This window comes from Pecten maximus, chromosome 14, assembly GCF_902652985.1.
Source record: "Pecten maximus chromosome 14, xPecMax1.1, whole genome shotgun sequence".
Taxonomy (NCBI): Eukaryota; Metazoa; Mollusca; class Bivalvia; order Pectinida; family Pectinidae; genus Pecten; species Pecten maximus.
In genome coordinates, this window is record NC_047028.1 from 12,860,795 (window position 1) to 13,004,973 (window position 144,179).

General features: G+C 34.7%; 3 protein-coding genes across 5 annotated transcripts; all 3 read left to right on the top strand.

The window, feature by feature from the left end:
• Positions 1–4,190: 4,190 nt before the first annotated feature.
• LOC117342390 (NXPE family member 3-like) lies at positions 4,191–43,176 on the top strand. Of its 3 annotated transcripts, XM_033904546.1 has the most exons (6): positions 4,191–4,229; positions 18,105–18,279; positions 19,051–19,131; positions 23,585–24,331; positions 24,667–24,713; positions 25,644–27,467. In XM_033904546.1, the coding sequence occupies exons 2-6, from the start codon at positions 18,215–18,217 to the stop codon at positions 26,447–26,449; spliced, it is 1,746 nt and encodes a 581-aa protein (XP_033760437.1). In that variant the 5' UTR covers positions 4,191–4,229; positions 18,105–18,214; the 3' UTR covers positions 26,450–27,467. The 3 variants fall into 3 exon arrangements, with proteins under 3 accessions (XP_033760437.1, XP_033760435.1, XP_033760436.1); XM_033904544.1 differs by lacking the exons at positions 4,191–4,229; positions 18,105–18,279; positions 19,051–19,131; ... (1 more) ...; positions 24,667–24,713; positions 25,644–27,467 and adding exons at positions 20,533–21,025; positions 21,798–21,878; positions 39,324–40,097; positions 40,377–40,423; positions 41,118–43,176; XM_033904545.1 differs by lacking the exons at positions 4,191–4,229; positions 18,105–18,279; positions 19,051–19,131 and adding exons at positions 20,539–21,025; positions 21,798–21,878.
• A 29,741-nt stretch (positions 43,177–72,917) lies between these two features.
• On the top strand, positions 72,918–75,630 carry LOC117342984 (NXPE family member 3-like). Its single transcript, XM_033905314.1, has 3 exons — positions 72,918–73,619; positions 73,992–74,038; positions 74,577–75,630. The coding sequence occupies exons 1-3, from the start codon at positions 72,937–72,939 to the stop codon at positions 75,377–75,379; spliced, it is 1,533 nt and encodes a 510-aa protein (XP_033761205.1). The 5' UTR covers positions 72,918–72,936; the 3' UTR covers positions 75,380–75,630.
• A 42,542-nt stretch (positions 75,631–118,172) lies between these two features.
• Positions 118,173–120,663, top strand: LOC117341754. The gene is made up of 4 exons (XM_033903617.1): positions 118,173–118,219; positions 118,743–119,486; positions 119,832–119,878; positions 120,413–120,663. Exons 1-4 carry the CDS (start codon positions 118,173–118,175, stop codon positions 120,661–120,663), a joined length of 1,089 nt encoding a protein of 362 aa, XP_033759508.1.
• Positions 120,664–144,179: the final 23,516 nt, after the last annotated feature.

The following is a 144,179-nucleotide window of genomic DNA, read 5'->3' on the forward strand; positions in this document are numbered from 1 at the left end:
CAAAGTTATGCCACTATTTAAAAAGGGTGATCGACATTCTCCTTCTAATTATAGGCCAATTTCTCTTTTATCTACCGTTGGTAAAGTATTTGAACGTGTAATTTTTAAACATATATATAACTACTTCATGGAAAACTCTTTGTTTTATAAATATCAATCGAGTTTTATGCGTGGTCATTCTACTGTGTATCAACTTCTTGAAATTTATCACAATATCTGTATCTCACTTGAAGAAAAGAAACATGTATGTATGGTATTCTGTGATATTTCAAAGGCGTTTGATAGGGTGTGGCATAAGGGTCTTCTGGTCAAACTTCAATCATACGGAATTTGTGGAGAGTTACATTCTTGGTTACAAAATTATCTATGTCACAGACGACAAAAAGTCTTTTTAAACAATTCATATTCTCAATTGGGTTTAAATTTAGCAGGGGTTCCCCAAGGTTCAATCCTAGGTCCACTTTTGTTTTTAATATATATAAATGATATTGCCGATGTTCTTGAGTCAGCTGCTCGTCTTTTTGCAGATGATACCTCTATGCTAATGTCTTCGTCATCCTGTCTTGAAATTGAAACTGTTTTAAATAGGGATCTAAATTCTTTAAATTTTTGGTCTAAAACTTGGCTAGTTACATTTAATCCAGACAAAACTGATGTAATATTTATTTCTAATTCTAATGACTTAGACGAAGACCTAGAATTGAACTTTGATGGGAAAAATTTGATTTTTACTGACAACCATAAACATCTCGGAGTATATTTTAATTCGAATGCCAAATGGGGAGATCACATTAACGCAATATACAGTTCTGTTATGAAGAAAATTAACGTTTTAAGAAAATTGAAGTTTTTACTAAGCCGTGAATGTCTTTTAAGAATTTACAAATCATTCATCTTACCAGTTTTAGAATATGCATGTGAGGTATGGGATGGTTGCACCAAAGCCGAATCAGAATTGTTGGAGAAAGCCCAAAGGGAGGCCATTCGTATCATAACAGGCCTTCCGTCTTATGCAAATATTGAATATTTATATTTTGAATCAGGTTTAGATACCCTATCAAATCGTAGAAATCGAAGAAAACTCCAACTTTTATATAAAATGCAAAATAACTTAACACCAATTTATTTGAATGATCTCCTACCATCTACAGTAGCAGAAAATAACCGATATCCTCTTAGAAATAATAATAATTACAGAGTTCCTCCATTTCGGCTTTCTCTTACAAATAGTTCTTTCATACCATCTACTATTCGTAGTTGGAATTCATTAGATTTATCCGGACGATCATTACCTTCTTTACCTTTATTTGTAAATTCTTTGGCTTTAAACGTGCAACCATCCCCACCTATCTATTTCGGTTTGGGTGAAAGAAAATTCAATATTATGCACACCAGACTAAGACACCAGTGTAGTCCACTTAAGTACGATTTGTATCGTGTAAATCTTGTTGATGATCCAGCTTGCTCATGTGGATATCCATGTGAGAATGCCTTTCACTTTTTATTTGAATGTCGCCTTTATGCTCAGGAAAGACGTATTATGCTACAACATATAAATGCCTTTGGAACAGAACCTAGTTTAAAACTTCTATTGTATGGTAATACTCAATTTTTCCGTAGATCTAAATTGTCGTATTTTTAGACTTGTGCATTTATTCATAAAATCCAGCAACAGATTTTAAAATATTTATAAAGTTCTTGTGAACTATTGTGTTTGTATTAAATTTTCATAGTCATTCAAACTTTATGCCTATTTCTATATGTAATATACATGTGTTTATATGTGTAATGGGAGAAGGCCTTAGTAAGTTGCAATAACTTGTGCCTAATCCCTTTTCCTTAATTGAAATAAAATATGTTTAAAGTAAAGTAAACTGGCATTATAATACATGTTTCATAGAAACATCAACAACTGATATCATTGACAAAGGACATGTTACTTTGTTTTTGTTTCATCTACAACTAATACAACTTGCATTATAATACATTTTTTAATATAAACATCAAGAGCTGATGTCACTTACATAGTACGTGTTAACTTTGTTTTATCTACAATTAATACAACTGACATTATAATACAGGTTCCATTGTTGCATAAACGGCTCATCAGTTATTGATGTAACGATAAAACCTGTATTATAATTGCAGCTGTTTTACTAGTAGTTGTAGATAAAACTAAGTAACATGTACTATGTATGAAACCTGTATTACTGTCGGTTATATTAGTTGTAGATAAAACAAAGTAACATGTACTTTGTATGAAACCTGTATTATAATACTTACAGTTGTACAGGCTTGTAAGGTTTATAACATCTGATGAAATGGCCCAGATAGACTGATTTAATATTCATAAATACATTAATTTAAGATATTGAAATAAAAAATGAAATCATAATAGCAAATGAGTTAGGAAAAACTAGTACTAAATATCGAACTATCGTTAGGCCTCTTGTAGAGCTTAGCCGTTCTATGGTTTGTGCAATAAAACCATTTTCATTCAAAGCAAATATGAATTATAATAACTCCGCCATGAGAAACTGCTTATTTTTATGTGTAAATTAATTTATTTCAAGTATATGGAAAAAATATATAGAATCTAAAAAAAAAAAAAAAATGAAAAAGAAAAAAAAAATAGAAAGCCCAGTTGAAGAGAGTTGAACTCCGGCCTCCGGCGTGAAATACTTCTAGATATCACAGCAGGTAAGTATAATTTTACAAAACACCAGGCCGGGGAAAAAGCTGAATGAAAAGTGTTACTGTAGTTTGGTTTTTAGGACCGGTATCGATTATGACAGAATTTTATGGAATGACATGATGTTATTAGATGGTTAGTCGGGCGTTAAAACAATATATTAAGGGTGGGGTAATTCCTCCACATTATCCACCATCTATGTCGGCCGCCCTGTCTGGTTAAGTTTACTAACCTTAGCAAAAGTCAGAGTCGGGTCTGTTTAGTTTAAACATATTTTATTGCCTTCTGTGCAATCGGGATTGGGCACAAGTTATACAACTTATCTAAAGCCCTCTCCCTTAAATATTACAATCATAAATTACACAAATAACAAGATGGCATAAAATATCGCAATCACACAATTACATGTACAGAGCATTAGGAAAGAAAGGAATCGATATATAGGCTTACATATGTATATTTATGGAGAGAGAGAGAGAGAGAGAGAGAGAGAGAGAGAGAGAGAGAGAGAGAGAGAGAGAGAGATTTGGGTCTGTTCATCAACTTAATTATCCTTACTTCCTTTAAATTAAAGTTCAAAATATTTTAGAAGTTTAGAACATCTTTTAGTAGGTCAGTGGAATAAATGGTAACATATTAAGAGCTGGTCCTTTATAGGTATAGCTGTAACTTACTTGTTACGTAATTCGAAGTGCGCTCTTAAAACGCCAAGAGATCGTTATAGCCACTGTTTAGTGATAGTTCTGATAGACCGTCGGCTGAAAAAAGGTAAAACTAATTAAACACGGTAAATAAATGCTCTCATGTTTTGACACGGACTTAAAGATATAATTCCGTCTTTTAGATCAACTTGTTCGCACGCATAATTATACACGAATTAATTCAAATGTTATCTGCCAATTTCTATCAGATTGTAGCTGGAGGTTTATCACCAATTCTATGTTTCCTTCTTTTTATGTGACATTCCAGTTAAATACAATGAGTTTTGCAACAGCTGTTCCTACAATTAGCACAGAGCCTGCTTACTGTTATTTTTGTCGAAAATAGAATCTAAAACGTATTTCAAAATGTAAAAAAAAAAAAAAATAATAATAATAAAAATGAATAAATAAATAAATAAATAAATAAGTAAATGAATAAATAAATAAAATAATTCCAATAACAATATCTCAGTGCGCGACAAAATGTTTCAGTGAAATAACGACGTCTTTAAAAAGCGGCCCTCAATTAAAAACATTGGAAGGACGTATTTTTTACCTATTTTCTCTTCACAAATATATGTCAATTCAACAGATACATGTATATTATAAATCAGGACAGAAGAGACGAGTGCCTGCGGCCATATTTCACATGCAGCACAACATCCATGTAGACTACATTGTTCGTACTAAACTGTCATATAAAATTAACATACGCGCTAATAACACTCTGGTCACGGGTAGAGGGAATTCCCCTAATTTTTTTCCGTGAATTACGTCATCACTTTCTGTTGTGTATATACTTGACCACGAATTTGGACAGCGGGCACTCGGGTCACGTAAGTACAAACTTGTTTGCTCTTCTCGTAAAAAGCTGAAAATATTCTTGCATTAGTGAAACATATGTTTCAAAAGTAAACACCAAGACCATTACATGGAATGTTAATTAAGAAAGTGATCATTTTAAGCATTGCGAAGAGTCTGAAAGAGTGTGTCCGATTTCTCCCCGGGACTGTTTAGTTTAGGTCCAACACGAACCATGCTGCCGGGGATCAATCGGTTCCTTACAACGTCTTCAACTTTTAAATATTTTGATCATGGTAATTTAATAAAGCATACAATATACAATTACAGATCTGCCACAGTCCCATTCAGGTCTAGTTACATATAGTCTATATCTACGTATTGGTTAACAATCCCCCCCCCCCCCCCCCCCCCCAACAAAAAAAACAACAACAACATAACTACCCACACACCCCTCCAGGCCCTTCCTCAATCTTTCGCCTCCCATATACTCCCCACCATCTTCCATTGGCTACTGTATTAAAGAGAGCAAATCATTATCACTGTCGAAAAGCTGATTGCCATATATATATATCAGATTTTTTGACAGTGATGTCTTCACTTCATTATTATAAATTACCCTTGCTGTTGCTAGGATAATAAACCCCTAAAACAATTGTAGTTTTAAAATGTTGCCTGAGAAGTCATAGATTTTGCTTTGGGTAATGTGTTGAAAGAAAGAACAGACCAGAAATTCTTATCTTCATACAAATTTAAAATTTCATTCTCAGAAAATGACATGCTTAAAAAACTGCTCATTTGAAGTGTACAATATTAAATACCAGCATTGCAAAAACCTGAAGAGCACAAGGTCTTTCGTTTTAAAAAATTATTTCAGGTGAACTTCAAGCTCAGACGTTTGAATTGAGAGAAAATTATTGTAATCATCCAGACAATCTGCACATATATACACTACACAAATTTTTATTTTAATAGCATTACAGAATTATTTATCTGAATAACATGGTAATATCAAAATTTCAAATGAAACTTATATATGCTCTAAATATTGAAGTGTAAGAAATAAGCTCAAATATATATAGACAGCTAAGCAGATAATTATGATCAAAATAATAATATACAACTATCTGCAGAAGTTTTAACTTAAGATAATGGACATTTTAATGATAGTGAAATTATAATTAAGATACATTTCTTAGTTTACTTTTGTAGTCGTATATTAAGCAGATTCATCCCAAGCCAATGCTCTCATCAACATTTTTTAACCAGGCTTGCTAATAAATTGCAATCTGATAAAAATCTTTATTCCATAGTTCCTAGTAAATGTAGCCATGTAACAGCTGTCACAGTGTCTGAAATACAAATAAACTCAATTCAGATGTGGTGTATTGTGTATTTTACATATAAGACCTTTTTCCCATGGTCTTGTTTTAAATATACATTTGAAATATTTGTATTTTCCCATATCTGTTGAAAAAAAAAATCAAAAATTATAAATGTAGCAAGGATATCAAAAAGCCTTATAATATACTTTTGAAAAGTTAAACAAACTTGCACATTCCCCTTCAAGTCTGAGTTTCAACCACTCTTAAAAATGTCCTTGATATTCAAAACAAACTCATCAGTCCTTCCACCTGGCCCAAGTTTCTTCTTGCCCTATCACCAGACATTGGCATTAGACAATTTGGTTGAATGCTCAATCATTATATGTCTCTTACAAGGCATCTGTATATCAAAAAGTCTTAAGATTACTCTCCACCAGGGTCACACATGTTTATACCCCTGCTCCAGTGCTTCCCTTCCTTTGCTTTATTAGCTCACCTGGTCCGAAGGACCAAGGTGAGCTTGTGCCATACCGTGGCGTCCGTCGTCCGTCCGTCCGTCCGTCAACAATTGACTTATTTGACTTCTTCTTCATAACCGCTGATCAGAATTTGAACAAATTTGGTCAGAAGCATCCCTATGGGTAGGGGACTCAAAATTGTACAAATGGTGGAGCTGACCCCCTGGGGGCCTCTGGGGTGGGGCCAAAAGGGGTCAATTTGGAGCTATTGATATAAACAACAACTTCTCTGAAACCAAGCAATGGCTATCGCTCATATTTGCTAGGTAGCATCACTATGGGGTGGGGATTCAAAATTGTACAAATGAAGGGGCTGACCCCCCAGGGGCCTGAGGGGCGGGGCCAAATGTGGTAAATCCGGCTATATTGATATAAAAGACTTCTTCTCTGAAACCAAGCAATGGCTATCGCTCATATTTGCCTGGTAGCATCATTATGGGGTGGGGATTCAAAATTGTACAAATGATGGGTCTGACCCCCCAGGGGCCTGAGGGGCGGGGCCGAATGTGGTCAATTTGGCTATATTGATATAAACGACTTCTTCTCTGAAACCAAGCAATGGCTATCGCTCATATTTGCCTGGTAGCATCATTATGGGGTGGGGATTCAAAATTGTACAAATGATGGGTCTGACCCCCCAGGGGCCTGAGGGGCGGGGCCGAATGTGGTCAATTTGGCTATATTGATATAAACGACTTCTTCTCTGAAACCAAGCAATGGCTATCGCTTATATTTGCCTGGTAGCATCATTATGGGTTGGAGATTCAAAATTGTACAAATGATGGGGCTGGCCCCCCAGGGGCCTGAGGGGCGGGGCCGAATGTGGTCAATTTGGCTATATTGATATAAACGACTTCTTCTCTGAAACCGAGCAGTGGCTGTCGCTCATATTTGCCTGGTAGCATCACTATTGGGTGGAGATTCAAAATTGTACAAATGATGGGGCTGACCCCCCAGGGGCCTGAGGGGCGGGGCCAAATGTGGTCAATCGGGCTATATTCATATAATTGACTTCTTCTCTGGAAACAAGCAATGGATATCTCATATTTAACTGGTAGCATCACCTTGGGGTAGGAATTTCCCGGGTAGCATCCCTATGGGCATTTGTATGGTAGCATGGTTATGGGGTGGGGATTCAAAATTGTAAAGATGTTGGGGTTGACCTGGGCCGCCAGGGGGCTGAGGGGTAGGGCCAAAAGGGGTCAATTTGGCTAAATTGATTTAAACAACTTATTCTCTGAAACTAAGCAATGGTTTGACTGGTAGCATCTTATTGGGGTAGGGATTCAAAATTGCATGAAGGAAGGGGCTGACCCCCAAGGGGGCAGAGGTCAGGGTCAAAAGGGGTCAATTGGTCTAAACAAGTTCTACTCTGAAACTAAGCAATGGATATCACTCACATTTGTGTGGTAGCATCCCTCTGAGGTCGCGGATTAATGAACTTTTTGGAATTTTCAGTATTAAAATAAAACCAATGCACATGTACCCATATAAATTGCTTATGATATAAATTGACATAGCAATACCAGCGACAAATATACTTCAGCATCATTCTTGTTTCATATCTCATGAAACCAGGTGAGCGATACAGGCCCTCTGGGCCTCTTGTTTTTTTTACATTCTATTAATCGTCGGGGTCATTTAAGGATGTGCCAGGTTTTGGAGGTAGAGGAAGGCCAGAGTACCTGGTGTAAAACCACCGGCCTACGGTCAGTACCTTGCAACTGCCCCACGTAGGTTTCGAACTCACAACCCAGAGGTGGAGGGCTAGTGATCATGATAAAGTGTCGGGACACCTCAACCACTCAGCCACCGCGGCACCTCGCCTCCCCACTAATATTAATTTTGAAAACTTGTAATTACATGTAATTATTTTTGCTGTCTTGCCTTCATCCTTAGAGGATTAATCATAGTGAAACAGAAAATGAAAAATGTAAAGAACAGGGATTTCCCTGATGTAGGTTTCCTGCCTCTAAGACAAAGAAAAAACATAAATGACTTCCAAACTAAATGTCTAGGCATCTTTTGGGATGCATCATAATTCCAATATCTGCCATACAATGAAGAAATAACAGTTGATTTCAATTGACACTCGTATTTAATTGTGTTTGTTTTAAGACAACATTGTTTACTGTTTCCCAAATGATAAAAAAGGGCATGGTATACCTATCAAAGTAACAAAAGTGCATCTTAAGAGAGGAAAAGGGGCATTGCCTGTATCCTACGTGTTTCTGTATTTTATTTATTTATTTATTTTTTAATATAAAAGGGCATGTATTTAAAGAAAAAAATCTGATGAACAATGATTTATTGATATAATTATAATGAGAGAGTATCTGGCCCTAATCATGTTTTGAAGATACTGATTATTTTATAATTATTACAAAATTCTATGTAATAATGCACTGTAGATTACCTAATAAGGGTGTATCTCCTAATCAGGTATAAACAACATTTAAGTAGCATCCTAAAACTTACACATTTTTAGAAATCTTAATCGTACAACAAATTGATATTTACATCACAGTAATGTATTCAAATTCATGAAATTTTGTCTGAAAACTGAATTATTTTCATTCAATAATTGTCTATTAGTATACAAAAATATATATGTGTATAATGAATCAGATAAAAACTGCTCAACATCTGATATAGGAACGGGGTATTGAAAATCAATATGAAATATGAACTTAGTTTCATCTAAATGTCATTACCCTCAATGTCAGTCTAAGCACTTCATTGTCTGCAATATGCCTTTGACTGCTATTTGCTGCACAAAATGTTGCCTTATACTTTGTCACTTGCAAAGGTGTGAAAATCAGTCAGGCATGGAACTATGATCTGGGGTAGGGGCCCCTCCCATGGTTGAGTGCACACAACACTGCTCCAATCCAGACTAATTAAGTGTCCCAGGGTCCTTTTGCCAGGTGTTAATTACCTTGGGTTTGGGTTTGAGAAGGGCAGAGCTTATCATGACAAGAGAATTTAAACAAAATGGCGACCAAGGAAATTGATACATGATCATGAAGGCATGTAGGTAATAAATAAAGATATGCAGATTGTAAATAAAGGCATGGTGCTCTGCTAAAAGGGCATGGTGCCGTAGAAAAGGGGCATGACGCAACGCCATGCTAATCAGGCTTGCTGGAAACACTATTGTTATATAATACTTAAGACAACATTCATGATGACCAACTTAGATGCTGAACTACTTTACCATGATTTTGTCAATTTTAACATGTCCTGGAACTCTTGGATTCCGAATAGGACCAACAACCCAGGTTCGATGGGTCACTTTAGCTTGTAACCGTTATCTGTCGTATAGAGGGAGAACAAACGCCTTGAACTGTAATTAACAATTTATTAATGATGGCATAAATATTCACGACATGAAATTACATAGAAACAGGCAACACCCTAACCTACCCCCATATTACCTACGACATATTTATACGAAACTAAACCCAACATCCTGACTAATTACCAACCCCTACATAACCTGCTACGTATACATAAGGATCATGGCCATACATACCCCAGGGTGTTTGCGAGAGTATAGCTATGGCTTTACATGTGTTTCTTTTGAAAATGGAACACTAGTACTCTTGTATTCACAAAGACCTACCATGGCCAACTCTTCATAATAGGTTCGTTTACAGCGAGAATAAGTAGAAACTTTTTAAAAAAGTCTATCTCAAAACATTTAGCAGGTACGAACTCATACTTTTCTATGAGTAAACTTAGGACTTTTACAAACGTACAACTAGCCTTGAATTCTAAAAATACATTTTAAATATTAACTTTTAGTGCTGCAAACTCACCTACCCTATGTAACAACAGACCATGTAATAAGTGGGGGTAGGTACATGTGTCAATGATTTTTTGGTATCTATAATCAATACTCAGGTACAATATTGATAGCAGTACCTCTCAGACAAATGGATAAACAACATGTTTTATTTTTATAACGATGCTAGTTCCAGTAATGGCTCTAGATTTTTTAAAAAGGAAATTAATTTTGCCATTTGATAATTTGCTAATAGTGGGCAGTTCAATGTATAATGTAAAATGTGAAATACACAGATAGTATGACCTTGCATTGTGAAAGTGCAAGGTAACTGGGGTCTATTAAGGGTACAGTATATGGAATCTTATATTACATCACAACAGTATTCAGTTTCGTTTTACCTCACCAGCAAAACCTGTTTTGATGTCAATGTCTGCGGTCAAGCATGACAGAGGTACAATAGGATTCCACAGAGAGCGTCGTCTCAGTAGTCCTGGGCATATATATATATATATATAAGTTGTAGTTGTAGTTTCTTATTTCATCCAAATGCAAAACATATACGACCATGTGTGATTTCCGTAGTCGCTTCTGAAGAAGCCCTGGGTTTACAAAATAAATCTGATTTGTGTCAGAAGTGTGGTGATGAACCTTAATACCGGAGACAAAGACGTGGCGCTACTCAGGAAACTAATCCAGCAGACTACCCCAGTATACCATGAGAAGATGCCTTCCGCCCACATAATCACTATGTTGTTTCTTTATTCTTAGCATATTACTCCATTGGATGTTGATAACATCACCAGTATATACGATCTAATATTACATACGATCGTGACCCTGGATTTATCCCACATTTAACAATACCAAACTATAAAGACCAACCACATATTTGTATTCTCTGTGTCTTGATAAAGGGACGGATTGCCTCGAAAATTTGACATTTTACAATATCCACACTGTAAGAATTACTTCTTTGTCCCATATATATATAGGTAGTGTCGATTACAATACAGTAGGACGATTTCATACTACAATAGTTTAGGTTCCCGTCAAGATCTGACGACAATACGATCCTATACCTGGTCACGTTCTTATGAACAGGAAAGGACAAAACGATAAGACGACAAATTAAAGCGACAAGACATTTTACCACAACACAGTCTTTACAAGCACAATCAGATAAGCGAGTGCAAACTGTCGTGTAATCGCTATGCCGGGTTGTTGCTATAAATCGATATATGTCAAACCTGAGACAAAGCGAGGATACGACATCAGACACTTATCACTGGAAAATCTGCATGCGAGTGCCGAGTCATACACTCATAGAACTTTGATGTAATTCACATGCTTTAAAGAAATACATAAATTTTAACATTGTGGGTCTCATTGTTTTAAGCAAACATTTGAAAAGGACTCACGAAAATAATTTGTAGGCTGATAATTGTTAGTGGACTTACAGCGTGATTCTCTATTAAAGGTACTGTTGTAATAACTATAACATTAACGGTAGGGGATGTATTGTAACTGGTACAACTAATGTAATAACTATAACATTAACGGTAGGGGACTGCATTGTAACTGGTACAACTAATGTTATAACGTTAGGGACTGCATTGTAACTGGTACAACTAATGTAATAACTATAACATTAACGGTAGGGACTGCATTGTAACTGGTACAACTAATGTAATAACTATAACATTAACGGTAGGGGACTGCATTGTAACTGGTACAACTAATGTAATAACTATAACATTAACGGTAGGGGATGTATTGTAACTGGTACAACTAATGTAATAACTATAACATTAACGGTAGGGGATGTATTGTAACTGGTACAACTAATGTAATAACTATAACATTAACGGTAGGGGATGTATTGTAACTGGTACAACTAATGTAATAACTATAACATTAACGGTAGGGGATGTATTGTAACTGGTACAACTAATGTAATAACTATAACATTAACGGTAGGGGATGTATTGTAACTGGTACAACTAATGTAATAACTATAACATTAACGGTAGGGGATATATTGTAACTGGTACAACTATTGTAATAATTATTACATTAACGGTAGGGGATGTATTGTAACTGGTACAACTAATGTAATAATTATTACATTAACGGTAGGGGATGTATTGTAACTGGTACAACTAATGTAATAACTATGACATTAACGGTAGGGGATGTATTGTAACTGGTATAACTAATGTAATAACTATAACATTAACGGTAGGGGATGTATTGTAACTGGTATAACTATTGTAATAACTATAACATTAACGGTAGGGGATGTATTGTAACTGGTACAACTAATGTAATAATTATAACATTAACGGTAGGGGATGTATTGTAACTGGTACAACTAATGTAATAACTATAACATTAACGGTAGGGGATGTATTGTAACTGGTACAACTAATGTAATAACTATAACATTAACGGTAGGGGATGTATTGTAACTGGTACAACTAATGTAATAACTATAACATTAACGGTAGGGGATGTATTGTAACTGGTACAACTAATGTAATAACTATAACATTAACGGTAGGGGATGTATTGTAACTGGTATAACTAATGTAATAACTATAACATTAACGGTAGGGGATGTATTGTAACTGGTACAACTAATGTAATAACTATAACATTAACGGTAGGGGATGTATTGTAACTGGTACAACTAATGTAATAACTATAACATTAACGGTAGGGGATGTATTGTAACTGGTACAACTAATGTAATAACTATAACATTAACGGTAGGGGATGTATTGTAACTGGTATAACTATTGTAATAACTATAACATTAACGGTAGGGGATATATTGTAACTGGTACAACTAATGTAATAATTATTACATTAACGGTAGGGGATGTATTGTAACTGGTATAACTATTGTAATAACTATAACATTAACGGTAGGGGATGTATTGTAACTGGTACAACTAATGTAATAATTATTACATTAACGGTAGGGGATGTATTGTAACTGGTACAACTAATGTAATAACTATAACATTAACGGTAGGGGATGTATTGTAACTGGTACAACTAATGTAATAACTATAACATTAACGGTAGGGGATATATTGTAACTGGTACAACTAATGTAATAACTATAACATTAACGGTAGGGGATGTATTGTAACTGGTACAACTAATGTAATAACTATGACATTAACGGTAGGGGATGTATTGTAACTGGTATAACTATTGTAATAACTATAACATTAACGGTAGGGGATGTATTGTAACTGGTACAACTAATGTAATAACTATAACATTAACGGTAGGGGATGTATTGTAACTGGTACAACTAATGTAATAACTATAACATTAACGGTAGGGGATGTATTGTAACTGGTACAACTAATGTAATAATTATTACATTAACGGTAGGGGATGTATTGTAACTGGTATAACTATTGTAATAACTATAACATTAACGGTAGGGGATGTATTGTAACTGGTACAACTAATGTAATAACTATAACATTAACGGTAGGGGATGTATTGTAACTGGTACAACTAATGTAATAACTATAACATTAACGGTAGGGGATGTATTGTAACTGGTACAACTAATGTAATAACTATAACATTAACGGTAGGGGATGTATTGTAACTGGTACAACTAATGTAATAATTATTACATTAACGGTAGGGGATGTATTGTAACTGGTACAACTAATGTAATAACTATAACATTAACGGTAGGGGATGTATTGTAACTGGTATAACTAATGTAATAACTATAACATTAACGGTAGGGGATGTATTGTAACTGGTACAACTAATGTAATAACTATAACATTAACGGTAGGGGATGTATTGTAACTGGTACAACTAATGTAATAATTATTACATTAACGGTAGGGGATGTATTGTAACTGGTACAACTAATGTAATAATTATTACATTAACGGTAGGGGATGTATTGTAACTGGTACAACTAATGTAATAATTATTACATTAACGGTAGGGGATGTATTGTAACTGGTACAACTAATGTAATAATTATAACATTAACGGTAGGGGATGTATTGTAACTGGTACAACTAATGTAATAATTATTACATTAACGGTAGGGGATGTATTGTAACTGGTACAACTAATGTAATAACTATAACATTAACGGTAGGGGATGTATTGTAACTGGTACAACTAATGTAATAATTATTACATTAACGGTAGGGGATGTATTGTAACTGGTACAACTAATGTAATAACTATAACATTAACGGTAGGGGATGTATTGTAACTGGTACAACTAATGTAATAACTATAACATTAACGGTAGGGGATGTATTGTAACTGGTACAACTAATGTAATAACTATAACATTAACGGTAGGGGATGTATTGTAACTGGTACAACTAATGTAATAACTATAACATTAACGGTAGGGGATGTATTGTAACTGGTACAACTAATGTAATAACTATAACATTAACGGTAGGGGATGTATTGTAACTGGTACAACTAATGTAATAACTATAACATTAACGGTAGGGGATGTATTGTAACTGGTACAACTAATGTAATAACTATAACATTAACGGTAGGGGATGTATTGTAACTGGTACAACTAATGTAATAATTATTACATTAACGGTAGGGAATTATTGTAACTGGTACAACTAATGGAATAATTATTACATTAACGGTAGGGGATGCATTGTAACTGGTACAACTAATGTAATAATTATTACATTAACGGTAGGGGATGCATTGTAACTGGTACAACTAATGTAATAATTGGGATTTCATTGTAAGTGGTACCACTGTTGTAATAATTGTTGTATTAGAGGACTTCGTTTCAAATGCTTATCAATATTGCATTCGACCACAATGGACGGTGTTTAGACATGGTGTTTTCTACCAGACCGTGACCGTCTCGGAATAAGGTAACTATAGCATTGGTAATGTAATAAAGTCGTAACGTTAAATGATATTTAATTAATCTGTATGAAATGAGATCCTGGTACTGACCGAAGGTCGGTGGTTTTTCTCCGCCTCCAAAACCTGGCACGTCCTTAAATAACACTGGCTGTTAATAGGACTTAAAACCAAATAAATCAAATCAAACCATCTATGGCAATGCACTATCTTAGGCAATACTTGTGTTTTAGGGATTTTTTTGTTCGAATCTTCGTTCTGGGTTGAAATACTTTTAAAACCTATAGAATTTCCTGTAACATATGCATTATTGAAATGTGATATTTTTGCCCAGTTAAATCATTATTATGTATATATCCTCGGGGAAGACTTGATCTACATAATGTACATTCTTAGCCTAATGTTATTTATCTTATGTAAATGTATATGACATTCTATAGGGTTAAACAAACTGCCGATAGACTAAATTAAACAGCTGTAATCCTATAGCTAACAGTAACCCATCCCATGGGACATGTTAAGAGAGGATCTCAGTTATAAAGATTATAACTTGTGTCCAATCCTTTTGCTACACTAACGCAATAAAATATATCATGTGTGTCGAGGATTATTGACGTTACATGTTAACTCACATCTCCTTAAAAGTGCATAGCTTTACTATGGTCTGATCCTTGATATTGTTTTATCATAAGTTCATGATGGATTGTCTAGCAACACATAGACACGTCTATTACAGTGTGTATTCAGTTATGATTTGAAAGACACAAACAAGTCCCATCGAAAGGTGAGTGGCCCTGTTTATAAATTTCAAATTTGAAGGCATATATATTTTCAAAAACGGGCAATGTCACGCGGTGTCCACATAATTCCTACATTCAATCATACCTTTCTAAATATATCATTTCAGAACGCCTTTATTGTCGTACGGCGATCGCACACATTGATGACTTTCCGTGTATTAATTAGTACTAATATGCATACACAGTCTGTAGCTACTCGGCCAGGAATGAATTGGCCCCATATATGATCTGGTGTAGCAACACAAGTGTAAATCTCTACGGTAATATTGATCAGACTTTAAAATGCTTTAATATTTTAATTTCTGTACTAAAATACAAACATTGATCAGAATGGTACATGGCAGCATGTCCCAATTAAGCCAAACTTCACTAACCATACAAAGATGCACTACGTTTGCGTGTCACTATGGGACGACTAGCTCTGACGACGACGCCTGTTGTCCTCAAATCGCAGCTAAGTGTAAATCTGGTGCAGGACAAATCCTAATTTTCAGGGTCTGCATACAACATAACATTATTTTACTTTCATTCATAATATAACAAAAGAGGCCAAGGGCCTCGTAGCTCTCTGGACGTTGATACAGTAACGTGCCAATTTTAGTCTTTTTTTTTTTTTTTTTTTAATTTTGCTATATATTCTTTGTATTTTTAACTTTTTCAATGAATTTTCCTGACTTTGTGTATTGATCGTTTTAAATGAAATTTTGTACTCTTATAGAGAATCATAATATTTTCACTGTTTTCCGATGTATATGACTAGAGAAATCATATATATTTTTTACAATACCTAATTTTTTGAACGCCATTTTGACGTTATTTTAGTAACGTCATATAGAGAAATGGCGTCACACGGAAATTATCAGTGTAGACAATTCTGTATTGCTCCATAAATACTCAACGGAAAAATAAATAAATATTATGAGAAGAAACTATGGACATTTCTTCATAACATGACGAAATATTGTCAAAATCCGTTCACATACATATTGTAGTAATGTTTCATATCAGTGTGTTTGCTAGGGACGTATACGTATACCTCGCGAGACACTCTGTACACTGTAGCAGACGACATAATGTGTATAAAGTAACACGCATAGCAGCATTTTTTTGCAGCGGCACAGGGATACGTGTGTTGCAGCACATTACTATATACACATTACAGTGGGTTGATATAGGAACTTTGCCTCATAACTCCTCAGAATAACGTTCGGCATGTCCCTGTGACACCGAATATGTCCAAAATGACACCGTAAATTGACGATTACTCGAAAATGAAAACATTTAACAACTCAAATTTCTTGTCAAATCTAGTTCGTGTCGACCCCAATCATGTGTCTTGAAATCCATTCTGACAGTCCCACTGTTTCTGATATCCTCTGTCCACAAAATTTTAATAATTCTACTTCCGGCAAAAACATGAGAATGACTGCGTAAGCTCTCCTGGACTCCGTCCAGAGAGCTAAGAATTACATTGGCATGTTGTTTATTACTTACCCGCTTGTTTTTATTACTTTTTAATTGATGAGGTGCTGTGAAACAGCCACCTTAGGCGATCGTCGCCAAATTACGCTAGAGCAAATCCATTCGGAACTATCGGAGGAATCAAAATGTGGCTTATTTCTACGATAAGTCCCGATGAGTTCAGGATGGGGCCCGCAAATGATTTCCCTCCAAAAAAGCTAATTAGAACAACACACTATGTCACCTTCCGCAAAGTATTCGTTTGTGATTAAGTATGATTCACGCTTTTATATGTTTAAAGACATTTTTTTTTTAAAAGTTATATAAATTATAGTCAAACAGTTTGAATCGTACACAATGACATGTTTTATCCCTGAGTATTTCTAGAAACATATATTACATGTTTCTGGTATTGCGAACTATTTTCTATGCAAATTATTACGCTTGCTTCCTGGCTTGTGAGAGGGGAGGAAACTCGTATACACTATATAGTTGACGCGACATTGGCAAGTCACATTGATCTCTAGATCTTGGGTTCATAAAAATGGCCCTCGCCCGTCGAATACTGTTTTTAGTCTGGCATTTTCAATTTGGAAATCTATAAGTGAAATCTTCGATTGTTTATACATTCGATACTTGAAATGGAAGTAGACTACTTCCGATTCTTCATATCCGTGAAATAGGCCACACAAAAATGGCCGTGCTGGTTGAGTTGGTTGAAATGATTATGAGGCAAAACCTAACGTTAGCATGTTTCCGCAACAGAGAAGATATTTGTACCGTAAAAAATAAATTAATTAAAATGAATTTCTGATGAAAGTAGCATATTAAAAGTCCCTTTTCAGAAAGTTTTACTAGAAACGTATAAATCATTCGGACACATGAAATTCGACGTTTAAAAAAAAAAAAAAAAAACCAACAAAATCTTAATTTCCTAAAAATGTGTATAAGTATAAAGTGAGGAACACTCACATTTAGAAGCGACAAATCTCGTCCTTTTATTTTTAAGTTCAAACTCAACAAGTGTTGTTTGGCTGTCCACCTTAAATAACCTCACAGCAGAGTTACAGAGGTTCCAATTCAATGATGTAACTTTGTTGTTCCGTAGGATTTGCCTGCCTGCCTACATGTCGGACCACCTGATACATAAGCAGAAATAATACCCCAAGAAGACACCATCAACGCGAGGGAACGACTCTTTTACAGTGACGCACCATCATGGATAAACTCCTCTTGACTAAGGTGTTCGTGGTCTTAGCTATGATGGGGATTTTCTTCGTCACGTACGTATTGCGATTTACCTCCCTTTATTTAAAGTTTTCAATGGTAGTATATATGAAGGATAAGCAATGTATGTCGTTCACTATTGCAAATGTTTTATATCTTTCATTGCGATTTAACACGTATTCATATGTATTATCTCTAATTACCTGGAATCAATGGCTCCGCCTGGCAATTAATTCATATTGGTAGATTTATAACTAATCGAACGCATTACACATGACCTGTTGTGGATGTAACAGGAACCACGCGGACCTGATCGATTTGTTACAGTGTTAGTGGGTATAGTACACTCCCAGACGTTTTGGGTCTGAAAAATGAACTACACACGTGACTAGGTCCAGTTACATGTAGACTTTACCAAGTGTTTAGGTCCCTGTGATGTAACGGCCGGAGTGACGCTTTATCACTATAACTGTGTATATATCATTAAAAGAACCTGTGTCATTCCTGGACATAGTCTCGTGTTCTCGCTTAATATCCCTGGTAATATATATATATATATTTCCCCAATTAAACACTCGTGATCTCGATTAGTGTTCCTTGTAATAATGTCGTATAATGTGACAGGATGTAGTTGTATTCAGTTCCGCATTATCACTGACACAAACTAATAAAACGCACTCACCACTCACCACACGCACGCAGCTTGCATATATGTAGGCAACATATTACTGAAACGTGCTAATTTACGCGAGGCGGATTTACGCACATGCAAGTACATGTTATCAATGCATAAATATAGTAATTGACAACTTTATTTCTTCATTCAGGATAATGTACCTGGATGTCATCCCTATACCTATAAAGTATCTCACCAAACAGTTCCCGACAGACAACGAAGCCACCAAAAGGTAAGACCAAATTCACCAGCAATTGAAAGGCAGTTTACTTCATAGTGTAACACGTTTGACATGTTTTTGAGTTTAGAGTTTTATTTTGAGTTATAAATTTGTTTAGCTAATACATAAAAGTATTATGACATTTGTCACTTGTTTTATATAAACCTCCAAAATGTCACAGGGACATTTATTGAAGGGACTTGTTACAGGAACAATGAAATGTTTTACCCACAACACATTTGAGCTCATAATTTGCAGCATATCATTCTCTTGAGAATATACGACCATTTGACAGCATTTTGCATTATTTTGATAGTTTCTGGGATAAAAAATGTGAACTCTGTCCTAAACCTCTGATGGGCAACACTAAGTAAGTCACGCACCCCTTGGACCTTTTTAATTTTATCGACACCGTAAATTGACGATTACTCGAAAATGAAAACATTTAACAACTCAAATTTCTTGTCAAATCTAGTTCGTGTCGACCCCAATCATGTGTCTTGAAATCCATTCTGACAGTCCCACTGTTTCTGATATCCTCTGTCCACAAAATTTTAATAATTCTACTTCCGGCAAAAACATGAGAATGACTGCGTAAGCTCTCCTGGACTCCGTCCAGAGAGCTAAGAATTACATTGGCATGTTGTTTATTACTTACCCGCTTGTTTTTATTACTTTTTAATTTATGAGGTGCTGTGAAACAGCCACCTTAGGCGATCGTCGCCAAATTACGCTAGAGCAAATCCATTCGGAACTATCGGAGGAATCAAAATGTGGCTTATTTCTACGATAAGTCCCGATGAGTTCAGGATGGGGCCCGCAAATGATTTCCCTCCAAAAAAGCTAATTAGAACAACACACTATGTCACCTTCCGCAAAGTATTCGTTTGTGATTAAGTATGATTCACGCTTTTATATGTTTAAAGACATTTTTTTTAAAAAAGTTATATAAATTATAGTCAAACAGTTTGAATCGTACACAATGACATGTTTTATCCCTGAGTATTTCTAGAAACATATATTACATGTTTCTGGTATTGCGAACTATTTTCTATGCAAATTATTACGCTTGCTTCCTGGCTTGTGAGAGGGGAGGAAACTCGTATACACTATATAGTTGACGCGACATTGGCAAGTCACATTGATCTCTAGATCTTGGGTTCATAAAAATGGCCCTCGCCCGTCGAATACAGTTTTTAGTCTGGCATTTTCAATTTGGAAATCTATAAGTGAAATCTTCGATTGTTTATACATTCGATACTTGAAATGGAAGTAGACTACTTCCGATTCTTCATATCCGTGAAATAGGCCACACAAAAATGGCCGTGCTGGTTGAGTTGGTTGAAATGATTATGAGGCAAAACCTAACGTTAGCATGTTTCCGCAACAGAGAAGATATTTGTACCGTAAAAAATAAATTAATTAAAATGAATTTCTGATGAAAGTAGCATATTAAAAGTCCCTTTTCAGAAAGTTTTACTAGAAACGTATAAATCATTCGGACACATGAAATTCGACGTTTAAAAAAAAAAAAAAACCCAACAAAATCTTAATTTCCTAAAAATGTGTATAAGTATAAAGTGAGGAACACTCACATTTAGAAGCGACAAATCTCGTCCTTTTATTTTTAAGTTCAAACTCAACAAGTGTTGTTTGGCTGTCCACCTTGAATAACCTCACAGCAGAGTTACAGAGGTTCCAATTCAATGATGTAACTTTGTTGTTCCGTAGGATTTGCCTGCCTGCCTACATGTCGGACCACCTGATACATAAGCAGAAATAATACCCCAAGAAGACACCATCAACGCGAGGGAACGACTCTTTTACAGTGACGCACCATCATGGATAAACTCCTCTTGACTAAGGTGTTCGTGGTCTTAGCTATGATGGGGATTTTCTTCGTCACGTACGTATTGCGATTTACCTCCCTTTATTTAAAGTTTTCAATGGTAGTACATATGAAGGATAAGCAATGTATGTCGTTCACTATTGCAAATGTTTTATATCTTTCATTGCGATTTAACACGTATTCATATGTATTATCTCTAATTACCTGGAATCAATGGCTCCGCCTGGCAATTAATTCATATTGGTAGATTTATAACTAATCGAACCATTACACATGACCTGTTGTGGATGTAACAGGAACCACGCGGACCTGATCGATTTGTTACAGTGTTAGTGGGTATAGTACACTCCCAGACGTTTTGGGTCTGAAAAATGAACTACACACGTGACTAGGTCCAGTTACATGTAGACTTTACCAAGTGTTTAGGTCCCTGTGATGTAACGGCCGGAGTGACGCTTTATCACTATAACTGTGTATATATCATTAAAAGAACCTGTGTCATTCCTGGACATAGTCTCGTGTTCTCGCTTAATATCCCTGGTAATATATATATATATATATTTCCCCAATTAAACACTCGTGATCTCGATTAGTGTTCCTTGTAATAATGTCGTATAATGTGACAGGATGTAGTTGTATTCAGTTCCGCATTATCACTGACACAAACTAATAAAACGCACTCACCACTCACCACACGCACGCAGCTTGCATATATGTAGGCAACATATTACTGAAACGTGCTAATTTACGCGAGGCGGATTTACGCACATGCAAGTACATGTTATCAATGCATAAATATAGTAATTGACAACTTTATTTCTTCATTCAGGATAATGTACCTGGATGTCATCCCTATACCTATAAAGTATCTCACCAAACAGTTCCCGACAGACAACGAAGCCACCAAAAGGTAAGACCAAATTCACCAGCAATTGAAAGGCAGTTTACTTCATAGTGTAACACGTTTGACATGTTTTTGAGTTTAGAGTTTTATTTTGAGTTATAAATTTGTTTAGCTAATACATAAAAGTATTATGACATTTGTCACTTGTTTTATATAAACCTCCAAAATGTCACAGGGACATTTATTGAAGGGACTTGTTACAGGAACAATGAAATGTTTTACCCACAACACATTTGAGCTCATAATTTGCAGCATATCATTCTCTTGAGAATATACGACCATTTGACAGCATTTTGCATTATTTTGATAGTTTCTGGGATAAAAAATGTGAACTCTGTCCTAAACCTCTGATGGGCAACACTAAGTAAGTCACGCACCCCTTGGACCTTTTTAATTTTTTAGATATACATGTATGTCATAAGTTTTCTCTAAGTTTGCTACATATAACACCTGGTTTAAGTTGGTTCGTGGGCAAAATTCAATTGTTCCTTTAACATGTCCTTTACTGTGATATCAAATCTATTAGATTCAATTATATTATTTGGACATTGGTAACTACAAAGTGATGTATACTACAAAAGTTACTTCCGTTGTGATTCATTACATATTTTGATTGGATATCGCTCAATTTAACGTTTATAAAGACTTTTTTGTAAATGTTAATTAATGATCATGTTGTTAACTGTATGTGCTATATGGTTGCATATTATACCTTGAACTAACCACGTTATCCAGATTTTTCATTTTGGATTGGTCATCTAATGACCAGGCAAAAATTACTACTGCAAAGTGTACATGTATATAGAAATTAAAGCATTTAAAACGACACGCATTTATGTTATAACACATGACAATTACCAACTGATATTTGATGTTCGGTTTCCACAATCAAAGACTTTTAACTAACATATCATTGTGCAAAATTACTGTTTATTTAGCAGACAGACATTAACCTCATTTGTGGTTTTGAGTCTTTAATTTTTTAGCCAATACGAAAAATTAACACACCACTTGTCAAATATATACAAATGATTTCAAAGTCATTAATCAATCTTCCAAATTGACACTGAAACATTTATAAAGGTTGCTTCCTGGTTTTGGTCAAATTGTTTCTGTAAGCGGTCATTTACTATGGTATTAAATCTATTAGATTCACTTTTCGTTTCCAACTTGGTAGCTACAAAGTAGATTCACTTTTCGTTTCTAACTTGGTTGCTAAAAAGTAGATTGAAAGCAACGAATCACTTCAATACAACACACCATTGAACTATATAATTCAAAAGTACAAGAACAGTACAAGTAATGCAGTGTATACTTCCCGAAAACCAGTCTTCAGTTCCAGAGACTGTTAATTGAATACGCCAATTTTGTAAAAGTTAATTTATGCTCACGTTACTAAATATAGGCGCTATTTAGTATGTATTTTGTTATATTTATTTTAACTAACCACGATATAAAAAAAACAAGATATTTTTTGATTGGTGAGCTAATGACCTAGCAAAGAATACTTCTGCATACTGTACATGTTAATACTACTATACCACATGCAAATATTGAGAAACGAAAGCATTTTGGATGACACGCATAAAAGGTATAACAAATGACAATTAACAACTGAAATTTGATGGCCGGGTTCCATTTATCAAATCCGATTATTTAGAATATCATAGTGTATAATGACTTTTTTTTATTTGACATTTTGTCTCGTTCAGCTCACGGACAGTGACCATAACCGAAAGACGAGCTACCAATGTGCCTTCTTTAAAAGACGATAAGATGCATTCTGAATACAAAACTGCTATCAAGACTGCCTTGAAATTCCCAAGGGCGGATATTTCCAGAAACATCCTGGATCGGTATCCTGAGTACCGCCAGATACAGCGAGTTGATGATTTTAAGGAACTTTATGATCCTCGCTTTTCTGTGGTAGAGCTTGACAGACAATCAGGGCCCTTAACAGCTGGTTCACAACTCACGATCAGAATATCTCTTTATAATGGCTATAACCAGTCACTGACTCAAGGAGGCGATCTATTCAATATTTGGCTTCGGAATACGGAAGGAACCTCAATTGTTGCTGGTCACGTAGTCGACCATATGAACGGAACTTACACAGGTCACGTGATGGCGTTTTGGGCCGGAGATGTCGCTGTAAAAGTTACCGTCACAAACACGAAAGAGGGAATCGGCTTATATACTAACTACGTACATGAGCATGGCTCTTACAAGTTTATTAATGCAACATTTTCGGAGAACAAGAAAACTGAAATGACTCAATGTGCACCAACGATGTCTTCTTGGTTGAACCAAACATACAGAGGATTCTGTAACCTGACTGAGGAAAATTACAATATTTCTTTATTCTGTGGGAAGCCGAGGTCCGTTTCGTGTAGGAACTGGGAAAAATATGGCTGGGATGATTCACTGTATTTTAATGGAAATGTAGAGAAAATACTTCGGTAAACAAAGAACAAATTAACACAGATTATAATATATAGAGAATGTAAATTAATATTGCAACAACATTCTTCAAATTGAAAAAAAACTAATAATATAGTTTACACATTCATTGAAAAACATTTCTTGTGTAGAAACATTTGTGTACACTGAAGGAGTTTAATAAATGCTACATAGTAGCTTGATCTGAAATGAAATTTTAACAATTACAATTGCAATTAAACGAATAATTTTGCTGTATTATTATACCAATAATTAAGTAAATAGTAACAATATATTTTTTTCTTAGAAACAAAGGTTAGAAAATAAGATGTAATGTGAGAATGTTTTTTTTCAGCTACAAGGACGTTTTATTGAAAGAAATACAACTGACTATTGTTCCAAGTAGGTGGTAAATCAATCATAATGATATGATTATTTTGCTTCGGTTTTGCTCTGATCTTTTAACCGCGCAACTTTTATTGAGGGAATTTACTCTCATTATTAACCGCGCAACTTCTGCTGAGAGATTTTACTCCCATTATTAATAACACACAACTTCTGTAAAGGGAATTAACTCTGATTATTGACCGTGTGACTTCTGTTGAGGGATTTCACTCTGATTATTGAACACGTGACTTCTGTTGAGGGATTTCACTCTGATTATTGAACACGTGACTTCTGTTGAGCGATTTCACTCTGATTATTGAACATGTGAGTTCTGTTGAGGGATTTCACTCTGATTATTGAACTGTGGCTTCTATTGAGGGATTTCACTCTGATTATTAACTGTGGCTTCTATTGAGGGATTTCAATCTGATTATTGATCGTGCAAAAAGAACTTCTGTTGAGGTATTTCACTCTGATTATTAACCACACAACTTCTGTTGAGAGCTTTTACTTTGATTATTAACCACGCAACTTCTGTTGAAGTTTTTCACTCTGATTATTAACCGCACAACTTTTATTGAGAGCTTTTGCTCTGATTATTTACTGCGTAACTTCAGTTTAGGTATTTCCCTTTGCGATATATGTTTTGCTTATCCTCCATATGACATCTGATTACTATATCCTGGTTTTCACGTTGAAAACAAGACATTATTAATTTTGATATTAAATATAAACATGACGTGTCATTTGAACAGAAGACCATGGCACATAACGTAATTTTCTCTACATTTCTCAATGATTTCTTTTGTTTAATAGTTTTTCTTTCATTAAGCTAAGTTTAATGTACTTTTAATTGAATAGGATTATATCTACACTACATTATTTCGTTTATGCTTATTATATTTGATTTTTGATTTCACTCATACAATAATTTCCGTGTTTTAGGTTCTAATGGCGATCTAGATTACCCAGTGCCTAAAACACCATGCAATGCTTTGCCTCCCGCTTTAACATGGAACAGCACAGTACCATCTGGTTTCCTCTATAGAGGAAAGTATCACAACCTGATATGCCAAGCAACAATGGATCCCAGTGGGGAGAAATATCGGGCATGTCTAAAAGACCGACACGTTATTTCGATTGGAGATTCTACAACGAGACAATGGTTCCTGCGTCTGGCGACCATTTTGGGAATACAAAATTCCGCTGGTATTCCATCAAATGCTAAATGGCAAAAATTCGCTCATGCCTTTAACCATACACTTGGACTTGACATTGAATGGCAACCACATGAGCTTCCGTTCCACGGGACTCCGGGTTCGGACAGAAAGAACATTAAATCTGTAGCCTATAGGCTGGACAGAATTCCTGGTAAAAGCACCGCCGTCGTTATTATCCACTGGTACGCCCATATCGCTAGGTGTTGTGACCACTTAGCCTTACGAGAGCATGTGCGAAATGCAAAAACGTCCATAATGAGGCTTCTGAAAAGGTCACCGGATGTTCAAATCTTCATTAAAGGTCCTCATCTCATAACATATCACAACGCTATAAAGCCGTATGCTTATATTGGTATGTTCGTGGAACAGGTTTTACGGGAAGAGTTTGATAATTTAAGTGACAGAATCATCTACCTTGAACAGTGGGACATGTCGATAGCCGCAGAAAATATCAATATTCATCCTTACGGTATTTTGGACAATATATCATTAAATAACCTAATAAATTTTTCATGTAAATATCCAAATTAGAACGAGGAGTTGCAATAACACAAAGAATTCAAAGTTGCTTGCCACCTGCTACTTCAATGGGTTGTACAAAACAAAACATACACAATACTTGCATCTTTTATTTCAGATACAGTGTTAGGTTGAGTAGAGCGAATTAAACTGCATCCTAAATAGTATGATAAGAGAAAAGTTATCTGAATATTTCTTTGTTCAATTAATTCATTTATTAAGACATGACAAATATGTATGTATATATACATGTACATGTATATGTACACAATTTCTAAATATAAGGATTGACAGGTTTCAATCCCGTATACAGTAAATGTCCTCAAACACCGGATGGCTTTCATACTCCACTCGTCTTTCATTAATATTTTATGCAATCATAAAACATACCTACATCCCTAATTATATGCATTACATTTTAATATATATAATCGTTAAATTAAATCATATTTTACTGTTTTCTTGTCCTACCGTTAGTTAATGAATATTGTTTTTTTTTTAATGCATAATCTTTCGTCTGTTTAGGAAGTGGCCACGACTAAAACAACTTGTCGATAGTTTTGTGTTAGTTGTATTGGAAGATTTTTTTAGTTGTGTTTTGATTGAATTGTTTTGTTATGCGTTTTTTGTCGATTTGAAATGCCTCTCATCTTATTGTTTATCTTTATTTATTTAGAGTGTAGTAGATAGTAAGCCATTCTTATATTACGGGTTATGATTAGAGTAGCATCTACAATTTGGTTGTGTTGTCTAGATACATTATACGAAAGCCAATCTCTGGAATGTACCTTTACCTAATGTTGTCTTATAATACAAGGTAAGAATGGAAGTAAATGGATGAATAAGCTATGTTAATATGACATTTAATTTTGAATATGTATATATTTATATTTCCCCTATTACTCGAAACCTAGGTGCCGCGGTGGCCCAGTGGTTAAGGTGTACCGACACTTTAACACTAGCCCTCCACCACTGGGTTGCGAGTTCGAAACCTACGTGGGGCAGTTGCCAGGTACTGACCGTAGGCCGGTGGTGTTTCTCCAGATACACCAGCTTTCCTCCACCTCCAAAACCTGGCACGTCCTTAAACGACCCTGGCTGTTAATAGGACGTAAAACAAACCAAACCAATACTCGAAACCGACGTTACAGAATCACTCGTGATCTCGATAACATAACCTGTTTTTTAAACGAACATTAATGTTCGGTTATTGCAATCAAGAACTGGACTGAGAAATATGACCATATTTGGTAACCACATTCACCAATACGCCATCTGCTGTTTGTTTCGATGAAATATGGCTGCCCCCATTGCCTTACGCTTCAAATAATTTACCTGCAAAAACATCTTCGTTTTATATAGTAGTTTTACCGAAAATGTTTAAATATATTCAGTAGATATTTTCAAGATGCATACGATTTGAGAAATGCATAACGCTAGCGAAATGTTAAGACTAAATGAACTTTGCGAATAACTCCAGGTCAATATATTTATGTAAACAACTATTGCGCAGGCGCATTCGTCTCCGGATGTTTAAAAAGTTTTGCTCTTCCGTGTTCATTCCAAAACGGCTGACATTATAGCATAGGTCAGCAAATATGTCCGCGATTTACTTAAATGTGTAATATGTATATTCTAGAATGTTACATCATTATCAACTAGGTGTGTATTTCTATAATTTAGAGAAAGAAATATATCAATAACGGCATACGAGACGATACATTGTATCATACTATACATGTAGGTAACTGTACGTGTTAACGGTGTTTGCGAGAAAGAACTGTACATATGTATATGCTTACAATTAGGTGGCATTTGTGGTCAGGGTGACTGGTCATAGCGTTAACGTTGTCATCGATTTCCATATACCAATTTCCTTTGACAAAAATAAATCAAATGCAAATGATAATATCTTGTTATGTGCTCGAGATTGCTTGTTGCAGGCGATACTTGGAACGTATTTACTGTTGTAAGGGAGGTAACTGAAAGATTACGGAAATCAAAAGTTAAACCAATTTGATTGGTCGATTCTTCCATGACTCTGGCAGGGGGTTTACAATCGAAGTGACATATAACTACGGCAATATTCAGATGATATCAACAATAACATTTTTGGATACGTGTGGTTGGTAGTTGTCATGTTTAAAATGAACAATTATATAGCTTGTTTTTATTTCGGCAAAGACGAGAATATTTACTGAAACGGACCACACGTGAAGCGGACTTGAAAATACCGAAACGAAGAAAAATGGGGCTTAATTATAATATAAATTGGCATTATTTTCAGAGGATTGACCAAAATATATGTTCTTCAATGCCTAATTGTTTCCTATATAAAATATTAGAGGTTTATTTGACCGAATTTTAAATTAATTATGCATTTGCGAATCGCGGCCCGATTGTCGTTAGAGTTGAATTACCGAAATGGCCGATAGTGGACCCAAAATCGACATTTACCTGGAAGTATTTTGAAATAATTTGCAAAATACCGAATTCTCGACCAAATTTTCGATTGTGACGAACTACTGAGACGGTGTTAAGTTCATGTTAAGTCAATCTGATTAAAATCAGCTGTTACATGGCTACGTTTACTATGCACTACGTCTACTAGGTAAATTTTTTTAAAGACGGAAATCCGGATTATCTAAAAACAAATGCAAAAATACTTGTGATATTCACTTAATTTGATATTCAGCCGTTAATTGTTATCTGTAGTTTTATAACTTCTGATATATTGTGATTGATACTCTATATAATATTGCTGTGGAACTTGTGTTATTTTTCAAACAAATTCATTTTAATAATTTGTTAATTTAGAATTTTCATCAAGTCATGATCAAGACTTGAAATTCTCACTACACAATACTTCAAACACGGAGTGATCAATGAATTGATAAACTGAAAATTGAAGTCAAGCAAATGAGTTAATATTTACCTTCAATATTTTTTCAATATACAACAAATGTTCAGATGACTGTTTGTGCCATGCTGTTACAAGATTTCAGTTACAATTCTAAAATTGAATTAGTATGTAAATATATGTTATCCTGTCAATATCCACAAAGCGAGTGTAGTCTACTGTACTCAAAGTCATGCCAGTATATAGCGGTACATATACTTACTGCTTACATCTAGTGCTTACTTGTGTGAACTATTAATCAACAACAAAATGGTTCATATATTTCTATATATGACTTCACAAATTATGTGGTGTCTGAAGATCTGAATGAAGTTAATAAACGATGTATTAAATTATTTTTATGAAATATTCAAGTCACAGATCATTCTCTTTTAAAAATATTGATTTCAGGTCCATTTTGGTAATTCAACTATGACGGCAATCAGGCCTCGAATGGCGAATGATTACAAAAATTTTAAATACGTCTCGGTCAAATAAACCCCTAATAGTTTACATATGATTAATTTTGACATTGGAGAACATATAATTGTGTCCATTCTCTAATATAAGCACTGGTAGAAAGTACAGAATAGAGCTTCATTAATATATTCTCAAAATTACTAATTACCCCGGTAAATATAACATTTTACATAAACCTCCCATGACTGATGGTGAACTTAAACTTGCAAATCTCTTGTGTCATTCCAAGTTTGATATGTGTAAATATATACACGTACGGTATATATATAGATATAGATATGGAATGATTCACAAATTTGCATACAGTTATGGAATCTTATAACACCCCGAAAAATGTTCTCTCCACATAAAGGATGTGATTTGTGCAATTACATTGCTGAACTGTGTGGTTCACTATGATTGGATGATCAACATCGGAAAGGGACAATAAATAGGGAATGTGTCATCCCATCGAATGGACTGTAACCTTTATCAGCTTTGAAGTTGAAAATGAAGCTTGAAGTTTTCTTTTCCTATTTGCTGAATTATTTGATGAAGATAGTCTTTATATGGTTGTTATTCTTTATCACATTGTGTACAATACTGTAATTATACCAGAAGTATATCTTCTCATACAAAAATTTATTAACATCAAATGATTCCTGAACAAAAGGAGTCAAGTTTTTTGTTTTGAAGTACCATACATGCTTGAGTACAGTTTCGATAGGATACATTCCTAATCCGGGCCTTGATTAGCAGCTCTGGTTTTGGTTTTCAGTAGTTCTTTATGTGTGTTTCATCATATTAAGTTGAAATATGCTAAACTAACGATGGAACTAGCCTAAATTTAGTGCATATCAGAAGTTGGCATCAATAAGGTCACAGAGTCCTGGCTGTATTATAACTGATGATGCCTTCCCGAAAGAAAGAAGACTTATTTTATTTTCATCCACCCAAGATAGATCAACAAACTTCCAATTTCAATTAGGACCTTACAGAAACATGCATGTGTTAAATCATATCAGAACAGCTACAAACATTTCAAATTGTTTGCAATTAATTCCTAAACCAATATCAGTAAATTTATCAACTTTAAACTTAGAAGATTACTGATTTTGCATTAAACAATAATGTTCGTTTACAGTACTTCCAGTACTTTGATTATATTTCTCGATCACATGTGATCTCGATTAAAAAAATCATTAGTTACATTTTCCCAATCACTCGTGGTCTTGATTACAGAACAATAAGTTATATTTTCTCAGTCTCTCTTGATCTTGATGACGGAACCATTTTTTTTTGTATTTTCTCAATCACTCATGATCTCGATTAAAGAACCATTATGTTTTTAGCCCACCATCATCAGACGGTGGGCTATTCAAATCGCCCTGCGTTCGTCCGTCCGTCCGTCCGTAAACAATTCTTGTTATCGCTACTCCTCAAAAAGTACTGAAGAGATCTTTCTCAAATTTCATATGTAGGTTCCCCTTGGTGCCTAGTTATGCATATTGCATTTTGAGACCAATGGGAAAACAACATGGCCGACAGGCAGCCATCTTGGATTTTGACAATTGAAGTTTGTTATCGCTATTTCTCAGAAAGTAATGAAAGGATCTTTCTGAAATTTCATATGTATGTTTCACTTGGTGCTTGGTTATGCATATTGCATTTTGAGACCAATCGGAAAACAACATGGCCGACAGACAGCCATCTTTGATTTTGACAATTGAAGTTTGTTATCGCTATTTCTGAGAAAGTACTGAAGGGATCTTTCTGAAATTTCATATGTAGTTTCCCCTTGGTGCCTTGTTATGCATATTGTATTTTGAGACCAATCGGAAAACAATATGGCCGACAGGCAGCCATCTTGGATTTTGACAATTGAAGTTCGTTATCGCTATTTCTCAGAAAGAAATGAAGAGATCTTTCTGAAATTGCAGATGTATGTTCCCCTTGGTGCCTAGTTATGCATATTGCATTTTGAGACCAATCAGAAAACAACATGGCCGACAGGCAGCCATCTTGGATTTTGACCATTGAAGTTTGTTATCGCTATTTCTGAGAAAGTACTGATGGGATCTTTCTGAAATTTCATATGTAGGTTCCCCTTGGTGCCTTGTTATGCATATTGCATTTTGAGACCAATCGGAAAACAACATGGCCGACAGGCAGCCATCTTGGATTTTGACAATTGAAGTTCGTTATCGCTATTTCTCAGAAAGAAATAAAGGGATCTTTCTGAAATTTCATATGTATGTTCCCCTTGGTGCCTAGTTATGCATATTGCATTTTGAGACCAATCAGAAAACAACATGGCCGACAGGCAGCCATCTTGGATTTTGACAATTGAAGTTTGTTATCGCTATTTCTGAGAAAGTACTAAAGGGATCTTTCTCAAATTTCATATATTGGTTCCCCTTGTTTGAAAAGTACTTGAGAGATGTTTCTCAATTTGCACAGATTAGTAAGAGGAAGGGAAAATAGAGAAAAGATCAATCTGACATGGAACCTATAAAGATCATTCAATGATGGCCGCCAAGATCCCTCTGGGATCTCTTGTTCCAATCACTTGTGATCTTGATTACAGAAGCATTAGTTATATTTCTCCAGTCTCGTGAACTTTATTAACGAATTCCTCGTTGTATTTTCCCAGTCTCTCGTGATCTTGATTTAAGAATCATTTATTATATTTTCCCAATCACTCGTGATCTTGATTACAGAGCAATTAGTTATATTTCTCCAGTCTCGTGATCTTGATTACAGAACCATTTTTAAAATACTTTTCCAGTCTCTCTTTATATTGGTTACAGAAACATTTTTTTATATTTTCTCAATCACTCGTGGTCTTGGATTTAAAATCCTAATTATATAATCTCAATCACGCGTGATCTTGATTACAGAACAACTTACTAATTATCTTTCACTTGTCCCTCCTTTTTTGGGGGATTAGGGACGGCTGGTTCGCCCGATGTCAATATGGTTTGATAGGATGAGATGTCCTGCTGTGTCTTAGGCAGTATACTTCAATGAGCTAGCACTATATATCAAGTCGCCATTACAAGGAGTGAGACACTCAGATACTGCAGCATCCCAAAACATACACATACACACGACGCATGAATCTCTCATAGTGGAATAGCCATCCTTAAATGACCATAGCAGTTATTCACTCGCAATTTAGATTACAGTACTACTAGTTATTACTTGATCGCATGGTGAAAGCATAAAAGTAATCAGCAAACGATTGCTCTGTTGAAGAGCGGTTTTATCTTTCAAGTTCGAGTTTTGAAGAAACCAGATGCACTATGGTCAGTGATCGTTTGCGATGTATTGCTATTGTAAATTTCTTCCTAAGAAATGTGTTAATAAATCATGAGTTTGATATTAAATTAGAAGTTTAGAACATTGTTTTCCATTTTTACACAAAATACATATCGGAGACTATGAAAATACTTATATAACATTGCTTTTTATAATATTATGAGAAAAATGTTGGTAATTTTAGAGATCTCGTGCATGTTGGCGGTTTAAAACATTATTTTTATTTTCATCAATGTGTTGACAGTTAAACATGGATTTAGTCCCCTTCCAAGTGAAACCGAGGGAATTGAGGTTTCCTTTCCGTCCGTTTTGTACGTATGTAAGTAACGCCAAAATTTGTTAGTGCTTTAGCGACTTCATTCCTTAATGATGTTTGATCAAATGTAAGTCATGAAGGACCACTGTTACTATTATTTAAAGGGAAAGGCGACATGTATTCTTTTTAATACTTGGTATACTTATTGAATATTTCCAGAAGTAATATGTTTGATGACATGTTTGCAGTTTCGTAAAAGGCAGCATCTCATATATCGTATTCAATGGATAAAAATCAAAACAATGTGATAAAGTTTGTTTTTTTATGCATAGGATGTCTTTTATAGCCATATACATTATTTTCTTAAAAATAAAGATGTAAACATACTTTCATACGTTTTTTGTATTCACTTTTAATCATGAACTTGAACATTATTTTATTTCAGCAGTGCCAACTCATGCAAAAGCTAAGTAAAACTTAGTGAAATAAACGTGTCCTAAATATGACAATTTATTGCATTTTTGCCAGTGAAAAATAGAATTTTATCAAACTGTTGAAATGATATTTTTACTGCAATGATCAGCTATGAAAATATAAGGTTTTGCATACGAATTATAAGTTTTGTTGTGAAAATATTAGTTTTTCGTTTTTGAGCAATCAGAGCGATTCTTCTATTGAAACTTGCCGATTTTGCCAATCGGTGCGAAGATTGATACATGTTTTTAGGTCACCTGAGACGAAGGCTCAAGTGACCTATTCTAATCGCATTTTGTCCGTCGTCGTTCGTCGTGCATCGTCTGTTCGTAAACTAACGAACAGTTTACATTTTCAATTTCCTCAAAACCGCTCTACCAAATTCAATGAAATTTAGCAGGGAGCTTCTATGGCTAAAGGTAAACTAAAATTGTGAATTATACGGTCCCCACCACAAAGGGGCCTGAGGGGCGGGGCCAAAAAGGGTCAAATTGACTATAATTTCAAAAATCTTCTCTACTCTCAGATATGTTTGAATAAAGCACTCTTCATAGATGGAAGGATTTTACGGTGTTTTACTATAATTGTGAATTTCATGACCGTGGGATCACACGTTTGGCCCTGGGGAGGGGATAAAAATTACTATAGCTTATATATAGGGAAATCACATTTTTGACAATTATTTGATGGATTTCTCTTGGAATTCATTCTAACTTGGTCAGCATTATCAGCATGGGATGAAGGCTTAATGGTTTCCCTATGTTGGCCCTGACTGACCCCTTAAATTGATGGGTTTGGCCAAAAAGGGTTAATTACATTAACTGAAATATATATTTCAAATCTTAGGTGACCGTTAAGGCCCATGGGCCTCTTGTTTTGCTGTATATCTGAAATATTCAGACTACTTTTTGACAAAGAATTTGACGTTAGCTGTTCATCCACAGATTCTCCAATCAGCAGAACTTTAGAAATGGCGCCGTCAAATTGACGTGGAGTAACGTCACAAATAACGTCACAAAGAGACGACTTGATGATTTTGTTACTGATTCCCGCACTTTTTGACATAAATATTTTTTTGTTGTTTCTGATTTTGCTTTTTAGCATAAAAATGTAATAAAAAGAAAATTGAAATGTTTCCTGTCGAATACAACATATATTTCATTCCTTGTTATATTCAAAGTGGAAACCAGTAAATATCCTCTATTTATGAATATACATATTTTTAGCCCACCATCATCAGATGGTGGGCTATTCAAATCGCCCTGCGTCCGTCCGTCCGTCCGTCCGTCCGTCCGTCCGTCCGTCCGTCCGTCCCTCCGTCCGTCCGTAAACAATTCTTGTTATCGCTAATCCTCAGAAAGTACTGAAGGGATCTTTCTCAAATTTCATATGTGGGTTCCCCTTGGTGCCTAGTTATGCATATTGCATTTTGAGACCAATCGGAAAACAACATGGCCGACAGGCAGCCATCTTGGATTTTGACAATTGAAGTTTGTTATCGCTATTTCTGAGAAAGCGCTGAAGAGATCTTTCTCAAATTTCATATGTAGGCTCCCCTTGGTGCCTAGTTATGCATATTGCATTTTGAGACCAATCGGAAAACAACATGGCCGACAGGCAGCCATCTTGGATTTTGACAATTGAAGTTTGTTATTGCTATTTCTGAGAAAGTGCTGAAGAGATCTTTCTCAAATTTCATATGTAGGCTCCCCTTGGTGCCTAGTTATGCATATTGCATTTTGAGACCAATCGGCAAACAACATGGCTGACAGGCAGCCATCTTGGATTTTGACAATTGAAGTTTGTTATCGCTATTTCTGAGAAAGTACGGAAGGGATCTTTCTCAAATTTCATATGTAGGCTCCCCTTGGTGCCTAGTTATGCATATTGCATTTTGAGACCAATCGGAAAACAACATGGCCGATAGGCAGCCATCTTGGATTTTGATAATTGAAGTTTGTTATCGCTATTTCTGAGAAAGTACTGACGGGATCTTTCTCAAATTTCATATGTAGGCTCCCCTTGGTGCCTAGCTATGCATATTACATTTTGAGACCAATCGGAAAACAACATGGCCGACAGGCAGCCATCTTGGATTTTGATAATTGAAATTTGTTATCGCTATTTCTGAGAAAGTACTGAAGGGATCTTTCTCAAATTTCATATATAGGTTCCCCATGGTGCCTAGTTATGCAAATTGCATTTTGAGACCAATCGGAAAACAACATGGCCGACAGGCAGCCATCTTGGATTTTGACAATTGAAGTTTGTTATCGCTATTTCTGAGAAAGTACTGAAGGGATCTTTCTCAAATTTCATATGTATATTCCCCTTGGTGCCTAGTTATGCATATTGCATTTTGAGACCTATCGGAAAACAACATGGCCGACAGGCAGCCATCTTGGATTTTGACAATTGAAGTTTAATATCGCTATTTCTGAGAAAGTACTGAAGGGATCTTTCTCAAATTTCATATGTAAATTTCCCTTGGTGCCTAGTTATGCATATTGCATAGTTATGCATATTGCATATTGAGACCGATCGGAAAACAAACATGGCCGACAGGCAGCCATCTTGGATTTTGACAATTGAAGTTTGTTATCGCTATTTCTGAGAAAGTGCTGAAGGGATCTTTCTCAAATTTCATATGTAGGTTTCCCTTGGTGCCTAGTTATGCATATTGCATTTTGAGACCTATCGGGAAACAACATGGCCGACAGGCAGCCATCTTGGATTTTGACAATTGAAGTTTGTTATCGCTATTTCTGAGAAAGTACTGAAGGGATCTTTCTCAAATTTCATATATAGGTTCCCCTTGGTGCCTAGTTATGCATATTACATTTTGAGACCTATCAGAAAACAACATGGCCGACAGGCAGCCATCTTAGATTTTGACAATTGAAGTTTGTTATCGCTATTTCTCAGAAAGTACTGAAGGGATCTTTCTCAAATTTTCGTATTTAGGTCCAATTGAAGTTTGTTATCGCTATTTTACAGAAGGTACTGAAGGGATCTTTCTCAAATTTCATATGTAGGTTCCCCTTGGTCCCTGGTGTTGCATTTTGGGACCAATCCGAAAACAACAGACAGCCATTATCGCAAAATCTTGAATTTTATATATAGGTTCCCCTTGTTTGAAAAGTACTAGAGGGCTGTTTCTGAATTTACACAGATTAGTAAGACTTAGAGGAAGGGAAAAGTAGAGAAAAGATCAATCTGACATGGAACCTATAAAGATCATTCAATGGTGGGCGCCAAGATCCCTCTGGGATCTCTTGTTAAAAAATATCGGCTCAACCTGGTTTAAAATATGTAATACCAATAACCATCCGGATTATCTATCCTAAATAAAATATTAGAAAAAAAATAAAAAAAATGAGGGAACATGATCTCCATTACAGTACCACAATATTTCCCCAATCACTCGTGATTTTGATTATAGAGCCATTAATAATAATTTTCCCATCCAATCTTTTGTGAATTTGCTTACATAACCATATGATGTATTTCCTAACCACTTGTAATTCCACAACAAATTGTTATATTTCCTCAACCACCCGTGATCTCGATAACAGCTCGTATTTCCCAGATCACTCGTTATATCGATTAAACATTCGTTTGCATTCTTCAAATCACACCTGATCTAGATTACAGAACACACTAAAAACCACTATTTCTAATTCTCAAGTCAACTGTGGCCGCGACTACAAAACCACTAGTTCTAATTCTCCAGTCAACTGTGGCCTGGACTACAGTACCCCTAGTTCTAATTCTCCAGTCAATTGTGGCCTCGACTACAGAAACACTAGTCATATCTACTAATCACATATGACCTCGACTACAGAAACACTAGTTATATTTCCTATTGACATGTGGCCTCGGCTACAGAACCACTAGTCATATCTACTAATAACATATGACCTCGACTACAGAAACACTAGTTATATTTCCTATTGACATGTGGCCTCGGCTACAGAACCACTAGTTATAATTCCCCGATCAACCGTGACTTCAAACCACTAGATATATTTCCTCAATCACCGATTATCTTGATCACATCATCACTAGTCATATTTACCCAATCATTCACACAGGATTTTGATTACAGAAACACTTTTTTCCTATATCAACCGTGATCTCGATTACAGAATTACTGATTATATTTTCCAAATCACTCGTGATCTCGATCGAAATGTCATTGATTCTATTTCCTCAATCACTCGTGATCTTGATAACAGAACCTCTAGTCACACTAGTGTCCCGTACATCACACTTTATCTTTGTCTTTGTTACATGTATGCAATTAGTAAGTTGTCCAATTTCACTCTAGTATCCCGTGTAACTTTACCTGTTATACAACAGATAAATGGGTCATCAGCCTCACTCTTAATATTCTGTTTAACAGTTGCCGGCAGATAACAATGTTGCCATCAGGTAAGGTAAACCTCACCAGTAATAAAAATCCATTTCTATGAGAAGGTAATTTTGTTTGATATATAAATGGGATTTTGATATGACATCATTGCTTCATATATTTAGACTAATAAATGTAAGCATGCCACCTGCGAACTGTAAATAACTTCAAAACTGTTTTAAAACTTTAAATGTTTGCAAGTAAAAGATTTTTTGAACAATTATTCAAATTTACTGTGATATATTTATTTTAATGTATTACCAAAATGAATGAAGTTATTTTCTATACGTTTAGTTAATTTATTTGAGGTTATCGCTTCATAACAACGACAGCACGCCAGCATTTATAATTTGACTTAATAACAATATCAAATTCACCTCGAGGCGCAGTACTTTGAATTCCGTAGATTATCTCACAATCAAAACAGCCAACATTTCTTAAACTTCACATGGTATTACACTATAAAATGAGGGTATGTGATTGTTTTTCTGTATGCTACTAAAGTCAAGGTCGCTGTCACTAAAGACAGTCAAAACAAATCATCTAATGCCGAAGGGCCAAACTCGAGATTTCACATCGTGATACACTAAAATGCAAAATCTGGTAATATACTGTCTTGAATTAGGCATGATGATACAGGGTGAAATACAGATTTGTAATATTTTGATATAGAGTTCCTAAGGTCAGGGTCACTGTTACCAAATAAGACTGAGAGTGTAATGTCTAAAAAGATTATATTAAGCCCATACAGAACGCGACTTGTTCTTACATTAAGTATGACTGACATGCAGTTATAGGTTTAGAAACTTCGGAAGGTCTGACAATATCGGCAGTAAACATATAGAATCGGGATATTTTGCATGATGGTACACTGAAATACAAATGTGAAATGGGAGATTAAAACAATTCCTGATCTCAAGGCCGCTTTTAATGAATTTGGGTGATCATCGTTCAATGTTTAATGGTCAAATAATAGTTGATTCATAACATAACAGTTACTCCTTTCAATTGAATGCATGCATACCACATTTTACTCACGGTGTCACAACTATTTCTTTGCCAGACAGAATGTGTCTTCAACCTCCCCTACACCATTGATGGGATATATCGTCGAAAGACGAGCTTCCACTGTGCATCCATTGAAGGACGGAAAGATACATTCAAAGGACAAATATAACATCAAGACTGCATTAAAATTTCCCATGGCAGCTATTTCCAGAAACATACTGGATCGTTATCTTGAGTACCGCCAGATACAGCGAGTTAATGATTTTAAGGAACTTCATGATCCTCGCTTTTCTGTGGTAGAGCCTGACAGAAAATCAGGGCCCTTAACAGCTGGTTCACAACTCACGATCAGAATATCTCTTTATAATGGTTATAACCAGTCACTGACTCAAGGAGGTGATCTACTTAATATTTGGCTTCGAAATTCGGGAGGAAGCTCGACTGTAGCTGGTCACGTCGTCGATCATATGAACGGAACTTACACAGGTCACGTGATGGCGTTTTGGGCCGGAAATGTCACTGTCAAAGTGACCGTTACCAACACGAAAGAGGGAATCGGTTTATATACCAACTACGTACATGAGCATGGCTCTTATAAATTTATCAAAGCAACATTTTCGGAAAACAAGAAAAGTGAAACGACTCTATGTGCACCAACGCTGTCTTCTTGGTTGAACAAAAGATACAGTGGAATCTGTAACCTGACTAAGGAAAATTACAATATTTCTTTATTCTGTGGAAAACCGAAGTCTGTGTCATGTACGCACTGGGTGAAATATGGCTATGATGATTCACTGTTTCTAGACCGCAAAACAACGAAAGTACTCGGGTAAGTGTAATCATTAAGATAATTAGTTTGAACAGGTAACAACAGGTTTTCCTTCATAATAATACATTCACTGTAAAGTGCTGAATTTGTATCAATTGTATGATATTTTCGCGTTCTATACTTATAACAGACATAGTTTACGTATGTGAACATTCATGTTTTTTTTGCATACGCTGATAGAAGAAAATAAATATGTTAATTTTGCTAAAACCTAACGAAAAACATAATAAAACAAATTAACGTGTTTAAAGGTGTAATGTGGGAATACGTTTTGTTCAGCTACAAGGACGTGTTGCTGAAGCTGATCCAACTGACCATTGTTCCAAGTAGGTGCTGTTGTTTTATTTTATCATTATTTTTTCTGAGTTACCCTTTTTTTTGATGGAATGTATTGAAAGTAAAATATATAAATGAATTAATAATAATAATGATAAATCCCCACAAAAAATGGAGTTATCGCTCGTTTGCGAATCTGTCTTCATTTTCTTGTTCCATGTCATCGCAGCAAGAGCTGTGGTTAGATAAAAAAAAAACTGGCTTTGGTGATATACAGTCATATTAAAATACCAGACCTGGACACAGTGACATTAAAACCTGCCATTTATCTTTGATGTTGATAAATCAACTGCCAGCGTTTTCTATGGGCGGTTTAAACGGACGGAAAAATATTAAGGCCATAGTCAGCGCCATGCAATATGAGTTGTTTAAGTTTCTTTGTTCCATACCTACAGGGTTGGGGGTAAAAGCCTTTGACATAGACGTTCTATGGTTATTCTCTTTAGTGCACCTGATGACTATATCGCCTTTTTACGTTGAGAACAAGACGTTACTTAAATCTACTATTAGATACATGTACATACGCAAGATTTATCATTTGGATGGAACAGCAGACCTTTGTCCGTCTGTAGGATATGTTAAGTATTTCCGAATACTTTGTTTGCAATGTTTTTGACGTTAATATATACTCGTGTTCTTGATTAAATTAAGTATTTCTCTCAAAAACTGATTTCCTTGTTTTAGGTTCTAATGGCGATCTAGATTACCCAGTGCCTAAAATACCATGCACAGATTTGCCTCCCGCTTTAACATGGAACAGCACAGTACCATCCGGTTTCCTCTATAAAGGAAAGTATCACAACCTTATATGTCGAACAACAGTAAATCCCAGTGCTGAGAAATATCGAGCGTGTCTAAAAAACAGACAGATTGTTTCGATTGGAGATTCTACAACTAGACAATGGTTCCTCCGTCTGGCGGCCATTTTGGGAATACAAAATTCCACTGGTATTCCATCAAATGTGGTATGGCAAAAGTTCGCTCGCGCCTATAACCCTACTCTTGGACTTGACACTGAATGGCAACCACATGAACTTCCATTCCACGGGGCTCCGGGTTCGGACAGAAAGACCATTAAATCTGTAGCCAACAGACTGGATAGAATTCCTGCCAAAAGCACCGCCATCATTATTGTCCACTGGTATGCCCATATCGCTAGGTGTTGTGACCACGTAGCCTTAAGGGAGCACGTGCGAAATGCAAAAGTAGCCATGACTAGGCTCCTGAAGAGGTCCCCGGATGTTCAAATTTTCATTAAAGGCCCTCACCTCGTGAAATATGCCCATGCGTTGAAGCCATATGCCTACATTGGTATGTTCGTAGAGCAGGTTCTATTGGAGGAGCTACATGATTTAATTAACAGAATCATCTTCCTTGACCAGTGGGACATGTCGGTAGCTAAGGAAAACATAAATGTTCATCCTGACACCATGTTGGACGATATATCATTAAACAACCTCATCAATTTTGCATGTAAAATACGTTAAATCAATGTAAGAAATACGTTTTGCTTTAATATTATGCAAGTATGTTTTTATTCCTAACGATTTTTTATACCAGATATGGCGATTTTGGTCAATAAATTGTGAGAACAAAAAGTATGTAATCCACATGTATCAAACCTAAAACTCAAAGATTATCTTAGCTTCAATAAGAATGGAAATGTTGATGTACTCAAAATGTAGTTAACAATGATACGGTTGGTTAGACTGACAGAACGTTGTGCATCTACAGAGATTAAAACTTGCAAATAAAGATTTCAGGGTAATTAATTGCTTATAAGATTTTGCTCTTGTTAGCCGATGATCTACGCTGTCGTACACAAGATATTCATCTACCTTAATGGTTGTTCGATTTCTAATTTACCGATAGTTGTGTTTTGTTGTTGTGACCTGGAAATATAGGTTGTAACCATAGTAATATATCTAGTAAGGCTGACAAATTATAGCGACTGTTCGCGAAGTACTAGTATTTGTTTGTGAATAAGTAATATTATTTTATATGTTTTAAGTCATATGTTGATTTTTTCAAAGCTTTTTTCTATGCCAAATGTCGACCACTGCCTTGGAAACGGTGACCGGAAAATATATATTTATCACAGGGAACATCTCCAAACCATTTCAGATGTTTCTTTATTTCATAAACGAAAGCTTTATAATTTGCGTTGTCAGCTTTAATACATTGACAATTTGTAATGATTTTTGGGTTCTATTTGAAATGTTGATTATGATTCATTATGCTACATCACCGACAGCGTATAGAGTGCGTGTCACTTAAATATTTACAAAATGCACCCGCAGTACATAAATAGATCTAATTTAAAAGATTTATTTAAAATATCAAACGTTTGGAAAGTGAAAAAGCATACAGGAACACATTCCTGTTTTCAATCAATTATGATTACTCTTTGTCGGAGATGTAGGATCTATGAAGTACGAATTTGATCTATATACTAGTACTTAAACAGATAGATACACCTTATTCATATAATATAAATCAACGTTAATGATAGACTAATAACTTGTGGATATTTTCATTGATGCCAATTTCAAACATGATACACGGACCAGCCTTCATGTACATTGCAACATAGTTCATATTTGAAACGATTACTGTTCATAGCGTCGCCATACTGGAATGAACTAATGCCATGTATATGTATCGTTATATGATAACAAAGTACACGATTTATGTAGAGAATACACCTGCTAAAAATATATAAATGGTATATTTTTGTTGTTAAAATGCACATATATATTAAATGTTATTTATTTTGAAAGTTAACCTTGCAGACATTATATTTATCAGCAAATTTTCGAAAGTGTATTATTTGACTTTATTGTGAAGACATTTCCACTGGATCTAGACTTAGACTTATTTAATGTGGTAGCTGGAAGGCCGTCACATTATATAAGAATATTTTAAGTACAGACTAGCTTCGCGGTTTATGAAAAGAGTACACCGCAGTTTACTCTTTTCATAAACCGCTTCGAGGTTTATTCAGAATACACCCCAGTTTTTTGTGTTATTGCTCAATAACGTAAAAAAATATTACAGTTAACCCTTATAATGTAATTAACACCGATAAGAAACATTTTCATTAAGTTTAACATGTTTATTTTGCTCCAGATATTAAAAAAAACACATAGGTAAATACAAAATCCCGTGAACAACGATTACTCCGCTGTATAACTGAAAGTAGTTCCTTTTGTTTTTTTTATGTTATGAGATGATAACATAATTGTTTAGCCAATGAAAATGCTTGTTACAAGCAAAATTAGATTATTTCAAACTATCATAAATCCTTGGAATATATTAGTCTTATAAAGTAAATAAGTGTATATACATGCACCTGTTACTACCAGCGTAAAACTTAATTGAGAGTTACAAATATCTACAAGAAGATGAGATAAGAGCTATGCTTTATTAGATCTGAATGTACACACATTAATAAGCAGTTTACATTTATTAGGTGAATTCAACTGCATATTAGTTATTTGAACTCAAATCTAAACTTCCTTAGATTACTTCCTCAAATAATCACTCTCTGTACAAATTCATACTCACTTGAAACCTATAGAGTAACTCCCCTAACATAACTTCATATCCCTAACGCCTACCCTAACATGATGATATTTACATCAATCGATTCCTCCCACATCATTGACCGGCAATAAAAGATACAGGTAAAAAGAGTCATCCGTCCATCCCAACTATGACAGACTCAGTCAATATCCCTAAGTAAACTTCACCATTACTCCAAAATATCTATATTCCAAAACAACAAATTCTACAAATTATCATTATTCCTAACGCCAATACAACCCTCGACATTCACAGGACAAAGTACAAGCTGCATTAGGACTAGGCATTCACCAAGTAACCTGACGAATTGTATAATTCAACACACATAAAACAGACGACTGTGTTAATCAACAGCTAAATGAGAAGTGAACCTCTTCGGAAAACATCAAGGAACACGGTCGGTTTTCATGTAGAAATACTCTGTCGTCGGTTTATCCGTCGTTATCTCTATTTCTCATGACCGCCATAATTGTATACAAACCAAAAAGAACGTTGGTTATACATCCGTTAATGATAACTGTAAAGTCAATCAATTATTCCCATATCTCAGTTGAAAATTCCGTTGAAGTATTGATAAAAAAAAACAAACAAAAAAAACACGTCCACACACAATTCTAAACGTCACTTCCGTCCGTACTGAAAATGAAGCATGACACAGTATAAACATCGTCGATATGTTGCATTTTTACGACCACAACTGATAACAACTATCATGGACATTAACAAACCCATTAGTAAAGATTAAGTATATAAATTACGTAAACATCATTGCTAAAACTGATATTTCCAAGTGTAAAGATAAAAAAAACCATTGGGTCACACTACCGATTTGTCACAATATCAATATGAGATGCAGCTGTTTGGGCTTATATTGTTCAACAATCATTTATATGACACTGGTTTTACAAACAACTTATTTATGGCAAAAGAGGTGTTAAATGTCTTGCAAATGATTAAAACCCTGCGCAAAATAGATGCAGAGAAGTAGATGGGAAGATCAGATAGTTCACCCGACGGTGCATCTAGCATGTTATTTGCTCTTGCGGTGGTGCTTCTAGCATGTTAATTGCTCTTGCGGTGGTACATCTAGCATGTTATTTGCTCTTGCGGTGGTGCTTCTAGCATGTTAATTGCTCTTGCGGTGGTGCTTCTAGCATGTTAATTGCTCTTGCGGTGGTACATCTAGCATGTTAATTGCTCTTGCGGTGGTGCTTCTAGCATGTTAATTGCTCTTGCGGTGGTGCTTCTAGCATGTTAATTGCTCTTGCGGTGGTACATCTAGCATGTTTGTTATTAAGTATACACCAAGTAGTGCACCTAGCAAGTACATGTAGTTCATCTGATTGTTCGCTTAGCATGTAGCAAGTAGTTCATTCGATGGTTCATTTATCGTGTTAATAACTCTTTGATATGTTATCTGATTCGCTCCATGGTCCATCTAACATGATTGAGCACCTAGCATGTTAATTAGTCCGCCTAGTATGTTATAAAACGAGAAGGTTTTTAATCATATGAATTCATTTTTCAATGGCTTAAGCTCATATCGACCAGATCAAGAAAGAAGACATCCGTATAACAGACATTTCACCAAAGAGAGTCGATTGTTGACTCAGTCTTATACAGGAAGTCGTCATCAGAAAACATATAGTTGAGCTTAGGGTTTGTTTGCTTGACGAAGGAAAGAAAACGAGAATATCGGGAGAATTTCTGAAGAAACTTTTGACATTATCAGAAAGTTTGTGGTGTCTATGTGCATTTGTAGAAAATAAACATGGACAACGTCACAGATAACTGTATCGTTGGTCATTCTTTACCCATAATACGTCCACAGTATCCATTTTTGACCAAATGTTGTGACCGTGGGGATACATTCGTTAATTGGTCAAAACATCACCATCATTCTCCATATCAACTAGCAAGCACGTTTTTCTCTATGGGAATAGAAGATCGTGTTTCGTGTTTCGTGTGTGGAGTCACCATAAAAATAGAAATTGACGTTGATGGTGATGAACTTACAGTAATCGTTGAAGAACGTGAGAGACGACGTACGTCCATTTGCCCCACCTGCGTGTGCCATTACGAAAACTACACTGACAGGGGAGAGAAACGGCTAGTGAAACACGTAGTGGAACAACATATGGAAGACACCTGGATATAACATTTTTAGTACAAACAATAGAGTATTGAGAAGAATATTAGCAACGTCATAATTTATTTTACTTATAAATGGACATTGGTATCACCCGTCAAGTACATCAAGACATGACAAGCTGTGCCGATCGGTTGGTAAACATTCTATGATTGGAAATTTAAGCTTCGACAGACTCCTTGTCAGCTAGCTTGTGGCGGATATTTTCACAAATGTGACTGTAACTTCATTACCTGTTATAAGTGTTGGAAAACACTGAGATATTGGAAACAAAAAAACTTTTCAGTAAAGTGTAGTGATCAACATTCCGTTTTGCCCTACCCTCCAGGCGTGGATAGGAAGTCTACTGAAGTATTATTGAGGCACGTGAGATGAATGCTTCATTCCTAAATTCAGCGGAAGTCGTCGATTAAACAACCTGTTAAAACTGGCCTATGCAAACCATGTCCGGGAAATGATAAGTCAAAGACAGAGTGACATTAAAAGTGCCTTTATTTATGTTGATGATATTTAAGCAATCCGAGAGTTTATTCGAGAACACTGTTACACTAAATATAGAAAGAGGCGTGGAAAGCACTTTTATATCTCAAAGTGTAATGCCGAACGGAGAGCTGATACACTCAAAACCGAACAATGGAAAGATCACATCAGCAAAATTGTTTAGTCCATGAATCGTGTATAAAGCTGTTTTTTATCAAACGTTGAAACAATACATTGTATAAAAAGATTGTACATAAGTGTTTTGAATCATTGAATATGTTGACCGAGGAACAGAATGTTTCTAGATGACGGTAGTATATAGTATGCGTCGTGCCAGTTTGCATAAATGTTTTTTAGTCGATAAACGTATGGTGGTGTGCCGTTTCGCTTGTGGCGGAGTTGCCAACATTGTACTTTATAGAGTACACATACCACTGTCATATCAAAAAATAATTGAAAATCACATTTTCTATGCAAGCGCCTGGAATCTGGCGTTGTATTGCTTATCGGATACCTGCATCTTATTGCATGCCTCATCATCACAGGTACATTAGTTGAGATTCGAGTGTTGGGACAATAGAGCCATTTTTAACAGCGCCATCCCGTCGATGCGCTATTCAAACGCTTCTCACTTTACGAAAAGTGTGAATGTAAACTGAATATGAAAGGTATTAGATATCTCGTTTACATCTTCTAAATCGACCAGAACGACGCATCGGTAACACATAATAAACGTGTTTGGACAAGAGGATAGCACCGTTTATCTACAGATGTACCAGAAAAATAGGTTACATAGAAAGTATAGGGACCTGTTATGTGTTTCTATTATTGCAAAGAATTGTTGAATGATTTTATTGACCTTTATTATAATCAAAATGCATAGTCTGTTGATTCCCATTTCCTATTTCCCATTTCTAATATTCTATTGTCTCCATCTGTAGCATGAGATGATCTATATCATATGTGTAATTAGGATAATCCATTTCAGCTCTACGTGTTATCATAAAGAGTTTTAATTTCCCATGTAAAGCTTATCTCATCAGCTTATGAAAGTGCAAAATTTCTCGTCGTACACTTTCAAAAGCTGATCTTTTAACATCAATGTTTCTCTTAAAAGTGAGTTACTGTCGATACGTAAATGTATGAAAGTTAATGTTGGGAAATACTCGACCTTACGGTATGTTACGAATTACATGGCATGTTTATCAGATACCTTAATCTTAATTGATATATATTTCAGCACCGCTCGATCTTTTTACAATGGACTCAATTTTGACATCGCTCCATCCCACCGATACCCTACCCGAAGGCGGCTCTCATTTTGTGGATCTAAAACAGTTCAGGCATTTACTTGGTTCATTGTTATAGCAAAGAGATTGAAACTTAATTCAGTTCGTCCTAGGTATAGCCTAATGTATTATAATTATGGAATAATAAGGCCTGTTAAGTACAAAATGTAAGTACACTGTGGTTAGATTTTAATGGTGACAATTTGTCGACAGGTTAATGGCTTGAGAGCCATATAAATGCAATATAACAAGACGCTTACAGTACCTCGTGAGATTTCCAGCTAATTATTCTATATATACATGTCACGAGTAGGATTTACACTATCTTATAAAAAAAGAGCCAGAAATGGACTGTAGGAAAAACATAATTTCACCAGCCACCACACATGCGTGACGTTCGTAGATGGGACTCAGAACACAAGGCTTTGACGGACCTAACGAGTATATCGAACAAACGCAGCTAAGAACGAACCAAGGAATACGGACTTTAACCAACTAAATTGAACCTTACAAGTATTTTGTTATACATACTAGGTGGACTAATAAATATGTTAGGTGCTCAATCAATTAACATGCTAAGCAAACCATCGGGTGAACTACTTGGTAGGTGCACAACTTGGTGTATACTTAATAACAACATGCTAGATGCACCACCGCAAGAGCAATTAACATGCTAGATGCACCACCGCAAGAACAATTAACATGCTAGATACACCACCGCAAGAGCAATTACACATGTAACATGCTAGATGCACCACCGCAAGAGCAATACACATGCTAGATGCACCATCGGGTGAACTATCCGATCCTCTTATATTGCATCTACTCAGAAAAAAGAATGATCTGTAAACAGAACAAATAATACTGATATGTTCTATAACGCTGTATCTTAACACATTATTTAATTGGTGTTTCTATAGTTAATGCGATAAAAAAAGCCGTAAAATATTGTTTAAAAGGTTATTAACGGAATACTATTTTGAAATATTAAATCAAATATATTTACTTTTCGAATTATCTTCATGTGTTTTGGGTTCATTTGAAGATATGAATGACCTATATTGTATATTTTATATTCTCTACCGATTTGGAATTTTGCAGCATTCTTTTTACCAATAAAGCACAAGTTTAGCACAACACAGCCTATGTTTTCACTATCACACCTTATTATGAAATTTAAGCAACTCTGAGATCAAACCTTACTCTGCACATCGCTTTAACATTTGTGACAGACATTGCACAACTAGCACTAATATTGTCCTGAAAGTGTGGAACTCATTATTCTGGAGCAGCACTAATTCTGTCCTAGATATCTCTATTTGGTGATATACTGTAATTCTCCGCAATTAGCACTACAGTAAATAAGCGACACGAAAAAAAAAAACAAAACAAAAAAACAAAAAAAAACACACACACACACACAAAAACGAATCAATTTATTTACTAAAACACTAATATTTAGTAAAAGGCACTAATTTTCGGAGGATTGCCAATACTGACCGTATACAACATACTCTTATTGGACAACAGTCATCCGTGACCACTGAGCTTTGCGGATAGTGACGACTTGAACCGTTCGTCCATAAAACCGTCTTATATCATTACATAGATTATCGATGTAAGGTCCCATGGTTATCAAATATATACGGAATAACCTTAACGTTGTTACAATTTATACGTGAAAGTTGAAGCAAAAACGTCTCTATTACAGTGATGTGATATACCGATAATGGGATAAGGTGGTATCATTCACTGATAATGCAGTTATGAAATATAAAAGCCGTAGCGATTTTAATATTGAATTATGTATCATGTGTAACTAACAGTCGTACAGCAATGCTATCTAAATGAAGTACAATTTAATCCAGGTTTGCTGACCCTTGTACATATCATCTGAACACTTCTGCTTTTAAATTGTGAATGTTCATGTGACTAGCAACAATGTGTTTGATACCACAATGGTTTAGGTGTTTTAGTTACTACATCTTAGATATAAATTCAATAACACAATAGCTTAACAGATAACGACAATTGGACATAGACAGCGACAATGGCACACGTGTGAAGATACGGCTTACGATACATATGGATATTTGTTAATTTTCAAGTTATCATTGTGATTCTGAATTTCATTGTATTATAAACAAAATATTGGAACAATAAATGAAGCTCTTCTATATGTCTGATTTATCTGATTATTTTATCCTATAATTAGATTTGTAATAGCAGTAAATAGTTATATAATGATACAATTAGTAGTAGATTAATACTATCTGATTACACAGTGCTATCATGTTCCTTGCAGTCTCTTTGTTCAGTTTATTAATCAATTTTTAGGTGTATTTTATAGTTTACTTTCATCAAGGGGACTGTTAAAGACAATTGACCTTCCAGTTATAGTCATCTTTATTGTAGATAGTGCTGAGAAAACTGGTGTATGATAGTTCACCAGCCTTCTCTAAGGACTAATGAAGGCTCCCGCATCCCAAAACCAAGCAATGCATTGAGTACTCACGTTTCGTAGCTTAACAGAGTGGGGTTAAGGATCAAAGAGAGAGCGCTCCCTGACACCTCGCCGGGATATATACGACAGCGCACCCCCAGCTTATTTGCAGAGTGAGTTACATCAAAGATTCCTTGAAAGATTACTATTATATAGAAATAATGTAAGGGAAGACTAGTCCTCCTTAGATCACAAAGTATCCTACTCTCCTTACTTTCAATAAGCAAACAACACATAATGATATCAAGCTATAAAGTGGCAGTTAAATCCCTAAACAAAAAAATGTGTAACCCTTACTATCCTTGGCTGTTGTTTCGGTTCCCCAAGCTTCCACATCTTCACGCCTAATTGAGTCTTTCCAAGTTCCTTGCTCCACATGTACATGCTAACACAAGTATAGATATATACTGATTAGTCGAATCATACACTCTAAAAAAGGATTAAAATCGCTATTGTGTATGTTATTCGTATTTTTCTTATATTAAAAGATCGTGTATTTCAGGGCATAATGTAGAACATCGAGCTGATCATTAAAGGTGCTACACCTCCGACATATAATATATTTTATCGATGAAAAAAACACGAATCGACTCGTATGTATTTTTCTTCAGCAATTCAAGTTACACACTTTACATTTTTACCGCTTTTGGAAAGTTCCATCTTCTTATTTATCTTTGAAATTTAAACATTTATAATAATCAATTGCGTCCCGAAGAAATTCCATTTCGCTCCGCCTCCATATTGAATGAAATATTGATTACGAGTATGAACCAAATGCATGAAATGGTAACGTTCGGTCTAAATATGTTGTCATCTTTACTGAGAATTGTAAGCATATGATGCGATTGGTCAAGATTTTGTTCGTGATATGTATTGATTTAGCTTAGGACTAAACCATAACCTAAAGTTTGGGAAATTAAAAATGACAATGATGCTGCGAATCTGACATATGTGATGCCAGTGTAGTGTTTAAACAAATCAGGTTAGTTTTATGGTAAACACCGCCTGTGCCCCAAACCCTTTGTTGTCACTGGTAGATGTCCGAGTAGTGGCTTGTTGTAGTTCAGCAATGGTTTTCTTCTGCTCTTTAACTTGAGCTTTTAATGCTTCTGCTGTCATAGTTAAAACCTCTAATGGAGACACCCCTGTAAAAGAAAGCAAACTTTCTAATTGTTTAATATAGTATTTAAAAAGTCTATGTTTGTACTTATTCCTAATGATTACTTTATTAATTGTGATATACTTAGTTATAATGAATGGTGATTTTTGTATTTTCAGACAAGAAATGTCAAAGCGACAGTTCCTCCTTCAACATCATCTGGATGTGGTGATACATCTGTCCACAAGCAATTACCTGTGGTATTGCCAGGTGGGTTCAGGTTTCTAAACAGAACCATGGAGCAGACTTGCATATAAAGATAGAGATGGATACGAGGGATCAAACTAACTCAGATACCTAGTTTTCAGAGAGAAAGTATCTTGCCACCTTCCCATCACGCCATCTCCATGATTGTGGGTTTATTATCAGCAATAACTTTAATTTTTCTTGGTGTTTCACCCAATGGAAAAGTTTGTGACAACGGCAAAAGTGGAATACAGTAAGTAAAAGGTCCATATTCTGCGAGGAATTTAGATATTGAAAGAGCATGTGATGAAATGCCTGGATTTTTCTCGAGCGGAACGGTGTCGGCCATGAGATACATTTGAAAAGAACTCATATGTATTACGCTCAAGTTCAAGGACAACTTAAGATATCTGGCTGTGATTTTTGTGAGTTTGTGGTCTTCACACAGAGATGTCTTTATGTTGAAAGAATCTCTACAGATGTGCCGTTTATGAAAAAAATGTGCTAGTTCAATTGTCTGATTTTATAAAGGAACATGGACAACAGTATATCGTTTAAATGACATGAGAATTTTAAGTACTAAGCAATGTTCTTAATATCAACAATTTCAATTTTGAACAGAACTGACTGTTGCTGTGCTTGTTGATGTTGATCTATCATTGACAGTTGTGGCCGCACTACCTCGGTATCCAGAAAATGTATGATCAGTGCCAAACGGCAAAGTCGGACCATTACTAAAAATGACCAGTAGTCATTTTACACATGTAGGATCATAATTACCAAATAAATGCATTTATCTAGATTTATATTTAGAAGAGTTTTGACAATCTGCAACTATATTGTCCAACAAGTTCATTTGATATCAAAAATCTACTATTTATATATTACTGATTATTATAAACAAAATTTTATTTTGTTTGTGCTGAAGATATCAATATTATGATTGCCTTAATTGAAGATATAAAAGATGGGTTTTTTTTGGCCCACACTACCAGAAACAAACAGCATTCCATATACATTTAATGAATTTATATGCAATCACTCACCAAAACGATTCAAATTCAATATGTCATACTTACAATATTAATGTATGTGTATAATAATACATGATGATTGGATCATTGATTTGTGTAGCTAGTTATAAATGAAAATACAATGAAATAATTATAATGGCTTAAATATGATTTCAGTGTTGTTTCTTTAACTTTCTTACCTATCTGTGTTCTCTGTAAATGGAACCAATTTCAACTTCTTTTTCGATTGCCTTTTTTTTCATTATAGATCAAGTATTCCTACTTTTGTAGTGGACGACTTGGTGTACATTTACCTCCATCAGCTGGTAGAGGATAAGGGTACTGTTCTGTTGGACCCATAAAATTCTTCAATATAATAATAAGTTTATTTATTGATGATTACACAATTACAATTTTACTCTTCATTAAATTATTTACATGTAGTGTATTACACCTAATATAATATTGTTACATATTGTTATGTGTGTTGTCTATGTTTTAGCGTATGTGTGTTATATTGAATTGTAAGCGAGCAAGTTACAAGGTGCCCATTCTATACGTGCGATCTCAAGGTGGGCGATCTATATTTAGCCGTCACACCTGGTAACCGGCACAGGGAAACCTGTTGTATTGTTAGCATGAATGGGATAAAATTGCATGTTTGAATAGAGAGCTGTCAATCAGCGCAGTCGATATGTCTTCTGTGTTTAAAAAAAATATGTCGTATGTTGTAAAATATACGATACGTCGATAGTGCGAGAGTCAGGTTGAATGTTTGTTACGTACGTGTAGCCAAGTCTCGACGGGTGTTGTAGTGGTCAATCTCCTGCCTTTGTTCAGGCAGACTAAGTTTTACGTTGTTGCGATTGGTTGTGTTTCTTTAACTCATGTCTCATTACATTTCCCCCTTCCTTATTAGTATCTGTACTTGTGGTGACACTGTATCATCTCATGTTTTAGTGAATACACATTCATTTTAACAACATTTTTATCTTTCAGTCTTCTTTTTCTTAAATTTATGCGGGTATATTAAGTTTACCACTTAGCCCAGTGGCGAGCCCATACACTGTATTAACGATATGCTCATGACATGAACAGATGCGTGTCTGTTTAAAACACCTCTAGGCTTGATGAATCTATAGGCGTATTCGTAAGCCGAAATACTATTTCTCTACTTTATATAGATGTCTGATTAGATTATAATAGCAGCAAAAAGCTATATGATAATACAAGTATTATTTGATTGATAATCTTTGATTGCATAGTGCTATCAGGTTCCTTGAAGTCTACTTTTTCGGTTTATTAATTAAGTTCAGGTTGTTTGATAGTTTAAGGGGGACTGTAAAAGACTATTGACCTTATTAGTGATAGGCATCTTTATTGTAGATAGTGTAGAGAAAACTGGTGAACGATAATTCCCCAGCCTAGCCTAAGCATTAATGCATGCTCTCGCATCCCAAAACATCTTGTGTGGTTTCATCAGCTTATGCGTAGCCGTCATTAGTCAGCGACTGGATCCGCTGTGTTAACTCCTCTAGGGTCTCTGCTCTTCCTGCTTATCGTATTTGAGGTTGCACCTAGCCACCACGGGTACTTCTTTTTCGCTGAACCTTTTCTTCATCTTTTTCTTAAGACGATATAAATATTCTAATGAGTTTTCGGCTAGGCAATCAAAACCTGATTAATGGTCTTGCGCACGGACCATGCGTTGTCTGATACAATGCAGTCAAATTTTAGATTAAATGGCTCCTATCTGGCTTTTCCAGTATAGGTTTGCATCTTGTGCCTTTGTACACCTTTACTTCGGTGGCAGTGATTATGACGACCGCCTCTCCCGTGTTGATGCAAGATGCCTCTTGAGTAGTTAAAATTAGTCTCCCCCTGACTAGAAAAACCAAAGTCTGACCTTTCACTGGCCGATGAATTGGTGCGTCGGTTTCTTAATGGAGTACGTTGCGGATTGCAAGCGCGAAGCGGGCCAAGGGTCACTTAATCAGCTGAGCCATGCCGAAAACTGCGGTCATCCCTATCACATGCGCGCCTCTACCCTCACATACAATCTAGGTCGCTATTGTAAACCGAATGCCCATAACTGGGCAATAAACCTGTTGGAGTCCCTCCTAATTGCGTTTTTGATGCGTATTGGGAAATTATTTGGTATGCAAAGGACTCTCAATAACCAAGATGCCCAGGGACTTGATATGGGACCTGTAACATGCTGGGGTGAAGGACTACCATTTTTGTTCAAATAAATGACCTTGGCCTACATTAAAGGACACAGGGGTGAAAACAATGCTTTCTCGATAGGTATGCTGGGATAAAGAGCTAGAAAATGTATTGACATCAATAAACCTAGCCTAATTTGATATTTGAATAAAGTGGTTATCAGCATAGTGTCTGAAATGAAAATCAGAAATGACGTAGATCAACTTTAGTGTTTTTAGAGCCATGTGAGCGATAAAGGCCCATTGGGCCTCTTGTATACGCGACCTTGTATGCCTATCAGGGGATTCCCATGGGGTGTCTTGGTTGAATGAGGTGGTGATGACTTGAAGTAGGGGAGGGGATGGGGTTGGGGCATGGGTGGGATGCCATTTATAACTTTATACTTTACGATAACGAAATCGTTTCAATGTACCCTAACTCAATGTCCTGGTGTCGTTCGACTCCGTTGGCAACACGTGCGAACAAGTTAACTCCGAAAACAGAACCACACTCGGTCAAACAAACATAAAAAAGAAAGAAAAAAAACCCAAACTAAACCAACAAACAAACAAACTAAAAACAAAATTTAAAAAAATCTGATGTGAAATTACCACACATTCTGAAACCAGTTTAGAACAACCTTTGTCATGCCCTCTCCTTCCAAAGCCCCTTTCAATCAAGTGATTCCTCTCCCAATACCTGTGTAAGAAGTGGATCCCGTCAAAACAATACGTGAAATGCTTTGTCTTTTAAATTGTGTGCATTCTGCTGTCCAATTAAATGTCAGTTAAGATTGCGTGATAAAGTATAGTGTAGTGTTACATGTGATTGGTTATTATAGGATCGCACATGACGGGGAAATCCCGATGTCTCCATAACACCAGTGTTTACAACACAAGGACGTTTTGGATGAGATACCTCTGCCTACCTGTGTATAAAGATATCGCCATTTGACGAATGCCTTAAATAGAATTGTTGACTTAATTTGACACTCTGAGTGGACATTCCTGTGAAAACAGAATTAATCTGCTGAGTTTACATATTTGAGGTAGGTAAAATTTGCGCAATTTTTCAGTTCATTGATTGTAATAAAGGACATTGTTGTGACCGGAATATTTATTACAAAACCCCCGTATCGCTGATGTAGTATGCATCAACATTGCATACTCTTTCAGGAAATTTTGTTGTATATCAAAATCTATGTCTATTTATAAATATCAAAATATCATTCTATATAAACCCAAACTTCATTAACCCCGCAGCTCATTACTCCCAGGATTGTCAGTTTACCTAACAAATACCGAAATTTTAGTTCGCCATGATTGTTCACACTTTTGCTATAACATTTTAAAGATTTTAAACTGGAAAATTAGCTCTTTTAAAAAATAATAAAAAAAAGAAAGATGCATTTATGACTTTCCCTTGGCAATAAAGTGTATGATTTAAATTAAATAACGTATGTTTATACATTTTAAGCCAATGACATATAATGATATATTAAATGCCATATTTAAATTTTTTTTTTTATATTTGTTTTGCGGGTATCGTCATGTTTACTGATCAAAATTAAAAAGCAGTGATTTTAGTTTTTGAATTTAAGGTATATTGCTTTAGTCAACAGTCCATATATAGTTTAACACATATCCGGATTTTATTGCAGAACTATTAGCTTTGGCAGAGTAAATAATAAAATGCCAAAAAGAATTGAAAATGAAAAAATAATGCAATATTTTTCTTAGCAATCTGAATACAAATGTAAAATTTAAAACATTGTTTTTAGCTAAGACTGCTGTTTTAGGTTTGTAATGTTAATCACACATCATAATTTATATTTATGTTCGGTTCCTTTCATGGCAAATTAATTTGAACATTAATACTTAATCTAAACATCTATTTATTCCTTGCATATTTAACTGTTTAAAACTACATGCAAAATGTGTTACCAAATTATAATATCGAAGAGGATGGTATAATTAATGTGAATTTAACTATTATGTAGATGATATATAAAAAGATGCCAAGCTGCCAATATAGCAGATTACAGTTAGGATGTCTTGTATCTGGTTAATTTGTTTTGTTTGTTTTAGTTAACTAAAATATCATAATATTTACATCAGGTGTTATAATAAAAATAGTATACAGATAAAAACTTAAATCATTGAAGATATGCAAATCAAATGGTTATTACTATTTTTGTTTATCATTCTGTGTTTGAATGTCTTCCTGGCAGATATGTTGTATTTTGAAATAGAACCAGCTAATAAATTATCAATGTCCCACAAGGGATCATGTGATTGATGATAATTCGAGCTTGAAAAATACAGTTTGGTAGAGAAACAAGTTCACTAATGTTAACACTCTTAACTTTGTTTTGGTTACATGTTTGTTATTGATTTTAAAACTAACATCAATATTATGTTTTAGAATTTTAAATTTTTTAATTTTAAATAAGAAGAATGATTTAGAGACAAATAGTTTAACAATGGAGTTTGGGGCTATATAAAAAAAATTGTATATTTTACCTCAAACCCTTTATTTGAACTATTTTTCCTAAAAACGGACTTCTTGCTATGTTCAGAATTCTTCATATTGTCTTATAGGAGCGTTTTTCTATGATGATAATACATTCCTATATGCCATAATTATTTCATATTATTCACAGTCGCCATTTGCATTTCAAGGTCGAAAGAGAATCAATGTTTATACTTTTCAAGATTCAAATCCGGTTAAACCAGCACGGCCTGCTATAGAAGCTTGTAAACATAATAACATGCCTATTGTATGCAATATATCTGATCCTGTCTGTGTTCTCCTGATGCTTAAATTTCACGTATGTTTTTTCCTGAATTGATCAGGCAGCTTAACAAAGCAAAACACATAGATAGCCATAATACATATTAACAATTGATCAAGTCACTTCTCTTCCATTGCACTAGATATTGATTTGCAGGCTTATAAAATATAAATGAATTTGCTATTTACATCGACCTTAAAATGATACTATAATTATACCCGAGCTCTCGAAACTGTTGAGTCTAGGTCATAACGCGCGATCAGGCGGAACTTGTCCAATGCAATTGAAATCACAATCTTGGCCGGTTAATGCGCTTGATGTATTAACAAGAGTGTGCATGTACTAAAGTATGCTAGGATGTAGAACTTTTAAATGTTTCAAGTTGATTGTTTAAAGACTGTTGGTTCTGATTTAGGTGACTAAATGTAGTATGATTTTAGTATTCCTTCCAAAGTGTGTTATTTTACATGTGCGAACTGCAGTGCTCACAAATTGTAGTGCTCACAAACATCTCAGTATTTGCTGTGGCCTGTTTTCCACTCATCTACACTAGTCATCATAATTGTTTACCCAACATAAATTTGTAACAATATACAATTGTTTAAATGTTTTGACACGATATTATGTAAGGTTGAGAGTTGATTATGAATGTCGTTCTAATAAACAGCAATTTCAATATGTACAAATTGTTTAATTGCTTATCAACTAGTGAACAGACTCCATTGCAGTTTGACTGATAGTGTAAGAAACAAGCAGCTGAACATAAGTGTAGATATAGAGTCCAATAGGTCCAATTATTTCTTATAATGGATTTAATGTTGATGCCGGGAATACAGACATGTTTGTCAATTTCTGCTGAAGTTACCTCTTCATTCTAATGCCTTATAGGTGTCCTAAACAAAATAAACAAAAACGTTTTACCATTAAGGCAACGAGACTGCCATAGACCTACGAGGCCATTGGCCTCTTGTTTATTATGTGTTGCAATACTATCATTAATAATCCATAATAGAAACTCAGCAGTTGAACATTGTTACCTGGAATAAAAAATGTCTAGAGTTCTTTATTGTCTTGGATAAGCAGAAATTCACAAGCGTCTGTGCGAATACGATTGACATCGAATTGCAACTTCTATGTTTTTCATAAGTAATATCACATATTTTGATAAACATAATAAATGATGGAAAGAAAAGCCGGTGACAGTAGAAGCTATTTGTACTAATGGGGGTTTCACTTTCAGTTATTAAACAGTGAGACAGACTTGTGCCTGGTGTCGGAAGTTTTCGCGGATCTCACATATCATCATAAAATCTTCATCAAAACAATATACAGTGACCACTGTCAACTCAAATAACAAAATATAAAGTGACATGGGCAATGTCAAAAGCTGCTTACGCACAGTGTAAATTGGTAACTAACAGACAAAACAGTCAAATGTACAAGGTAAGTATATTAAGTAAGGTAATGTGAACAAGAATATACAAAATGTACCAGCAATATCCTACAGGTAAATTCTGTATGTCTTCAACAGTATCTACCAGAAATATATTAAATCTGGCAAGTTGAAAATGTATTCACTTTATTAACAACTATAGAGTTTGTGTTTTTCAATAGTGTATAGTGTTTTGTTGAGAAAAACATGCCAAATGGTATGGTTGACAATAGAACTAAGAGAACATACTAAATAGCTGTTTTTGGGTTATATAATATTTGAACCATAGTCTACTAGTAAAGGTTGAAGTCATACATGTATTCATGTTAGGGCACATGTCTCCACCCCAATATATAAAGTTTGTATAGTGTTACTGTGATTACATCAAATGAATGAGGATCTTTATGTGTTACACCCCAACCTTTTGTCCGCATGATATTAATTTCGTAAGTCCGATTGATTTCCCCCCCCCCCCCCCCCCCCCAAAAGTTCAGGTAATAATAATTAACAGGTAAACATTTAAGATTTTTGAGAATTTTTACTGCGAAATTCACCCATTTTCAAAATGGCTACCCTGGAGAAAATTTGAGCTGAAGGACCCAACTTTTTTTTTGTATTAGGTGTTATATCAGACCCTAAACTTTTGTTATAAACCATAATTGTCATATTGAATTCAAGAATTTGAATGAAATACTCCAAAACGTTAACATTAAAGTCTATGGGAAAACAATTGGTTGGTTGGTCTCTATAAGCATTTACCGTATACGCTAGAAGAGGCAAATACATGCTTCATAGTAGTTTAATCTCAAACGGAAATTTGTATACGTAAAACAATACAGCGAAACAATCTATTTCGCTGTATTGTTTTACGTATATAAATGATTAAAGTCACATAGGACCAAACATCAGTGAATTATTGTAAGAAAATAAAATCTAACATGAGAATTCTTTTGTTCAGCTACAAGGACGAACTGTTGAAAGGAATATAACTGACCATTGCTCCAAGTAGGTGGTAAATATTTATTCCGATTCTTTACCAAGAACATTCTGTTCAGGGATTTTTTCATCATTTACTGCGTAACTTCAGTTGAGGGATTTAACTCTGATTATTCTCCGAGTTACTTTTGTTGAGGTCTTCCATAATGATTATCTAGCGGGTAACCTCTTAAAACGGATTTTTTTATCTGATTATTTATTGCATTACTTCTGTGGAGTGAATTTACACGGATTATTTCCGCATAATTTCTGTTGAGAGATTTTTTTCCGACAATTTACCACGTAGCTTCTGTTGAGGGGTTTTACTCTGATCATTCACGCGTGACTTCTGTTGAGGGATAGGTTAGCAGGTTAAGTGCAAAAGTTATCACTACGATAAGTATATGTAGTTAGCCGTCAAGTGATCTGTTACTTTTTATTACCTACAGGGTTGAACTTTTTCATCTGCAAAATATGTTCGATATTTTGGTTGTTCTTCATATGTTACCCGATGACTACCCCGGTTTTCACGGTGAAAACAGGACATTACTGATTTTTGATATTTAATGCAAACGTGACATGTTTTTTGGAGGAAACAGAGGACCTGGTCAAATGACGTTACTTTTTTTTCAATAGTTCCTATGATTTAATTGGTTTTGATTATGCTTAGTTAATACACATTTAACCTGATAACTAATCTTCTCTCCACCCCTTACCAAATGCCATCACAGATGTCAATATAAATTTGCCGTACTAGCGTGCCTGAATTTAGCGGTCGGCGTTTAAACATCAATTGATAATCAGTTAAAGATTGGCTACACATGATCACAAATACAATGGCTGTATGGATTATTCGTATGACTATGATGTCCAAACCATTCTCCGTGATCAGTTCAAAACCTGCCGCCCAGATAAAACCGGAAATAGCCCCTGGAAATATGTATCTTATTGACGGGAAACAATTATTACCAATATATGAGAACCTAGGGGTAACGTAGGACCAACGTTATTACAACAAATATAAGTCATTATAGCTATACATGTACCTACCAAGTAACAAAGCTGTCTAAGATCGAAAATAAAATAGTTATAAGAAAACAATTGCTGTGCCCGCTTTGCTGAGAGGTAGCTAGAATATGACATTACACGTACCCCACGCACTTCATGCACGTGCAACGCACGACCGTCATACAGTGTCGTTTGAGACCAATAATTTTCTCTATACTGTCGCGGGGATATTTAATTATTTCTACACTAAGCTATTTCCCTTTATATTGAATTTTTGACTGCACTCATCAACTGTTTTTCTTGTTTCAGGCTCTGATAGTTATCTAGATTATCCAGTGCCTAAAACCCCATGCAAAGATTTGACTCGCACCTAACATGGAACAGCACAATGCCATCCAATTTCCTCTATAGAGGAAAGTATCACAGCCTGATATGTCAAGCAATAGTATATCCAAGTAAGGAGTAATATCGGGCGTGTCTAAAAAACAGACAAGTAATTTCGATTGGATATTCTACAATTAGACAATGGTGCCTCCGTCTGGCGGCGATTTTGGGAATAAAAAATCCGCTGGTATTCCATCATATATTGCATGACAAAAGTTTGAGTGTGCCTATAACCGTACACTTGGACTAGACATTGAGCATAAACTTCCATTCCACGGGAGTCCTGGATCGGACAGAAAGACAATTCATGGTCCGATATTCTTCCGTTAAGCCACGCCCCCTTAGCAACGGATGCTCCGCATCCCATTAATAACAACATGGCGGCTGCTGAAGATGCTAGTGATTCACTTCGAAACATTCCAGACAATATTTCCGTGAGTTATTTACCAGATGATAAAAACTTGTCTTAGAAAGCCCAACAGAAGAGTCTGAACTACTATACATAGGGTTACATTCATGATATTGCCGTTTCTGTCGTGAACGAGAGAATCACCCGTGTCGATGCGAAATGCGGAAGTCGGAGCTACATTGTACCACATCGTCTTCAAATTGAGATCAGCTTAAAACGAAGAGAAACTGACGGAATCACACTGTAGCTGTGTAGATGGGTAAGCGATGCAATAGCATTTGTATGAATTGAATTTCAAAAAAAATATACCCAATGACTGTCAAATCAATGCAAGCTCCGATTTCTCATCACCAAATTAAAAAAAAAAAAGATTGACACGTCCCTTTCAGATCTGCGGAGATATAGTCATGCAGCAGATCCGTTTTTAAATGTGTTTTGCTTTATCTTTATATAAGCAATATATAATTAATATGTATAAACGCAGACAATACAACGAAACAAAAGCACGTCACCATAAACTGTCAATCCGATCTTGACTTGGAATCGTATCAATTGAGCGACCGGGATCACAAGGGGTTGTGATAAAAATGATATTTCATATCTTCAGTTTATTTTTGAGTGTCATCATTACTGATTATTTTAAGTCTCTACACTTATAATTAGGCCTAGTTTGTATATGGGGATTGGAATGCAATCTAAAAGTAGTTTCTTATACATATTTATTCCGTCATATATGTGATTTGTATGTACTGTATGTGTACATCTGTTAAGACAGATCATATATATACGTGACATGATACATATTCAAATCATATACAATGATTGTGTTTTGCCTTCATCAATATTGTTGTACTTTAACTTCCATGTTTGCATCAAACAATATTGAAGTATAGTGTACTATAGTATATTAGACTATGATTATATTTTTTTAAATGAAAATTGACTTTGTTGTAGTTCACACGTTTGCTTTTATAATTATGTATGTGCAGTTTTTAAGTAGTCTTATACTAGTTTACATTGTAGGTTTATAGTCACTCAAACTGTAGTATAACTATATAACATAGCCACATTTCATAGATTTATATATCTCATAAATTGATACATGAATGTGCTTTGCAAAAGGACATTTAACTTTAACAGTAGCATTATTTAAAGATGCAAATACAGTACATGCGTTACTGTGAATATTGATACATCGACATTCACATTACATTTCTGTTTTTGTTTTATTCCATGGTGAATAATATCTTTGATATAACACTGTTATATAATTTTACAAATGTACTTCTGTTGATTTCATTTTTTCTCATTTTAACACTAACATCATAAACACCCTTGAACAATAATACAGTATACTATTTAAATCCTTGTTAAGGTACACCTTACAAGTGGCGAGTTGATGGGAAAGCCACCCTTTGGTTACACATGACAGAACATTAAAATTAACAAGAACAATAACTAAATTACCTCAATAACACACATGAATTTGGACAGAAATTGTTTGAAGATACAAAGTTGCCGCAATATCACATTTAGGGTAGCATGTAACCTATTTGAAAACAAACCTTAATATGACAACAGGCCTAGAATAAAGGTTGTTTAATTGTATCTTTCCATTGTTAATACAACACACACCTGCACACTTTCTGTATTCTCCTGAGGCTTGCATTCCGCTCGATAGTCACTACCCTTCAGTCACCCCTCATAGCTCCATCTTTCTGTCATCACACCCTTTAGAAAGCCCCTACCCTTCTGTTACCCTCCTCGATATCCACTACTCTGTTGTGATCCCCTCCCTTTCGATAGCCACTACCCTTCTGTCACCTCCCCAAATCAATAATCCATACTCCTCCTGAACAGCCCCATCCTTTTTTCATTCTCTGCCTCCATAGTATGTTCCCTTTCCTAAATAGTCTTAAACCCTTATCTATCACCCATCTTTATCATTACGGTCACTATGCCTTTGTCACCACTCCCCTCAATAGCCACTACCCATCTGTCACGTCATCCTCTCCAAAGCCCCCCCCCCCCCCCCCCCCCCATGTCACTCTTCCCGATCAACAGTCCCTACCCCTCTATCATCCTCCTCCATGGCGCCTCCCTGTCGTCTGTCCACTTCATAACCCCTACCCCTCTATTACATCTCAACTCCATAACTTTATCCCTTGTCATGCCCTCTCCTTCCAAAGCCCCTTTCAATCAAGCGATTTCTCTCTTAACACCTGTGTAAGAAGTGGATACAATTAAAAAAACCAAATGAAATGCTTTGTCATTTAAACTATGTTCTGCTATCCAATTGTGTACCTCTGAATGATGAAATGACTAGTATAAAGATGGCGGAAAAAAATCGTTTTACTAGTTAAATGCCAGTTAAAATTGCGTGATAAAGTATAGTGTTACATGCTATGGTTGATTGTGATCTAAGATACAGACTTCGCTCTTATAAAACGTTGATATGTCCCTGACTCGTTTGCAATAATTTTTGTTTATCATTGGATCACACATGACGGGAAAATCCCGATGTCTCCATTACAACAGTGTTTACAACACAAACACAAGGACGTGTTGGATGAGATACCTCTGCTTACCCGTGTAGAAAGAGATCGCCATTGGACCTATGCCTTAAATAGAATTGTTGACTTAATTTGACACTGTGTGGACATTAATGTGAAAACATAATTAATCTGGTAAGTTTAAATATTTAAGGTAGGTATAATTTGCACATTTTTCAGTTTATTGATTGTAATGAAGAGTATGGTTGTGACCGTAATATGTATTACAAAACCCCCGTATCGCTGATATGCATCAACAGTACATGCTCTTTCAGGAAATTTTGTTATACATTTGTATATCACAATCTCTGTCTATGTATAAATATCAAAATATCATTCTATATAAACCCCAACTTCATTTACCCCGCAACTCATTACTTTTAGGATTGTCAATATACCCAACAAATATCGACATTTTAGTTCGCAATGATTGTTCACACTTTTGCTATAACATTTTAAAGATTTTAAACTGGAAAACAAAGCTCTTTTAAAAATAATAATAAAATGATGCATTTATGACTTTCCCTTTGCAATAAAGTGTAAGATTTAAATAAAATATGTTTATACAGTTAAAGCCATTGAAATATAATGAAATATTAAATGCCATATTTTGTTTTATATCCCCCCCCCCCCCCCCCCCCCCCCCCCCTCCTTTTTTTTGCGGTTATCGTCATGTTTACTGATCAGAATTAAAGAGCAGTGATTTTAGTTTTTGAACTTAAGGTAAATTCTTTTAGTCACCAGTCCATATATAGTTTAACACATATCCGGATTTTATTGAACAACTATAAGCTTTGGCAGAGTAAATGATAAAATGCCAAAAAGAATTGATAATGAAAAAAATGCAATATTTTACGTAGCAACAGCTGAGCAGATGCTTCAATCTGAATACAAATGTAAAATGTAAAACATTGTTTTTAGCTAAGACTGCTAAATTAGGTTTGTAATGTTAATCACACATCATATTTTATATTTATGTTCGGTTCCTTTCATGGCAAATTAATTTGGACATTAATACTTAATCTAAACTTCTATTTATTCCTTGCCTATTTAACTGTTTAAGACTACATGCCAACTGTGTTACCAAATTATGATAGGATGGTATAACTAATGTGAATTTAACTATTATGTAGATAATATATATATTATATAAAAAAGCCAAGCTGCCAATATAGCAGATGACGTTAGGATGTCTTGTATCTAGTTTTTTTTTTTTTTTTTAAGTTAACTAAAATATCATATTTACATCAGGTGTTATAATAAAAATATTATACAGTTTAAAACTTAAATCATTGAAGGTATGCTAATCAAATGGTTATAACTATTTGTGTTGATTATTCTGTGTTTGAATGTCTTCCTGGCAGATATGTTGTATTTTGAAATAAAACCAGCTTATAAAATATCAACGTCCTACAAGGTTACATGTTTGTTATTGATTATAAAACTAACATTAGTATTATGTAAATTTTACCTCAAACCCTTTATTTTAACTATTGTTCCTAAAACCGGAGTTCAATATGTCTGATCCTTTCTGTATTCTCCTGAGGCTTGCATTTCACGTATGTTTTTTTCCGAAATGATCAGGCAGCTTTACAAAGCAAATCCCGTGGATAGCCATGGAAGGCAGGCTTATAAAATATAAATGCATTTGCTATTTACATGGACCTAAACATGATACTATAATTATACCCGAGCTCTCAAACCTGTTAAGTCTAGGTCATAACGCGCGATCAGGCGGAACTTGTCCAATGCAATTGAAATCACAATTTTACAAAAGTGTGCATGTTTTATAGTATGCTAGGATGTAGAACTTTCAAGTGTTTTAAGTTGATTGTTTAAAGACTGTTGGTTCTGATTTAAGTGATTAAATGTAGCATGATTTTAGTATTCCTTCCAAAGTGTGTTATTTTACATGTGCGAACTGCAGTACTCACAAATTGTAGTGCTCACAAACAGTTTTTGCTACATATCCTTCCAACACAGTATTTGTGTATATTTGCTAACTGTGCAGTCTCGCCAGCTACTCCACTGTGCGGATTCATTTATGTATCTGTGTATATATACTTACCTTAAATTTTAGGTTTTTTATTATGTGTTGCAATGCTATCATAAATGATCCGTTTATTGTCTTGGATAAACAAAAATTCACAAACGTCTGTGCGAAAACGATTGACATCGAATTGCAACTTTCTAGGTTTTTCATAAGTAATATCACATATTTTGATATATATATAATAAATGGTGGAAAGGAAATGAACGCCGGTGATAGTAGAAGCTATTTGTACTAATGGGCTGTTTTATTTTCAATTATTAAACAGTGAAACAGACTTGTGCCTGGTGTCGGAAGTCTTCGCGGGTCTCGCATATCATTCATAAAATCTTCATCACAACAATATACAGCAACCACTGTCAACTCAAATAACAAAATATCAAGTGATATGGGCGTGGTCAAAAGCTGTGTACGTACAGTGTAAATTGGCAACTTACAGACAAAACAGTCAAATGTGCAAGGTAAGTATATGATGTAAGGTAATGTGAACAAGAAAATACAAAATGTACCAGCAATATCCTACAAGTAAATTATGTATGTCTTCCAGGGTATCTACCAGAAACATATTAAATCTGGCAAGTTGAAAATGTATTCACTTTATAAACAACTATTACGATTTTGTTTCTATTTTTCTATTAGTTTTTGGTTGGTGTGGGGGTTGGAGGAGGTTGTAACACTAAGTTTTACAATTACTCTGTATCTGTATTTTGTATCAGAATTGTCAATACTTATTTCTATTAATTTAACATAGGTTTTTTTTACTTAACATCAGTATATTGGTGCAAATCTATTAGATAAAAAAGGTGCAAATAGGAAAAAATATTGTTTTTTTGCCAAATTTTTGTACATGTTGATAAGTACCAACTTAATTGGATTAATTTGTTTTAATTTTATTTTACAAAATGAAATAAATGGAAAGTTATTAAGCCAGATATATTCATAGAGTTTGTGTTTTTCAATAGTGTATAGTGTTTTGTTGAGAAAAACATGCCAAATGGTATGGTTGACAATAGAACTAAGAGAAAATACTAAATTGCTGTTTTTGGGTTATACAATATTTGAACCATAGTCTACTAGTAAAGGTTGAAGTCATATATGTATTCGTGTTAGGTCACGTGTCTCCACCCCCATATATAAAGTTTGTATAGTGTTACTGTGATTACAACAAATGAATGAGGATCTTTATGTGTTACACCCCAACCTTTTGTCCGCATTAAAGCATTAAAAAGAAGTTAGCACAGCTCTACAAATACAGCACAACTATCCTAAATAAATATATGAAATTTAGCGATCTTCACTAGTACCAGCGGAAATAAACCGACATCGTTACAATATGATGAGTCAGTCTTTATGTGTGAAATAGACTGACATGAATTAATTGTTGCAAATGTATATGTAGATGTACATTTGATACATGTACATGATCCAGTAAGTATTCTATATCAGTAAAGGCTGGCAACATTGTGGAAAGGAAATATTTTCTGGTCAGGTAGTACTGGTAGTTTAAATCATTACAAGTTTTCAAAATTATTATTAGTGTCGAGGGGGCACTCGAGTAGAGGTAAAGAAATGTATACTTCCCTGAAGGAGAGTAACCCGAGTTTCCTCTGGCCTCAACACCAAACATTTGACACTTTGATAGACACATGTTTTTTTATGAGACATATAGTTGTGTGGCCATCAACATGTCTAATGTCTCGCGATAGGGCAAGAAGAAACTTGTTCTTGATTTCAGAAGTCTGTTATGAGTGTTTGAAACTCAGGCTTTAAAGAGGGATGGGCGAGTTTGTTTAGCATTTTAAGGTTTTTTGAAATATTCCACATTTACAATCTCAGAAGTTATTTATTCCTCAACAAATATGCGAAATTAGAAAAATTGCAGAAGCATTTTTCAAACAAGGCCATTGGGAAAATTACTTTGATGTAAACCAAACAAAAAACGACATTAAAATACAGTTTTTGTTGTATTTTAGACACTGCCTTTTACTTGTAATGGTTAAGTCGGGATGAGCCTCAATTTTACTATCAAGCCTGGCGTAGAAAAAATATGAGATCATTTTCAGGGATTATTCTGGTTAACTACAAGATTATCATCATTTTAAATTCTCCACAATTAAAATGTTCATTATCTTAAAGCTTATGCGTTTTTTTTTTTTTTTTATTTATTTTTTTTTTTTTTTTTTATGATCATTACAACTATTTGCATTGCTATCTATATTTTTTTGAGCTCATTTCCTTTACATCATTATTTACTGTAAAGGTTTCATTTGAAATACTATAGAGAACGTGTTTATATGATGATATTCAAAATAATTCTATGATGCCTTTCAAATAAATTATTTCATTAGTGTATATATTTGGATACTTATGATAATGAGTTTCTTCCATTTCAAACAAATCGAATCAAAGAATCAAATGTAACACATACATTTTGTACATCAGTGTTAGGACATTATTTATATGGATATTTGTGGTGCGACAAATACTGGAAGATTAATGTCATTCCCTGCTATCAGAGTCAGCAGTTTCTTTAGTATGGCACTTATTTCTTTATCTAAAATGCAATAAAACAAACTTTGCTAAAGTGTCTAAATCGTTGTAATAATGAAGTAATTTCTCACTGGTCAAATTTCATTTGCCACCAAAATTCACATCCTCTAACATAAAAAATCAAAATAACACAACATAACATGTACATATACTCTTTTTAAAATTCACATGTAGGATATATAGAGGATATTAAATGGTTTCCCGTTTAACATGACATATATTTCACGAGTATGACAGAATATCGATATTTTCATTAGTCAAATAAAGTCTAATAATTGACAAATAATTATGGTTAGTCGAAAAATTTAAAATCACTCATCGCTGCAGTGAAAATATAAGTTTGATTAGTTTGATACATTTCTATATTTCACTGTCAACAATGCAATCAATATTTATAATGAACATTTCTGGTACATTGTATTATCGTGTTAGAACTTCGCAGCATGTACTTACCTCACTGTTTCACTCTCTTCTAGATAATATTCTCAAAAATTCGGTTCAGTTTACGTTAGTGGAACCCGAACAATCATGTCCTGGCACTATTTCAACATATAAAGATTTGCTACATTGACGTTCATGGGACCGAAAAATGTACGCTGACGACAGCTGTTATACAAATCTGTCGAATTGAGCATTGGCATCGCAGCGAAGTGTAAATGTGATGCAAGGATTGGCCATTATTGTTACAACAACAGTATTTTACTTTTAGAATTAAAGCATTATATAAGCATGTAGTCTACCTACCCGCTTGTTTATCTTACTGTTATTGTGGTTATTGTTAGTTTCGAGATTCTGGGAATCTGGGTAGATACATTCAGATTGGAATTACAACACCAAACATACCATGTGGATTGCGCTCATATTCCTAAAACACGGTTTTGTTAAAGTCTTACAACTCAGAACTGTTGTATACACTCAAAATGTTTCCGCACAATAATCATAATTATACCCGGAGTTCATTGATTAAAGTTATTTATGATGGCAGTAGAATCTTTGTACCTTTAAGGCTATCATATTGATCTATAAATGCAGTTAGTTACACTAAGTCTTAATATAAACCAGGATACTGTCAAATAACACGAAAATATAGCATTCCGATAATGGTATATGAAAGATATGAAAATGATATATTTAAATAAAAGAAAGGTAGCATTCAATGTAAATTAATCGGACATAGCATGAGATTCCACGTTAAAAAAACAACTTTAATTTAATTTTATCAAAATAAATTTGATCTTAGTATTAACTGAGGAGCATTCACTTTTCGAGGCGACAATTCCCGTATCTTAAATAATAAGTGTCATATCAACAGAGTTACAGAGGTTCCAAATCAATGATGTAACTTGTTGTTCCGTAGGATTTGCCTGCCTGCCTACAAGTGACTGCGGACCACCTGATACACAAGCAGAAATAGTACCCCAAGGAGACACTATCAACACGAGAGAACGACCATTTTATATTTAGGCAACATCATGGATAAACTTCTCCTGACTAAGGTGTTAGTGATCATAGCTTTCACAGTGATTTTCTTCGTCACGTACGTATTGTGATTCGCCTCCGTTTATTCAAAGTTGTTACTGGTAGGTAGTACATGTGTAGGAGAACCACATGCATGTATTTTACCTATTGAAAATGATTTATAACTTTCGTTGAGATTTAATATGTATACATTGTATACATATATACATATTCATCCAGTACAACCACGACAAAAAATTCAAGTTTATATCTTCGGATCACCAACACATAGTGCATATGATACATTTGTGCTAAATATTTGATATATAACATAGTAACACAATTGACGAAAGAAGACCACTTCATGACTCGTGCCCTGACCGGGCTTGAACTCACGATCTATGGCACCCAAATCGCCTTAACCGCTGCGCCACATCAACGTTCTTAGAAAGAACGTTTTAATGGCGCAGTGATAGTCGGCCCGATATTTTGACATGATCAATGTGGAAATCATCTTTCAGATGAAATGATTACCTGGATCGCAATATATTTTACATACATGTATACGAATTGTACACATATTACAAATATCCATTGAGTACAACCACGACAAGAAATTCAAGTTTATATCTTCGGATCACCAACACATAATGCATATGATACATTGTGCTTTACTATCCTTAGTAATATTTTATCAATCACTCGTTTTTCTCGCTTAATATCCTTAGCAATATTTCCTCAAATACTCGCCAATTCGTTTAATATCCCCAGTAACATTTCCTCAATCACATATGATATCACTTTATGTCCCTAATAATATTTCCTCAATCACTCGTAATCTCGCTTTATATACCTAGTAATATTTCCTCAAACACTTGTAATCTGGCTTAATATCCTTAACATATTTCCTCAAACACTTTTGATTTAGCTTAATATCCCGAGTAAAATGTCCCCAATTACTCGTGATCTTGCTCAATAATCCGGGTAATATTTTCTACATCACATGTGAACTCGCTTAATATCCCTGGTGATATTTCCTCAATCACTTGGAACCTCGTTGATACCCCTAGTAATGTTTCCTCAATTACTCGTGTTCTCGCTTCTTATCCCTAGTAATAATTCCTCAATCATTCGTGATGTCGCCTGATATCATTTATACTATTCCTCATTAACTCCACTCGTGATGTCAGTCTTAAAGTAAACATAGTTAAAAAAAATTCCTTAGATACAGTAACTTGCTTTGATTGAAACTTTTGATTCGATTATTCAATACAATGGTAATAGAGGAAAAGATCAATATAAATCTGGGTCTGTAGAAACACCAGTCGAGCACTGACATTTGCTCTAACACGATTCATATCGAAATATTTCCATGAAACAAATTAATTATCTAGCAAAGCTTATATTAGAGATAATATCAGTTAATGGATTTTGTACAATTTGTTCGCTTTGTTTGTCCATCAAGGATACTGTACCTGGACCACATCCCTACACATATAATGTATCGCATCAAACAGTTCACGACAGACAACAATGTCACCAGAAGGTAAGATAAAATCATCATCATCATCATCATCATCATCATCGTGTTGCACTTTTAACAAGTATTTTCTTTAAATTTTGGTTTTATTTAGAGTTATTAATTTGTTTAGCCAACACGAGTATATACATAACATGTCACTTCCAAATTGACACTGGAACATTTAAAGAGGTTGCTACCTGGTTTTGGTCAAGTTGTCCCTGTAAGAGGTCATTTACTGTGGTATTAAATCTATCTGATTCAGTTTGTTACTCCCACCTCGGTAACTACAAAGATAATTGATGGCAAAGTAATATAGTAAAAAACACACATATGAATGAATCACATCAATACAACAAACCATTGAACTGTAATTAAAAAGTACATAAACATTATGAATAATAAAGGGTATACTTCCCAAAAGCCACTGTCCTTTGTTCCAGGGACTGTTGATTGAATAAATGTCCAGTATAAGCTGCAGAGTATCAAAAGACAGAATTAACGACAACAAGTTAAAGTTTACATTTTTTTTGTTTAAAAACGTTTATTAATGATCATGTTACAAAATGTAAGCGCTATTTAGTTATGTATTTTACCTTAGACTAACCACAATATTTAAATTTTGATATTTTTCCTTTGACGATTAACAACTGATAATTGATGGGCGGGTTTCCTGACCCGTTTATTATCTAAATAAAATTGTGTAAAATGACTTTTTTATTTGACATTTTGTCTCGTTTAGCTCACAGTCAGGAAACATTACCGAAAGAAGAGCTACCAATGTGCCGCCTTTAAACGATAAGATGCATTCTAAATACAAAACAACTATCAAGACTGCCTTGAAATCCCCAAGAGCGACTATTTCCAGGAACATTCTGGATCGTTATCTTGAGTATCGCCAGATAAAGCGAGTTAATAATTTTAAGGAACTGTATGATCCTCGCTTTTCTGTGGTAGAGCTTGCCAGCAAATCAGGGACTTTAAAAGCCGGTTCACAGCTCACTTTTAAAATATCTCTTCATAATGGTTATAACCAGCCACTACATCAAGGAGGTGATCTACTCAATATTTGGCTTCGAAATGCGGAAGGAACATCGACTGTTGCTGGTCACGTGGTCGATCATATGAACGGTTCGTATACAGGTCACGTGATGGCATTTTGGGCCGGAAATGTCACTGCAAAAGTGACCGTCACCAACACGAAAGAGGGAATCGGTTTATATACCAACTACGTTCATGAGCATGGCTCTTATAAATTCATAAACGCCACATTTTCAGAGAATAAAACAACTGAAATGACTCTATGTGCACCTAAGATGTCTACTTGGTTGTACCAAAGATACGGAGGATTCTGCAACCTGACTAAGGAAAATTACAATATTTCTTTATTCTGTGGGAAGCCCAAGTCCGTTTCATGTAGGAACTGGGTAAAGTATGGCTGGAACGGTGCACTGTATTTTACTGGAAATACAGAGAAAATACTGAGGTAAATAAATAATAATTGATAACTATGTAAAATATTATATTTACATGTAGATAATGCAATTTAATATAGCAACATGTTCTTCAAATTGACAAACAAATAATATTACTTATTTTTCAAAATAAAGTAAAAGTAAATCGAAGATTTGGAATGTGTTTGATAAAGATATCATTATCCTAATGACGACAAATAGCATATTTTCTATGTATGCATATTGCTTTTTCGCTGAAATATGTCTATCAATGTGGAAAAGTAGTGTAATATTAAAAAGGAAAGAAATGTTCTTAGTCTCTAAATTATTATTTCACTTAGGACAAAAAAACAGTAGAAAAAATGTAAGCAAATAAGGAGTAATGTGAGAATACTTTTATTCAGCTACAGGGATGTGCTGTTGAAGGGAATTCAACTAACCATTGTTCCAAGTAGGTGGTGAATAACTTATATTCGTATAATCATTGTTTTTTGTTTATTCTGATCATTTACCGCGTAACGTCTGGTGGTGGATTTTACTCTGATTATTGCCCACGAAGCTTCCGTTGAGTTATAGCACTCCAGGTTTAAAGACGAAGGTTATCGCTACGCTATTTATATGTATTTAGCCGCAGTTTTTAAGTCAAGTGAACTGTTTTCTATTTCCCGACCCACAGGTTTGAAGTTTTGGCATTGAGATTGATGTTTAATCTTTTAGGTATCCTCTATAGGGCATCTGATGACTCTCTCGGTTTTCACGTTGAAAACGCATTTATTTTGATATTAAATGTATACATGATATGTCATATGGATAGAATCGAAGACCTAACCACATGCTGTTATTTTCCAACATTTTGCATGCTTTATATGGTTTTAATTAAGCTAATTTAGTCAAATACACATTTTACTGGATCGCAATTATTTTTACACTACAATAGTATTGTGTTGTTTATTACATTTCTTACTAATGAAATAATTTCCGTGTTTTAGGTTCTAATGGCGATCTAGATTATCCAGTGCCTAAAACACCATGCAATGTTTTGCCGTCCGCTTTGACATGGAACACCACAAAACCATCCGGTTTCCTAAATAACGGAAAACATCATAACCTGATATGTCGAAAAACAGTAGATCTCAGTGGAGAGAAATATCGGGCATGTCTTAAAAACAGACAAGTTATTTCGATTGGAGATTCTACAACTAGACAATGGTTCTTCCGTCTGGCGACCATTTTGGGAATAAAACAATCCATTAAAATCAAATCAAATGTGGTATGGCAAAAGTTCGTTCGTGCCTTTAACTATACACTTGGACTTGACATTGAATGGCAACCGCATGAACTTCCATTCCACGGGACTCCGGGTTCGGACAGAAAGACCATTCAATCTGTAGCCAATAGACTGGACAGAATTCCTAGTAAAAGCACCGCCATCGTTATTATCCATTGGTACGCCCATATCGCCAGGTGTTGTGACCACTTAGCCTTTAGGGAGCATGTGCGCAATGCAAAAATGGCCATAATTAGGCTTCTGAAGAGGTCCCCGGATGTTCAATTTTTCATTAAAGGTCCTCATCTCATATCATATAAAAAAGCTATAAAGCCGTATGCCTTTATTGGTATGTTTGTCGAACAAGTTTTGCGGGAAGAGTTGGATAATTTGATTGACAGAATCATCTACCTTGACCAGTGGGACATGTCTGTAGCCACAGAAAACATCAATATTCATCCTAATGTAAATTTGGACGATATATCACTAAACAACCTAATTAATTTTGCATGTAAAAAGCGTTAGAACCTCGTTGAAAATAAACACATTTTCTGAACCGTACCAATATTCAAATGTAGGTTACATAAACCCCCTGGGGTTATTAACGACCTGCTACTTCGAAGGATTTTATTAAATCAAAATATACACAATATTTGCATCTTTCATTTCAGATGCAGTGTTAGGTACAGTAGAGCCATCATACCTGTTATTTCAAGAGAAAAGTTATATGGTTCTCCCGTTGTCAGAATTATGTGACCGGGTGAGATATCCGGCTGGTGTCCTCGGCAGTATGCTTTTATTACATAGAGAATAATACATACCCTTTTCCATATCGGACGCAATATTGGCCCAAGGGCCATGTCTAGGTATTGTCCTTTTTCTTGAACGACAACCAATTGTACTGCTACGAGAACTTACTCATGACACATGTACATGGACAAGTACAAGTTGCATGTGAGTGTTTAGTGAAATTGTGAGAACAATACATTAATTTGATATGGTATTACAGGTAGTCTTTACTTGGGACAAAAATACAAATGATTAGCTAAAACATTTACTTACCTTAATATAATTTTTAGACAGCCGAAAAAAAACCGTCATTACCACTGGATTACTTTGCTCTTCTGTGTTAATGTTGAATCTGGGTTTAATTCGTTTTAAATTTAAAATGTATTTTCATTTTATATTCAGAGTCATAATAGAAGATGATGAGAAAATATTTCGTTCGAAACTATTTCATAATATTTTTCCAAATTGAGTACTATTGAAAGATGGAATATTTTGTTAAGCGAAAGCTGTCATGTTTGTAAAATTAAGGATGATTATAATCACTATTTTATGCATCTTCGGTCCTGTCACAGACAACAAAAAGAATGTATATATTGAAAATGACCACCATACATTGCATATGGTGACATTTAATATAAATTCTAAACATATTACAATTTAACAATACAAAATTAACATAACATAACACAATAATTAAAAAACGTCTAAAAATAAGCATCTCAAAATGACAATGGTAGTAAATTACAACAAAAGCCTGTGTGGGGTTGCCAAACTCCGCCTTCAAACAGGCATGTGAAGCACAATCTAATATACTAAACATAAAATAAGAAGATAAAAGAATCAGGGGAGGAAGTGGGTTGGTTAAGTGAGAAGACCTTGAAAAACTTCTGAAAATTGTTGAAAACTTCCAATTTCAAAACTCTGTTTACAATTTTTTAATGGTGCGCATCGGGAGGCTGCTACCCATAATTCTTTGCTGTTCAACAGGGGCAGATAAGTATGCATGGATATATAATGTAATTAAAGGGAAATAACTCGTGTATAAATTTTAGCAAAAATTATACGAAAATTAAGAAATGTGCAGGCCTTCCGATGCATAAATTAAGCTAAGTGCTTAGCTGCCCTTTATTGAATGCTGTTGTATTGATCCACTTAAATATCATGTAAGACAGTCGCTGGATAAACTTGGATACACTATTGATTTAAGGAATTTGAAGTTTATAGTACTTGGGTACAACATTGTTCATACTGCTTATTATGATATTAACTGTCTTGTATCTCTGATTGGTTTTGTTATATATAAATGGTAACACCTTAGTGAATCAAGGACCAAATATGTGGATATAGTCAAATTATTGTTATTGTTCAACCATCATTTATATGATACTGGTTTTATAAACAACTTATTTATGGCAAAAGAGGTGTAAAATGTCTTGCAAAAGATTAAAACCCTGCGCAAAATAGATGCAGAGAAGTAGATGGGAAGATCAGATAGTTCACCCGACGGTGCATCTAGCATGTTATTTGCTCTTGCGGTGGTGCATCTAGCATGTTATTTGCTCTTGCGGTGGTGCATCTAGCATGTTAATTGCTCTTGCGGTGGTACATCTAGCATGTTTGTTATTAAGTATACACCAAGTAGTGCACCTAGCAAGTAGTTCATCTGATTGTTCGCTTAGCCTAGTATGTTATAAAACGAGAACGTTTTTTATCATATGAATTCATTTTTCAATGGCTCAAGCTCACATCGACCAGATCAAGAAAGAAGACATCAGTATAACAGACATTTCACCAAACAGAGTCGATTGTTGACGCAGTCTTATACAGGAAGTCGTCATCAGAAAACATATAGGTGAGCTTAGGGTCTGTTTGCTTGACGAGGGAAAGAAAACGAGAATATCGGGAGAATTTCTGAAGAAACTGTTGACATTATCGGAAATTTTTTGGTGTCTATGTGCATTTGTAGAAAATAAACATGGACAACGTCACAGATAACTGCTGTATCGTTGGTCATTCTTTACCCATAATACGTCCACAGCATCCATTTTGACCAAATGTTGTGACCGTGGGGATGCATTCGTTAATTGGGCAAAACATCACCATCACTCTCCATATCAACTAGCAAGCAAGTTTTTCTCTATGGGAATAGAAGATCGTGTTTCGTGTTTCGTGTGTGGAGTCACCATAAAAATTGTATGTAGAAATTGACATTATGGCGTGTGCCATTACGAAAACTACACTGACAGGGGAGAGAAACGGCTAGTGAAACACGTAGTGGAACAACATATGGAAGACACCTGGATATAACATTTTTAGTCCAAACAATAGAGTATTGTGAAGAATATTAGCAACGTAATCATTTATTTTACTTATAAATGGACATTGGTATCACCCGTCAAGTACATCAAGACATGACAAGCTGTGCCGATCGGTTGGCAAACATTCTATGATTGGAAATTTAAGCTTCGACAGACTCCTTGTCAGCTAGCTTGTGGCGGATATTTTCACAAATGTGACTGCAACTTCATTACCTGTTATAAGTGTTGGAAAACACTGAGATATTGGAAACAAAAAAAACCTTTTCAGTAGTGATCAACATTCCGTTTTGCCCTACCCTCCAGGCGTGGATAGGAAGTCTACTGAAGTATTATTGAGGCACGTGAAATGAATGCTTCATTCCTAAATTCAGCGGAAGTCGTCGATTAAACAACCTGTTAAAACTGGCCTATGCAAACCATGTCCGGGAAATGATAAGTCAAAGACAGAGTGACATTAAAAGTGCCTTTATTTATGTTGATGATATTTAAGCAATCCGAGAGTTTATTCGAGAACACTGTTACACTAAATATAGAAAGAGGCGTGGAAAGCACTTTTATATCTCAAAGTGTAATGCCGAACGGAGAGCTGATACACTCAAAACCGAACAATGGAAAGATCACATCAGCAAAATTGTTTAGTCCATGAATCGTGTATAAAGCTGTTTTTTATCAAACGTTGAAACAATACATTGTATAAAAAGATTGTACATAAGTGTTTTGAATCATTGAATATGTTGACCGAGGAACAGAATGTTTCTAGATGACGGTAGTATATAGTATGCGTCGTGCCAGTTTGCATAAATGTTTTTTAGTCGATAAACGTATGGTGGTGTGCCGTTTCGCTTGTGGCGGAGTTGCCAACATTGTACTTTATAGAGTACACATACCACTGTCATATCAAAAAATAATTGAAAATCACATTTTCTATGCAAGCGCCTGGAATCTGGCGTTGTATTGCTTATCGGATACCTGCATCTTATCTTATGCCTCATCATCACAGGTACATTAGTTGAGATTCGAGTGTTGGGACAATAGAGCCATTTTTAACAGCGCCATCCCGTCGATGCGCTATTCAAACGCTTCTCACTTTACGAAAAGTGTGAATGTAAACTGAATATGAAAGGTATTAGATATCTCGTTTACATCTTCTAAATCGACCAGAACGACGCATCGGTAACACATAATAAACGTGTTTGGACAAGAGGATAGCACCGTTTATCTACAGATGTACCAGAAAAATAGGTTACATAGAAAGTATAGGGACCTGTTATGTGTTTCTATTATTGCAAAGAATTGTTGAATGATTTTATTGACCTTTATTATAATCAAAATGCATAGTCTGTTGATTCCCATTTCCTATTTCCCATTTCTAATATTCTATTGTCTCCATCTGTAGCATGAGATGATCTATATCATATGTGTAATTAGGATAATCCATTTCAGCTCTACGTGTTATCATAAAGAGTTTTAATTTCCCATGTAAAGCTTATCTCATCAGCTTATGAAAGTGCAAAATTTCTCGTCGTACACTTTCAAAAGCTGATCTTTTAACATCAATGTTTCTCTTAAAAGTGAGTTACTGTCGATACGTAAATGTATGAAAGTTAATGTTGGGAAATACTCGACCTTACGGTATGTTACGAATTACATGGCATGTTTATCAGATACCTTAATCTTAATTGATATATATTTCAGCACCGCTCGATCTTTTTACAATGGACTCAATTTTGACATCGCTCCATCCCACCGATACCCTACCCGAAGGCGGCTCTCATTTTGTGGATCTAAAAAAGTTCATGCATTTACTTGGTTCATTGTTAAAACAAAGAGAATGAAACTTAATTCAGTTCGTCCTAGGTATAGCCTAATGTATTATAATGATGGAATAGTTAGGCCTGTTAAGTAAGTACACCGTGGTTAGAATTTAAGTGTGACAACTTGTTGACAGGTTAATGGCTTCAGAGCCATACACATGCAATATAACAAGACGCTTACAGTACATCGTGAGATGTCCAGCTAATTATTCTATATATACATGTCACGAGTAGGATTTACACTATCTTATAAAAAAAAGAGCCAGAAATGGACTGTAGGAAAAGACATAATTTCACCAGCCACCACACAGGCGTGACGTTCGTAGATGGGACTCAGGACACACAGGCTTTGACGGATCGAACGAGTATATCGAACAAACTCAGCTAAGAACGAACCAAGGAATACGGACTTTAACCAACTAAATTGAACTTTACAAGTATTTTGTTATACATACTAGGTGGACTAATTAATATGTTAGGTGCTCAATCAATTAACATGCTAAGCGAACCATCGGATGAACTACTTGCTAGGTGCACTACTTGGTATATACTTGATAGCAAACATTGTAGATGCACCACCGCAAGAGCAACTAACATGCTAGATGCACCAACGCAAGAACAATTAACATGCTAGATACACCACCGCAAGAGCAATTACACATGTAACATGCTAGATGCACCACCGCAAGAGCAATACACATGCTAGATGCACCATCGGGTGAACTATCCGATCCTCTTATATTGCATCTACTCAGAAAAAAGAATGATCTGTAAACAGAACAAATAATACTGATATGTTCTATAACGCTGTATCTTAACTCATTATTTAATTGGTGTTTTCTATAGTTAACGCGATAAAAAAGCCGTAAAATATTGTTTAAAAGGTTATTAACGAAATACTATTTTGAAATATTAAATCAAATATATTTACTTTTCGAATTATCTTCATGTGTTTTGGGTTCACTTGAAGATATGAATGACCTATATTGTATATTTCATAATCTCTACCGATTTGAAATTTTGCAGCATTCTTTTTACCAATAAAGCACAAGTTTAGCACAACACAGCCTATGTTTTCACTATCATACCTTATTATGAAATTTAAGCAACTCTGAGATCAAACCTTACTCTGAACATCGCTTAAACGTTTGTGACAGACATTGCACAACTAGCACTAATATTGTCCTGAAAGTGTGGCACTCATTATTCTGGAGCAGCACTAATTCTGTCCTAGATATCTCTATTTGGTGATTTACTGTAATTTTTCGCAATTAGCACTACAGTAAATAAGCGACACGAAATAAATAAATAAAAAAAAAACACACACACACACAAAAAAAACGAATCAATATATTTACTAAAACACTTAGTAAAAGGCACTAATTTGCCAATGCTGACCGTATACAACATACTCTTATTGGACAACAGTCATCCGTGACCACTGAGCTTTGCGGATAGTGACGACTTGAACCGTTCGTCCATAAAGCCGTCTTATGTTATTACATAGATTATCGATGTAAGGTCCCATGATTATCAAATATATAGGGAGTAACCTTAACTTTGTAACAATTTATACGTGAAAGTTGAAGCAAAAACGTCTGTATTTCAGTGATGTGATATACCGATAATGGGATAAGGTGGCATCTTTTGCCGATAATGCGGTTATGAAATATAAAAGCCGTAGTGATTTTAATATTGAATCACGTATCATGTGTAACTAACAGTAATACGGCAATGCTATCCAAATGAAGTAAGTTTAATCCATGTTAAAAACTTTTTTTGCTGACCCTTGTACATATCATCTGAACGCTTCTGCTTTTAAATTGTGAATGATCATGTGGCTAGCCACAATGTGTTTGATACCACAATGTTTTATGTGTTTTAGTAACTACATCTTAAATATAAATTCAATCACACAATAGCTTAGCAGATAACGACAATTGGACATAGACAGCGACAATGGCACACGTGTGAAGATACGGCTTACGATACATATGGATATTTGTTAATTTTAAAGTTATCATTGTGATTCTGAATTTCATTGTATTATAAATAAAATTATAACAAAATATTGGAACAATAAATGAAGCTCTTCTATACATCTGTCTAATTTATAAACTTACTTCATCGTATTATTATATTTTTGATATCAGTAAATAGTTATATAATAATAAATGTAGTAGTTGATTAATAATCTCTGATTACATAGTACTATCATGTTCCTTCCGGTCTCCTTTTTTCAGTTTATTAATCAATTTTTAGGTGTATTTTATAGTTTACTTTCACCAAGGGTACTGTTAAAGACAATTGACCTTCCAGTTATAGTCATCTTTATTGTAGATAGTGCTGAGAAAACTGGTGTATGATAGTTCACCAGCCTAAGGACTAATGAAGGCTCCTGCACCCCAAAACCAAGCAATTCATTGGGAACTCGCGTTTCGTAACTTAACATAGTAGGGTTAAGGATCAAAGAGAGAACGCTCCCTGACACCTCGCGGGGTTATATACGACAGCGCACCCTCAGCTTATTTGCAGAGTGAGTTACATCCAAGATTCCTTGATTTACACGACAATAGAAATAGGTTTATTTTTTGCATTCAGTTTATGATATGTAGTAATTTTGGTTTAGTTAATAGTCGGATAAGGCATATACATAAAAAAGACATAAAATCATATTGTCTCTAATAAATGTAGTGGCAGCGCTTGATACTATTATATAGAAATAATGTAAGGGGAGACTAGTCCTCCATAGATCACAAAGTATCCTACCCTCCTCACTTTCTATAAGCAAACAACACATAACGATATCAAGCTATAAAGTGGCAGTTAAATCCCCCCCCCCCCCCCCCCCCCCCCCAAAAAAAAAAAATGTGTAACCCTTACTATCCTTGGCTGTTGTTTCGGTTCCCCAAGCTTCCACATCTTTGTCAAATCATACATTCTAAAAAATGCTTAAAATCGCTATTGTTTATGTTATTCGTATTTTTCTTATATTCAAAGATCGTGTATTTTAGGGCATAATGTAGAACATCGAGCTGATCATTAAAGGTGCTACACCTCCAACATATAATACATTTTATCGATGAAAAAAACACGAATGGACTCGGATGTATTTTTCTTCAGCAATTCAAGTTACACACTTTACATTTTTACCACTCTCAGAAGAAAGTTTCATCTTCTTATTTATCTTTGAAATAAAAAAAAATTAAAATGATTAATTGCGTCCCGAAGAAATTCCATTTCGCTCCGCCTCCATATTGAATGAAATACTGATTTCGCATGCGCCGAAAACAGATTCACAAACGAGTATGAACCAAATGCACGAAATGGTAACGTTCGGTCTAGATATGTTGTCATCTTTACTGAGGACTGTAAGCATATGATGCGATTGGCCAAGATTTTTTTCGTGATATGTATCGATTGCAGATTCACTATTTATAGTTCACCAGCTTTACCCTGTTGATAAATCACACTTGTATCAATCTAGCGAAATGGGACCGAAGGGGTAACGCTAGAAAAGCGTTTTGGTTCGTGGGCGGCAACATACAAAGGAACGTGATTTTTACGGATAATATTGAAATATTTATTTAGTTTTTATTTTCTATTAGCATTAACACCTTGGCATTTCAAATTTGTAGTTATAGTAGGAGCAGGCAATATATAGTTGCCCTAGATGAAAACAATAGTCTATGATATGTGTTTTCCTCTGTATGTAAATCTCTCTCAGAATGCACAGAATATTACAATGGTGGTCTCTTTTATAGGTACATATATTCAAAAGTTTGTAACTTCTTTGCTTCATTAGGACAATAGTTGACGTTACAATTTATTTTCTATTTGTATGTCTTAAATAGGCATACATAAATATATGAACTAACTATCCTTTATTGTCCAAATGATTACAATCTATTACACTCTGTGGGAGATGTAGCATCTTTAAACAATAGTTTTTGATATCATATGTTCAATGGTCAAGTTCATATATCTATTAATAGAACTTTTGAAAAGAACGTTTGAACAACTATATCTTCATAGTCGCTTGCTCCACTCCATGCATACCTAGTACTTCATGTAGATCATGGTCGGGGCAAGAACAATTTTTGATATGTTTTTAGAGAATATGGGGTCAAATGTAGGTAATTTAGTTTTTAGAAAAATCTGAAATTGAGTATTCTGTGTTCATCTTACATGAATGATGATGTTTCCTCATCTTGATTGCTACATATAGAAATGTTGATAGTTAACTCTATCAACCCCTCCCCTTCGACTGCAAATACCCTCTCTCACCTCTCCACCTTGATAACCCCTACCCTTCTTTCCTCTGCGCGCGATAGCCACTACCCTTCAGTCACCCCCTCACCTCGATAGCCCATATCCTGTCACACCCCCTGGGTACTCAATAATCCCCCTTCTCCTTAAAAGCCCCATCCTTTTTTCATTCTCTGCCTCCATAGTATGTTCCCTTTCCTAAATAGTCTTGAACCCTTACCTATCACCCATCTTTATCATTACAGTCACTGTGCCTTTGTCACCACTCCCCTCAATAGCCACAACCCATCTGTCACGCCACCCCCCTCCAAAGTCACTCCCCACGTCACTTTTCCCAATCATTAGTCCCTACCCCTCTATCATCCCCCCCCCCCCCCACATCGCCTCTCTGTCGTCCGTCCATTTCATAACCCCTACCCCTCTGTTACATCTCCACTCCATAACGTTATCCCTTTGTCATGTCCTTCCCTTCCACAATCGCTTTCAATCAAGGGTTTCCTCTCCCAATACCTGTGTAATTAGTGAGTGGATCTCATCTAAAAAATAAGTGAAAAGCTTTGTCGTTTTAATTGTATGCATTTTGCTATCCAATTATGTGAATCTGAATGACAATAAAGAAAGCCATATCGTATTACTAGATAGCTGTCATTTGAACTTGCGTGATATAGTATAGTGTTACATGTTAAGATGTATTAGAAATTTATGCTACCTTGCTGGATTACAATTACTATTTGATATGATAGGATAGTACACGCCTAGAACGTCCGCATCTCTCTCTCTCTCTCACCAGATTTTACAACACAAACACAATGACGTGTTGGATGGGATACCTATGCCTACCTTTGTAAAGAGAGATCGCCATAGGACTTATGCCTTAAATATATTTTTTGACTTAATTTAACACTGTGGGAGCATTCCTGTGTAAACATAATTTACCTGCTAAGTTTACATATTTGAGGTAGGTATATTTTGCATAATTTTCAATTTATTGATTGTAATGAAGAACATGGTTGTGACCGGAATATTTATTGCAAAAACTTACCTTATCGCTGAGGTAGTTTGCATTAACATTACAATGTATATGATCTTTCAGGGAAAGGACTTTCATTTTTTATTTTCTTAAAATCTCTGTCTATTTATATATATATATCAGAATACCTCTCTATGTAAACCAAACCTTCATTAACCCCTTAACTACAGGATTTTTTAACATACATACGGAATGTCCAACATTTTAGTTCGCATGATTGTTAACTCTTTTGCATTAACATTCTGCTAAACAACGCATGTGTATTTAACGTATAAACTGGAAAAAATAACTCTTTTGAGAATACTAGAAATTATGCTATTTAATTTATGACGTCACCCTGGCAACTAAGTGTATGGTTTCAGAAAAAAAAAAACGTTTCGAGAATACATTTTTGCCGATGAAACAAAATAATATAGTAAATGAACGAAATTAAGATCAGTGATTTCTGTTAAACATTTTTTCTTTTTAACCGACTTGTTTCTATTGCAAGATATTTGTTTTTTTTTTTATATTGAAAGTGTATTGTTTTAGTCAACTGTCCATATCTATTTTAAAACCTATACGAATTTTAGTGCGAAATATGAGCAGGTGCTTCCATCTGAATACAAATGTAAAACACAGTTTTTAGCTTAGACTGTTGTATTAGGTTTACAATGTTAATCACACATCATATTTTATATTTATGTTCAGTTTCTGTCATGGCAAATTAATTTGAACATTATTACTTTATCTAAAGTACTATTTATTCCTTTCCTAATTAACAGTTTAAGTCTACATGCAAATTGTGCTACCAAATTTTGATATCGGAAAGAATGATATAATTAATGTGAATTTTTTCATTATGTAGATAAGATAAAAAAAATTGCTAAGATTGCCAGTATAATAGATGACCATTAGGATGCCTTGTATCATTTTTTTTCATTTTTGTTTGTTTGTTTTAGTTAACAAAAATATCATAATAATTGGCATCGGGTGTTATTCTAAAATATATTATACAGATAAAACCTAAATTCATCGAAGTTAAAGAATAAAATGCAGTAAGGCGATAAAGATGTTATCGTTCCTTACTGAACGTAATGATAATACGAGCTAATTCGCCTATTTTGCCGGATACAATAGCCATTTAAGGACAGAATATGGCACATACAATTTGCCTGATTCTTTTAGCCTTTGTTAAAAACGTCTCGACCTACAGTTGAGTGTAGACTAAAGGTTACACCCAAGTGCACTCCGAGTGCACTCCATTTTGACTCCAGGTAAACTTGGAGTGCACTCCGAGTCTACCTGGAGTCCTTTAAGACACCATGTCTGCCCCGGGTCTACAATAGACAATATACAAAGACTATATCATATATATATATATATTAGTACTTTGATGCTTTTAATATAATTTATATATACATACATAGATTTTTACAAATTACTTTTGTTCTGTTAATATTACTATTAGCATTTGTTTAGTCTACCAGGAATATTTATTTTATTGTTAATACATGGTAATAATGCCTACATGTTAAATATATATTTATTAAGATTCATAAAATACGGTTATATAATTTATGCTATAATCAGGTTTCTATGAAGGCTAATTGCTTATTATTTCATATTTTATTAAAATGTAATTAAATTGTATTTCATTTTATTAAGGAAGTGAAAATTATTTCAATTAGAATATATATTTCTGTACACATATCATGACTTTAAAGGAAGTTTAGATAATGTATCTATATTATGTTATTGATTATTCAAAATATTGAAAGTTTACAGTATTTAATGAATTATGTATTATTTTATTAAGACATTCTCTCCATGAAAGGAAATATAACTACAGATATGTAATCAGTTCAAGCAAGTAATTATAAAATAAACATAATCAATTTAGTTTATATAGGTTATATATTTAAATGTATCATTAGAAAAATACACATTTACAACTGTACATATTTACGAGCATTACCTGGTTAAATTAATATTCTGACATAATGTACACACAAGTATGTAGTTCTGTACTACCCTTAATGAATGACAGTATCTGTTATAATTGCTATTATTATTGGCCATGCATGACTGACTCTGTCCTGACACACCTGAGAACTGTGCCAGGTGAGTTTTAGGAGCCAGCTACAGGTACTGTCCTGGGTTCACAGAAATACCTATGTTGATAGTTGTCGTTGTATGGCTTCAAATGATGAAGCTGTGCAAAACAGGGTATGTAGCCTCAGGCAATCAGAACAGTAAGATTATCGCATGACCTGATAGAAAGATTGTCGCTCACCATCTGAGAGGCCCTAATCATGCGCAGACCAAAATTATCAACAAAATACCGATGTTATTAAGGTGGAAATGCCAAAATAAGCTGTAAAACCATTACCAAACTGGTAAACAGGTTTTAGAAGACCAACTCTATTGAAATGAAGTTATCCTTTATTGAAATTAGATAGTAAAAATAAGCTGTTTCTTATTACATTGTAACCTGTCGCAAATGTAAGTCATTGAGACTAAACGTATTTGCCGGTTTATGCAGGAGTCCGGTATGTAGAGGTACAATGTTGAATGATATAAGTTAAGAAAAAAATAATGCAAATCAAATTAAGAAATGATGCAGTTCTTATCTTGTTATATTAAAAAATATAAAGACATTGCTTTAAAAAAATAAAGAAAGAGATTAAAGTAAAAGAAAAAAATCAGTATAATTCCCAATGGTATCAAATAAATGTAAATTCACCATCTCCCAAAACCAGCCTATAGCCTTATACCCGTAATTAGTACATATTGTTCTCATCCAGGAAATAGGAATATGGAGCCTGAGGTACAATTTGCCTCTGGGCAGTTGGACACCAGCAACCTATGTACCATTTACCTGTGGAAACTGACCTGTTGGAACTACATCGTTTTCTATTCCCATTCAGTCAATATCTATCATCGATGTGTCACTCATACAGCTAATGTAACAGATACAGGTCACGAATGTACAATGGTTGTTCAAGACAATGAAAAAATCAATAAGTTAAATGTTCGAACTTTAAAAAAAATGTCATAATGTAAGCTGCAGTTAATGTATGGAATGTTTGATAAGTATTTACTTAACTCATACATGAAAATTATATTAATCTATGGTGAGTTTCATATTGACTTCTAATACTCTATACATACTTCCATTATAATATCAAAGACACAGAGTAATATTACCAGTTTGAAATGAAATATATTTTGTCCTTTTTTTGTTTATAATAATGACTTATAACTGTTGTTTTAATAGTATTTTAATAGGAATGAGTCTGTACCTATATTCTTTAGGTAAGGTGTGATGACCAGTTTCCATCTAAAAATTAAGGGGGTCTTTATCTTGTTAGATGACCGATTGTACATTTGTCCAGGTCTTCACACCTTATGAGGTAAACTTGGAGGAAGGGGTCATTATTGGGGTCAGCGTAAGGCGTAAGTCTGTCTTTTCTCCACACGCTTGATATACAGGTAAATATTGGGGGGGGGGGGGTCTTATATAACTGTTTAAAGAACTCCATGTAAGACCCTGGATTTAGTGAGGCAGGTCTAACAAAAACAAAAAACAAAAAGTTGGTTTACCAAATGGAAATGTAAGTCTGATGTTAAACTAGACATTGGCTCCAGAATATGCTATCAAGGTTATAAAAACAACTTTCTTTTGTATTGTATGTTAAATAAATCATAAACTGTTGGACGTAAAGTATTTGAAATATTAAAATCATTAGTACTTTGAGTACATGATAGTTCCAGTACACATTCAGACTCTGCATTTTGAGAGACCACAAACAACCTGCCAAATACATTTTTGTTTATTCCCAATTTCTATTCATTTACGTAGCTTGTTAAAACTCTTAAAAAAAAAGGAATGCTATCATGAATTTTTAACAAAGTGCCAGGTCTATCAGTCACTTATATAGGGTTTACTTATAAAAAAAAAAATTATATAAGATGCTGTTAGTTAACCAATTAAAAATGAACCAACAAATAATAAGATGATATATACAAAGATAAATCAGTAACTCATATCTTATTGTTACATGTTTAAGGAGTCTTAATGTATAAGAGTATACATCTATCTATAAACATTATGTATATATGTACTTGGTTACAGGTACATGTGATACATGTGGACCCAGGTAGAATTGGAGCCTGATAGGACTCCAGGTAAACCTGGAGTCCAAATGGAGTGCACTCGGAGTGCACTTTGTGAAACCTTTAGTCTACACTCAACTGTAGGTCTGAATCTGGTATACCGGTGAAAATTCGTTTTATGAGATATTTTGGGTTCAACATGCCAAAATCATCATTTTGACCAAGAGGTTCTATTTAAATCGTCCTAAAAAAAAAAAAAAAAAAAAAATCCAGAAACATATTCAATGCACATATAAATAGACAAATATTTCCTGAATAAGACAGTCTGTTTAGTTTTTCGATATCTTTAAAGAACTGTCACAAGATTGTTTTGAAATAGCCTCTTTTTAAGACCTTCTCATTATTTTTCACTCGATTGGGGTATTTTCCCTATAAGTAGACAGACTGTTTTGATGACGTACAGTACGCGTCAGGTGGTATGGTCCCCAATCACCGCCACAGTGGCGAGGTCTAATCCCTTCCACTCACTCAGTCGGTTGCATGTCGGTTGAAACACCGGCTGACACCGGCTCAAAACCCGAGTGGTCACCTGTTTACTGACACCGCGCGACACGGTGTGGAAGAGTGTTGGGGATTAGTGGAACAAAGGTCCTGATTCATGATTGACAGGTACACTGCCTGATACCGTGATGTGTTTGTTGGAACATACCTTTTCGTACAGTACAGGTACTCTGTAGCTGGACTTACATTTTGTACTTACAGTATCCAGAAACATGATACATGTATATCTGATATACACGTCTCTGCAGTATCCCAGCCCGGTGTTGAGAAAACGGAGATATTTTTTTATGTAATGAAATCAAGGAGCATGTAAATGAATTGTTACATGGTAAAACAATCAGTACAGGTAAAGGTGAAAGGTCGTAAAACTCTGACCACGACCACGTCTCCAGCTGTGAGTCTTCACACCTTTTCCTACGATCTTAATCCCCTACACTCGCCAGGCCCCGGCCGGTGGTGGCCGGTGGAAACACCCGAGTTGAAACACGGGGCGTACTTAATCCCCTACACTCGAGTGACACTCGCAACCCTGAGGGTGAAAGAGAACCATAACACCTGACGCGTACTGTAAGACCGGGCATTTCCTTCCGTTTAGCATGGTTGAACATATAGACATGATTGGCATACAAAGTTGTTTGCATTAAAAATCTTTATGGATCGACTGGTTTTATAGTTGTTTTTGGCGAGTCATCTTGATGATGTCTTTCAAAGCCTGTATACACATCAACAGGTCCGTTAAGATTGATGTACAAAACGTATACCTAATGACAGTTATTGACACAACTGGTTTGTTAAGCTTTTCAGCATATCAAAGGGAAAACTATAGAATAACGCCCCTGAACACATCGGCTATTGTCGCTGAAAAATTCCTTCTAATACTTATCGTCTGACCTGTTTTGAGTATGAAGGCCATGATTTAAGACTTTGCATAGTTAAAAAATAGCTAAAACACACCCTACAGCTAAAAACCCTTACAGTAATGCATGGTTTAAACTTGTAACATGTTATCTTTTTTGTGGTTGTATCCTTTTGAAACAAAAATCGGGCACAAGAAGAAAAAAAAAATAAAGTTATAACAATTTAAAAATAATTTCAACATCTACAAATCATGTGGTGGCTGGATGTTAAGATGTTCTTATCTATATTCTGAGTCATTTCTATCCATGAAGACCTTGAAATAATTGTTTATTCCATGTTGTTAGTTTTAAAGCCTGCTATGGAACACTTCTTCATAGTAACATCTATCATGGTGTCAGTTGTGTTGCATGTGAAGGATACAAATTAATTTTGTTATATTTTTAATTAATTTATTTCTTTATTTTTTTTTTATCAATATGACCATCTCAATTAAAATTGTATTCGCTTAAAACATATATTTTGTCTTTTTATATCCATCTATGCACTTGAATTTATATTTGTCCTTATTATGTGAATTATATAACAATCATTTGGCCATTTAGGTTACTTTCCCCTAATACAATGGTAACATACATGTGATAGTTTCAAAATTTTAAACATTAAACTCTAATAACAAGGTAATATCCCGGACACCTGAATTGCACAGATCAAATTGACTCTGATGGCCGCTGACTATACTGTAAGGTAAAATGATGTTGCTTTCAAACTTTCTTTCCATGAGGGTGATATATCAGCTTAATCAGGGGCAGACATCAATTTAATCTAAATGCTAATTTTTTGGAGTTTATCTATGTAAAATAATGTGAAAAAGCAACAAAACAACTGACACATTCTATAAAAAAAAGCCAGTTTATGTATGTTTATCATATCTATTTTCAATTGAAGCTTGGATTTCTTTCCTGGGGACATGCCTATTTCGGTGTATTTGACATTCTGAAAAGAAAAAAAATTAATCATATTTAAAAAAAAAGTTTTGCTGATAAACTATGATTAAATTCTAAAATACTGTTTTTATCTATATTTTAAAAATTATATTGAGACAATTTAAGGACTATGCTTTATACATCTTTAAATTAAGCTTTTAACATTTAAAGTACGTTTAAAACGATGATCAGCATTTTGGATATATTTGGTAGACTTGCTTCCTTTATAACAGCTTACATTTGAGGTAAACACATGTACGTCAGATACAGGCCTATACATCAGATGTACTTCCAGTATTTATCGGGTTACAAGTATACACACGAACATCATATACAGGCATGTACATCACACGTACTTCTAATATTTATAAATTTACAAGTATGTTAGTCTGTAAATCAGATATAGAAACTTCTTGTGTTTATCAGGTTAAAGGTATACACTTCAAGTGGTTTTGAATGGAAAAGGAATGGTCACTGAATTTGATCCCTTATAGTTTTCACTAAAGGAAACAAATTCTTAAAGGACTATTCTTTCACAATACACTTATTCAGTTCTTACCACAAGGAAGAGACAGTTGTTAAATACTTCCTCTATTAGTCTGGCCCTTGACCTTGTAGCAGGTAACAATGATCCTATTATGAACATAGTCAATTTAAGCAATGGCCTTTATCAAGTAGATGACAAAACAGCAATTGTCATATTTTACATATAATACAATGTCTACATGAACTCTGACCTTTCACTGTATGACACTGACCTTTACAATTTTCCAACCAAGAATTAAAGCAAATCTGCCTACATCATTTTATGATTCTATATCCAGTGAACAGGAGGTATGTATGGAAGTTGACATCATAAGTGTGAACTTGCCATTGATCATGTGCAAAGGATATCATTTGACATCCATAACCAAGTGATACAAACTTCAATTAAGACCCTTTGATTTCGGAAAATTTACAACTAAAAAGAAACAATAAATGGAGAATGGTTAAGGGGAAGGCAAAAATGAGGGGGTATGCTGAATGTAATGTATAAGGTGTAAACCATCTTGACACTACATTGTGTTGCCAAAGCAATGGAGTATGTCATTGTATCTGTTATCTCCAAAAGAAAGAGTGCTATTGTATTTAAGTTTTAAGTTAAGGAAACAATTAACCACCTGATGGCTCAGTTCATTTAAGGAAGATAAGTCATCCCCCACATAATGAAGTTAACTAATAGGATCATCAGTAAAATGAATTTGCATTCAGAGTGCTGGTAAATTTAAATTTTAGTAAAACCGGAGCGCAAAGCGAAAACGTCAGGGAGATGAGGAAGGGATGTCAGCAGAATGTCCTTTGTGATTGCAGATATAGAAGCAAGAAATTAATGGTTCACCATGCAATACCAAACTGAAAACATTAATGAAAGCTGGAACTGGCTAAGTACAAAATCAACTTGTTGAACACCGTTTGGTCACAATTTCTTGTTTTTTTTTTGTTTATCAATCTAAAGAGTGCATTAATATTATAAGTAAAATCAATACGATTAATTACACAATGCAATTTTATATTCAAGTAATATGTAGCAAAAAAAAAAAAAATAAATAAAAGAAGAAGAAAAAGAAAAAATGTATTGCCTTTTAATGATTCTACTGTATAGAAATATATATAAACACATTTTTTTGAAAGCCAATATAGCTTACTCTAGTATCAATCAGGTAAGCTGTTTAATTTCTTCAAATAATCACATTGTGGTTGGATTGGAACTTTGCAAAATGTTAATTCAATCTACTTATCAATAACTGCTATTATACAAGATCTTGATAAATATTTCCGTATAATCCGATAAAAAAGCTATGTTTGGTGATAAATACGTTTATTACATTAAACATTGCGATAAATTGATAGGCAGATAAAAAGTCTGGTAGGGCTAGGCACAACCACCTGATGAACTTACTTTCTTGCATAACTATCATGCAAATTACAGTATAAATGAATCTGACTGTACGGCAAGGATGAAACTGTATGATTTAACACTATCTTATATAATGTACTGAGCTTTATGGTAGTCAAGCCAAATTTATATTAGATCATCTTTGTTACATATAAGTAATTTAAGATCTTTACTTGAAGTAAAAGTTATTCTTAACCTTAATAGACATCCTGTGATAATAATAATTAATACCTTTTAAAAATGCTGTTAAAATGTGATAATAGAAGAACTATTTTGAAAAAGTTTTGAAAAACAAACCAATTATACTATTCAAATTTACTCGAATATTGTGTTAGCATGCAAATCGCATTATGATGCACTTCTACTTTTACGCCATTTGGAACACCTTCCCGATTAGTGTGCCTCCCACAAAGTTCTGTGTGGCCTCCGCATGGTGATGGTGTATTTCATTCAAATGATTCCCGAGGACTTTGTTCAACTCAACTCAAAGCTGCAGTCTAAGAGAGTTGAATTACATTTTACCCGTCAGGACCAGGATTTTTTAATATCATTAATGATATTGGAGGTTATAGCTGTTTTACTATGAGAAAATTTGTTGCTTGACAGGATTAGTATTCATCGTCAACCAAGACCAGCGTTCAATGCTGTTCAATATATCTAAACTCATAAGCCTCCAGTTGGCCTATTGTAAATGTAATACGTATTCATTAACGGTTTAGAGACAGGCAACGTAAAATAAATTATTATTTTATTTTCTTAATAATTTGTTTGTTTAGTGAAATTACTGTTTCGTTAGGTGATTGCATGTTTATGTTCTGATATATTGATCAGCTGATATCTTTTTTTGTCGGGTAGCAACGTTTCGAGAATCATATCACATACATATTAGCTTACGATGACACGAACTTTCAAGGAACTACTGTACATGTACTTTAGTACACACTTCCAGTATATTAAAACAATAATTTGTTTTCAATAATAGAAGTTTTTTTTCTGAAATTGTAATTTTACACAATCGTCTACTAAGACATTTCATTAAGTTAGTAAATTTTCAAATGTCTACAAGTTTAATATAAAATGCAAAAGGCGGCTATTGCAAAAATATGGCATAAAGGCCATACTTTTAAGATTTCTGATCAGAAAAAAGAGGACTTTAACAGTTAACAGAAGGTTTTCAGCAGTTAAACATTTTCCCCGAAAACAATGTCTGGGGTTCTTTATTGTGTCTTGGAAAAGCAGAAAATCACAAGCATCTGTGCGAATACGATTGACAACATGAATGGTCTTGGTTTCATCTGGAAAACTTTACACATAATATATTCAGACTTTTTTCTGTGAAATAGACTGACATACAGTTGCATATATATGTAGATGTACATTTGATACATGTTCATGTTCCAGTAAGTATTAAATTTCAATAAAGGCTGGCAACATTGTGGAAAAGAAATATTTTCTGCTTAGCTAGTAGTAGAGTTATCAAAATTAAGCCGCTTACGTTTACGCATACGTATATCGGGACGTATATATAAGGGAGCATTCATTAATGGGTGAATGGTATGTTCAACATAAATATGATGCCTTCCTTTCATCCTATTAAATCGTCTAAGTTGGTTTTGATTATAAACAGGTTTCCTGCGAATCTTTGCGGCTGTAAATAGGGTTATAATCGGAAGTCTCGAAGGAAATATACAATCTCCTAAAAGGTAGCAATTTCTAGGAAGGTCCAGTGGCATTCGTCGCCAATCGGAGCCATCATACCGAAGGTCTGCGAATAGGTGTTATGTCCTAAAAACCCAGAAGCGACATGACGAATACGTAACTCATTATCTATCATAACTTGCGTATGAATACAGTGATAGCGCCGATACCCACTGTAATATAATTGTTGGTTATCTTGTGGAATATTTATTTCATGGGAAGTGCCATCAATACATCCTAATGCTTCCGGAATATGTCGCCATCTTCCTCGGAGCCGTTGCCACTCTTGTCTAGATGGCCACGTGACAAAAGTGGCCAGCATGTCGTACAAACTCGGCCAACACGACACACAATTCTGTGAACTGTTTGAACGCTAACTACAAATAGAATTGCCAAAATGTTATACGACGAATACGCTCTCAGCCAAATTAAAGTAAATAGCACACTGTTTCGTCGGGTAACAGTACGAGGTTCCGTATTGCGAGTTGGGCATCTGAGCCGGTGAACAACAGTTCCGTATAACTGTAAAAAAAAGTTTCCGGTGTTTCGCCAGTTGCGTTATAAAATTTAGGTCTATTTTGACTTAAACTATTCAATAAATCGTTTCCAGTGAAGGTAACAGACTCATCATCCATAAATAGTATCCTCCTCGTATCCAGAGTACTTGGCGGGTCCAATATCGCCATCAACCTAGGAAAGTTAGCCTCCAGATTATCGAAGTGGTTGTCAAACAACGTCAAGAGCAGTGGTATCATTTTGGTAGGAGTTTGATTTTGAAGTGGACAAATGTCGCATAAAAGCAGCAATATGAGAATCTGAAAAATGACTTGAACATTTTTGAGGAATATCTACTATTATCATACCTCTTGCTTAAGCACTTGTTTGATAGAGAATGTGAAAATTTTAGATGCCATCCGCTAAGATATGAATGTCAAATACCTCAAAATAAAATCAATGTTACATTTATGAGGGGCGATATTTCCGCCTTTCAGATATTGGTTACCTTACCCGCCACCCCTTTCCCCAAACCTCATCTCTCAACACCAACTCCTACCACATAAAGCTAAAGCATTAATCAAAGTAACGAAACAATTTTTAAAGTACCGAAATATTTTGGTACCACAACGTCTTGTCGATCAGACCTGTAGTAGAAAGTTTTATTGGTTATGAATTTTGGTCTCCAGTGGCTTCCGTATTAAAAGGCGAAGAGGCTGTTTACAACGATCAGTTGACGACGGCGTCAGAGAAAGGTAAATATAAGATTTCTCTTTTTATCTGTCCGTCTAATAATTTGCATCATAATTGCATTAAAAAGCACAGTGTATATTACTTACCATATCCATATATAATATTTAAGTGTTGAGCTAGTTTCCTCAAGTATTCATTCAACAAATGCTTATATCGTCGTCGCCTTCACACGCATGTGTACACGTGTACAAATGTACCTGGATTTGGCTACTCGTGTAAGCGTAAATATATAGATGTATGTACTCAAATTATCGCTTTATACAACTGTTATAATAACAACATATGAAGCAATAAGTGATTAAAAAAATAGCATCTCACATTTCCGTATCTTTTATCTTTTTATTTATAAATATTTTATTTCCACAATTCAGGTAGCTCTCGGACACGTTTTGAAAAAGCAGAAATCCTACTTATTCTACGATCCTATCAAGTACATTCCGGTTTATTTTGAGATATTGTAGAGGAAATTAAAGGCAATTTGTCTTTACTTCCGAGAGCAGTGCAATCCATGTACTCAACATTATCGAAAAAGAAACTGATCCAGAGAGTACGTGAAAAGTTTGGCCGCTTGACAAACGATAAAGGAAAGGAAACGCTTGTTTCGGAAGTCAGGTACGCTTTATCTAAAACGGGTACTGTTGATATGATGTTAAGTCCGATAGACCAAACAGTTCAACAAGTGCTGTTATCCTCCTTGATTTGCGACTAGGTGGATATAACATTCATCTCCGGGTGTTATTTTTATAAAGAAATGCGCGATCTATAGTTATGCCGTCATTAATATAAAATGTGAAATTGGTGCCTAACAAATTGATGGCGCAATATGTTTTCAAAGATGATATCAGCACTAATAATCATAAGGTAAACAACCAAAAAATATACAAGTCAGGAACGTTATAGATATCACGCTGTATAAGTATAAGTTCTAATTATATTTTTCACTTCATGTTTGTTTACAAATCGTAATGATCACTTTGTTTATGTTTTTTCGTCATTTAGAAAAGAACTGGATGCCATTTTGGAAATTGAAAAAAACAACGGTGACATGTACTTCAAATTCCTCCAAACAAACACCTGGAGCTCAGCAGATATCAACTACAGACCAACCGCCAGCCTCAGATGACAGTTCGGATGAAAAAGACGAGGAAGGCGATGTCAGGATTGAAATAGCTCCAAGGCTGGAGAAAAGCGCTAAAAAAGGAAACATCAGAAGAAAGAAAAAACCAAAGCCAAAACACATAGGTCGACAAGAGATTATATGCGTGAAAACGAAAAAAAAAGGAAGAACAAACTACTTAAATTTTACTTAAAACAAGAGGCGCTTGAATCGGAAACGTCTTCAAGTACTGACAGCGACACCTATTAGATCTATTAAATAAATAAAATTTGATCTGTATAAAAAGTGTATTTTTTTATCAACAAGACATGTACTGCTATATGAACGGCAGTTGTTTTCGACCCGTGAGGCTCAATATTCCATGTTACTAGCGGTGGTTATACCATAGACACGAGCGAATATGCCGGTCATCACAACGAGAGGGGCGGAGGAAAACCCGATTATAGCCCATCGGGTTCTTATTGCGTGTGCGTATAGCTTAGATTACCCCAGTCTGTACATGGGGTTTCTAGAGACGATGATGCATCAAAATTTAAAACAAAATACTATCACTGTATTATCAATGCTCCTATACTTTATTTGTACACCCGTATGCACAGTGCGCGTGGATGCTCAATACGTGTGTTTATCGTCAGACAGGTTATAACAAGGTCTATAAACACCTGTTAGGGTTATACCTGGATTAGCCTTCTAGAGCGACATTTTATCAGTTTTTTCTTTTCTACATTTAAAACCTATAAAGTGGTAAAACGCATTCAAAGTAATGAACGCTCCCTTACATATACGTCCCAATATACGTATACGTTAGCGGCTTATTTTTGATAAATCTACTAGTAGTTTGAATCTTTATATACATCTATCATTTTCTGCTTTATTATGAATAATTCTCTAAGAATGAACACAAGACAGAAACAAATTAAGCATTACTATTTGCGTTACTTTCCATATATTGAGCTCATTTTCTTTTCCTCATTATTAACTGTATAAGATTCATTTGAAATTCTGAAGATAGCATTTTCATATAATGTAATTCAGAATACTTGTTTAATGTCTTTCAAATAATTTATTTCATTAGTCTATATATTTGGATACTTTTCTGTACAATATTCATAATTATGTCAATAGTTAATTGATTAAACTAATTTAAGATGGCAGTAGCTTCTTTGTACCTTTAAGGCTATGACATGGGTAAATAAATATGATAAGTTTCACTAAGTCTTAACGTAAACTAAGATATTGATGGATATCGTCAAAAATGTGTGTGGTCGCCGATCGGGTGAAGACAACGTAGATATAGCATTCCTAAAATGGTGTTTAAAAGATATGAAAATGATATACATATAAAAGAAAGGTAAAATTTAACATATAAATCAATCGGACTTAGCATGAAATTTCAAAAACTTTTAATTTTTATTATATCAAAATAAAGTTGATCGTAGTATTAACTGATGAACATTCACTTTTCGAGGCCCAAATACCCGTATCTCAAATAATAAGTGTCATGTAACAGAGGTTCCAATTCTAACTTGTTGTCCCGTAGGATTTGTTTGTCTGCTTACATAAAGCGCAGACGATACCCCAAAAGAACACAATCAACGTGAGGGAACGACTCTTTTACAGTGACGCACCACCATGGATAAACTCCTCTTGACTATTACGCTCAAGTTCAAGTGACAACTTAAGATATCTGGCTGTGATTTTTGTGAGTTTGTGGTCTTCACACAGAGATGTCTTTATGTTGAAAGAATCTCTACAGATGTGCCGTTTATGAAAAAATGTGCTAGTTCAATTGTCTGATTTTATAAAGGAACATGGACAACAGTATATCGTTTAAATGACATGAGAATTTTAAGTACTAAGCAATGTTCTTAATATCAACAATTTCAATTTTAGTTATCTTGCTTCATATCTACATTTTTCAACTGTTTGAACAGAACTGACTGTACTTGTTGATGTTGATCTATCATTGGCAGTTGTGGCCGCACTACCTCGGCATCCAGAAAATGTATGATCAGTGCCAAACAGCAAAGTAGGACCATTACTAAAAATGACCAGTCGTCATTTTACACATGTAGGATCATAATTACCAAATAAAATGCATTTATATAGATTTAGATTTAAAAGAGTTTTGACAAGCTGCAACTATATTGTCCAACAAGTTCATTTGATATCAAAAATCTACTATTGATATATTATTGATTATTATAAACAAAATTTTATTTGTGCTGAAGATATCAATATTATGATTGCCTTAATTGAAGATATAAAAGATGTTTTTTTTTTGTCCCACACTACCAGAAACAAACAGCATACCATACACATTTAATGAATTTATATGCAATCACTCACCAAAACGATTCAAATTCATTATGTTATACTTACAATATTAATGTATGTGTGTAATGATACATGATGATTGGATCATTGATTTGTGTAGCTAGTTATAAATGAAAATACAATGAAATAATTATAATGGCTGAAATATGATTTCAGTGTTGTTTCTTTAACTTTCTTACCTCTCTGTGTTCTCTGTAAATGGAACCAATTTCAACTTCTTTTTCGATTGACTTTTTTTCATTATAGATCAGGTATTCCTAATTTTGTAGTGGACGACTTGGTGTACATTTACCTTCATCAGCTGGTAGAGGATAAGGGTACTGTTCTGTTGGACCCATAAAATTCTTCAATACAATAATAAGTTGATTTATTGATGGTTACACAATTACAATTTAACTCTTCATTAAATTATTTACATGTAGTGTATTGCACTTAATATAATATTGTTACATTTTGTTATGTGTGTTGTCTCTGTTTTAGCGTATGTGTGTTATATTGAATTGTCAGCGAGCAAGTTACAAGGTGCCACTTCTACATTCGTGTGCGAGAACGTGCGATCTCAAGGTGGGCGATCTATATTTAGCCGTCACACCTGGTAACCTGCACAGGGAAACCTGTTGTATTGTTAGCATGAATGGGATAAAATTGCATGTTTGAATAGAGAGCTGTCAATCAGCGCGGTCGATATGTCCTCTGTGTTTTAAAAAAAATATGTCATTATGTTGTAAAATATACGATACGTCGATAGTGCGAGAGTCAGGTTGAATGTTTGTTACGTACGTGTAGCCAAGTCTCGACGGGTGTTGTAGTTGTCAATCTCCTGCCTTTGTTTAGGCAGACTAAGATTGACCGTTGTTGCGATTAGTTGTGTTTCTTTAACTCATGTCTCATTACATTTCCCCCTTCCTTATTGTTATCTGTACTTGTGGTTACACTGTATCATTTCATGTTTTAGTGAATACACATTCATTTTAACAACATGTTTATCTTTCAGTCTTCTTTTTCTTAAAGTTATGCGGGTATACCACTTAGCCCGGTGGCGAGCCCATACACTGTATTAATGATATGCTCATGACATGTACAGATGCTTGTCTGTTTAAAACACCTCTAGGCTTGATGAATCTATAGGCGTATTCGTCAGCAGAAATACTATTTCTCTACTTTATATAGATGTCTTATTAGATTATAATAGCAGCAAAAAGCTATATGATAATACAAGTATTATTTGATTGATAATCTTTGATTGCATAGTGCTATCAGGTTCCTTGAAGTCTACTTTTTCGGTTAATTAATTAAGTTCAGGTTGTTTGATAGTTTAAGGGGGACTGTAAAAGACTATTGTCCTTATCAGTGATAGGCATCTTTATTGTAGATAATGTAGAGATAACTGGTGAACGATAATTCCCCAGCCTAGCCTAAGCATTAATGAATTCTCTCGCATCCCAAAACATCTTGTGTGGTTTCATCAGCTTATGCGTAGCCGTCATTAGTCAGCGACTGGATCCGCTGTGTTAACTCCTCTAGGGTCTCTGCTCTTCCTGCTTATCGTATTAGAGGTTGCACCGAGCCACCACGGGTACTTCCTTTTCGTTGAACCTTTTCTTCATCTTTTTCTTAAGACGATATAAATATTCTAATGCGTTTCCGGCTAGGCAATCAAAACCTGATTAATGGTCTTGCGCGCGGACCATGCGTTGTCCGATACAATGCAGTCAAATTTTAGATTAAATGGCTCCTATCTGGCTTTTCCAGTATAGGTTTGCATCTTGTGCCTTTGTACACTTTTTCTTCGTTGGCGGTGATGATGACGACCGCCTCTCCCGTGTTGATGCAAGATGCCTCTTGAGTAGTTAAAATTAGTCTCCCCCTGACTAGAAAAACCAAAGTATGACCTTTCACTAGCCGATGAATTGGTGCGTCGGTTTCTTAATGGAGTACGTTGCGGATTGCAAGCGCGAAGCGGGCAAAGGGTCACTTGATCAGCTGAGCCATGCCGAAAACTGCGGTCATCCCTATCACATGCGCGCCTCTACCCTCACATACAATCTAGGTCGCTATTGTAAACCGAATGCCCATAACTGGGTAATAAACCTGTCGGAGTCCCTCCTAATTGCGTTTTTGATGCGTATTGGGAAATGATTTGGTATGCAAATGACTTACTCTCAATAACCAAGATGCCCAGGGACTTGATATGGGACCTGTAACATGCTGGGGTGAAGGACTACCATTTTTGTTCAAATAAATGGCCTTGGCCTACATTAAAGGACACAGGGGTCAAAACAGTGATTTTTCGATAGGTATGCTGGGATAAAGGGCTGGAAAATGTATTGACAGCAATGAACCTAGCCTAATTTGATATTTGAATAAAGTGGTTATCAGCATAGTGTCTGAAATGAAAATCAGAAATGACGTATATCAACTCCAGTGTTTTGTAGAGCCATGTGAGCGATACAGGCCCATTGGGCCTCTTGTATACGCGACCTTGTATGCCTATCAGGGGATTCCCATGGGGGTGTCTTGGTTGAATGAGGTGGTGATGACTTGAAGTAGGGGGTGGGGTTGGGGGCATGGGTGGGATGCCATTTATAACTTTATACTTTACGATAACGAAATCGTTTCAATCTACCCTAACTCAATGTCCTGGTGTCGTTCGACTCCGTTGGCAACACGTGCGAACAAGTTAACTCCGAAAACAGAACCACACTCGGTCAAACAAACATAAAAAAAAACCCAAAAAACAACAAACTAAAAACAAAATAAAATAATCTGATGTGAAATTACCACACACTCTGAAACCAGTTTAGAACAAGCTGGTGTTCGATAGTTCATCACCATTCTCCAAAGCCTAATTAATTATCCTGCGTCCCTAAACCCAGTAGTGAGCGCTCCCTGGCACCTCGCGGAGATGGTACACGAGAGTGCGCCTTCAGTTCATGTGCAGAGCGAGTAACAACCGAGATTCCTTGATTTTCACGACAATTGTAATAGGAATGAATGGATGAATGAATAATCTTTATTTCCTCCAATTACATGAAGATTAATTTTTCATACAAACATTACACAACACAAAAAATATATACAAATGATATATGCATCACATGACTAACACAAAAACAAATTCAGATTATGATATGTAGTAAATTTGGTTCGGGAGTTAGCTGCCCTTGAACCAAGGTGGAGGGCTAGTTTTGAGCTCCGTTGATATTCACGTTTTTGTTGAGTTTCCATTGAAATTCCACAACATATTGATCCTCTATATTGTGAAGGAACATTCTTGAACGTTTGTGCATAACAAATTTCCAAGAGATACGAGACTTATTACTTCTTTTTCAAAATTTTGAGATGGCTTCCCAAGCAGTAAACAACAACAATGGCGGTCTCACACCGGCAGTGTCGTACGCAGATAAAGTCCGAGGAGATATTTCACCACGTACAGCAAAACCAGTATTCCTAAAGGAGATTGACCTTTTTGGAACAACAAAACCACCTAGAGCATCATGGTTATACCACGTTGAACTCTATAAATGTATTGCTGACGTGGTACCACCAGAGTGTATCGCAGGCTTACAACTGGTGAACAGCCTATGGCGGGTTTACCTGGATAATGAAGACTTTCGGGACAAGTTGGTAACTACAGGGATATCGGTGAGGGGTAAGTCACTACCCATATATAATAGAAACCCAGTACATCCCATTCAGGAGGACACCATGTTGGTTAGAGTAAAAAACATTCCACTCTCCACAGATGACCTCCAAATCAAACGAGCACATACGCTATATGGGTGTGAAGTCGTATCCTTATATCGTGAAAGGCTAAGGGTAAATGGAAGATTGACGAATTGTGAAACCGGCGATAGACTCGTAACGGTCAAGAAAATAGAGTCACCATTACCATCTCTGATGGAGATCGGTAAATATCGTGCTGTCATCAGACATAAAGGACAAATAAACGAAAACATCACTTGCAAAAACTGTTTGGCAAAAGGCCATATGGCTAAAGAATGTACAGCAGAAAAGGTTTGTCTTGAATGTGGCAAATCTGGTCACATTAAATCTCAGTGTCCTTAAATATGGGAAGTGAACAATCAGCAAGAAGACGAGGTCCTCCGATCTGCTGATTCTAGTGACGATACTGATGAATCATCCACGGAGAGTACCCTCAGCACCTCCAATTCACCAAGGTCATCATCTGTCATTCGCTTATCTCAGCAGATTGAGCAACCCCGGTCAACTGGTGATGAATCGAAGGCACCATCAGAGGAAGCAATTACAAAAGAAGATTCTGTAAAACCTAAGAAACCTAAAAAAGCTAAGAAGAAAAGTAAATCCAGTGAGGAGATCAAGTCACAATTTTGGACAAATTTCTGGCTACTCCATCATCCAGAAAATCCTCTTCTGTAGGAACTGATATCCGTGACCCAATTTCCCCACTGGAAGAACAGCAAAATAAATTCAAAAAGACAAAGTGATACAAAAAAGGGAGATATTTATTGTAAAACAAAAATTTAAACATCATTAAACATGACAATATATTCAAAATATGCATGTAAACATAAATCACATTGATAATTATAATGTATGTACATTTTTTGTATTTGTATGTATTAAAATATTGGTAAACATATACTTATATAGTAACGCGTATGAATGCAGTTTATGCCTACATATTTATACAATGTGGTAATACATAATATACCTATATATTTGAGGTAAAATGATATAAACATAAATTAACAGAAGTCAATGTTTTAACATGTTTGACACACAAATAGTAAGAAAAAAAATATATATATATAAACACAAGTTACAATTTTGTTTTTGTATTACAAATACTCAAATAGAACAATATTGCACGTGTACAAGAAATATTAAGTGGTTAAATAACATCAACCTATTTTATGTACCAATTAAGAAACTCAATGTCACTGGCTGAAATTTGTCTCAATTTTTTTGTGACTGAAATTTGTTTCAACATTTTTGTGTATTGTAAATACTCAAATAGAACTAAAATGCATATGTATACCAGAAATATTAAATGGTTAAATAATATCAACCTATTTTATCTACCTATTAAGAAACTCAATGTCACTACTGATAATTTTGTATGTTAAATAATATCAACATATTTTATGTACCTATTAAGAAACTCAATGTCACTGACAGTTTTGTGTATTGCAAATAGAAACTCAATGCTGAAATTTGTCTCAATTTTTTTTGTGACTGAAATTTGTTTAAACATTTTTGTGTATTGTAAATACTCATATAGGACTAGATTGCATATGTGTAGAAGAAATATTAAGTTAAATAATATCAACATATGTTATGTTCTGTCACTGACTGAAATTTGTTTCAATTTTTCTGTGTATTGCAAATACTCAGATAGAACTATATTACATATGTGTACATGAAATATTAAGTGGTTAAATAATCTCAACATATTCTATGTACCTATTAAGAAACTCAATGTCACTGACTGAAAAGCTCAAACCTTTTTGCGTATTCCAAATATACTCAAATAGAACTATATTGCATATGTGTACAAGAAATATTAAGTGGTTAAATAATAGCAACATATGTTATATACCTATGTCACGGACTAAACTTTGTTTCAACATTTTTTTCTGTGGTTAAATAATATCAACATATGTACCTGTTAAGTATACAAACACTTTTAAGCGGTAAAATAAATATATATGTTAATATATATATATGTACCATCTAAGACTGAACTAGTATATCAGCACTACAATATTGAATTATCCCCCCTTGCACAAAATGACTTCCAAACTACATATAATAACAATCAACTCACAAGGACTCCGCGACAAACAAAAAAGGTATAGATTTTATGAGTGGGTTAAAAATCAGAAAGGAAACATAATATTAACACAAGAAACCCACTTCACACACGAAATTCTACCAAATATCAAAATGGAATGGAAAGGGCAAGTAATTCATAGTTTAGGAACATCACAAAGCCGAGGTGTTAGTATGTGGTTTAAGAAAATAACACCAGTTATGAAATAGTTAACCATCAAATAGACAATGAAGGGAGAATAGTACTAGTGAATGTTAAAATTAATGACATAATCTATTGTATAACAAACATATATGCCCCTAATGATAAAAACAATAGAAATACATTTTATGAAAAGGTTAAAGTTTTTATCACTGACTACAGTGAGGGTTTTAATATCGTGGCAGGTGACTGGAACGATATACAAGAACATACTGACAGAAAATCAAAGAAAAAAATAATAAATAATATAAATATTAAACTGAAAAGTATTAAAAAGGATCTCAACCTATTGATCCATGGAGACAAAAGTACCTAAATACCCTACAATATACATGGAAAAGAAAAAACACTAATGATGAAGCAAGCAGGATTGATTTCTTTCTTATAAATAAAGAATTACTTCAAAGAATACTAAAAACTGATATTCGACCTGCTTACATTAAATACACTGACCATCAGGCAGTGACACTACTCTTAGATAACACTATCACTGTAAGAGGTCCAGGATACTGGAAATGTAATAATGACCTGATCATTGACAAAAATTATCAAGAAATGATAATGAATATACTGAAAAAATTCAAAGAACAGTTAAATAAAAACCCAGATAATGCAAAATCAATTTGGGATAAGTGTAAAATGTATATTAAAGAATGTTCTGTAAGCTTCGGGAAACAAAAAGCTCAATATAGGAATAATGAAATCTAAGTTCTAAGTTTAGAAAACAGAGTTAAACAAATGAGAGATAATAATGCAGACGAGGAAGATGTAAAAATATTAGAAAATCAAATTGAAGAGTTATATACACATAAAGCTAAGGGTGCCCAGATTCGTTCTCGGGTCAAATGGATAGAAGAGGGAGAAAGAAACACAAAATATTTCTTTTCACTAGAAAAATCCCGACAAACCCAGAAGTCAATAATTAAACTATACTCTGCACACAACACTATACTAACAGATCAAAATGACATAATTAATAGGGAAAAGGAATTGTACGAGAACTTGTACACCTCTACAAACCCACAACCAAGTGAAATTGAAAAATATCTTAACAGTGTAACCATTGAATCAAAATTAAGTTATGAACAACAGAAACAATGTGATGGTACTCTAACTGAACTTGAATGCTACAATGCAGTAATAAAAATGAAGTTAAACAAATCACCAGGATCAGATGGACTAACAGTAGAATTTTATAGAGAATTTTGGCCACATGTAAATTTATTTATTAAATCCAGCCTTAAATGAAAGATATAAAAGTGGTTTATTATGCGAATCTCAAAGAATAGGTATTTTATCACTTATGTATAAGAAGAAAGATCCATATGATTTAAGCAACTGGCGCCCTCTAACATTACTCAACACAGATTATAAAATTGCAGCACATTGTCTGGCAGAACGAATAAAACCTATATTACCCAAATTTATTAGTACTGATCAAAATGGCTTTGTGAAAGGACGTAACATAAGCTATAACATTCGACTTATAAAAGATATAATAGACTATTCAGAACAATTTGAAATTACTTGAGCTATTTTGTTTTTAGACTTTGCTAAAGCTTTTGATACTATTGAATTGCAATTTATGTTTTCAACCTTACAGCGATTTGGATTTCCAGACTATTTCATGACATGGGTAACTACTCTATACAATAAAATAACTAGTAAAATTAGTAATAATGGTTGGCTATCAGCACCTATATCAATTAAAAGGGGTATCAGACAAGGGTGTCCACTATTTGCTCTGTTATTTGTAATAACAGTAGAAATATTAGCAAATGTTGTAAGACAAGAGGAAAGTATACAAGGCATGAATTTTTTTCGAAACCAAAGACAATTCAAAATATCCCAATTAGCTGATGACACAACACTTTTTCTTAAAAGTAAAACAGATATCACAAAAACACTAAATTTAATAGAAATATATGGTTCATTATCTGGGTTAATATTAAACAGAGAAAAATATCAAAATAACAAAAATCTTATTGAAGACAACCTTGAAAAAATAGATTGGACATGCAACCAAATAAAAGCATTAGGGATTTATTTTGGTTTAAATAAAGAGGAAATTCTAAACAAAAATTGGATAAACAGAACAGAAAAAATTAAGAAGCTTGTAAGCTCCTGGAAGTTAAGAAAGATGACCATGTTAGGGCGGATACAAATACAAAAGTCACTACTAATCCCACAGCTAACTTACTTGATAGCGGTGCTACCAATCTCGGACAAATTGAGAAAAGAAATTGATAGCCTGATGTTCAAATTTATTTGGGATGGGGGAGAAAAAATAAAAAGAAGTTCTTTAATCAGTAATTATGAGAAAGGGGGATTAAAGGCCTTCGATCTACAGACACATATAAAAACTATACAAGTTGGATGGATAAGAAAATTATTAGACAAAAGTGAAAATCAATGGAAAGTTATACCAAAACACTACTTAAATAAATATGGCAATGATCTGTTCATATTTAAAATGAATCAGATAATATAAAAAGCCTAGAAAATTACAAGGATATTCCTAACTTTTATCAAAATATAATAAGAAGCTGGATTGAGCTAAGCCTTAACAGCGAAGTTAATAAAAGTAAAACAGCCCTTGATATTGCTATGCAGAATATATGGGGCAATAAACAAATAAAACACAACAATAAGGTACTTATATTTAAAAACTGGATTGATAGCAAAATTATAAGAATCATAGATTTACTTGATGAAAATGGGCATATCAGTAATGTACAGATTTTTAACCAATTAATCTTCAAAGTAAATTGGATAGCTGAAGTAACAATAGTTAAAAAGTCTATTCCAAAAGATTGGAAAGAAAAGCTAAAGAACTCAGATGTAAACAAATATCAAATTAACTCGCAATTCTCACCAAGTATCAAAATTGAAACGAAAATTGTTAACATTGATAAGGTGACAAATCAGATGTTGTATAAATCAATAATACATCAAAATTCACAAAAACCTACTGCTTATCTATACTGGAAAAAAAATCATTGATGGATTCTCATATAGTGTGCAGCACACACTAAATTTTAATTTCAATAAATTACATGATAATAAATTAAAAATGTTCAGATGGAAACTATTACAAAAAATCCTCCCAAATATTGCTTTATAAATGGAAAATAACACCCAATCCTTTGTGTAACAAATGTGGATTAATTGAAGATTATGATCATTTCTTCATTAAATGTCAATTTATTCAAGGCTTCAAGGAGACCGTGAATAATATTTTTACTTCTCTGGGATTTGGTAATGACATGATCACACTGAAAAACATTGTTATTGGATACAAGATATCATACAATTATGAAGCAGTAAACCTTCTGTTGACCTATATAGCTTTCACGATATACAAGGCCTATTACATAAGTGATTTAAAAACAAAAAATGTAAACATGCTCAAAATATTTAAAAATGAAATTAATCTGCATTTCTCAGTATACAAATATAGGCATTGTCAAGTACCAAATATCCTTACACAATTTCAAAATCTTCTGTAATAAATCCTCTTCCCTAGTCTCCAGCTCCCAAGCACTTTCGCAATAAATTCCAAAATATCTCTGTCTTTAATTATCTCTGTTCTGAGTTATAGCTGTCCAGGTTTTAAAGGTTTATATATCACCCATAATATCTTCAGTATATCCTGCAAGGAAACATAAATACATAAATATAGAATCTACAAACAATGTAGGCACAACAATATGTTGTGTTTACACATATCGAAGGGGTTTCCCATATGTTATTAATAGCAACTTCCGGCTAGATTCACAATTTTATTGATGGTTATACAATACATTACATTTTAAGTTTCTATGATGACCTTTTAAAATGCATTGTTTAACTACTAACTTGCTAATACTTCTCAATTCATATAGATATAAAGGCCTATATATTTGTTTCTGACTGTTTCTCTTATACGCACTAGGCCTACGCGTACCCACGCCACGTGGCTCTAGACTGGTTTACGTACGTAGTCTAAACAACTTATACCAAACAAAATAAGGATAGAAATAGGAAAAAGCATCGTTAAAATATGAAACAAATATATTAAATTACCCTTACTTACTTGTGAGAGAGGCTGAGAGGATGATTCCTGTGTGTCTGCTGTGCAAGTCGAACATGTGTGATACCGATTTATGTCGGAACAACTCGTACGATAGGAGTGAGAAAGTGTATTCCGAATGTGGCGCGTTAGATTCAGAATGAAAATGTGTGTGAAAAATGTATTTATTTAGGCCTATAATGTACTCAAAACTGGAATGTATGATATGAAAGTAGATGTATTGTTTATGTGGAGTGAGAACCCTCCTGCGTGAGGACATGTTTTGTCTAAGTGAGGCTGATTCCAAGGTTCCAACCTTTGGCAGCCTCCCAATGTTATTTATGTGTCTGGAAAATAAAACCGGAAGTTGAAAAAAAAAATTGGTTCAGTTAACAGTTAGCTTCGGCAAAAAAAAAATAGACATAACGGATATAAAATTATATTTTCTCCACAAAAAATGTACATGCAGAGGCAGAGTTTCATACTATTATATAGAAATAAGGTAAGGAAAAACTAGGCCTCCTAAGATTACAAAGCATCACATTCTCCCCACGCCTATTCTCATCACTTTCTATAAGTAAACATCTTATAATGTTATCAAGTGACACTTAAATCCCGAAACAAAACAAAAAAACAAAAAGAAAGAAAGTGTAACCCTTACCATCCATGGCTGTTTTTTTTTTGTTCGCCCATATTTCACATCTTACATAAGTATGGAGAGATACTGATTAGTCAAACAATCTATTCTAAAAAGGATGAAAATCTCTTTTGTTTGTGTTATTTTTATTTTTCATACATCCAAAGATCTTGTATTCAAGGGCATAATGGGGAACATCGAGGTGATAATAAAACAATCATTTGGGATATCATATGTTCAAAGGTCAAGTTCACATATATATAAATTGAACTTTTGAGAAGTATTTTTGAACAACCATGACTTCATAGTCGTTTGCTCCACTCCATGTATACTTAGTGCTTCATATAGATCATGGTCGGGGCTAACATTGTTATGACATGTTTCAGAGAATATGTCATGGTCAAAACTGCAATATGGGGTCAAATGTTGGTCAAAAATAAAAGGATATTTAGCACATACATAAAATGTATAAATAGCCCTTCTCATCTATCAACCACTCCCCCTTGATAGCCATAACTCTCAGTCACCCCTTCCACCTTGAAAACCCTCACCATTATGTCCTCTCCGCTCGATAGCCACCACCCTTCAGTCATCCCCTCATCTCGATAGCCCCATCTTTCTGTCATCACACCCTCTAGATTTCTCCTACCCTTCTGTTACCCTCCTCGATATCCACTACGCTGTTGTCATCCTCTCCCTTGCGATAGTCACTACCTTTCTGTCACCTCTCCAACTCAATAGTCCCTACTCCTCCTTAACAGCCCACTCCTTTTTTCATCCTCTGCCTCCATAGCATGTTCCCTTTCCTAAATAGTCTTTATCCCTTATCTATCACCGATATTTATCATTACAGTCACTGTGCCTTTGTCACCACTCCCCTCAATTATTAGCCACTACCCATCTGTCACGTCATCCTCTCCAAAGTCACTCCCCTGTGTCACTCTTCCCAATCAATAGTCCCTACTCCTCTATCATCCTCCCCTCCATGGCGCCTCTCTGTCGTCCGTCCACTTTATAACCGCTACCCCTCTGTTACATCTGCACTCCTTAACTCTATTCCTTTGTCATGCCCTCTCCTTCCAAAGCCCCTTTCAATCAAGTGATTCCTCTCCCAATACCTGTGTAAGAAGTGGATCCCGTCACAACAATACGTGCAATGCTTTGTCTTTTAAATTGTGTGCATTCTGCTGTCCAATTAAATGTCAGTTAAGATTGCGTGATAAAATATAGTGTAGTGTTACATGTGATTGGTTATTATAGGATCGCACATGACGGGGAAATCCCGATGTCTCCATAACACCAGTGTTTACAACACAAGGACGTTTTGGATGAGATACCTCTGCCTACCTGTGTAAAAAGATATCGCCATTTGACGAATGCCTTAAATAGAATTGTTGACTTAATTTGACACTCTGAGTGGACATTCCTGTGAAAATAGAATTAATCTGCTGAGTTTACATATTTGAGGTAGGTAAAATTTGCGCAATTTTTCAGTTCATTGATTGTAATGAAGGACATTGTTGTGACCGGAATATTTATTACAAAACCCTCGTATCGCTGATGTAGTATGCATCAACATTGCATGCTCTTTCAGGAAATTTTGTTATATATCAAGATCTATGTCTATTTATAAATATCAAAATATCATTCTATATAAACCCAAACTTCATTAACCCCGCAGCTCATTACTCCCAGGATTGTCAGTTTACCTAACAAATACCGAAATTTTAGTTCGCCATGATTGTTCACACTTTTGCTATAACATTTTAAAGATTTTAAACTGGAAAATTAGCTCTTTTAAAAAATAATAAAAAAAGAAAGATGCATTTATGACTTTCCCTTGGCAATAAAGTGTATGATTTAAATTAAATAACGTATGTTTATACATTTTAAGCCAATGACATATAATGATATATTAAATGCCATATTTTAATTTTTTTTATATTTGTTTTGCGGTTATCGTCATGTATACTGATCAAAATTAAAGAGCAGTGATTTTAGTTTTTGAATTTAAGGTATATTGCTTTAGTCAACAGTCCATATATACATGTAGTTTAACACATATCCGGATTTTATTGCAGAACTATTAGCTTTGGCAGAGTAAATAATAAAATGCCAAAAAGAATTGAAAATGAAAAAAATGCAATATTTTACTTAGCAATCTGAATACAAATGTAAAATGTAAAACATTGTTTTTAGCTAAGACTGCTAAATTAGGTTTGTAATGTTAATCACACATCATAATTTATATTTATGTTCGGTTCCTTTCATGGCAAATTAATTTGAACATTAATACTTAATCGAAACTTCTATTTATTCCTTGCATATTTAACTGTTTAAAACTACATGCAAAATGTGTTACCAAATTATAATATCGAAGAGGATGGTATAATTAACGTGAATTTAACTATTATGTAGATGAAATATAAAAAAATGCCAAGCTGCCAATATAGCAGATTACAGTTAGGATGTCTTGTATCTGGTTAATTTGTTTTGTTTGTTTTAGTTAACTAAAATATCATAATATTTACATCAGGTGTTATAATAAAAATATTATACAGATACAAACTTAAATCATTGAAGATATGCAAATCAAATGGTTATTACTATTTTTGTTTATCATTCTGTGTTTGAATGTCTTCCTGGTAGATATGTTGTATTTTGAAATAGAACCAGCTAATAAATTATCAATGTCCCACAAGGGATCATGTGATTGATGATAATTCGAGCTTGAAAAATACAGTTTGGTAGACAAATAAGTTCACTAATGTTAACACTCTTAACTTCGTTTTGGTTATTGATTTTAAAACTAACATCAATATTATGTTTTAGAATTTTAATCAATGATGCATAGGAAGACATTCCAATGCATATCAGATACTATTAAGAGAAATATGCACAATAAGAAGAATGATTTCAGAGACAAATAGTTAAACAATGGAGTTTGAGGCTATATAAAACAAGAGGCCAAGGGCCTCGTAGCTCTCTGGACGTTGATATATACATAGTAATAAAATATTCCCGCGGTTCGCAGTAGAAGCGGGAATAATTTGTCTCGTGCGGCACTATTGCATTTACCGCGCGAGCGGTCGTACAGGTATGGTTACGTGGTTAGAGGCCGGCGATAGCCGCGTAGGACACTGACGTGTCATTTTCTAGCCGCCCAGCAGGACGCGCGGTACTACTATATTATTAAATTTCGTGTTGTAAAAAAAAAAAAAAAAAAATGTTGCTACAATTTTTTTTTCTTTTCGCGGATATTTCTGGTGTGTACATGTACCGAAATTTTACTTATTGCTTTATCTCGATACAAGTTACGATTCTTAAGGGTAATTTAATTTTGCGAGGTTTTTGGCAGTGGTCCGGTCTGTCAGCCGAGAGAGATCGGGCTCGCGGGGTTTAGTCCTAGTCATTGGATACAGGTTTCCGGGTCAAAGGCCCGGTTTTTCCTGGGCGTGCGAGTTGGTTTCAGTGATCGGTTAACCTCACATTATTGTATGGTGAGCTTTCGCATGAATATTGTGCAGTATAGGTACTGTATCGTACAAGTTCAAATGGTAGTATTAATCATCATGATGTTTCATTGTCCATCACGTAGGAGCTTGGGTGATTGTCATTCATATTTGTTCATTTATATGTTATATGATTAAATGCCTACCGCCACTACGCCCTATCGGCGAGCTAACGGCAAATTGATATTTGCGTTTTGTGTTTTTCAATTGCTCAGTGGAGTGAGACTGTTTCATATCAGTGTTTGCCAGGGACGTATACGTATACCTCGCGAGACACTCTGTACACTGTAGCAGACGACGTAATGTGTATAAATTAACACGCATAGCAGCAAATTTTTGCAGCGGCACAGGGATACGTGTGTTGCAGCACATTACTATATACACATTACAGTGGGTTGATATATGATAACGTTCGTACGATGGCCGATATCGGACGGGCAAAATAGTGTTACTAGTAGTACGTTTTTGTCAACGAAAAATGTACGTACATATTGTGTGTCAAAAATATCTACTGCTATAGTAGTAGATAAATTTGTACACAAACAAGTGTACGTACAAATCCTGTGTCAAAAACCTGTTACTAGTAACACATTTTTTACACAAAATTTGTACGTACATATTTTATGTACAAATTTATCTACTACTTCCAAATATCAATTAACATTCCTTTTATTCTTGATTGATTACCATGCGGTCGTATGCTGATTTTGCCTGATAAGGTAATAAAAGCATAAAAAATATGAGATCATTTTCAGGGATTATTCTGGTTAACTATAAGATTATCTTAATTTTAAATTCTCTACAATTAAAATGTTCATTATCTTAAAGCTTATGCGGATTTTTTTGTTTTTGATTTTTTTTGTTTTTGTTTTTGTTTATGATCATTACAGCTATTTGCATTGCTATTTTTATTTTTTGAGCTCATTTCCTTTACATCATTATTTACTGTAAATGTTTCATTTGAAATACTAAAGAGAACGTGTTTATATTATGTTATTCAAAATAATTCTATAATGCCTTTCAAACTAATTATTCCATTAGTGTTTATATTTGGATACTTATGATAATGAGTTTCTTCCATTTCAAACAAATCGAATCAAAGAATTAAATGTAACACATACATCAGTGTAAGGACTTTTTTATATGGATATTTGTGGTGCGACAAATACTGGAAGATTAATGCCATTCCCTGCCATCAGAGACAGCAGTTTCTTAGTAATAAAACAAACTTTGCTAAAGTGTCTAAATCGTTGTAATAATGAAGTAATTTCTCACTGGTCAAATTTCATTTGCCACCAAAATTCACATCCTCTAACATAAAAAATCAAAATAACACAACATAACATGTACATGTACACATATTCTTTTTAAAATTCACATGTAGGATATATAGAGGTTATTAAATGGTTTATAATGAACATTTCTGGTACATTGTATTCTCGTGTTAGAACTTCGCATCATGTGCTTACCTCACTGTTTCACTCTCTGCTAGATAATATTCTCAAAAATTCGGTTCAGTTTACGTTAGTGGAACCCGAACAATCATGTCCTGGCACTATTTCAACATATAAAGATTTGCTACATTGACGTTCATGGGACCGAAAAATGTACTCTGACGACAGCTGTTATACAAATCTGTCGAATTGAGCATTGGCATCGCAGTGAAGTGTAAATGTGATGCAAGGATTGGCCATTATTGTTACAACAACATTATTTTACTATTATAATTAAAGCATTATATAAGCATGTAGTCTACCTACCCGCTTGTTTATCTTACTGTTATTGTGGTTATTGTTAGTTTCGAGATTCTGGGAATCTGGGTAGATACATTCAAATTGGAATTACAACAGCAAACATACCATGTGGATTGCGCTCCGATTCCTAAACATTGTTTTGTTAAAGTCTTACAACTCAGAACTCTTGCATACACTCAAAATGTTTCCGCACAATAATCATAATTATGCCCGGAGTTCATTGATTAAAGTAATTTGTGATGGCAATAGAATCTTTGTACCTTTAAGGCTATTATATTGATCTATAAATGCAGTAAGTTACACTAAGTCTTAATATAAACCAGGATACTGTCAAATATGCGTGTGGTCGCCGATCGAGTGAAGAACACGAAAATATAGCATTCCGATAATGGTATATGAAAGATATGAAAATGATATATTTAGATAAAAGAAAGGTAACATTCAATGTATAAATTAATCGGACATAGCATGAGATTCCACGTTAAAAAAACAACTTTAACTTAATTTTATCAAAATAAATTTGATCTTAGTATTAACTGAGGAGCATTCACTTTTCGAGGCGATAATTCCCGTATCTTAAATAATAAGTGTCATATCAACAGAGTTACAGAGGTTCCAAAGCAATGATGTAACTTGTTGTTCCGTAGGATTTCCCTGCCTGCCTACAAGTGACTGCGGACCACCTGATACACAAGCAGAAACAGTACCCCCAAAAGACACCATCAACGCGAGGGAACGACCATTTTATATTTAGGCAACATCATGGATAAACTTCTCCTGACTAAGATGTTAGTGATCATAGCTTTCACAGTGATTTTCTTCGTCACGTACGTATTGTGATTCGCCTCCGTTTATTCAAAGTTGTTACTGGTAGGTAGTACATGTGTAGGAGAACCACATGCATGTATTTTACCTATTGAAAATGATTTATAACTTTCGTTGAGATTTAATATGTATACATTGTATACATATATACATATTCATCCAGTACAACCACGACAAGAACTTCAAGTTTATATCTTCGGATCACCAACACATAGTGCATATGATACATTTGTGCTAAATATTTGATATATAACATAGTAACACAATTGACGAAAGAAGACCACTTCATGACTCGTGCCCTGACCGGGCTTGAACTCACGATCTATGGCACCCAATCGCCTTAACCGCTGCGCCACATCAACGTTCTTAGAAAGAACGTTTTAATGGCGCAGTGATAGTCGGCCCGATATTTTGACATGATCAATGTGGAAATCATCTTTCAGATGAAATGAATAACTGGATCGCAATATATTTTACATACATGTATACGAATTGTACACATATTACAAATATCCATTGAGTACAACCACGACAAGAAATTCAAGTTTATATCTTCGGATCACCAACACATAATGCATATGATACATTGTGCTTTACTATCCTTAGTAATATTTTATCAATCACTCGTTTTTCTCGCTTAATATCCTTAGCAATATTTCCTCAATTTCTCGCCAATTCGTTTAATATCCCCAGTAACATTTCCTCAATCACATATGATATCACTGTATGTCCCTAATAATATTTCCTCAATCACTCGTAATCTTGCTTTATATCCCTAATAATATTTCCTCAATCACTCGTAATCTCGCTTTATATACCTAGTAATATTTCCTCAAACACTTGTAATCTGGCTTAATATCCTTAACATATTTCCTCAAACACTTTTGATTTAGCTTAATATCCCGAGTAAAATGTCCTCAATTACTCGTGATCTTGCTCAATAATCCGGGTAATATTTTCTACATCACATGTGAACTCGCTTAATATCCCTGGTGATATTTCCTCAATCACTTGGAACCTCGCTGATACCCCTAGTAATGTTTCCTCAATTACTCGTGTTCTCGCTTCTTATCCCTAGTAATAATTCCTCAATCATTCGTGATGTCGCCTGATATCCCTTATACTATTCCTCATTAACTCCACTCGTGATGTCCGTCTTAAAGTAAAAATAGTTAAAAAAAAATCCTTAGATACAGTAACTTGCTTTGATTGAAACTTTTGATTCGATTATTCAATACAATGGTAATAGAGGAAAAGATCAATATAAATCTGGGTCTGTAGAAACACCAGTCGAGCACTGACATTTGCTCTAACACGATTCATATCGAAATATTTCCATGAAACAAATTAATTATCTAGCAAAGCTTATATTAGAGATAATATCAGTTTATGGATTTTGTACAATTTGTTCGCTTTGTTTGTCCATCAAGGATACTGTACCTGGACCACATCCCTACACATATAATGTATCGCATCAAACAGTTCACGACAGACAACAACGTCACCAGAAGGTAAGATAAAATCATCATCATCATCATCATCATCATCGTGTTGCACTTTTAACAAGTATTTTCTTTAAATTTTGGTTTTATTTAGAGTTATTAATTTGTTTAGCCAACACGAGTATATACATAACATGTCACTTCCAAATTGACACTGGAACATTTAAAGAGGTTGCTACCTGGTTTTGGTCAAGTTGTCCCTGTAAGAGGTAATTTACTGTGGTATTAAATCTATTTGATTCAGTTTGTTACTCCCACCTCGGTAACTACAAAGATAATTGACAGAATAAACGACAACAAGTTAAAGTTTATATTTGTTTTTGTTTAAAAACGTTTATTAATGATCATGTTACAAAATGTAAGCGCTATTTAGTTATGTATTTTACCTTAGACTAACCACAATATTTAAATTTTGATATTTTTCCTTTGACTATTAACAACTGATAATTGATGGGCGGGTTTCCTGACCCGTTTATTATCTAAATAAAATTGTGTAAAATGACTTTTTTATTTGACATTTTGTCTCGTTTAGCTCACAGTCAGGAAACATTACCGAAAGACGAGCTACCAATGTGCCGCCTTTAAACGATAAGATGCATTCTAAATACAAAACAACTATCAAGACTGCCTTGAAATCCCCAAGAGCGACTATTTCCAGGAACATTCTGGATCGTTATCTTGAGTATCGCCAGATAAAGCGAGTTCATAATTTTAAGGAACTTTATGATCCTCGCTTTTCTGTGGTAGAGCTTGACAGCAAATCAGGGACTTTAAAAGCCGGTGCACAGCTCACTTTTAAAATATCTCTTCATAATGGTTATAACCAGCCACTACATCAAGGAGGTGATCTACTCAATATTTGGCTTCGAAATGCGGAAGGAACATCGACTGTTGCTGGTCACGTGGTCGATCATATGAACGGTTCTTACACAGGTCACGTGATGGCATTTTGGGCCGGAAATGTCACTGCAAAAGTGACCGTCACCAACACAAAAGAGGGAATCGGTTTATATACCAACTACGTTCATGAGCATGGTTCTTATAAATTCATAAACGCCACATTTTCAGAGAATAATAAAACTGAAATGACTCTATGTGCGCCTAAGAGGTCTACTTGGTTGTACCAAAGATACGGAGGATTCTGTAACCTGACTAAGGACAATTACAATATTTCTTTATTCTGTGGGAAGCCCAAGTCCGTTTCATGTAGGAACTGGGTAAAGTATGGCTGCAACGGTGCACTGTATTTAACTGGAAATACAGAGAAAATACTGAGGTAAATAAATAACAATTGATAACTATGTAAAATATTATATTTACATGTAGATAATGTAGCAAAATGTTCTTCAAATTGACAAACAAATAATATTACTTATATTTTAAAATAAAGTAAAAATAGATCCAAGATTTGGAATGTGTTTGATAAAGACAAATAGCATATTTTTTAGGTATAAATATTGCTTTTTCGCTGAAATATGTCTATCAATGTGGAAAAGTTGTTTGATATTAAAAAGGAAAGAAATATTATTAGTCTCTAAATTATTATTTCACTTAGGACTTAACAACAGTAGAAAAAAAAATGGAAGCAAATAAGGAGTAATGTGAGAATACTTTTATTCAGCTACAGGGATGTGCTGTTGAAGGGAATTCAACTAACCATTGTTCCAAGTAGGTGGTGAATAACTTATATTCTTATAATCCTTGTTTTTTATTCTGATCATTTACCACGTAACTTCTGGTGATGGATTTTACTCTGCTTATTGCCCACGAAGCTTCTGTTGAGTTATAGCACTCCAGGATTAAAGACGAAGGTTATCGCTACGTTATTTATATGTATTTAGCCGCAGTTTTTAAGTCAAGTGACCTGTTTTCTATTTCCCGACCGACAGGATTGAGGTTTTGACATTGAGATTGATGTTTAATATTTTGGTTATCCTCTATAGGGCATCTGATGACTCTCTCGGTTTTCACGTTGAAAACGACATTGATTTTGATATAAAATGTATACTTGACATGTCATATGGATAGAATCGAAGACCTAACAAGATGATGTTATTTTCCAACATTTTGCATGCTTTATATGGTTTTATTAAGCTAATTTAGTCAAATACACATTTTACTGGATCGCAATTATTTTTACATTACAATATTATTGTGTTGTTTATTACATGTTTTACTAATGAAATAATTTCCGTGTTTAAGGTTCTAATGGCGATCTAGATTATCCAATGCCCAAAACACCATGCAATGTTTTGCCGCAAGCTTTGACATGGAACACCACAAAACCATCCGGTTTCCTAAATAAAGGAAAACATCATAACCTGATATGTCGAAAAACAGTAGATCTCAGTGGAGAGAAATATCGGGCATGTCTTAAAAACAGACAAGTTATTCGATTGGAGATTCTACAACTAGACAATGGTTCTTCCGTCTGGCGACCATTTTGGGGATAAAACAATCCATTAAAATCAAATCAAATGTGGTATGGCAAAAGTTCGTTCGTGCCTTTAACTATACACTTGGACTTGACATAGAATGGCAACCGCATGAACTTCCATTCCACGGGACTCCGGGTTCGGACAGAAAGACTATTCACTCTGTATCCAACAGGCTGGACAGAATTCCTAGTAAAAGCACCGCCATCGTTATTATCCATTGGTACGCCCATATCGCCAGGTGTTGTGACCACGTAGCCTTTAGGGAGCACGTGCGCAATGCAAAAATGGCCATAATTAGGCTTCTGGAGAGGTCCCCGGATGTTCAATTTTTCATTAAAGGTCCTCATCTCATATCATATAAAAAAGCTATAAAGCCGTATGCCTTTATTGGTATGTTTGTCGAACAAGTTTTGCGGGAAGAGTTGGATAATTTGATTGACAGAATTATCTACCTTGACCAGTGGGACATGTCTGTAGCCACAGAAAACATCAATATTCATCCTAATGTATATTTGGACGATATATCACTAAACAACCTAATCAATTTTGCATGTAAAAAGCGTTAGAACCTGGTTGACAATAAACACATTTTCTGAACCGTACCAATATTCAAATGTAGGTTACATAAACCCCCTGGGATTGTTAACGACCTGCTACTTCGAAGGATTTTATGAACTCAAAATATACACAATATTTGCATCTTTCATTTCAGATGCAGTGTTAGGTACAGTAGAGCCATCATACCTGTTATTTCAAGAGAAAAGTTATATGGTTCTCCCGTTGTCAGAATTATGTGACCGGGTGAGATATCCGGCTGTTGTCCTCGGCAGTATGCTTTAATTACATAGAGAATAATACATACCCTTTTCCATATCGGACGCAATATTGGCCCAAGGGCCATGTCTAGGTATTGTCCTTTTTTCTGGAACGACAACCAATTGTACTGCTACGAGAACTTACTCATGACATATTTGTACATGGACAAGTACAAGTTACGTGTGAGTGTTTAGTGAAATTGTTAGAACAATACATTAATTTGATATGGTAATACAGATAGTCTTTACTTTGGACAAAAATACAAATGATTAGCTAAAACATTTACTTAGTTTAATATAATTTTAGACAGCCGAAACAAACCTTCATTACCACTGGATTACTTTACTCTTCTGTGTTAATGTTGAATCTGGGTTTTTTTTTCGTTTTAAATTTAAAATGTATTTTTATTTTATATTCAGAGTAATAATAGAAAATGATGAGAAAATATTTCGTTCGAAACTATTTCATAATATTTTTCCAAATTGAGTACTATTGAAAGATGGAATATCTTGTTAAGCGAAAGCTGGCATGTTTGTAAAATTAAGGATGATTATAATCACTATTTTATGCATCTTCGGTCCTGTCACAGACAACAAAAAGAATGTATATATTGAAAATGGCCACCATACATGTACATGGCATATGGTGACATTTAATATAAATTCTAAACATATTACAATTTAACAATACAAAATTAACATAGCATAACACAATAATTAAAAAACGTCTAAAAATAAACATCTCAAAATGACAATGGTAGTAAATTACAACAAAAGCCTGTGTGGGGTTGCCAAACTCCGCCTTCAAACAGGCATGTGAAGCACAATCCAATATACTAAACATGAAATAAGAAGATAAAAGAATCAGGGGAGGAAGAGGGTTGGTTAAGTGAGAAGACCTTAAAAACTTCTGAAAATTGTTGAAAACTTCCAATTTCAAAACTCTGTTTACAATCTTTTAATGGCGCGCATCGGAAAGCTGCTATCCATTATTCTTTGCTGTTTAAATTAAAGGGAAATAACTCGTGTATAAATTTTAGCAAAAATTATACGAAAATTAAGAAATGTGCAGGCCTTCCGATGCATAAATTAAGCTAAGTGCTTAGCTGCCCTTTATTGAATGTTGTTGTATTCATCCACTTAAGTATCATGTAAGACAGTCGCTGGATAAACTTCGATACACTATTGATTTAAGGAATTTGAAGTGTATAGTACTTGGGTACAACATTGTTCATACTGCTTATTATGATATTAACTGTCTTTTATCACTGATTGGTTTTGTTATATATAAATGGTACCACCTTAGTGAATCAAGGACCAAATATGTGGATATAGTCAAATTATTTAAGCATGAATTGAAAAGAAAATTTTATTTCAAAAAATACCAAAGGCTGTCTTTGTTACATACTTTTCTATAAAATAAGCTTGTGTGAGGTTCTCATTTTCATTTATTTGGATTTTTCTTTGTTTCCTATATTTTTAAGGTTAGTAACAAGTAAGAGTTTAATTGTAGATGGTCAGTTTAGTGGTAATATGGAAGTGGCCTCTGATTGGCCTTGGTGACTGTGAAGATCAGAGACAAGGTTTTAAGCAGTAATTGATAGAGTGAACAGCAATGGAGTTCTTACGGTTCATGGTGTAATTATTAGGTCCTAAGTATATTAAATGTGAATAGTTGTCAGCTCCTTATGGGGATAATATAATACCTTGATGGTCATTCTCAGAGGCTGGTGTATAGATATATTATCAGAGGCTGGGTTAGGTCCGTATGGGTGGTTTATAAATAGGCATGTGGTCAGTCTCCAGGACTGGTATATGCATAGCCGCCTGGTCAGTCTGGTCAGTCTCGGGGACCGGTTTATAAATATAGGTATGCGATCATCCAGGGGGCTGCATTTAAATATATTCTCAGCTGTGGTATAAATAGGTATGTGGTCATTGGGTGGACTGCTTAAAATAGCTTTTCAGACTGTGGTATAAATTGGTATGAGGTTATGATCTGTTTATAGTCAGTTCCAAGAGGTTGTATAAATATAACTTGACCATGATGTCTTTCTTATATTAGACTGTGGCGGTGGTTAACTTTAGCATCTATAGTGTTAGTAAGTTATGTCACTGGTTAAGAATAGTTTGCTGGTCATATATAAAAGCCTGTTAACTTAGAGTAGGGGCTGGTAGAGATTGAGTTGTTAGAAGAGTTTTCAGAGTGAGTCTTTGGAATAAGGAGTTAGTTTTAGAGATATTGAGGGTTAGTGTTTGGAGTTGGTCTTATTAACAGAGAGACTTTGGATTTTATGGACTAGTTTAGAAAGAGAGTATGGGAATGTGTAGAGTAGTTTAATCCATGGTTTTGGGTTGTGGTTTGGTTAAATATAATAGGGAACAATAAGAAACTTTTATTGTGCAGTTATTTTCTTCAATTTGGTTACTTCTAAAAAGAATTGGAGTGGATTCTATTGGATACTGCTGGTAATGATATGACTTAAGTCATTTCTTATTTACTTTGTGAATTATTTGTGAATTTATACGTTCTACTCCTGGAGTATATATTGGATTAGAATTTTATATATCTTGATTGGCAAGTACTTTGAATGAAAGTCATATCTTAATTAAACTGAAGGAATTTTATACACCTGTGTATGTTTTTAATTTCATCGATTAACGTAACGATGTGGTGTCAGAAGAAATAAAGGGTTAGCAGAAACCCAACACTTGTAATCAAAACGTTACTGAAAAACGTGTGTAGATATAAAAAGAAATAAAATGAAAATATCAAGCACAATAATGAGAACAAAATGAGATGATATCAGCAAAAACATTACAGGAAATCAAGATAAAAAAGAAGATATATATTCCATCTGAAGACCCATTTGAAATCCTTTGTCATGTGAACTGTGTGTATCCTAATATCGAATTGTATAACTATGAATGACAATACAACTTGTTAAAAGAAAACCTTATCTTATTAATAGTTAGCTGTCAGTTAAATTCGCGTGATAGTTGTATTGTGTTACATGCTATGGTGGCGTAGGTTCTGAAATACACTGATATTTTGGAGTTTGTTTGCCTTAAAGGGTCAGCAACTAGACTTCTACTTCATGTGTAAAACGAACGAATCTACAAAGTTATCATATTTGAGGTAGCTTAATTATACACAATTTGTCAATTTAATGATTGGAATGAAGACCGGAATATCTATAACAAAACCCCAACAAGTATCACTGATGTAGTATGCATCACCAATGCAAGTTCTCTCAAGGAAAAAAACGCATCCTTTTTGTTATACACTAGTCCCCCGTTACACCGCCATCTTTTGTCCAGTGTCGATTTTGGTGGTATTACGTGGGTGGCGGTACAACGGGTGTTTCAGTGTGGGGGCCGTACAGTTGTGTTGTATCAGAGGCTTAAGCTTATTTAATTATATTAAACACAATATATTTGACACCAACACTGCAAATAATCAAACATATTTATTTCAAAGGATATTTAATGTATTCCTACAAATGGAATATATAAGTTAGATGCAATTGATAAGTTAATAGATATTTTTTAATGTAAACATTCATCAAGGTCCGGAGCGCAGAACATACGCACATCTACAATGTTAGCCGGCATATTCTTTTATTTCTTCGTTTTGCTTCAACCTCAATAAAACCCGCGTTTTCTTTGGAGTCTCCATTACGATAATGACATAAACAACCACCAAACACATTCACATATTTAAGGTGAGTAGTATTAATATGTTGCTCAGGAGAAACGTGTCTGTACACATCTGTATGTAGGTGTTATACACGCATGATTGACGTCTCGACGGACATATGGCCGACGGCAAAAACGTAAACAATGGCGATACTTTGGGTGTTATAAAAAAATTGTTAGCGGATGGCGGTATGCGGGGTATGGCGGTATTAATGGGGTTTTATTTAGCAGATAAATCTGTTCCTTGCACAAATATGGCGGTATGCGGGATCAGTTTAATGTATGATCTCGTTAACTTCAACCTGTTAAATATATATTTACATAATATATTTTATACCACCCCCTACTTCATTTACCCCTCAACATTGCAAAAAGAACTGAAAATGAAATAAGTATTTATGTAAAAATCCGAATTCTGAATAGTAAATGATCTGACCACACGGGGATATTGTACGATGGTTACTTGCCGAAATATACGCAATTTAATTCCAATCCAAACCGCCCCACAGCTTTAGGTCGACATCTTTGTTCAAATAAAAGCATCTCTGTATTTGAAAGAGTCAGCACTGCGAAGCTTTTAAACGATCAGGTGATAAAAAAATGAAAATTATAATAGAAACGAAATAGAAATTTGAACATAATTTTATTTCAATTACTTATGTTTTAGGATAGCAAATCATAGTAATAATTCACGATGAAAGTTTAATGTTGCACTCTTTGCTGATCTCATTGCACTTTTTGCTGATCACAATGTTTTTTTTTTCATTTCAAAAGGATTAAATTACAGGCCAAGCCTACATAAATTATCTCCTATGGTGGCAATTGGATTGTATAAATATATAATTAGATATATAAATTTACTATGAAATGAAAAAAATACAAGAATAACTAACATTTAAGGGAGGTAACTCAAGCATAAACATCCACACATCATTCTTACATTTTGATTATATATACATGTATAAATAATATTTGATAAAATATTTAATATGAACTTTATCTATAAGAAACAGTCATTGACAGGCATTGACCACATTGATCACAATATTTTTATTTAGACATTTTTCATTTCTTTCATTTCATTTTCATTTGAGATGTTGATTTAGATTTCCCAATAAATTCGCGGGAAATGAATTTGATGACGTAACCAGAAGCCCACATGCCCACGTGACCCGGAAAACATGAAGACAATAAAAAACAGAAGATTATTGAACACTATCGTATCAAGTAAAACGAAAAGTTATTGCGAAAATAGCAGTATTTGCTTCACATAGTAGGGCTAGACCTACTTTCGTTTTACAGTTTACGGATATGGTCATATAAATTATTCATCTTCTCAACCTTAGTCGCGGGATTTTTCTATTAAGAATATTTGTACTTGTCATGTACAGTGCATCTTTGTTTAAAATTGTCTGCAGGTCTGATCTGACTACCGTTTTTTTCAAAAAGAGAAAACGTGGTAATGAGACCGGGGTTCGAACCCAGGGCCCTCCGAATTCTAGACGGACACTCTACCACTGAGCTACCTGGTCGCCGATGATTAACCCGGTCCAGTTCCGCAACATTACTCCCTCCTTTGATCAAGTCGTCGTCCCCCAAGACAACAGGTTCGGATATCCCGTTACTTTAGCATCACCCAATGCTTTAAACAAGAATTTGCAAGCTCGCAAAATATGTAACAGGAGACAGATGGTAGCCAGACCGGGGTTCGAACCCAAGACCCTCCGAACTCTAGACATGCATTCCCAAATCATGAATACTACCAGGTTTGTTTGAATGAATGACCTTTACCTTCATTAAAAACCACTGGAGCCAGACGTGCAAAAAACTTCAACTGAATAACCTTGAGGCCAAGATACCTGGTATTGGGCCTGTAGTATGCTGGTGAAGTGATACACAGTTTGTTTAAAAACGGGCAACATTGATGTACATTCAAGGTCACAGCAGTCAAACATGTTTCAATATTTAAACCCTTAAATCCAGAGAAGAAGGTGATTAATGGAGGCCCATATGGCCTCTTGTTTGGTAACCCGAGTTTCCTCTGGCCCTTACACCATGTCTCGTCCCAGTTTCCTCTGGCCCTGGCACCATGTCTGGTCCTACACAAGACACCAGACATGGTGTCAGGACCAGAGGAAACTCGGGCTACTTCTTTGGTTGCTGCACAATTCCTTAAGCATTCTTTCAGACCCGGATGTCAAAGGTCAATGACACTGTTTCTGTCAAACGAAAATCAGTTGCTTGGAATACTACATGTAGCTTAAGATTTGAAAGACAAATGTTAAAGATAATGCAACTATAGATAGAAAAATACTGCACATATGTATGAAAGACCATGCTTTCCCTACATGACAAAGCATTAGAACCCAATGCTACTGGTCACACAATATATATATTTTTTTATATATTCTTTACGTGGATGGATACGGTAGCATTTCAAATACTTTAATATATAAATAGTTATTACCGCTTAGCTTGTTATAATAATAACAATTAAATAATTAATCGGACTCTTTAAAAATGGATAACACAATTAAATGCCATAGTATATATACTGAAACGAAAAAGAAACGCAACTTCAAATTGTAGGTTTAATAAAATAATACTTGTGAGCATTATGTTTAAATTTCATATGTAATAGTTAATATTGAATATTGATGTAACATCCTTTAAATGTTTAGAGATTTTTAAGAACAGGTCACTTTGCTAGAAGGTCATGATTGGTAGTACCCTACGTGAATCCAAGTTGAAATGGCAGCAGTTTTGAAACCGTGCCCTAATATCGTGTGTGTCCTCCTCGAACAGTTATCACATCTCTAATTCTTTGTTGCATTGAGTTCATCAGGGCATTGACTTTCCGTATTGGAATGTTATTCCATTCTTGGACGAGTGCATTTGCTAACTGAGGGAGGGTATTTGGGGGGTTACGGCGATTTCGAATTCTTCTGTCTAATTCATCCCACAAATGCTCGATTGGGGACAGGTCGGGGCTATATGGAGGCCAATCTATAGGAACAATGTTCTGTGTCGCAAGAAAGTCTCTACAGACTCTTGCAACGTGTGGTCTCGCGTTATCTTGCTGAAAGGTTAGATGATGCTGCCTAACAAACGGCACAACATGGGGCCTAAGGATCTCATCCCGATAGCGTACGGCCGTTAAATTCCCATTGACTATCACCAAAGGCGTCTTCAAACCATGGGGGATTCCCGCCCAAACCATAACTGATCCACCCCCAAATCGGTCGTGTTCCAAAACACAGGCGTCAGCAAAACGTTCGCCTCGACGCCGGTACACACGTTGAAGGCCATCTGCTCGAAATAACGTGAATCGAGATTCATCGGTGAAGAGCATAGACCTCCAACGTCTCATAGGAAAACGTCTGGGCATATGTGCCGTTGCCCATTGCATACGACGTGCTCGACGTTGCGGTGTTAGTGGTAAACCAACGTACTGTCGCCTTGCACGCAAATTAGCCTCACGCAGTCTGTTGATCACTGTTTGGGGATGAATTCGACGGTTATGATTACCAATCGTATTCCTTGCCGTTTCAGCGGCCGTTAATCTCCTGTTACGCAGGTGTGCCAACCTAAGAACCCGGTCTTGACGTCGCGACGTTACGCGTGGACGTCCTGATCTCGGCTGGTCATCGACTCTTCCTGTTGCGTTAAGACGTGAAACTAATCGACTAATAGTCGATTTGTGAACTCTGAATTGTCGAGCGACGTGAAGTTGCGTGTTCCCTGCCAGAAGCATCGCTATAGCACGTCCTCTATCAACCTTTGATAACCGTGGCATAATTGTAAAAGGAATTATTGTTTGCAAAAGTATTGGCGATGATGTGGCTCAATGTTAGTGATGAATTGATACTGGTTTGAATGAAAAAAGAACGCATATGTTTGTACAGGCACGGTTTTTGATGTTTTTACCGCGCCGGAAGTGCATAGGTCTCTAGTCACACTTGGGTGATTTTGAAGATTGGTATGGGTGTTAGGCAGGGTGCATGTTTATTTCCGCGATTTTTATACAGATATGTATATTTAATACAAAATTAATCACAATTTTCCATGTTGCGTTTCTTTTTCGTTTCAGTATATTTATTGCGGTCGTTTTCATCGTTACTGATCGAAATTAAAGAGCAGTGGTTTTTGTAAAAGTTTTTATTTCCATTTTGTCTGCCTAGTCTCCATTTCAAGACATGTGGTTTTGCATGACAGGTATAAATTTTAGTCAACAGACAAAACCTATCAAGATTCCATGCCAAAACTATTATTTTTGGCATTGAAAACGTAACCATGACAACAAGAATTGAAAATGAAAACAATGCCATATTTTACTTTCCAACACATTTGCAGGTGTTTCCGTCTGAATAGAATATATCATGTAAAACACAGTTTTTAGCTAAGACTGCTGTATTAGGTTTATAATGTTAATCACACATCATATTTTATATGTATGTTCAGTTTCTGCCATGGCAAATTATTTCGAACACTAATGATTTTTTTGTAAAATTCTTTTTATTCCTTTTCTATTTCATACTTTGCAAACTGTGTTATCACAATATAATATTGCAGAGGATGATTTAGTCAATGTTAATTTTACCATTATGTAGAAAATATGAAATTGTATTAGCTTTTTCCTTAAGTACATAATGTATCTAATTTTAGTTGCCGTGGATACCAATTTAGCAGATGACCATTTAAATGTCTCGTAACTTACTTGTATTGTTTCTTTCGGTTTTTCAATATTAAAAACATATTATACAGATAAAAACTAGAATCATTGAATGTAGGCGAATCGATTGGTTTTAACCATCTTTGCTCTGGTAGAGATGTCTTGGAGTTTAATTAAATGTATACTCTAAATTTTGATGTATAAGAAATGAGCGCATTCGTATGGATATCAAAGCAGATAATTTTGATCAATATGTATAACAAAACAAAAAACTAACTCTACTTTTATAAAATAATGTGTATTGTAATTGTAGTAAATTCATAAATAAGCCACACTTGCGGCTGATCTAGACATTACCATTACAAGTAAGGGTAACGTGTCTGAAATACAAAATAAACTATATACAAATGTGTTTTATTGCTTCTTTTACAATACATATACAATATTTGTATTATTTTGAAGAACAAAAATAGAGATTATAAATTTGGAATATCTTAAAAAGCCTTAAAATATACTTTTAAAATTGTCCCACCTATACGTAGCCTGAGTTTAAATACTCTTAAAAATGTTATAAATATCCAAAGCAAGGTCATCATCTTTCCACATGCCACAAACTTGTTTACTATTAAGTTACAGGAATATTTCGTTTTCGCTTCAGTTTGTGATTAAATTACATTAAACATACCTGACTATTGTTACTTTAAAACTCCTTTGTATTAAGCTTCACCACTAATTATATCTGATACTTAAAGTTGTTCGATAATTCTACCCACGCTCGCGACACTGGCGTGACCGGGCAACATGCGCGATCAGGCGAACTTATTCGACAAAGCTGAAATCACAAACTAGGTCGGATAACAATTTTCATCGTACTTGAGGATGTAGAACGGAACGTTTATGGTTTAAAGACTGTTTGTTATTATCTACGCGACTAGACGTAATGTCATTTTAGTGCTTTTTCTTGAGTGTAATATTATATGTGCGAACTATAGTGCTCACAAACTGTTTTTACTTAATTTACTTTCAACACAGTGATTGCTATAAAAGAGTGATGTGTACTTGCTATTCCACTTATCAAGTAAAAGAAATTCGATGTTTTGAAGAAACAGAAAAAAAATTCCAGAATTATTGGAAAAGTGTTTAAGTATAAACTGAAGACCACCCTCTTTTCGAATCGACAAACCTCGTCTTTCAGATCTCGATTTTCATAACTGATGGCTGCTAGGTTGTGCACCTCACAACAGTGTTATGGAGGTTACAGTTAAATAACTTGATATTCTGTAGGATGTGTTTGCCTGCCTACAAATGACTGAAGAGGATCTGATACACAAAGAGGATACGATACTCCAAAGGAACACAGTCAACGCGAGGGAACGACCCCTTTATATTGACGCGGCACTATGGATAAACTCCTTTTGACTAAGGTGTAAATGGTCATAGTTATCACGGGGATTTTCTTCGTCACCTACGTATTGCGATTTACCTCCCTTTATTCAAAGTTGGCAATGGTAGTACATTGTAGGAGAGCTGCATGTATGTCTTTTACCGAGTGCAAATAAAACATAATTTTCATTGAAATTTAATACGTATCCATATGTAATATAACTAATTACCGGGAATGAATCAATCCTATTAATAATCACTTCATATTGTTCAATCCGTAACTTATCTTACATATTACACATGACCTGTTGTGGATGTAACGGTAACCATACATACCTGACATTTTTGTTACAGTGTTATTGTGTATAGTTCATTCCAAGACGTTTTGGGTCCGAATTCTCAAAACCACGTGATGTAATGGATGGAGTGACGCTGTAGCACTATAACTGTACCCTTTAGAGAACTTGTGTCATTCGTGGACTTTGTCTTGATATGACCTTAACTTTATAGCCAAACAAACCAAAGATACATGTACATAACCTGATGATCTTCGATCTCTCAAAGCTGTCTTATCAACTTTTTTTTATCAATTTCGTTAACACTGTCGAATGGTACATCCATACAGGGGACTAGAATAAGGACAATCTAGAAGGCGGGGATTCAAAGTTAACCTTGCATAAATTATATTTATCAGCAGATTTTCAAAGATGTATGATGTATAGGGACTATGTTGTGAGGATATTGCCACCATATTTACTAAATGTCTGTTTTAACGTCGTTTTTTTTTCTTATTCATAGCAAAAGAGTTCTATAATTTCTTGACAAATATTATAACCCCGTGCAAAATAAATGCAGAAAAAATTACTAATCAGTAAACAGAGCAATTAATATGTTCAATGACGTTTTATGTTTACACATTATCTAATTTGTGTCTTCTTTAGTTAACGCGATAAAAAAAAACTCAAAACATTGTTTAGAAGGTTATAAGCGAAACACTATTTCGAAAAATTTAATAAAAATATATTTACTATTCGAATTATCTTAATGTGTTTTGGGTTCATTCGAATTATCTTCACGTGATTTGGGTTCACTTAAAGACATTAATGTCCCATTTTTATATTCTTTACTGATTTGGAATTTTGCGGTTTTGTTTACCAACAAACCACTAATTTAGCACAACATTTCAAGCGTATTTTTTACCAGATATACCTAATCATTTAAATTCAAGCAATAGTTTTCTGAGATCCAACCTAATTCTGTGAATATGAAACACTTTTGTGACAGGCACATATTTCACAACTAGCATTAATATTGTCCTGAATATATAGCACGAATTATTCTTAAGGAGCACTGATTATGTCCTAAATGTCTAAATTTGGTGATGGACCCTAATTCCCGCAATTAGCACTACAGCATGTTAGCGACACGAAACTACAAAAATAAAACAGGATCTATTTGTTTGCTAAAAACACTAGTATTTAGTAATAAGGTACTTATTTGCGGAGATTCTATCGCACGGCAACAACAGCACTGCTAGCCGTATACTACGTACCTTACCTGGACAGTAGTCATCCGTGACCATCGAGCTCAGCGGCTAGCTCTGACTTGGAACGCTCGCCCATGAAGCCGTCTTATATACTTACCTAATTAATCGATGTAAGGTTCAACAATTATTAGGTTACTATAGGGATTTACTTTATCAATGTGACAATTTATTCGTGAAAGTTGAAGCATAAACGTCTATATTTTAGTGATATGATATACCGATAATGTGATTAGGCGGTACCTTTTGCCGATAATGCGGTTATGAAATATAAAAGCCGTAATGATATTTTTCGATATTAATCATGTATAAATTATGCTGTGAAAGTGTCCATTTTCGTAACAGCAATGTTATCTAAATACAGTACAGTTTAATCAATGTTAAAAAAAAATAAATTTTGCTGACCCTTTTACAGGTGTTGCTGTTTACGTAATCTCTGGGAGGTCCACATAAGGGTAACTTCATAATGATAATAAAATGTTGATATCATCTGAACGCGCCTGCTTTTAAATTGTGAATGATAATGTGGCTAGCTTTATGCTCCATAACGAAATGTTTTAGGTGTTTCAGTAACTTCTTAAATATAAGTTCAATAGCACAATCGCTTACCAGATACCGACAATGTTGTACAAAAGGGTACATGTAAGTAAGAGCCGTATGCTCACGAAAGAAGTGGAAATTTTACAATGATCAAGCTGACATTGTGACTCTTACTTTCATCGCATAATAAACAAAATATTGGAAAAAATAGATGAAGCCCTTCTATAAAACTGTATAATAAGATTTGTAGCAGCAGTAAATAGCTACATATGATAGTAGTATTTTATTGATATTATTTGATTACATAGTGTTATCAGGTTCCTTGAAGTTTTCTTTTTTCAGTTTATTCATCAATTTTAGGTTATTTTATAGTTTACTTTAGCAATGGGGACTGTAAAAGACCATTGACCTTATCAGTGATAGGCTCCTTTGTAGATTGTAGATAGTGTACGAGAGAGAGAGAGAGAGAGAGAGAGAGAGAGAGAGAGAGAGAGAGAGAGAGCTCCCTGACATTTCGCGAGATTATATACGAGAGGGCACCTCCAGCTCATATGCAGAGCGAATTAAACCAAGGGAGATAACTCCTCTGATTTGCACTACACTCCTCCACATTTTATGAAGAACTCCACTTGGACTCTGTAAACTCCATGGAAAAAATCATTGGACATCCTAGCATCCATTGATCCAATGGCATGGAGGGCTTCAGATTCCAGGGTTGGTGATCTTCTGAAGGACGACGAGGATGCGGGCGTCCTTTACCTGCATCTATACCTATGCGCAAGGACGTGTTGGATTATATAACTATGCCTATCTGTATAGAAAGAGATCGCCATCGGACCTATGCCTTAAATAGAATTGTCGACTTAATTTAACACTGTGTGCACTGTGTGGACATTCCTGTGTAAACGAAATTCATCTGCTAAGTTTACATATTTGAGGTAGGTATAATTTACACAATTTTTCAGTTTATTGATTGTAATGGAGGGCATGGTTGTGACAGGAATATTTATTGCAAAAACTTAACTTATCGCTGATGTAGTATGCATCAACATTGCATGCTATTTCAGGAAATTTTGTTATACATCAAAAATATCATTCTATATAAACCCCAACCAAGTCGCTTCTGTTCTATCGCACTGGAATAGTGATTTGCAGGCTTGTAAAATATAACTGAATTTGCTATTTACATCAACCTTAATATGGTACTATAATTATACACGAGCTGTCGAAACTCTTGAGTCTGGGTCACAACGCGTGATCATGCGGAACCTGTCCATCACAGCTGAAATCACAATCTTGGCCGGTTAACGTGGTTTTTTTACAGTCGGTAGAGCGGTGGACAAATGAGCAAAGGGTCGCTGGTTCGACCCCTTAGAGGCACATTATATTCGCTTTCCTGTTAAATATATCATGAAAATATTGTTGTATCATCTGCACTTTTACGTTGGAACGTAGTCTATGAAATGTGGCAGTAGAATATTGATGTTATTATGCAGTGCACATGTCATCATGAATATGATATGTGCGATCATCTGGAATCCGACAATGCAAAATGAAGACAATGTAAGTCACATCAGGACAAACTAAGAATTTCAGCCGATATACATAAATGTAATACATAGTTTATGTTACAAGGTATAATGTACAGTCTTTATGTATTTGGATTAAGACCTATTATTGGCCTAGTTTGTAGCATATTTTGCAGACGCGTTGAGCAGTTCTTATAGATAAACCCCCCCCCCCCCCCCCCCCCCAAAAAAAAAAAACAACAACAAAAACAACAAAAAATCGAAAAAAAATCTGACAATGTGGATGTCTATTCACATGTTCATAGACTGCAATTCTCAGGTCCCTGTGTTTCCTTCTTAACTAACGGTGATTATAGCTGCGATCTTCTACGACTTTGCCTTCATTCATATTATCATTAATGATGGCCGGTGATAAACAATGGGCCGACCGAACGTAAGCCGGGTATTTGTAATTTTAAACATGATTTTTCTCATTGATCTTCTAAGAAGGTCTAAATGACATTTTTCAAAAGTTCAAGAAATAAAAGCTGCTGCAATTTAAAAAAAAAAAAACAATCAAAAAAAGGATGGAAAGAAAATGAAAGCCGTCGACGGCAAAAGCTATTTGTAATAATCTGGTATTTCCTAGATGATCACTTTCGGTTACTAAACAGTGGGACAGACACGTGTTTGGTGTCGGATACTTTCGCGGATCTCGCATATCATCCATAAAAATCTTCATCAAAACAATATACAGTGACCAAAACAAGTTAACACAGCTCTACAAATACAGCACAACTATCCTAAATGAATATATGAAATTTAGCGTTCTTCATTACCACCAGCAGAAATAAACCGACATTGTTACAATATGTTGAGTCAGACTTTATGTGTGAAATAGACTGACATGAATTAATACAGTTGCAGATATATATGTAGATAAACATTTGATACATGTACATGATCCAGTAAGTATTCTATGTCAGTAAAGGCTGGCAACATTGTTGAAAAGAAAAATATTTTCTGGTTAGTTAGTAGATAGAATCATGACATGCATGTATCATTTTCTGTTTCATTGTGAATAGTCCTCTAAGGATGCACACAAGACAGAAAAAAAAATCATTACAATTTTTCAGAACTATTATTAGTGTCGAGGGGGCACTGAAGTAGAGGTAAAATATATATACATGTACTTCCCTGGTGGAGAGTAACCCGAGTTTTCATCTGGCCTTAACACCAAACATTTGACACTTTGACAGACATGTGTGCTTTATGAGACATATTATTGTCTGGTCATCAACATATCTAATATCTGGCGATTGGGCAAGAAGAAACTTGTTTTTGATTGAGAGGTTTGTTATGAGTGTTTGAAACTCAGGCTATGTATTGTAGACGGATGGGCGAGTTTGTTTAACGTTTTAAAAGTTCATTTTAATTTTTTGTTTAACATTGCACATTCATAATCTCATAAATTATTTTTTCTTCAACAAATATGGGAAAATACAAGAATTCAACACGTATTTTTCAAACTGCGCCATTGAAAAAAGGACTTTGATGTAAACCAAGCAAAAAACGACATTGAAATATAGTTTTTATTGTTTGTCAGGCACTGCTATGACTATTACAATAGTGTAGTCTGGATCAGCCTCAATTTTACTATCAAGCATGGCTTAGAAATAATATGAGATCATTGGCCGGGATTATTCTGTTTAATGACTTTAAAGATTAACTATATGAGATGTATCTTAATTTCTAATTCTCTACAATTAAGATGTTCATTATCTTAAAGCTTATGCGGTGTTTTCTGTTTTCGATTTTTGTTTGTTTATGTTGATCATAACTTTTTGCATTGCTATCTATGTTTTTTAGCTCATTTCCTTTACATCATTATATACTGTATGGGTTTAATTTGAAATTCTGAAGAGAACATGTTGATATTATGTTTCAAATAAATTATTTCATTAGTACATATATTTGGATACTTATGATAATGAGTTTCTTCCATTTCAAACAAATCAAATCAAACAAATACAATGTAACAAATACAAAAATGTACATCCGTTTTAGGACTTTATTTCTGATGCGACAAATACTGAAAGATAAATGCTATCCCCTGCCATCAGATACAGCAGTCTCTTTAATATGACACTTATTTCTTTATCTAAGTAATAAAAATGCAAAAAATGCAAAATAAAAAAAAAAAAATAATAATGCAAAATGCAAAAAAACAAACTTTGCTAAAGTGTCTAAATCGTTGTAATAATTAAGTAATTTCTCTCTGGTCAAGTTTCATTTGACACTAAAATTTACATTTTCTAACACAAAAAAATAGAAATAGCACAACATAACTTGTACATGTACATATATTCTTTTCAAAATTCACATGTAGGATATAAAGAGGATATTGAATGGTTTCCCATTGAATATGACATATATTTCACGAGTAAGACAGAATATCGATATTTTTATTAGTCAAATAATGTCTAATAACTGAGATTGATTAGCTTGATAAATGTCTGTATTTCACTGTCAAAAATGAAATTAATATTTGTATTGAACATTACTGGTACATTGTATTCTCGTGTTCATAGAACTCATCATGTACTTACCTTACCTAAATGTATCTGAGGACATTTCGCTGTTTCACTCTATTCTAGAAAATTCGGTTCAGTTTACACTTGCTGCACCCGAATAATCATATCCTGCCACTATTTCAACATAAAAAGATCTACGACATTGGCGTTCATGCGACCTACAAGTGTACGCTGACGACAGCTGTTATAAAAAATGATGCAAGGATTGGCCATTATTGTCAGGGGCTGCTTACAACAGCATTATTTTACTATTATAATTGAAGCATTACATTAGGATGTAGTCTACCTACCCGCTTATATTACTTTATATTGTGGTTATTGTTAGTTTCGAGATTCTAAGAATCTGGGTTGATACATTCAGATTGGAATTGCAACAGCAAACATATCATGTGGATTGCGCTCAGATTCCTAAAACACTGTTTTGAAAATGTTTCATAATTATGCCCGAAGTTCATTGATTAAAGTAATTTATGATGGCAGTAAAATCTTTGTACCTTTAAGGCTATGCTATTGATAAATAAATGCAGTTAGGTACAATAAGTCTTACCGTAAACCAGGATATTGTGCATATTGTTTAAAATCCGTCAAAAATCGCCGATCGGGTGAAGAAAACGTAAATATAGCATTCCGATAACGGTATATGAAAGATATGAAAATGATATACATATAAAAGAAAGGTAAAATTTAATGTATAATTCAATCGGACATAGCATGAAATTCCACGTTTATTTTGATTATAACAAAATAAATTTAATTTTAGTATTAACCGAGGAGCATTTACTTTCCGAGACGACAATTCCCGTATTTCAAATAATAAGTGTTATATCAACAAAGTTACAGAGGTTCCAATTCAATGATGTAACTTGTTGTTCCGTAGGATTTGCCTGCCTACCTACATGTCGGACCACCTGATACACAAGCAGAAAAAAATACCCCAAGAAGACACCATCAACGCGAGGGAACGACTCTTTTACAGTGACGCAACATCATGGATAAACTCCTCTTGACTAAGGTGTTAGTGATCATCGGGATTTTCTTCGTCACGTACGTATTGTACTTTTTTACTTTTTGACTCGTGCTCTGACCGGGCCTCGAACTCACGATCTACGGCACAGTGAGTGCGAGTCCCGGTCAGGGCACGAGTCAAAAAGTTGTCTTCCTTCGTCATTTGTGTTGCTATGTTACATATCTATTTATTAGCACAATGTATCATATACACTATGTGTTGGTGATCAGAAGCTATAGATTTGAAATTCCTGTCGTAGTTGTACCGAGAGAAATATTTAAAATATATGTACAATTGGTATCCATGTATGTAAATACATTGCGATCCAGGTATTCATATCATCTAATAGACGACTTCCATAATGATCATGTCAGGGTATCGGGCCGACCATCACTGCGCCATTGAAGCGTTCTTTTTTTAAGAACGCCGATGTGGCGCAGCGGTATAAGCTGCGGGTATTTCTAGCTAGGCGATTGGGTGCCGTAGTTCGAGGCCTGGTCAGGGTACGAGTCAAAAAGTTGTCTTCCTTCGTCATTTGTATTGCTATGTTATATATATATACACACACATATATATAAATGTCAATCGAGTACAACTACGACAGGAAATTCAAATATATATCTTCGGATCACCTATGATACCTTGGGCTACATATTTTATATATAACAATTTAACACAAATTACGAAGGAAGACAACTTCATGATTCGTGCTCTGACCGGGCCTCGAACTCACGGTCTACGGCACCCAATCGCCTGGCCAGAAATACCCGCAGATTATACCGCTGCGCCAAATCGGCGTTCGTAGAAAGAACGTTTCGATGGCGCAGTGATAGTCGGCGCGATATTCTGACATGATCATTGTGCAATAACTTGCTTTGATTGAAACTTTTTATACGATTGGTATTAGAGGAAAGAAAAAAGAAAAGAAATCTGTGTCTGAAGAAACACCAGTCGAGCAACTACATGTATTTCCTCTAACGCGATTAATATCGAACTATTTCCATGAAACAATCAATAATCAGCAAAGCTTATATTAGAGATAATATCAGTTGGATTTTGTACAATTTGACGCTTTGTTTGTCCATCAAGGATACTGTACCTGGACCACATCCCTATACATATAATGTATCGCACTAAACAGTTCACGACAGGCAACAGTGTCATCAGAAGGTAAGATCAAATCATCATCATCATCATCATCATCATCATCATCAAAGTGTTACACTTTTAACAAGTATTTTCTTTAAACTTCTGGTTTTATTTAGAATTTATTTAGCCAACACGAGTATATTGGTAACATCCCAATTGACACTGGAACATTTATAGAGGTTGCTACCTGGTTTTGGTCAAGTTGTTCCTGTTAGATGTCTTTTACTGTAGTATTAAATCTATTTGATTCTATTTTGTTATTCCCACCTTAGTAACTAAAAAGAAAACTGAAGGCAAAATAATATAGTAAAACACACATATCAATGAATCACTTCAATACAACAAATCATTGAACTATAATTAAAAACAAACCAATATAAATAATACAGATAGAGTATACTTCCCGAAAACCACTGGCCTCAGTTCCATTGGCATTAATTGAATGCTTTATGTGCAAATGTCCAGTCTAAGCTGCAGAGTATCAAAAGACAGAGTTAACGACAACAAGTTAAAGTTTGATTTTTTTCTTTTTCTTTTGTCTTTTTGTAAAAGTGTATTAATGATCATGTTAAAAAATGTCAGCGCTATTTAGTGATGTATTTACCTTAGACTCAACACAATATTTAGATTTTGATATTTTTTATTTTCAAGAAACGTTCTGGATCGTTATCTTGAGTATCGCCAGATACAGCGGGTTAATAATTTTAAGGAACTTTATGATCCTCTCTTTTCTGTGATAGAGCTTGACAGAAAATCAGGGACTTTAAAAGCTGGTTCACAACTCACTTTTAAAATTTCTCTTTATAATGGTTATAACCAGCCACTACATCAAGGAGGTGATCTACTCAATATTTGGCTTCGAAATGCGGAAGGAACATCGACTGTGGCTGGTCACGTGGTCGATCATATGAACGGTTCTTACACAGGTCATGTGATGGCATTTTGGGCCGGAAATGTCACTGCAAAAGTGACCGTCACCAACACGAAAGAGGGAATTGGTTTATTTACCAACTACGTTCATGAGCATGGCTCATATAAATTCATAAACACCATATTTTCAGAGAATAATAAAACTGAAATGACTCTATGTGCACCTAAGATGTCTACTTGATTGTACCAAAGATACGGATGATTCTGCAACCTGACTAAGGAAAATTACAATATTTCTTTATTCTGTGGGAAGCCAAAGTCCGTTTCATGTAGGAACTGGGTAAAGTATGGCTGGAACGTTGCACTGTATTTTACTGGAAATACAGAGAAAATATTGAGGTAAATAGATAACAATTAATAAATTTATACATGTAGATAATGCAATTTAATATAGCAACACAATGTCAAACAAATAATATATTTTATGTCTTAAAATTAAGTAAAAAGTTTTGGAATGTGATTGATAAAGATATCAATATCCTAATGATGAGAAATAGCATATTTTCTATGTAAAAATATTAATTTTGTCGCTGAAAGATGTCAATAAATGTGGGAGAGTAGTTTAATCTAAAAACGACTGCGTCGTTAATATTCTCTAAATCATTATTTCACTTAGGACCAAACAACAGTAGAAAAAAAGACTTCACAGAAATAAATGTAAGAAAATAAGGAGTAATGTGATAATACTTTTATTCAGCTACAGGGACGTGCCTTTGACGGAAATACAACTAACCATTGTTCCAAGTAGGTGGTGAATAATATTTTTTTATTCTGATCATTTACCACGTAACTTCTAGTGAAAGATTTTACACTGCTTATTTCCCACAAAGCTGCTGTTGAGTTATAGGTCTCCATGTTTAAAGACGAGGGTTATCGCTACGCTATTTATATGTATTTAGCCGCAATTTTTAAGTCAAGTGAACTGTTTTCTATTCCCGCGTCCAACAGGACTGAGGTTTTCGGCATTGAGATTGATGTTTGATATTTTGGTTATCCTCTAAAGGGCATCTGATGACCCTGTCGGTTTTCACGATGAAAACCAGACATTATATATTTTGATATTAAATGTATATATGATATGTCATTTGGATAGAATCGCAGACCTAACCACATGATGTTATTTCCCCACATTTTGCATGGTTTTAATTCAGCTAATTTAGTCAAATATACATTTAATTGGATCCAATTATTTTTACACTACGATATTATTGTGTTGTTTATTACATTCTTTACTAATAAAATAATTTCCGTATTTTAGGTTCTAATGGCGATCTAGATTATCCAGTGCCTAAAACACCATGCAATGTTTTGCCGCCAGCTTTGACATGGAACACAACAAAACTATCCGGTTTCCTAAATAAAGGAAAATATCACAACCTGATATGTCAAACAACAGTATATCTCAGAGGAGAGAAATATCGGACATGTCTTAAAAACAGACAAGTTATTTCGATTGGAGATTCTACAACTAGACAATGGTTCTTCCGTCTTGCGACCATTTTGGGAATAGAACAATCCATTAAAATCAAATCAAATGTGATATGGCAAAAGTTCGTTCGTGCCTATAACTATACACTTGGACTTGACACTGAATGGCAACCGCATGAACTTCCATTCCATGGGACTCCGAGTTCGGACAGAAATACAATTAAATCTGTAGCCAATAGGCTTGACAGAATTCCTGGTAAAAGCACCGCCATCATTATTATCCACTGGTACGCCCATATCGCCAGGTGTTGTGACCACGTAGCCTTTAGGGAGCACGTGCACAATGCAAAAACGGCAATATTGAGCTTCTGAAGAGGTCCCCTGGATGTTCAAATTTTCATTAAAGGTCCTCATCTCATAACAGATAAAAACAATATAGAGTCGTATGCCTTTATTGGTATGTTCGTGGAACAAGTTTTACGTGAAGAGTTGGATGATTTAATTGACAGAATTATCTACCTTGACCAGTGGGACATGTCTGTATCCACAGAAAACATCAATATTCATCCTAATGTATATTTGGACGATATATCACTAAACAACCTAATCAATTTTGCATTAAAAAAAGCGTTAGAACCTGGTTTATTACGAAATATTTAAATGTAACAGGCAGGTCCAATAAACACAAAGCGTGCGAACGATTAAATCATATAATGTTTTAAAAATTTAATTTCAAAAGAATATTAAATCCATTTTCTGAACCGTACCACTATTAAAATGCAGGTTATATAAACCTTCTTGAATTGTTTACCACCTGCTATTTCGAAGGATTGTATTAAATCAATACATACACAATATTTGCATCTTTCATTTCAGATGCAGTGTTAGTTACAGTAGAGCCATAATATCTGATAATACAGGAGAAAAGTTCTATGGTTCGCCTGTTGTCAGTATCATGTGACCGGGTGAAGTATCCGGCTTGTGTCCTAGGCAGTATGCTATAATTACATGTAGGTAGCACTATATAGTCGACATCACAAGGAGTCAGACATGAAGATACCACGGCCTCCTTAAACCTGCCCATACACTAGACGCATCCATCCCTAATACAGGAGTGGTCTTTAGGGTCGTTAGGGGACATTTATTGTTTGGATTGTTCAACATTACCATAAGAAGTATGTTTGCAGTTTAAGACGGAACTTTTTTGTATTCCAATAAATAAGATGTAGGATGTCATGTTTGCATATCAAAACACCATTTTTCGTCATTTGGTGTAAGAAAATTGTTTTACATATATCAAAGTTTGGTAACAGGTATACTACTCAAAAACAGTTAAGCTGATATATATATAAAGCATTTTGATAAAGCTTTTGTTATAAATGTTATGTGTAGACATATTCATGTCTTTAAAAACAAAACAAAAACAAACAAAAAACAAAGATGTCGATATATTTGCATACTTGTGTTTCTGTTCACTTTTATCATGAACTTGAACATTGTTTTAGTTAAGTCCCAACTCGTGTAAAAGATACCCTTTATAAGCAGAGTAAAAAGGAGTGAAATACACATGTTTGAAGTAAATCATAACGAAAAAGAGGCGAGGAGTATGTTTACTGATGACACCACTGGGAGTGTTTGATACAATGCACCATATTTGCCACGTCTAGGTATTGTTGTCATTTTTTTTGGAATGACAACAAATTGTAATGCTACGAGAACTTATTCATGACGCATTTTTACATGGACATGTTGCATGTGAGTGCTTAGTGAAACTGTTAGAACAATACATTAATTTGATATAATAATACAGATAGTTTCTTAATTTAGACCAAAAAAAACCCAAATAATTAGCTAAAAATTAACTTAGTTTAATATAATATTAGACAGCCAAAAACAAATCTTCATTTATCCACTGGATTATTTTACACTTTCTGTGTTAATGTTGAATCTGTTTATTTCGTTTGAAATTTTAAATCTAATGTCAATGCAATGAATTATAGGTATGTATGTTATCCTCCAAATATACATTACAATCTCTTTATATAAGGAATACTGGGCATTAAGTGATTGTAGGTTGGTGAATAAACTAATTATAATATTTATACATGTTAATTCGTAAGTCAGATATCTTTCTCTATTTTCATGTTGATGACTCTCTATAAATATCTGAAAGGTATACAATGTAATTACTGATCCAATTATCTTCCTTTGTGCGTTTAGGTTCACTGGAAGACATGAATGCCCTATTTTCTCATATTTTCTAC

Coding starts and splice junctions, on each gene's coding strand:
- LOC117341754 (XM_033903617.1), top strand. CDS start 118,173: ATGTATCGCATCAAACAGTTCACGACAGACAACAACGTCACCAGAAG. Junction 118,220..118,742: donor GACAACAACGTCACCAGAAG/GTAAGATAAAAT, acceptor TGTCTCGTTTAG/CTCACAGTCAGGAAACATTA. Junction 119,487..119,831: donor AATACAGAGAAAATACTGAG/GTAAATAAATAA, acceptor ACTTTTATTCAG/CTACAGGGATGTGCTGTTGA.
- LOC117342390 (XM_033904544.1), top strand. CDS start 20,961: ATGGATAAACTCCTCTTGACTAAGGTGTTCGTGGTCTTAGCTATGATG. Junction 21,879..39,323: donor GACAACGAAGCCACCAAAAG/GTAAGACCAAAT, acceptor TTTCTTTGCCAG/ACAGAATGTGTCTTCAACCT. Junction 40,098..40,376: donor AAAACAACGAAAGTACTCGG/GTAAGTGTAATC, acceptor CGTTTTGTTCAG/CTACAAGGACGTGTTGCTGA.
- LOC117342984 (XM_033905314.1), top strand. CDS start 72,937: ATGCATTCTAAATACAAAACAACTATCAAGACTGCCTTGAAATCCCCA. Junction 73,620..73,991: donor AATACAGAGAAAATACTGAG/GTAAATAAATAA, acceptor ACTTTTATTCAG/CTACAGGGATGTGCTGTTGA. Junction 74,039..74,576: donor TCAACTAACCATTGTTCCAA/GTAGGTGGTGAA, acceptor TCCGTGTTTTAG/GTTCTAATGGCGATCTAGAT.